General features: G+C 40.8%; 3 protein-coding genes and 1 long non-coding RNA gene across 6 annotated transcripts; 1 reads left to right on the top strand and 3 right to left on the bottom strand.

Moving 5' to 3' along the window:
* Window positions 1-6,474: 6,474 nt before the first annotated feature.
* VSIG1 (V-set and immunoglobulin domain containing 1) lies at window positions 6,475-110,759 on the bottom strand. Of its 3 annotated transcripts, none has more exons than XM_032837149.1 (8): window positions 110,691-110,759; window positions 26,675-26,838; window positions 23,182-23,289; window positions 17,218-17,416; window positions 12,019-12,174; window positions 11,494-11,613; window positions 7,675-7,828; window positions 6,475-7,232 (listed from the first exon to the last, which is right to left on the bottom strand). In XM_032837149.1, the coding sequence occupies exons 2-8, from the start codon at window positions 26,825-26,827 to the stop codon at window positions 6,827-6,829; spliced, it is 1,296 nt and encodes a 431-aa protein (XP_032693040.1). In that variant the 5' UTR covers window positions 26,828-26,838; window positions 110,691-110,759; the 3' UTR covers window positions 6,475-6,826. The 3 variants fall into 3 exon arrangements, with proteins under 3 accessions (XP_032693040.1, XP_032693039.1, XP_032693041.1); XM_032837148.1 differs by lacking the exon at window positions 110,691-110,759 and adding an exon at window positions 43,818-43,914; XM_032837150.1 differs by lacking the exons at window positions 23,182-23,289; window positions 110,691-110,759 and adding an exon at window positions 43,818-43,914.
* Window positions 110,760-110,776: 17 nt separating this feature from the next.
* On the bottom strand, window positions 110,777-111,609 carry LOC116854899 (ribonuclease inhibitor-like; the record flags this gene model as incomplete). The annotated part of the gene is made up of 3 exons (XM_032837143.1): window positions 110,777-110,857; window positions 110,978-111,148; window positions 111,443-111,609. Coding segments are annotated over 3 exons (408 nt in total), but the record flags the coding sequence as incomplete, so codon positions are not given.
* Window positions 111,610-111,679: 70 nt separating this feature from the next.
* On the bottom strand, window positions 111,680-114,757 carry LOC116854914. The gene is made up of 3 exons (XR_004380241.1): window positions 114,661-114,757; window positions 114,362-114,532; window positions 111,680-111,881 (listed from the first exon to the last, which is right to left on the bottom strand). It is a non-coding gene; the product is annotated as an uncharacterized LOC116854914 (long non-coding RNA).
* Window positions 114,758-117,151: 2,394 nt separating this feature from the next.
* Window positions 117,152-118,958, top strand: TEX13B (testis expressed 13B). Its single transcript, XM_032837155.1, has 3 exons — window positions 117,152-117,173; window positions 117,609-118,096; window positions 118,190-118,958. Exons 2-3 carry the CDS (start codon window positions 117,641-117,643, stop codon window positions 118,877-118,879), a joined length of 1,146 nt encoding a protein of 381 aa, XP_032693046.1. The 5' UTR covers window positions 117,152-117,173; window positions 117,609-117,640; the 3' UTR covers window positions 118,880-118,958.
* Window positions 118,959-121,616: the final 2,658 nt, after the last annotated feature.

The raw sequence follows: 121,616 nt of genomic DNA, 5'->3' as shown, positions 1-121,616 counted from the left end.
TTTTATTTTTGTTACGGAACACGTATGTATTTTAAAGGACCAGATTTTCAGTTGGAGGGCATGCTATCCAAGTTCAGAATTCCTAAACACTAAAATAATGCAAAATAAGAGCCAGTGTACTCATGTATCTTTTTAATGAGCTTGTTCCCTCCAAAATAAAATGTATTTTTAAAACAGAAGTTTTAAAGTACCTGTATTAAGTTATCCTGTATTGGGAAGAAATGTCAAACCCGCTAACGTGATATGTAACAAAAATGTGTTTTGATTTGTATTCCAGAAACAAAAAATAAAATGTTGAGAGAATCTCCCAGTTTCTCTTTCAAGTCAGTTAGACGTCCCATGTAAACCTTAAAATCCTTCATAAAGACATTTCTCAGTTTTTGCTAGCTCTGAAGTCAATAAAATTAGTGAAGCTTGAGCTGCAGCTAAAATCTTTAAAAATAGTAATCTTCTGAATTGCTAATTAAGTGTGGACCAAAAGAAAGTACGTGTGACCTTGATCTCAATTTAGGGAAACAGCATAAATGATTGCTAGTCATAAAATCTAATGAACTCCAAGTGACTCTTCAAATTATTTTTTTAATTTGAATCTCATGCTGCAAATACTGCTTGAAATCAGTAATCCCGGTGAGCCCACAAACTTGCATTAATTGTGGGTCAGACTTAACGGCCAGTAGTTGAAATGAGTTCTGTAAACATGAATGGTGTCATTGATAATGTAAAACCTGTACATAAATATTTTGAGCTCTGATCATTACAGACATTAATCAGGGAAGCATCTTATGCAACGAAATGTTTGTTTATTGACTGCCAGGGATAGAATTGATGACAGAGGAAATCATTTCTTTACAGTGGTTTTTAGTGGTGAAGAGAGAGTAAAGTTGTATTTAATTGAATTGGGCCTGTTAGGTCTGAAGGCATTTACTCTTTATAAACACTGACTTTATGTCTAAGGTAATCGGCTTTGTGGGTGTGAAAGAGAATGGATCTTAGTTCTTTATTAGTAAGACACAGATGGAACCAAGCCTCAGTTAATTTGTAGGCTACTGGAATTTTATAAATATAAACTAATAATTATAAGGATATTAATGGCCCTGGATATTGATCAGATTGTTATCTGTTCATATAGGAAACCCAACAGAGATGAATCTGATTCAAGGTCAGCAGGTTTTACAGTTGCTTCCAAATGAACCCCAGAAAGATGAGAATTTCAGTTGTAAAGCTTAACTGAATATAAGCTGAAAGATGCAGGTAAATAGGAACAGTGGAAAAAAAGTGTGAGGGAATCCACAATTTGAGGGAGTTTCTATGATACTCAGGGTAAATCCGCATTTGCTTCATCATCTTTGACTCAGCAGTTTAACCGTATGACCCCTGTGTTTTGATTTCTCCGTTTCTTTTTTTTTTTTTTTTTTTTTTTGGATTTTTTTAAATCATTTTTTTTAATTTATCTTCAGCGTAACAGTATTCATTGTTTTTGTACCACACCCAGTGCTCCATGCAATCCATGCCCTCTCTAATACCCACCACCTGGTTCCCCCAACCTCTCACCCCCCCACCTCTTCAAACCCTTCAGATTGTTTTTCAGAGTCCATAGTCTCTCATTGTTCACCTCCCCTTCCAATTTCTCCATTTCTTAACTGTATCAACTATAGTTAGGTCATGATGTGGCTGTGTCACACTATCGTGTCTGGGCCCTATCGTGTCACACTATCGAGCCCCCAGGTCAGTCTGTGGCCAAGTGTGATACGGTGGAGGGGCTCTTTACTTTGGGTTCTGTGGCCCCAGCGTCACAGTTCTGACTGCCTGAAATTGCAGAAATTTGTATGCACATTTTTCTGGGAAAGGGCTTTTTTCTGTATCTTTCACCAGATTCTCAGAGGGATCTGTGACTGCCCAAAAGGGTAAGAATCTCTGGTCAAGAGAAAAAGAGTATTGAACCAATTATCTATAATAGTATAGTTCTGCCACACTATATAGTTTATAAATATTTATAATCCATTCTCCATTGCAGCCTTCAAGAAATCTAAAAACCATCTCCATTTTACAGTTGAGAAAATACCCAGAGCCAGAGGAATCTAGCTTTCCTGGGTCCTGGTCCATTTTCTGCCTGCCTCTAGTCAAAAACTGGACCAAGTGGAAAGTACTGTGGCATTTTGATAATAACCTGGTAGTTGTAGCACCTCCACCGCCCACCCGGACCTCAGGCCTCCCCCACCTGCTAGTCTTTACTTGGGTGGTTTGTTTTTAGTTTCCTGAAACCTTCCTTAACATCTCTAAGTCTTTGTTTTGTTTTGTCTTATTGAAACCAAAGCTTCAAAGAGAAGATGATTGACTACTGATTGGTTTGAACCTTTCATGAGACCCTCTAACCTGTTTTCCAACACATAGACATTGCAAAACAATCTTTTATTACTACAACTTTGGGTTTGTTTCATTGAAATTAATTTGTTGCAGTTGAAGAGCATTACACTGGGATCTAGTGGATGTGGTATAATCTCGGGCAGATTATTTTCTCTCGTCACTCACAGAGTCTTCTCTCTGGGGATTGGTGGGGGTTACATAGGAACGAGCCAACCTTTTTTTAATTTAAATTTAAATTTTTTAATTTTGTTTTTTCAGTGTTCTAAAATTCATTGTTTGTGTACCACACTCAGTGCTCCATGCAGTATGACCCAACTTTTTAAAACCACATTTACCCCTGCCTATCTCCCCAACTAAGAAGATAACTCTCTCATTATTTCCCCTCTCCACCCAATCACAGTCAGGGGTAGGCCATTGTGTGTGTTAAGACCCTCAGGTGTGCTGCAGTTGAAAAAGGTCGAGGGCTATTCTCCCAAAGCTCCCTCCTAGCTCTTCTACCTTTACTTACTCAAAGCTCATCAAGCCTAAGTTACCCAGAGGCCAGGGTAAGAGCTGCAGATATTAACCCCCCAGTGTGTATTGGGGATAGAGGTCACCGGATGCTCTGAAGCCCACTGGAGATCCCAGCGTACGTGATGTCTTAGCTATTGGTCAAGAATCTCTATGTTTTAGTCCCTTCTCCTCATAGACCCCTGTAATGTGGAGGCCCTCCCCCGTGCAGTACAAATGTCGGCCTTCCTTGCCTGCTCTCAACACGCTGTTGTTGACAAAATGCAAGAAATTGTCACAGTTAGCGAGGCTGTAAAACTCAGGGACAAGAGCTAGCTCATTCTTATCATGATATCACGGCCACAGTACCTGGTTCATAGAAGGTGTTCAATCCGTTCATACCCAGCAGATGACTGAATAAACAGATGAATTTGAGGAGAATAAGGACCTACAGCCAAAAAGCTGTTCTGTTGACTTTAGCATATCCTAGTTGCTAAGTGCAGAAACAGATGAAGTTCCTGGAGATCTTTTTGGGTAGCAAGAAGTGAATGGTTAAGAAACCTACAGCTGCTTTGGGATTTGATTGGGACTACCCACTTAAATTTTAACTCTCTGTGGCAAAATAAATCCGGTAGTACACTCTCTGAATGAGAATTATGCTGGAGTAATTTTGAAGTTTAATCAGAATGTGTGGTAATGACCCATTCCATTTCTTATTTTCTGATCCACCTTTGCTTGGTTCCACTGTTGGAAAGCTCTTTAATATGAGCCCATTTTCCTGCCCAAGTAAACTTTAGCGAAAACTTTGTTACGATTTCCTGTTTTACAGGGTCTCAAGATTTATCGCAGAACAAATACGTGGTGTATTATGGATATACTAATAGAAGACTGAGGAGATCGAGATGAAACTTGCACTCACCCCAAGTGGCCTTATAAGTAGGTAGAGTAGATGGTAACCCACATGGTATGATGTGAGAAGTCTCCTTTTTCCAGAAATAGCTCCCCTCAGGATTGTTCCAGTGCTTGAAATTCTACCATTTAGACTCTTTGGATTAAGGAATCCCCTGTGTTCAAGAATCCCCTTTCCAAAGGTAAATACTTAAAAGAGAGCTAGCTCACTATCAATCCAAATGACATCACTGGATGATAAAAGATCATGGTCACTAGACAAAAACAGGTCACAGAACAGCTGCCTTTTAAAATCAGGTGCAGGGTGGGGTGGTTGGTTGGGGAGTGTTCCGGGAGGGCCCAGTCCATTGAGCGTCCAACTCTTGATTTCAGCTCAGGTCATGAGCTCAGGGTCCTGAGATTGAGCCCCACATCCAGGCTCTGCGCTCAGCAGGGTGTCTGCTTGAAGATTCTCTCACTCTGCCCCTCCCTTCCTACTCACGTACATTCCCTCAAATAAATAAAGAAAATCTGAAAAAAAAAAGTAAATAAAGTGGTAGCAAGGGTAGAGGTAAATCCTGAGCAATGAATTCTGCCTGGGGGATGCAGAGCTGAGTGGGTCACTGAGCTGGTCACTGAGCTAGTAGGTACATGAAAATCCTGGGTGTTTGGAAACTAAGATGCCAGATGGCCAGGAAGGGCACTGAAAGGAGAGATCCCAAGATACCACTTTAGATTAACCCTACTTACTTCCCAGCCTTACCCAGCTAAGGTTTTTGCATGGGCAGCATGTACTCTATATTTTTAAATCTGGGCTTTCCCCTCCATTCCTGTTTGATTTTAGCTCAGCTTCCAGGCTATTGAGATCATTTTGAGTTCTACAACCTAGTAATCATTCTCCTCAGGAGGAAGGCATCCACACATTTGTTAAGTGTCCCTTCTGTGTTTTTATCTAAGTCACTAGGTCTTAATCTTGGATTCAGGGAGTCTGTAATTTACCTAAAACTGTATAAGACACTTTGTGTATATAAGCGGTTTTCCTATGGAGAGGGGTCCAGAGTTTTCAACAGATTTTCAAGGTGATCCATGACCTTCAAAAAAGCTGAAAACTGCTAAATCCACTATTCATCAGTATTTTGACCAGAGCAATGTTGATAAGGACAGAGTTGTGTAAGATCACCAAGAGTGACTTCCTTCCTGTTCAGCACCAGTCCATTAGAAATTTGGGAGGTACAGCTATTGACTATTACATATTGGTCTCTTGTAATTCACCTCTATTATAAAGGCAGAAGAGAAAAGTGAATTCTAGCTACTTTGGTATTCTGGTAATGGAGATTTTTACACTGCTGGTGTTTAGTTTTTAATCTTTAAATATTAGATCATTCTCAAAACCTTCATCATTTTGCTTACTGGACCCATCAGACACTGTGTATCATAATATATTTAATGTGAATGGAATTATAGATGCTTCAAAAAATCCCTATGAATCGTTGAAAATTGACACATCAAAGAAAATACCTAAGTAAAAGCTTGTTACTTCTCTCCATGGCTCCAGATAAGTGTAAATTAAATGTTAAGTTCAATCAAACCGATAAAGGTTCTACCTCAATTCCTGTGTAAGTATATTCTCTATATAAAGGGCTTTGCAACTTAAGAAAATCCCCTACATGAAAATCGGGGTGTGGTAAGTTAGAGATTCATTACTTCATTCAAAATGGATTCACCTTGGAAAGAAGCAGACACAAAACAAGTACAGATTGTATGATCGCATTTATACAAAGGTCAAGAAAAGGCAATGGCTGACTGAGCATAATTAAAAAATAATAAAAGAAAAAGCAAAGCTAATCTCTAATGACGGAAAGCAAATCAGTGTTTGCCTGAGGCCGGGGTGATGGTGGGATTGCACAAAGCATCATCAAAAACACTTTGGATTGGTGGAAATGCTCTATTTAAACTGTGGTGGTTTCATGGGCGTATACATCTGTCAAAACTCATCAAATGACACACGTGAAATGGGTGTGCTTTATTGTACATGAAGTATATGTCGATAACATTAATAAAAGATTTACCTTAGGATCATTCAAATAAGATTTTATTGAGCCTCAAAATAAGATTTAAAATCTGATTACACAAATGAGAAAGTCTACCTATAAATTTCTTCAAGTGGAATGTGGGGAAAATACGATCAATGGAAAAAACATTTTAGCATGTTAGTTAATAGTTAGCATTTATACAAAAATGGTATCTATTAATGTGGAATATCCCAACAGTGAAACAGATTAAATAATTAGTTCAGATTTTCTAAAACAGATCTTAAGTGTTCATTTAGAACAGTTTCCTATTCTGGCCCTTCTAAAGTAGATAGAATCAGACAGAGTGATAACATCTCATTAGAAGCTAAATTGTACATCACCCATGATCCTAACATTTTATGATCACCGAAGGAACACGTTATTTGGAATTGTTTGCCTGTACATCATCTTGCATTTAAAAATTAGGTTATTTAAAAATTTTGCTGTGCTCAAGATCTTGTATAGCAGGGTGGTTCCTTGGGAAATCTAATATGATAAATGATTTTTAAGACCTCGTTTGAATATGTACCCTTTACATATCCTCCTCTGGAATTTTTGAGGATTTCTCCCCCCTCCCATCTCTCTCAAAGAATGCTGGCAAATTCTTGTCTTTGTGGCCATTGTGAAAATGAATTAGGGAAGCCCTTACCAACTGAGGAATAGCATTGAATCCAGTTAATGCCACCTTGTCATGTGTGCATGTGGAATGTAACAGAGTAGCTGAAAATAGAGAAATGAGATTTTCCAAAGTACAATGTAGATATTGCTGCAAAATGCCTTCAACCGAATTAGAAAGTCACTTGCTTTGACATTAGTTACGCTTACATGTTAGAGTGTAAGTAACAGAGGAACCCTTGCATTTATCTTGACCTATTTATTTTGGATCAAAGGCAAGAGCACCTTGTTAGAAGAGGGCAGGTCAGAAGAGAGGGACGTGGCAGGAGACTGGTTAGGGCAACTCCAAATGCCAGTAATGGGTTCCCTACTGATGAACACTGTACTTGGCTACTAGCCTATCGCTTATTCACTCCCTTTTCCCTGTCGCACAAGGGCTCCGTTACAATCCCGGGCTTGGGATCAGACTCTGGCTCCGGCTCCAGCTCTGGCTCTGTCTCTGGCTCAGGCTCCAGCTCTGTATCCAGCTCAGGCACCGGGACAGGCTCCGGCTCCAGGAAAGGCTCCGACTCTGAGACAGGCTCTGGCTCTGGGACAGGCTCTTGCTCTGGGCCAGGCTGTGGGGCTGGCTCCCGGACAGACTCAGGCTCCAGCTCCGGCTCCGGGGTCGGCTCATGATCCGGACCCAGGGTGGTAGCAGGGTCATTCTCGTGGCCAGAAGGTGGCAGAGTCGCTTCGAGTTGGAGAGCATGTTCCCCTGCCATTGCCTCGAGCTCTGCACTTTGGTTTATCTTTGTCATTGGTCTGCAGGAAGAAGGCCCAGGGAAGAACGAGTTAGGGTTCATCATTTCACGTGGAGCCCTAGGCTCTAGCTTCAGTGGCCACAGGTTCCAGTCTGCTCAGGGCCTCTGTGATGTCTGAGATTCTGACTCACTGTCACACTGCACGCTTGTCTTCTCTCCCAGCCAGAGAGGTTAGGTCTCAACAAGAGAATGAGAGTCCAAGAGAGAAAAACTAGGATCCCAGAGGTGGTTAAATGAGTTGATAGAGAGCTTAGAGCAGAGTCTGGCACACAGTTGTCAGGAACTGGTAGCTGCTGCCACCCTTCTTCTATAGAAGCAGTGAAGGGGAGCAGAAAGGCACCCCGGTATGTCGGTCTAAAGGGGGCGCCGAGGAAGTGCTGGCTGATAGTGCGACGCCCGACAAATGTTAACGTTCAAGTAAAGGCAACAAAGTAAGATCTTACTCAAGTTCTGTGCTGGTTTTTGAATTTCTCTTCCTTTCCTTCCCCTTTGCCTTGGCCTTGGCCTTGCTCCTTGCAAAGCACACAACAGAGGTGATGATGGCAGCACCCAACAGGGTACCCACCAGCGCCCCAATGATGATTCCAACTTCCGGATCTGGAAGAAACAAGCGCCTGGTTGGTAAAGTGGAACACGCTGTCTGCCTCCCACGTGTGCATTTGTGGCCCATGTGGACTATCCAGAGCCTTCATGTGGTGGGGAGCATGACTCGTAGAGGCTGGAAACCCCCAGAACTCTGTTCACCCTGGCTCCACTGTGGAGCTCACCCATTCACACAGATACACATAGACACATGTGCCAACCTGGGGGAGGGGGCACAGAGCTCACTTTCAAAATAGGGCTGAGGGAAGTGAGTCTTCAATGGCCATCTGCTTGATCTGTGGAAGAGACACCATGGAGCTACAATCTGGTAACTGGAGAAAGGACCCCTGTTACAGGCAGGGACACTTCACCAGGTTTATCCGGAGCATAGGGTAAGTAGGTCCCTAAAAAACCTCTCCCACAGATGCTGTGCTCACCAAGGAACCTCATGTGTTCTGGCCACTGGAAGAGGTATGCCCATTTCCATATACAGGCATCTGGTCTATCCGGTCAGTCTATGGAAAAAAACTCAACGAAAGTGCAACCATCCAGATGTGAGCACCAGACCTTCCAATGTCCCTGGGAGACCTTGCCTGAGTTCCAGTGGGCCCATCCCCATCCACCTCCCTTCAAATAAGGCTGGACGTCTTGTATTTTGAGATGAGAGGCTAGTTGAGTTGCCTGGTCATTTTTTCAACTTTTGATGATTAAAGGAATCTGTCGTGCACGATTTGGAAAGTCATGCGGTTCTACTAGACTTCAGGCAAGGAAGCAACAGTCCCCATCCCTGCTCCTCCCCATCTCTGTGTCCCATTCACTAGAGGCAACCACTCTTAATTCTTTTTCTTTCATCATCCGATATTTGCCCCCGTGTTTCTATTGTGCTTGTTTTAACCTTCCGATTTTTGTCTTTTTTTTTTTTATGACTTCCTACCCTAGAACAGTGGAGATTGTCTTCTCACTCCACTCCACTCACACATTCTCCAGATATAGCCAGAGCACAGATTGTAGTGACATCAAAGTTTATAGGATTATGACTATGTAAATATTGTTTCACAGCTGCAGAACATAATACATCCTATGATTCTTGGTTTTTAAGAAATTTTTTAGGGGTGCCTGGGTGGCTCAGTTGTTAAGTGTCTGCCTTCAGCTCAGGTCATGATCCAGGGTCTTGAGATCGAGCCCTGCATCGATCCTGCTTGCCAGGAAGCCTGCTTCTCCCTCTCCCACCTCCCCGTCTGTGTTCCCTCTCTGGCTGTCTCTCTCTCCTTCAAATAAATAAAATCTTAAAAAAAAAAAAAGAAAAAATGTTTAAATAGTCTCCACATGGAGCCCAGCTTGGGGCTTGAACTCACGTCCCTGAGATTGAGACCTGAACTGAGATCAAGAGTCAGACTCTTAACTGACTGAGCCACCTAGGCGCCCCCCTCATTATGTATGATTCCTGTACATTTAAATTGTTTGAGGTTAATAATTGTCTCATTTGGGGATTTTTTTTATGTATTACTACTAATCCCCCAAATTTCCACTAAAACTGTTATGACTCATTTCAGTCGATTTAAACACATCCGATAATCTTTTGGTTTCTTAAGATTTTTTTCCCTTGGAGACATCTCTCCTGGAACCCTCCATCCTCCTCCCCCAGCAGGGACTGGTTGCCCTCCTAAGCCTGCTGCTGTAGTGCCATCATCTGTCAGCTGCCTTTCACCTTCATCCCTATTTTATAGATAAATGGGTTTTGCAAGTTCTTTCAAGAGCCAGCTCAAATAGCACTTTGTCAATACAGCTGGCTCTGGCTTTATAAGCATAATTAATTGTTTCTTCTTTAGGGTCCTAGAGGCCCTGTACAGATTGCTAGTCTAGCATTTAACACATTTTACTGTTCGTCCCTCTAGCTAAACTGTGCGTTCCTTGAGTGTAAGACATAGATCTTATTAATCTCTGTATCTGTACCACCTATGATAGTTCCTGGCATTTAGTAGATATCCAATTAAGGTTTGAAGGAGGGAGAGGAGGAGGCAGGCGGGAAGGGAGGGAGGAAGGCAGGTAGGCAGGCAAGCAAGCAGGCAACCAAATGCCAACATCATTTAAAAAGAGTATTCGAGCAGAAACAAGGCTCAAGTACAACTCCTGAGTGTCTACAGGTGCATTACGACTACTTCTGGAAAGGCAAAATGGGACTGGGGAAGATAATGGAGATCTATAACAGAAATGATCCAGGGACTAGAGGGAGAATGAGACTGCAGATGAAGACCCGAAAGACCTATCTTCACCTTTGAATAGAAATTAGGTGAATGAAGAAGCAACCTGGAATTGGAAAATGTTTGATTTCCAGACAAGTGAAAGGAAGAAAGCTTAGCTTCATAGGAGAGCGATGGTCCAAGGGAACTGGCCACGTGGATACGGTATGTATTAGTCACAGATTCAACATGAGTTAGGAATAATGAATAGATGACATGATCCTAAGTGTTATTAAGTGATCATTCAAAGGTGTGGTAAGGGGCACCTGAGTGGCTCAGTTGGTTGAGTGTGTCTGCCTTCAGCCCAGATCGTGATTCCGGGATGGGGCCTCCCCTCCTGCTGAACAGGGAGCCTGCTTCTCTACCTCCCTATGCCCCCTCCCCTCCCCCACTCATGCTCGCTCTCTCCAGTAAATAAAATCTTTAAAAAAAAAAACCAAAAAAACAAAAAAAGATGTGGCAAGGTATCCCTTGTAAGAGCTTGCCTCTGACTGGCCCAATTTGACAACTCCATGCCCTCAAGTCTAAGCTTAGTAAACTGAGCACCTTTGAACTGGAAGGTTGTGATTTAAAGCATTCTGGCTGGATGCCTGGGTGTCTCCGTCAGTTAAGCAACTACCTTTGGCTCAGGTCATGATCCCAGGGGCCTGGGATTGAGCCCCACTCAGGCTCCCTGATCAGCAGTGAGCCTGCTTCTCCCTCTGCCTGCTGCTTCCCCTGCTTGTGCTTTCTTCCCTCCCTCTCACTGACAAATAAAATCTTTAGAAAAAAAAATAAAGGCATCCTCGCTCTGCCATTCACTAACTAGATGACCTTGGGCAAGTCACTTACCTCCTTGAGTTTCAATTTCCTTTTCAGTAAAATGAGGCTAACAATATATTGTGCCTCCATAAGGTGGTTAGAGGATTGAGTGAGATAAGGCTCACAACACCTAGCCATTATGTGCCTGGCACATAATTTGTGCTCCACAAATATCAGCTACTGGGACTGTATGTACAGGTGTTATTTTTACTACTATTATTAGAGGCAGATCTTAGTGAATTACTGAAGAACCAGAAAGTTTGTGAGCTCCATGTCCAACACAGATTGCTGGTTTCCCCTGGATTCACCAATAGCATCACAAAGAAAATCCAGCCTGGTACTATCAGTGGGGCTGCTGTTTTATTTATTCGTTAGTAATACCTACTTTTTAGAAATTTTGTGAGGGTAAAACAAACTTTTTGTAAATGCTTTAGGGCGGTGTATGGCACATATTAAGTATCATGCAAACTTTAGATATTAGGATAGTAATAATTCAGCCTGTCAACCTATAAATAAACCACCAAAATCACCTGAGAGGCAGGAAGGACTAAGCAGGGATCCTAATTAATTCACTTAGTTGGCAGGCCCAGGATGCTTGACTTAAGGAGAAAGTGCATTAAAGTTGGATGATCAACTCACGGGAAGAAGTTAGATCAATTTCGCAGGAACTGTTGCCAAGGTTGTTGCTAGCCGTGCACTGGTAATAACCTTGTTCAAAACTGGTCAGATTTCCAATAACCAAAGTCCCAGTGGCTGGGTCTGTCAAAAACAGGAAATAGACTTTTGAAATCTCTTATGGAGGGTACAGATCATGTCATGGTAGACAAATCACTCCTTGCCCACCCACTTCCTCACATTGCCTCCGCCCCTTCCTTGAGCTGTCCAGGGTCCCGCTAGACCCCTCGGGACTCTTCCAAAGGTAGCCCACCTGGGACCATGCCTCTTCCCTCCATACCCACCACCTCTGAGTGAGCCAAACACAGTCTTGACCACTAGGGTTTGGGGAATAAGACCAGACCACAGTCATCTTGCTAGGAGATCTGCTTTTTCCTTCTCCTTTCCAGAAGACTGAGTTCTAAAGACTGAGCAACCAGCCACACATACATGCCGTCAGCCAACCACACACACCAGGCCTTGCCAGGGGCCACGGAGGGCTGAACTTACTGAAGTTTTCTTTCACTGGGATGATGTCTCCACCTTCGAGTTTATACCAGTAATATACAGGGGACGGTGTCCCGAGCACAGAGAGGCAAGAAAGAGATATTGGATGGCCAGTTTCTGGTACTCCTTGGATGCTACAAAAGGGCTTCGAAGGTCTGACTGTAAGGTAATGACACAGAGTAAAAATGCTGCAGGGAGAGTTGCAACCTGTCACAAATGGAGGCCACTTCCAACTGTCATTTTGTAGACTACCGCACTGGGCGCTCAGTTTTGAAAGCTTTACAAACTTCATGCAACCGTTTTCCAATTGTACCACCAGGTGGGAGTAGAACACTTCAGGTGCAAGGACCTGCCAGGCGGCAGGCCATTACAATTTTAGCAGCATCTCTTCCGTCTGCCTCCCTACCCAGATTCATGACTGTGAATTTCCGCATTGTGTCTTAAAATATGCCTTTATCAAGACAGCCAAATGTAAGCAAACACTAAATGACTAAGGACACAGTTTACACTTTTGAAGCCCAGTTTTAAAGGAAAATAGAACCCTTAGCTACTTCGAAATTAAGTTATTATTTTTTTTAACAACCTTTATCAATGCTATATTTTTCCTTTCCTTTAGGAGTCACGGTTGGGCATTTAGTTCTCGAAATTAGTGGACGTTCTGAATTGGCCTGTATCCCTCATTGGTTGGGGAAGCCCATTTTGGACAGGGTGAGCTACACAAAGCTGAAATCTTTATTCATCTTTCATCCCTTCTGTGTGCCTGGCACTGGACTAGGCACTGGAAAAGCCCCTGTAAGGTCTGAAGTGGGATGGGGGGAGTAGTGGGAGATGAGGCCAGAGAGCAGCAGAGGCTACAGTGTGGAAGGCTTTGTATTTCATATATTTTACGTGGCAAGCAGGGCAACCACGGAAGGAATTTAAGTAGGGAAAGAATGGTGGTCATTTTTAATGCGTTAGATGGTTTGCTCGCGTGCTGGGGGTGTCAGAACCAAGGGAGAGGAGGAGGCAGAGTCAAGAGCTCTCAAGGAGGTAAAATCGGTGGGACTTGGTGGCCAAACAAATGAGGCATGAGGAAGAGGGCATAGGCAGTGATGGCTCCCAGATTTCTGATTCGGACAGCTGGGTATGTGCCATCCCGAGATAAACACAGGAGGGGCAGGTTTTCTGGGATGGAGAGAGGAGGAAGAAGGGGTGATGATACCATCATCGGGGGACACACTGAGTCTCAGCTGTTTATGAAACATCTCCGTGGAGGGGTCCTGTGGGCAACTGAGGATCTGAATTTCCTCATTTGTCTTACTGCTCCTACCTTGTTCTAAGCCTTGTGTTCCATATAGGTAATAATCTGAATGTCCGTACTTAGCAACTCACCTTTGCTTATCGTAACTTAGGTACAAAACCAGCCGAAGACACAGGCTAGCTATGCTTTAAATGTTCTGGACTCTGCAGCCCTACAGCTCTTACCAGAGGGAGCAGTTAAATCCACATAGACCACCGTCTGCAGCGCCACTCTAGCTGTGTTTAGACAAGTAACCTCAGCTAACCAAACCTCAGCGGACTCCTCCGTGTAAGCGTGAACAAGAGACTGCCTGATCTCAGGCTAGTCCAAACATACCAAATTTCGATAAACAAAATGACGTCTACAGCACCTTGCATATGGAACTGCTGTTGGCCACAGGCAGAACTAATTTCTATCGCCACATTTTATAGTTTTCTACTGAAGTCCATCTTCCAGTCTCAGACTCTAACCGGCTGGACCCAGGAGCAAGAAGACAGAGATGGCTGGAAGTCTTTGGAATGCTTCTCCATCCCTATCTTTTAAACAGGTGGTTTTAAACTTAAATAAGTATTTTTGGGGGCACCTGGGTGGCTCAGTCGGTTAAGCATCTGCTTCGGCTCAGGTCATGATCCTTGGGTCCTGGGATCAAGCCCCACATTGGGCTCCCTGCTCTGCGGGGGGGCCTGCTTTTCCTTCTCCTTCTTCGGCCCCTCCCCGCTGCTTGCTGCTCTCTCTCTGTCTGACAAATAAATAAAATCTTTTAAAAATCAGTATTTTTCTATTTAGGTCTTTATTCTTTTTTCCTTACCGTTGATTTTCTCAGATGAGAACATCTCATTCGATTTGCTTCCCTGAAGCTAGCCTGTTTAACCGGAAGTCCATTGCAACCGTCACTAGATTTAGAGAATGCCTGTTTAAAACCATGATGACTCAATGGCCTTTACACAATTTTGAACAGAAAATTAAATGAGGGTGTTTCTGGAGCCCAGAATCAATGACAGATAGGCTTTTTTTTTTTCTGAACATAATTTCCTCCCTTTATTTTTTATTAACAAAACACTTAGTGAATCACTTTGAGCCATATTCCAAACCTATATATTTTCTAAAACTACTGAATCAGGATTGAATTGACATTTCATCCAGCTAACGTCCCCGGTAGAATTTGGATGTTTTACTGGCAAAGCCATTGATCTATCATTTAGCATTATTGCTTTCAGCAAAATGAGGGTGGGAGGGAGAGGCTCACCTTAGAAAATCAATGAAAATGCTTCATTGCATCCCCAAGCCTTCCCTAAATTCATCATTTTCTTTTTAGGTGCCAAATCACAGAAGGAATATGATGGTCATTCCAAATGCATATAAAATAATTACTCAAACGTCAACCTGGATATTTTTTTTTCAGAGACACATTTTCAGAGGCTATCATACCTAATGGAAGCCACTCAAATGAATGGTCATCCAAGCCACCTGGGCCTCTGCTCATTGTTGTTTCCTTTACCTAAGTCATGCCCTGCCCCCTCTTCTCAAAACTTTTAGAGGGCTGAAGCCCTATCTTTTACATCTTTCCATCTCCACTGCATAGCACAGTAATGAGACATGTGTTCAGGAGTTGCTGAAATGAATTTATGCATGGAGGAGTGAATGCATGGGACCTACGCCCATCACTGCGTCAGGGAATGTCTCTGGGAAATGCATTGCTGGGAAGCGTGGTTGCAAAGGAAGTATCAACACCTCTCCCCACAGCTGGCTCCCTGACCCCCCTGTCCCATCCATGCCCCACCCCTCATTCAGGACAAGCAGGACAGGCACTCAAAGACCATGGAACTTCAGAAAGGTAAACAACCTCTGCAATTTTTAGAGAAAATTATCCGTCTCAAAATTTCCAGAAAGCATGTATTTGTACAAGACCTTGGTTCTTACCCCAATCAATAAAAATCGAATTCTTGAGAGTTCCCAAACAAGATAATCCACAGACTCTTCTACCTTTTACCTTGCCTGAATGCTGGATCCTTAAGGAAAAGTCATGACACAATCATTGCGGGAACAACTGACCCAAAGACTCATGGGAAAACAACTCAAAGAGAAAATGACTCTTAACTTCTTTGACTAATGATTCTCTGAGCTTTAAATTTAAGAATATTAACCTTCCTGGGGTGACTGGGTGGCTCAGTTGTTAAGTGTCTGCCTTCAGCTCAGGTCCTGCATGGAGTCCCTGTTCCACAGGAAGCCGGCTTCACCCTCTCCCACTCCCCCAGCTTGTGTTCCCTCTCTCATGGTGTCTCTCTCTGTCAAATAAATAAATAAAATCTTTTTTAAAAAAGGGATATTAACCTTCCTGTCTAACTTTATCTCAGAGCTTTTTGCAAGCTCAGAGATAAAGAGGCTTGGCTTCCTTAGGTTGTTTCTGGTCAGAAGGACAACCCAGAGCTAGGGCGCAACAGGAAACCATGAGAGGACGAATCCCTAAATGCTTCGAATGTGGAATCTCTAATCTATCATTTGACTCATAATAAACCTGTGAAGACAGGGCAGGAATTACAGCTCTATTTCAAAATGGCCAGAGAAATGTGGACTGATGTGCCCAAGGCCACTGAGTAGCCAAGTATGAACTAGAACCTAAGGCTTTGTACTCCTAGCATCTGTGCTGCACTGTTTAGTTCCCAGGTAAATGACCAGTCTTCCAAACCAGAATATCAACTCTCCCAGGAAAAGGCTTGTGTGTAATTCTCTTGTCTTCCCCCTGTACCCCAATGCCTAGCATGGGGCTCAGCAAAATAAAGGCACGATTGAGCTACCCCACTCTTAAAACTCAGCTCCTGATGACCTTTCCCTCCTTTCCAGGTGGGCAGATGCAGTAGCACACCTCATCTGGGGCATCACCTGGGAGGCAAGCTCAGACAACTCTGGATGGTTCTCCGAGGTGTGCACCTTTAACCAACTGCTGCTTTTCCAAGCCAGTCAGTTATCAAGTCGCTGGTTTGATCTAGTTCCTCCTTTCCTGTGATATATATACACAGCTTGAAAGGAACAATGACTAGATCGGCACCATTTGGGATTACTTAGAAATGGGAGAGCCCTTAGCTCAACAGGTTAATCATTGAGGGTTGACAGCCCTTTTCTTTCTCCCTTCAGTACATCTGCAGCCCTGCAGACAAGACCTTGCTAGGCCCCCAGACAGGAGCAAAACACCCACTGTCCTCTCTGAGATCGGAAGGAGTGCTAGACATCATCAAAAACTGTGAACTCTCCACGAGCTGAAACCCCATGCCTCCAGCATTTTAAACTTCATGGCTCCTGGCACAAAACAGGAAGCACTCAGTAAATGCTGTAAAAATGAATCCCTCCAAGTGCATTTGAGAAGCAGATAGGACTTGCCAAATGTCACATCATGAATATCTGTGTATAAATAAATTCTCAATTCTGGCTTAACCTGTGGCCTTTTTCCAGATAATGCTAACATTTTTAAAAGGGACCCTCCTGCCTTTACTCAAAAGAATGATTTCATGGTGGGAATAGCGGGATGGCCTAGGAGAGTTCATAAATGGACAGTTAGCTCCCCCAGGACTAGCTCTAATCCGAAGTTCCCTCCAAAGGAGTTGCTAGTGATCATTTAGTGGGAACAAGTGTGTCTTCCCATCTGTCTTCATTCCACCCTTCAGAGACCCAGATCCCTGGAGGTCGGGTCATCTTCTGCTATCTGTCATTTGGCAATTATTTCAATATGTTTTGTGAGTGATTTCTTGGTTTTACTCTAAGGGTTGGGTTGGTGGTGTGTCTCTATTTCTCCAACAAGAAAAGGAGCAGGGAGGATATTTATCCCTGGGACTTAGCTAGCACCATTGCTTACTTACCTGGCTCACGAAAGGTCCTAAGTTGTTCCAAGAAGAGGGAAAAAAAAAAAACCCAGAAAAAATTACCCATACCTAACACATTGACTTGGAGGATGCCTTGATTATTTCCAGTGAAGTCAGGAGGGTTGTTAACATCGCAGACGTAGACACCACTATCTGCTGGCTGCATATGTGAAATGGTGATAGAGGCGTTATCTGGATCGTTGGACCCTACAAGTCGATCTTTAAATTGCCCGATGGCTACGGCTTGTCCACCTTCAGAATAGTAAATCTAGGACAGAAAAATGGCAGAAGTGAGAACTGCAGAGTGTCTAGAGCTAAGATAAGCTATCCGGAAGCACCCCCCATCTGACCTTGACCTTTGCTGGCAAGAGGCAACATTCCCACCCACCCTCTCTCACACAGTGCAGATCCCATGGCAAACGGCGGTCTCAACTCAACGGGCCGCTTGTAGTTTTCTCAGAGCTGTGCACAACTGCCTCCTCAGGTGTGTGCACAGCCCTTCTGTGATGTCATCGCAGCAGGGATGTGTGCCAGTCTTACAGATGATCAACAGCTGGAGCTGACAGGTTTCAGCTGCTAAGCTTAGGCTAGATCAAGGTGCTCACCTGAGGAGCCTACCTGGAGGAAACTCACTGAATAGAACGCAAATGCCTGATGGGAAAGCAAAAACCATCATTTTCCCCCCACTTTGTAATTTTTTCCTTATTATTTGATTTTACTTTACTCAGTGGGACTAGAGGACTCTCACGTTTCCCTAAGAGTTAGAATATTCATACAACTTTCATACACACCTACTCCTCTGGATAAGCAAACTCAGGTTTATCCTGTTTGTTAGAAGAGTACCATTTCAGAGCAGAGGGGCCCCCAGGAAATCATCTGGTCCCATGCCCTCACAGTGACCTAGGAAGTGCTTCGTCAATGGCAGCTCCTCCCTTTCTCCCCATGTGGCAGGAGGCAGAACTGGAATTATTATTTCATTTAGACGGATAAGGGCCCTCAAATCCAGAAATATTAAATGCCTCATCCAAACTCACAGGCTTCATTTATTACTACAATGATTTACCACACTCAAGGAAGATCTGGGTTCTAGTTCCATCTCTGGTAAAGATCATGAATAGTTAGATCATAATGGCAACCCTGGAAGCTGCACAGTGGGGTGGAAAGAGGCCTGGTCTAGGAGTCAGTTGACCTAGGGTTTAGCCCCAGCTCTGTGTCTGACTGTGACATAGGGAAGGTAGCCTCTGCTCATGCCTCCATGGCAACATGCTTTATGATGAGAAACAACATGATTTAATCTCTCCAGCCTTTCATTTCCACATCTGAACAAGGAGTCCAAGGAATGCCCTCCAAATTATGAGATGTATTCCCCAGGTATAAGCACATAAGCTGATTTTAGGTGGCACATAAATGAAAACTTATTAGAAAGACACATATCTCGCATATCACATCTGTGACTTCATGGGTATTATAGCTTAGGGTGACACTAAGGTAGATATTTTAAAAATTTTAAGAAACCAAATCACTATAGAAAGTGACATTAAATAATACTGCTGGTATGCACAATTATGACAAAAATCATAAAGATAAGACATAAAGGACTGAAGCTTGGAAATCACTGGACTAGGTGATCCCTGAGGTTTCTTCATCAGACACACACATCCCAAACACTTTGTCAGTTTCATATAATGTGTGTCATTCAAGTGATGGCTTATTATTTAATAAAAAGGTATCACCCTCGGTCAGTGGAACTAATTGTTTTCATAAAATCTACTAAGAGGGCCTTATTCATTTAATTCACTCTCCTCACTTTCTAGAGGAAACTGAAGCTCAGAGAGGTAAAACACACACACACACAGAGTTAACAGTGAGGAAAGGTCTAGAACCTGGTTCTTCTAACTCCTTGTCCGGTGATCTTCACCTTAATTGGATAATGAGAGAGAAAAGACAATCAGCAAATCAAAAGAGATGGTCAAGAAAAATTCAGATATATTCCCCCTTCAAATAGAAAGCCAATATAGTTTTAAACTAAATCAGAGAGGTTGATTCTGAGGGAAAATTCAAAGACCATATTTAAGGAGAAAAATATTTGTCTCTCTCCTCCAGTTGTCTAACATCAACTAGCTTTCATTCCTGCCTCAAATGAGTCATTTATAATTCAATTTGTCCATTCACACCTACTGAAATCACCAGTGTTTGCCCCAAAGGGGTCCTGTTGGGACTTATAAACTGGAAAGCCAACTTTAACTGAAGGTATTCAAAGGGTCCAGGAGGAGATTCAGCTCATCAGAGGTCTATTGCCTTCATCTGAGTTGACACCCAAGCTCTCAGGTTTCCATTTCACTAGCCAGTGTTGGGCTTATTTACTTGCTAATCGACAATCTGAGGTTCTGTGGACTCATACCTGGAACACAGCCTGCAGGCCATCCTGGAAGCCTTTTTTTAGGCTTACATTTGGACATCTGGCCGCTTCCCCTGCTTTCAGGAAGACTGGGGGTAAGTCAGCCTGTTTTATGCTGAGTCTTGGTGACATCACAATGAGATACAACATCAGTCCTGCCTACGGCCTATAGTGAATGTCAGAGGGTCTGGGAGAAAAGACCTTGTTTCCGCCCAGAGCAGAGAGCCAAGAGAGCATGTGTTTTAGGCCAGGACTAGAACATGCAAAGAAGCCACTGTGAAAGTCTCACCTTTGGTCATGAATCCAGGTGAAATGAGCAGATAAGTTATGAGGCCCTGGACTTGTAACTTCCCTCTAAAAAGGACCCTCCCCATCCCTTCTACCCTTGCTCCTAATACCATCCCCCCCTATATCTCACCCTCTCACAAATAATACTGAAGGGTGTCAGGGATAAGAATGGAGCTAAGGAGGGGTAACAATGGACACCTTAAAGGGGAGGGCCTTGGCCTGAGAAGGAAAGTCCCCACGGCTAACCGGTGGCCAGACTCACAGATGGAGGGACTTTCTGTTAGGGGAAGTCCAAGCTGTCACACTGTCCTTGTGAAGAAAAAAGAAAGAAATGTTTTCCTGAAACTGCTTATCTCATCACACAGGAAGTACTGAAACATGCTGCCATTTTCCACAAAAGAATAACTCTTTGAAAAATCAAAGTGGAACAATGGCCAGGACTCAGCCCATGATCCCGTGGGGCTTGTACCTTTACAAAGAAAGTATATTGTCAATTTAGAGATCAAAGCAAATGAGGTGCAGGAAAAGCCATGGATGTTCGATGGGCCACACATCCTTTTGAGCGGGGGGTGGGTGGGTGGGGTGGGTGGCGAATCTGCTTAAAGAAAAATCCATCCAAGTGTTTCCCTTAAGTGGTACTTGTTAATTTGTTGCCCACTTGTCCTTTGTGGCTGCCCTACTGTCCCCCACCCCCAGGCCCCTTCTGCTCCCCCATGATGTTAGAGGCTGATATGTTCAGTCGTAATGACACATCAGTTATAAGACCCCCTTTGAGATCACTTCATTCATGGCTTCTAAGGTTGATGACCCTTCAGGAGCCAGATGGATATTAGAAATATGGGAAATAGCTTGAGGGGCTGGTGGGTGGTGGGAGGATCACAGAGGACAGTGGGGACCATGGTGAACGGCAAAGCCAATACAAACAAGGCTTCCAAACTGTGGAAACAAAGTACTGGGCTGGTCAGCCAACATGAATCCACTGGTCAAATCGGGCCCAGAGGCCACCAGTTTGCCACCTCCGATTCATCCTCTTCGATAACTGAAAAGGACACCGAGGCCCCAATAGAGGAAGTGATTTGTCCAAAGCCACATAATTTATAATCAGACCTGGAAACCAGACCTTCTGATTCTCCCCCAAATATATGAAAATTGCACTTCTAGTCCTGCCTTTGGAGGGGAAAGATGATTCCTAGGAAATTTTTCCATTAGGGCCCTTCCAACTCTCTTCTAGCCAATTGCTACTATTCATTGGCATGACACTGCCCGTGCCCAGTGGGCCTGCCACCTGATGCCTTCGATGTTTGCCAGCTGCAACAAGAGCCTTTCCCCTCCCACAGTGCCAAGTTCCTATTCACATGAGGCCATGCAGCTGGGAGCCAGATTTGTCCAAAAAGGTCTTTTCCCCCCTCAGGTTTGTGACACTGTTCTCTAACCAGAGGCTGGAGTATAAACAAGAAGGGCTGAAAGAATTCAGTCTGCTTTCTGTTTGAGTCTGAGGTGGAATTAATAAACATATTCAGCCTTCCGAGCTGCTTTTGTGGGTTCCTTTTGGGAATGTGGAGGGTGTGGAAATCCACAGCAAAGCACCCATTCATTCCCTTCAGCTTCTCGATTTCCTGCACTCCTCATAGAGGGGCTAGCCGTGGGAGAGGAGGAGCGGGGAGTGGCAATAGTCTCAAGACCAGAATTTTTTCTGGATTTTCCTCAGTGAGCAGGGAGGGGGGAGCAGGGAGGAGGGGGTCTGAGACTGCACGTGGAAGGGGAAGAACACCAAAAGGAAGACATCCCTGTCTTCAAACCACTACCTTTCCAGCCTGCCATTTGCCTGAGAGCCCCCCACCACTTGAACTGTTTCTTTTGGGTGACGGTATGGCACAAATCTACACTTAAAAGGATTTTTTTTTTGGAAGAGATAAACTATCATCACCACTCCCTAGCCCCTCCTCATTAGATTGATTTATCAGGTTTAGCAAGAACATACACCTGAGGCCAAGGGATACAGAGTAGATAAACTTTGATTGGAAGGGGGCACCTGGGTGGCTCAGTCGTTAAGCATCTGCCTTTGGCTCGGGTCATGATCCCAGGGTCCTGGGATGGAGCCCTGTATCGGGCTTCCTGCTCAGCGGGAAGCCTGCTTCTCCCTCTCCCACTCCCACTGCTTGTGTTCCCTCTCTCGCTGTGTCTATCTCTGTCAAATAAATAAATAAAATCTTTTTAAAAAGCTTTGATGGGAGGGGGTGGTGGGAAGGGAAGAACTTGGAGTGTTTCTCAATGGGAGTGACACTGGTATTTTGGACAGACAGTTCTTTCTCCTGTGTGTTTAGTCTATGTTTTGTAAGACATCTAGTATCTCTAGCCACCACCCACTAACTGCCAGCAGTGACTCCCATTTATAATAAGCACACCAACAACCCCCTCATTTTCAAATGCATGTGAGGAGATGGTACACCCCTATCCTGCCAATATTTGGAAAGCATTTGATAATAATACTATCTGAGGAGGACAGGCCAGGTGGGGGAGAATCTGAATGGCCAGAGAATACGAAGACACTGGGCTCTGAAAGGAAGTTGTCCACATTAAATGTATGCTGGGGAGATGAAAATGACAACGGGTTTCATCCACTACAGATGTTCTAGAAGAGTAAATATTGTCTGCGAGACCCATGCTAAGTAGGATCAATGCCTGTTCTGTTCATGGGCAGGTGAGGTCGCTTTAGTTCTACCTGTTACCAGTGGAAGAGGAGAAAATTGGTGTGATCAGAGGGGCACAAAACCACCCAAAACTTCCGTGCTAACCTGCATGTTCTGGGGCCTAGAGTCTTCAGCTGAGAGTCTCTGCTGAGGGACTGATCATCTGAAGCTGTCCCTGTCTTCTGAGAGGAGGGCTTCTCTAGGAGGAGGACCATGTTAATAAATATCCTGGTCTTCCAGGTCAAAAGACTTATGAGGTATTTCTGCAGTCCCCATTCAGCAAAGGAACCCCTTGGAGGGGAGAGTCAGTAAGGGATAACACCCTCCCTTAGGTATGGAGAAACACTATGCCTTGGAGTCAACTGTTCCTTTAACATAAGGATGTGGGGATAGGAGAAGAATATGAGAATATGAGAGTATGACAAGAGCTGGGCCCTGCCCTACTTGAGGCAGCAATAAGTCCCTGAGCCCTTCGGGGGAGGCTGAAAACAATTCTAGACATGGTGTGAGAAGGCAAACTCAAGACTGTCCCAGTTTTGCTGATCTGGACTGTTAACAAACTTGGACCATTCCACCCCACTCCTAAAGGCTGGTGCCATTGCCCTAGATATTCCAAACAATAAAGGGGTCCAGTAGTACACCAATTGGTGTTCTTACCTGAGAGGTCCAGCTACATCTTCCCCGAGCGTCTCTTGCATGCGCCATATTTAGACACTGACTGACTGCCTTTTCCTCCATACCCTCAGTATTGAGGCACGGGCTGTGCTGTGTTTGAGCAGAAATGGGTGGGTCTGAGAGCTGAATGCTACATGATATACTGCCACATCAACCCAGGAGTTGAATTGAATCACTCAGTGATCAGTCTGGCAACATCATATGCCCATAAATCAGAGAATTGTCTAATAGCATAGCAGTCTCTTTTTACCATCCCCAAAATGTTCACCAGCCATCCCTAGATTAGCATACAACATTCTCTACAGAATTCTGAATGCATGGAAGTACCCAAAGAAGAAACAAATTCGAAATAGAGGCCGAATCCCATTTTGAAAAATACCATCTCAACTGAAGATACCTACAACTTCTTTGTTGAGCAAATTTTCTGTTCAGGTAGAGGACCAGCCAGAAAAGGCTAACCCCTCCCTTCAGCCAGAGGAACCTGGCAGGCAGTGAAGCAGGAAACTAATCTTGGGCCAGGATTCCCCCAAGAGCTCTGTCCCAGCTGTTCAGCTGTACTAAATGTCTTTGTTGGGCTGGATCCCTAGCGCCCATGATGTATGGATAGGATAGGGATTTTCAAAATCACTATTTGGTAAGTAATGATACTACTACTTGTAATAGCTTACGTTCATTGAATGGCTACTACGTGGAAGGCTTCCCAGTGCTTTACAAGCATAATCTCATTTAATCTTCACAGTAAACCTATGAGGTAGGTAAGCCCCATTACACAGAAGGGAAAACAGACCCTTTGAAAGGTCAACTGACTTGTCTAAGGTCATCCCGTCAGCAAATAAGTAGCAGAGCAAGGAATAGAGCCAACATCCATCGGGAATTTTCCACTGGTGCTCCAAAACTACCCATCTGGAAAAGCAGAGTGAAGCACATGCCTGTAGGGTATGGGGAAAAATGTGAGAGCCCCCAGTTCTCTGGAGGTAGAGACCTAAGGATGGTTGAATTGGGGACTTCGCTGGAGCAAGCTGAAACAAGATGGAAAGAGAAAAAGAAGAGAAAGCTTGACTTTGGGGAGGTGGTTTTCACTGTCTCTAAGCCAAGAGCTAAACCACCCTTCCCCAACCTGTCTCCTATAACAACAGGTCTCGTGCATTGGGGAAACTTCTAAAATATTTTAAGATCAAAAACCTTGTTCTCACTGAACCAGTGACTCAGTGTAGAGGAGCTCCTTTGATTTGGACATCCCAAAAGCCTAGATACCTTAAATTACTTGCCTTCCCTATACCTGACATTTTGAAGACTTAGGCAAATGACAAGTAAATATTTACTCAGTAAATACATACTCGTTGGGGTGCCTGGGTAGCTCAGTCGTTAAGCGTCTGGCTTTGGCTCAGGTCATGATCTCAGGGTCCTGGGATCGAGCCCCACCTTGGGTTCCCTGCTCAGCAGGAAGTCTGCTTCTCCCTCTCTCTCTCCCCCTGCTTTATTCCCTCTCTCACTATCTCTCTCTCTCTGTCAAATAAATAAAATCTTTAAAAAATAAATACATATTGTTAATAAAGTTTCTTTCCAAAATGCCTCTAACAGATGTCCTGAGCACACACTGCGCAATCACCTACACCTTCTGTGCATCTCCAGGTCTAGAAAAAACTCATTGCTGGTTGCAAGATCTCTCTGCCCCGCATCTCCCAACTCTTAACTACATGGTTCAACCAAGAGATGGCCTTGTAAATTCCAGTGTCAGAGATGGCATAAAGAACCATTTGTATTTTTGAACTCACACTGGCCTGGCCTCACTTCCAGGAAGTTGAGGACATTTGGATTTGAGTACCACACATAAAAATAATTCAAAATATATGGGCAAGGCCTCACTAATTTCAGCCCCTTCTGGCAAAATGGGAGGGGCTTCAAGCCTACAGATAAAGAAAAGACTATTCAGGAAACTGAACTTTAAAAAGGAAAAAGTTCATGTGATTATTGCCATCCAAGGTCTAAGAGAGCAACCTGCAAAGGATGATTGCTTGGTTGGTTGCAATATGTGGTCTTGGGTAAGGACATCTGGGTGACAAAAAGAGGTACAATCACTGTTGTTTCTGCTACTACTGAAGATCATAAAGGGGATTACAAGGGAGAAAATGTACAGTCTTTCTATTTTTCCCAAGCATTTTCACCTGCAATATGTCAGCTGATTCCTAATGAGATATCTAGAAGAGGGTTAGCATTCCACCATGTTTTGAGGAGAGGCACAGAGTGCTTCAGATGCATATCTGAAGCAACCAGTGCTAAGCAAAAATGTTGAACATTGACTAGAGGGTGGCAGTAATGAAATCACCTCTTGAATGGTGTTTTCTGCTACAGAAATGTTCAGGACCTCTGGTAAAGAGAGGACCTAGCACCTCCAAGGGCCCAGAGATGGTTGAAGCCACACTGACCAAGGCATGGCTCCTACAAGCTAGCCCGTCTTCTCTACCTCTGTCCTTCAGCCTCCTCTAGCCAACTCAACACGCCCTCCATTTTCTACTAATCAAAACCCCAATTCAGCTATATCCAACTATTCCAAACCATACTGATTTGTTTCTTCTCTGAACTCCTTGTTTTGGATCATACATCCTTTTGGAAATCTGATAAAAGCTATAGACTTTTTCCTTTAAGGGATATGTGTTTGCCGACATGTTGCACGCTCCTGCAGACCCTTGCATGCATTCTCTCTCTCTGTCTCTGTCTCTCTCTCTTTCACACATACACATGCATGCGCACGTGCACACACGTGCACACACACACACACACACAGACACTTGGAGTACACAATTTCAGTCCTTGGGCTAAATTAAAAAGGAATTACCCTTAAGGCCAGATGAAGAAAACCTGAGACTAGACAAGCTTACAGGTTGAACATTCTCCTTTGACTTTCTAGCAACCTCTTACTCCTAACCTCAGCCCACTTGCCCGATCCTCTGCCCTCTAGCTTCTTGTTGTCCTTGATTACCCAGGGTTCATCATTACCTTGGCCCTTCTCAACCCATCTGGGAGTCTCATTTCATCAGGACTCATCTGGCATAATGAGCTAGCTCACTTGGTGGGCAGATCCCAGATACTATATTTGACAAAGATTTGCAGATCAAGTAGGACATGTATTTGAACTGGGGTCTTCTGCAAATAATAGGGAGATTATTTGGAAAGAGGAGGAGCCCTTTCAGAACTACAGCTCATTTCACCTAGGACCATTCCTGTCTACTCTAGAACACACAATACTCCAGATGGTGACCTACTCAGATAGGAGATAACAGTCCATAACTGCATATGAAGAAAGGACAAAGGCCGTGTCACATACATGATGGTCTTCCCTAAACAACTATCTTCATACTCTTTGTAACTGAGACTCTGCCACTGTTATCATTGCCTTACCACTCCTTCACACACTGATCCGAACAGTTTATGTTCGAACTACCATAGGGGAATAGTTGAGGTAAAAAGTCCTTACGGAAGCTGGTGGCAAGTCCTTCTTGTGAAAGAATGACCACAGGATGGAGAGCTTGTCCCGGGAGGCCACGGTGCTGGTGTAGGTGCAGACAAGTGTGACATCAGATCCAACAGTCACATTCACAACACTGTTTGGGATGGTTACCTGCACCATACTAACTTGACCTGAAAAAATAATCATCAAAAAGAAAATTATACACTTTCACATTCTGATGACACTTTTTCATTACAAAGCACTTTCACTGACATCTTATTGAAGGAATCCAGGGTGAGGAGGAGGAGGAGAATAAACTATAAGGGAAAGCTGAGCAAGCAACTGGCATGGAGATAGCAGAGTTTCTAACAAATGTAATGAAACTCAGATCCTATGTGATGGTGAGGCAATAACACCAAACTGGGAATTCTTCTGTATGAGGATTGTCTTAAACAGATGTTCTTAAAATATTGTCCAGGGACCAAAACAGGTCCATGAATATGGGGAACAACTAATCCAGTTTGTCCAGGACTAACAGATTTCTTGTATGTGGAACTTAACAGGTTTTTTTCTTCCAAGTTTTTATTTAAATTCAAGTTAGTTAACATATTGAGTAGTATTGGTTTCAGGAGTAGAATTTAGTGACTCATCACTTACGTGTACTACCCAGAGCTCATCCCAGCAAGTGCCCTCTTTAATACCCATCACCCGTTCAACCCATCCCGCCACCCACCTCCCCTCCAGCAACCCTCACTTTTTTCTCTATCATTAAGAGTCTTTTATGGTTTGCCTTCCTCTCTGTTTTTATCGTATTTTATTTTCCTTCCCTTCCTCTATGTTCATCTGCTTTGTTTCTTAAATTCCACATAAGATTGAAATTATATGGTATTTTTCTTTCTCTGACTGACGGATTAACATAATACTCTCTAGTTCCATTTACATTGCTGCAAATGGCAAGATTGCATTCTCCCTTTTTTTGGGGGGGGTGAGTAATATTATATATATATTTATATATATAATATATTTATTTATATATACCTCAACCCCCACACTCGCTCTCTCTTTCTCTCCATATATATATATATATATATATATATATATATATATACATACTCTTCTTTATCCACTTATCCGTTGATGGACATTTGGAGTCTTTCCATATTTTGGCTATTGTGGACATTGCTGCTATAAATATTGGGGTGCATGTGCCCCTTCGAATCAGTACTTTTGTATCCTTTGGATAAATATCTAGTAGTGCAATGGCTGGGTCATAGGGTAGCTCTATTTTTAACCTTCTGAGGAACCTCCATACTGTTTTCCAGAGTTGCCGCACCAGTTTGCCTTCCCATCAAAAGTGTAGGGGGGTTCCCCTCTCTCTGCATCCTCACCAACATCTATTGTTTCCTGACTTGTTACTTTAGCCATTCTGACAGGTGCAAGGTGGTATCTCATTGTGGTTTTGATTTGTATTTCCCTGATGATGAGTGACGTTGAGCATTTTTTTGTGTGTCTGTTGGCCATTTGTATGTTTTCTTTGGAGGAACTTTCAGTTTTAAAACAGGGTTTCAGCAAACCATACTGCTTTTGTTAGGATGTCCAGTGCTTAAACCAGGAAAATCTCAGGAAAACCAGGATGAGTTGGTCACCTTATCCCTATGACCATTTTGAGAAACTTTAAGATCAAAATGATATTAATAATGATATCAAAAAGTTTTTTTTCTTTTTCACTCTCATCCTTTCATGAGTGTACAGTGGGGTATTCCACTAGCTACTGATGATGGCGACGTCATTGCTTTTGCAGCTAATGGAATGTGTGCTTATATATTTTTGTTTAAATAATTTTTAGTTTTAATTTCTAACTCAATAAATATAGATAGAAATAAGTGACAGCAAAAATTCCTTGGGAATCCTCAGGTCCTTTCAATTTTTCATTGAAAATTTTATTGAGATAACAGTAGAATCACATGCAGTTCTAAGAAACAGCACAGATATTCCATGTACACTTTACCTAGCCCCCACAATGGTAACATTTTATAAAACTATACTGTAATATCACAGATAGGACACTGACATTGATCCACTGATCTTATTTGTATTTCTCCAGTTCTACTGGTGCTCAAGTGTGTGTGTGTGTGCATTTAGTTTGTACACTTTTATCACATGTGTAAGTTTGTGTATCTACTATCACAATCAAGATACTGAACCGTTCCATCACCACAAAGATCCCTAATGTTGGCTTTTTATAATCACACTCACCTCCCTCCTGCACCCCATCCCTGATTCTAAGCATTGGCAGCCACTAATCTATCTTTCATTTATAAAATTCTGTCATTTTGTAACCTTTTGGGATGGGCTTCTTTCACTTATCATAATTACCTAGGACTCTACCCAAGTTGCATCGGTAACTCACTGCCATTTGTTGCTTAGGAGTACTCAATCTGTTTAACAATTCACCTATTTTGGAACATTTAGGTTGTTTCCAGGTTTGGACTGTTGAATAAAAGTCCAATGTACAGATTTTTGTGGGAACATAAATTTCTATTTCATTGGGATAAATTCACAAGAGTGCAATTGATGGGTCCGATGGTAGCGACAGGTTTAGGTTTATTAAATACAAAAACAGGGGTTCCTGGGTAGCTCAGTCAGTTGAGTGTCTGACTCTTGATCTCAGCTCAGGTCTTGATCTTGGGGTCATAATTTCAAGCCCCATTGTGGGCTCTACACTGGGCATAAGACCTACTTAAATACACACACACACACACACACACACACACACACATACACAAGCATACTGAAAACCAGCCACATACTTTTCCAGAGTGGCTATACTAATAAACATTCTCACCAATAACATATGAGCAGTCCAGTCTCTCCACATCCTCCCCAGTCTCTAGTGTTGTCATTATTCTCTACTTCAACCATTATAATAAGAGGGTAGTAATATATCATTGTGATTTTAATTTACCTTTCCCTGATGCAATTTAATGATGCTAAACAACTTCTTATATGCTAATTTTCCATTTGTATATCTTCCTCAGTGAAAGGTCTGTTCATATTTTTAGCCCATTTTCTAATTGGATTATTTAATTTTCAACTGGTGAATTTCGAGAGTTCCCTGTGTAATCTAGATTCCAGTCTCTTCTTGGAGAGAGAGAGGTTTTTTTTTTCTTCCTTTCCAATCCATATGCTTTTTACTACCTTATTGCAGTGACTATAACTTCCAGTACTTTACATGTACAACATGTACATAACATAATACAAAACATGTTAGCTGTTGGTTATTTGCAGACGTTTTTTAATCAAGTTGAGGTAATTCTCCTCTGTCATGGGTTGAATTGTGTACCATCAAAATATATGTATAAGTTCTAATTCCTGATATCTGTGAATGTGACCTTATTTGGAAGTAGGGTCTTTGCAATGTAATTAAGTTAAGGATCTTGAGATGAGTTGATTCTGGACTTGGGGTGGGCTTTAAATCCAATAATTGTTGTCCCCCTAAGAAAAAGGAGAGGGAGATTTGACACAGATACACAAAGAGAAAGTCCATAGGAGGATAAATTCAAACACTGGAGCATTGTATATACACATGAAGGAACACCAAGAATTTCTAGAAGCCAAGTAGAAGAAAGACATGGCACAGAGAGAAACAATATTGCCAAAGCTTTACCTTCAGACTTTTGGCCTCCAGAACTGTGAGAGAATAAATTTCTCTTGTTTCATGCCACCCAGTTTCTGGCAATTTGTGACAGCTCTTCAAATGAACACACCTTTTATTGCTTAACTTGCTGAGCATCTTTATCATGAAGGAGTATTGAATTTTGTCAGATGCTCTTTTTGTATCAATTGAAATAATCATCTGGTTTTTTTTTCTTTAGCCAGTTGATAGGATATATTACACCAAATTAACTCTGAGTGTTGAGTCAGCCTTACATATTCAAAATAAATCCCACTTGGTCATGGTGTAGAATTATTTTCAAACAGAGTAGGATTCAATTTCCTAGTGTTTTCTCATGAGTTATTGAGTCAAAGTTCATGAAAGAATTTGGTCTATAGTTTTCTATTTCTGTACCATCTGTCTGGTTTTAGTATCAGGGTAATACTGGCCTCATAAAATGAGTTGAAAATGTTCCCTCTTCTATGTTTTGGTAAAGTCTGTGTAAAATTGTTCTTAATTATTTTTTAAATGTTTGGTAGACTTATCCAGTGAAAGTATCTAGGCCTGGGTATTTCTTTTTCAGTAGCTTTTTAAATTATGAATTCAATTTCTTTAAGAGTTTTGGGATATTCAGATTATCGACTTTGTATTGAGTGAGTTTTAGTAGTTTGTTGTTTTGGGGGAATTGGTTCAAAGAATCAGATTTTTATTCATTTAATAATTTTCTTATTTCAATTTCATTGACTTCAGCTCTTTATTATTTCCTTTCTTCTCTTTGCTTTGAGTTTATTTTACTCTTCTGCTAGTTTCTTGATGTAGAAACTTCAATTATTGACTTGACACTTTTCTTAATTTCAAATGGAAGCATTTAGTGCTATAATTTTCTCTCTAATTACTACTTTAGTTGCATATAACATATGTCCATATGTTATGTTTTCATTTTTATTCAGCTTTATATATATTCTTTAAATTTCCTTTGAGATTTCCTTTTTGGTCCATAGATTATTTAGAAGTGGTAGTATAATTGCCAAGAGTTTAGGGACTTTCTTTTTATTTTTTTACTTTTCTAATTTCTTTTCAGCATAACAGTATTCATTGTTTTTGCACCACACCCAGTGCTCCATGCAATCCGTGCCCTCTCTAATACCCACCACCTGGTTCCCCCAACCTCCCACCCCCCACCCCTTCAAAACCCTCAGATTGTTTTTCAGAGTCCATAGTCTCTCATGGTTCACCTCCCCTTCCAATTTCCCTCAACTCCCTTCTCCTCTCCATCTCCCCTTGTCTTCCATGCTATTTTTTATGCTCCACAAGTAAGTGAAACCATATGATAATTGACTCTCTCTGCTTGACTTATTTCACTCAGCATAATCTCTTCCAGTCCCGTCCATGTTGCTACAAAAGTTGGGTATTCATCCTTTCTGATGGAGGCATGATACTCCATAGTGTATATGGACCACATCTTCCTTATCCATTGGTCCGTTGAAGGGCATCTTGGTTCTTTCCACAGTTTCGCGACCGTGGCCATTGCTGCTATAAACATTGGGGTACAGATGGCCCTTCTTTTCACTACATCTGTATCTTTGGGGTAAATCCCCAGTAGTGCAATTGCAGGGTCATAGGGAAGCTCTATTTTTAATTTCTTGAGGAAGCTCCACACTGTTTCCCAAAGTGGCTGCACCAACTTGCATTCCCACCAACAGTGTAAGAGGGTTCCCCTCTCTCCACATCCCCTCCAACACATGTTGTTTCCTGTCTTGCTAATTTTGGCCATTCTAACTGGTGTAAGGTGATATCTCAATGTGGTTTTAATTTGAATCTCCCTGATGGCTAGTGATGATGAACATTTTTTCATGTGTCTGATAGTCATTTGTATGTCTTCATTGGAGAAGTGTCTGTTCATATCTTCTGCCCATTTTTTGATGTGATTATCTGTTTTGTGTGTGTTGAGTTTGAGGAGTTCTTTATAGATCCTGGATATCAACCTTTTGTCTGTACTGTCATTTGCAAATATCTTCTCCCATTCCGTGGGTTGTCTCTTTGTTTTGTTGACTGTTTCCTTTGCTGTGCAGAAGCTTTTGATCTTGATGAAGTCCCAAAAGTTCATCTTCGCTTTTGTTTCCTTTGCCTTTGGAGACATATCTTGAAAGAAGTTGCTGTGGCTGATATCAAAGAGGTTACTGCCTATGTTCTCCTCTAGGATTCTGATGGATTCCTGTCTCAGGTTGAGGTCTTTTATCCATTTTGCGTTTATCTTTGTGTACGGTGTAAGAGAATGGTCGAGTTTCATTCTTCTACATATAGCTGTCCAGTTTTCCCAGCACCATTTATTGAAGAGACTGTCTTTTTTCCACTGTATATTTTTTCCTGTTTTGTCGAAGATTATTTGCCCATAGAGTTGAGGGTCTATATCTGGGCTCTCTACTCTGTTCCACTGGTCTATGTGTCTGTTTTTATGCCAGTACCGTGCTGTCTTGGTGATCACAGCTTTTTAGTAAAGCTTGAAATCAGGTAACGTGATGCCCCCAGTTTTATTTTTTCTCTTTCTGTTCTTGATTTCTAGTTTGATTCCATTGTGCTCAGAGAACAGATTCTGCATGATTTTAACTATTTTACATTTGTGGAGGTATTTTGTTTGCTTGTTTATTTTTAATGGACGAGCATGTACTTTATCTTGGTAAATATTCTGCAGGTACTCAGGGAAGCAAGTGCATTTTGCTATGGTTGGGTGAAGTGTTTTATACAAAGAGATATGTTTTAAAACATTATGGGGACGCCTGGGTAGTGCAGTTATTTAAGCGTCTGATTCTTGATTTTGTCTCAGGTCATGATCTCAGGGTGGTGGGATCAAGCCCCTTGTCAGGCTCCTTGTTCAAGATGGGGTCTGCTTAAAGATTCTCTCTCTCTCTCTCTCTCTCTCTGTCTCTCTCTGCCCCTCCCCCATCCCTCAAAAAATAAATAAATCTTTAAAAACTATGAATACTCACCAAGGAAGACCACATGATGGGCCTTAAAACAAATCTTAACACATTTAAAAAAAGAAATCACACAATATCTGCCCCCAGAGCACAGTGGAATTAAAGCAGAAATAAATTAACAAAAAGATTACTGGGAAGTCCCCAAAATACATGGAGATTAAAGAACACACTTCTAAAGAACACATGCATCAAATAAATCTCCAGCAAAATTTTAAAATATTTTTAACTAATGAAAATGAAAACACAACTTATAAGAATTTCTGGTATGCAACAAAAGCAGTGCTTAGAGGGAAATTTGCAGCATTGAATGCATATATTAGAAAACAAGGAAGATCTAAAATCAATCACGTAAGCTTACACTTTAGGAAACCAGAAAAAAAGAAAAAATCATATCCAAAGCAGAAGAAAATAAATAATAAAAATTAGAGCAGAAATCAATGAAATTGAAAACAAGGCATCAATACAGAAAACCAAAGAAACGAAAACTGGTTATTGGAAAAGACAGTAAAATTGAAAAGACTCTAACTTGGCTAAGAAAAGAAATAGAGTGAACATAAATTGTTAATATCAGAAATTGAAGGGGGCATGACTATAGATACCATGGACAGTAAAAGGATGATAAAAGAATACTAGGAACAACTTTATGCCTACAAATTTGATAACCTAGATAAAATGGACCAATTCCTTGAAAAACACAACCTACTAAAATTTACACAAGAAGTAGACAGTTTTGTCAGGCCTATATCTACTTTGTATCTACTAAAGAAGTTGAATCAGTAATTAATAACCTCCCCAAACAGAAAGCACCAGGCCCAGATGGGTTCACTGATGAATTCTACCGAACATTTAAGGAAGAAATTATATCAATTTTCTACACTCTCTCTCAGAAGATAGAACAGAAGAAATATTTCCTAACTCATCCTATGATGTCAACATCACCCTAATACTAAAACCAGACAAAGACATCACAAGAAAACTATAGACAAATATCTCTAATGAACACAGATGCAAAAACCCTCAACAAAATACTAGTAAGTCAAATCCAACCATTCATAGAGAGATTTCACACCATGGCCAAGTGGGATTTGTCTCAGGTATGCAAGGCTGGCTCAAAATTTGAAAAATAATAAATGCAACCTATCACATGAACAGGTTTTTAAAAATCACATGATCATATCAGTATATGCAGAAAAAGCATTTGCAAAAGTCTGACATCCATTTGTGATTAAATCTCTCAACTAGGAATATAGGGGAACTTCCTCAACTTGATCAAGGACATCTACAAAAAAACCTGCCACTAACATCATCCTTAATGGTGAGAAATTAGAAGTTTTCCTAATAAGAGTAGGACAAAGACAAGGGTGTTACCTTTCATCATTCCTTTTCAACCTCATTCTGAAAGTTCTACCTAATGCAATAAGATACAAAAAGGAAACAAAAAGTATACAGATTGTGAAGGAAATAACAGATGACATGATTGCCTATGTAGAAAAATCCAAAAGAATCAACAACAACAAAAACAACGAAAACCTATGGAACTAATAGTGATTAAAGCCAGTTTTCAGGATATCAGATTAAGGCACAAAAGTTAATTGCTTTCCTATATACTGGCTATGAACATGTGGAATTTGAAATTAAAAACACAATACCATTTACATTAGCACCCCCAAAAGTAAATATCTGAGTATAAATCTAACTAATCTAATATCTGTTCAAAACCCATATGAGGAGGGACGCCTGGGTGGCTCAGTGGGTTAAAGCCTCTGCCTTCGGCTCAGGTCATAATCCCAGGGTCCTGGGATCGAGCCCCGCATCGGGCTCTCTGCTCAGTGGGGAGCCTGCTTCCTCCTCTCTCTCTCTGTCTGCCTCGCTGCCTACTTGTGACCTCTGTCTGTCAAATAAATAAATAAAATATTAAAAAAAACCCATATGAGGAAAACTAGAAAACTCTGATGAAACAAATTAAAAAAACCACAAATAAATGGAGAGGTAATCTATGTTCAATAGAATAGGAAGTCTCAATATTTCCAACTTGTCGGTTCTTCCGAACTTGATCTATCAAGTCAATGTTATTACAACCAAAATCCCAGGAAGTTATTTTGTGGATATTGACAAAGTTATTCTAAAGTTTGTATGGAGAAGTCAAAGACCCAGAATAGCCAATACAATATTGAAGAACAAATTTGGAGGACTGACACTACTTCAAGACTTTTTATAGAGATATATAGTAATTAAGACTGTATAGTATTGGTGAAAAAAATAGACAAATAGATCAATGCAACACAATAGAGAGCGCTGAAAGAGACCCACATAAAAGAGTCAACTGATTTTTGACAAAGGAAGGAGCAAAGGCAATACAATGGAGCAAAAATAATCTTTTCAACAAATGGGTGCTGGAATAACTGGATGCCTATGTACAAAAAAAAAAAGAATCTAGCCACAAAAAATATCTCAAAATGGATCACAGATCTAAATGAAAAAGCAAAATATAAAACTCCTAGAATATAATATAGGAGAACATCTAGATGATCTTGGTATAGTAATGAATTTTTAGATAAAACACCAAAGGCACAATCCATGAAAGAAATAATTGATAAGCTGGACTTTATTAAACTAAAATATTCTGCTCTGCAGAAGACACTGTCAAGATAATGAGAAGACTAAAGCCACAGACTAACAGAGACTATTTACAAAAGACATATTTGATAATGGTCTGCTATCCAAACTATACAAAGAACTCTTAAAACTTGTTAATAAGAAAACAAACAACCTTATTAAAATGAATTAAAGACCTTAGCAGACACCTCACCAAAGATGATATACAGATGGCAAATAAGCATCGGGAAAGATGCTTCACATCCTATGTCATCAGGGGGATACAAATTAAAACAATGAGATACTATTACACACCCATTAGAATGGCCAAAATACAGAACACTGACAACACCAAATGCTGGTGAGGATGTGGAACAACAGGAATTCTCGTTTATTCATGGTGGTGATGCAAGATGGTACAGACATTTTGAAGACAGCTTGGTATTTATTTACAAAACTAAAACACTCTTACCATACTATCCAACAGTTATGCTCTTTGGTATTTACCCAAAAAAGCTGAAAATTTAATCCACACAAAAATCTGCACATGAATGTTTATAGTAGCCTTGTGTATAACTGCCCAAACTTGGAAGCAACCAAGGCGTCCTTCAGTAGGTGAATGGATTAGTGAACTGTGGTATATAGGGGTGCCTGGGTGGCTCAGCTGGTTGAGCGTCTGACTCTTGATTTCAGCTCAGATTATGATCTCAGGATCCTGGGATGGAAACCCACATCGGGATCCCCACTCAGTGGGGAATCTGTTTGAGGATTCTCTCTCTTTCTCTCTCCCTCTGCCCCTCCCCCATGCACTCTCTTGCTCTCTCTCTCCCTCTAACTATAAATAAATAAATATTTTTTAAAATCCCTTTAAAAATAAATTTAAAAATATATAAACTGTGGTATGTACAAACAATGGAGTATTATTCAGTGTTAAAAGTAGAGCTGTTAAGCCATGGAAAGATATGGAGTGACATTAAATGCATATTACTGGATGAAAAAAGCCAATCTGGAAAGTCATCTTGAAATCCAGATGATTTCAATCCTGATATTCTGGAAAAAGCAAAACTATGGAGACAGTATAAATATCATTGGATTCAAGGGGTTAGTGGGGAGGAAGTCATGGATAGGTGGAGCAGAGAGAATTTTTAGGGCAGTGAATATATTCTATATGATAATATAATGGCAGATACATGTCATTATACACTTCTCCAAACCTGTAGACATTTCGCCTATCATGTTAGGAAACTCCCATTTAAATGTCATTTTGGCAGACAGTCTCTTTTCTTTGGTTTCATGTTTTACCCATAGGGCTCAGCCTACTTTTGTGGGCTGGGGTTCAAATGCTAGGGTTTTTTAAAGATTTTATTCATTTATTTGACAGGGAAAGAGCACAAGCAGGGAGAGCAGACAGAGGAAGGGGGAGAAGCAGGCTTCCCGCTGAGCAGGCAGCCCAATATGGGGCTCCATCCCAGGATCCTGGGATCTTGACCTGAGTGGAAGGCAGACACTTAACCGACTGAGCCACGCAGGTGCCCCTCTAATGCTAATTTCCAGAGTCTCTGCAGTGTTGTTTTGGTCTCTGGTTTATCTGCTATCACTAGGGCTTCTGTTTGTCTCTGATTCTCTTGCCTGAGTGGGTGGAAGGGTTTCCCCAGGTCAGGTTGCTGGGGGTCTCTCAGTAGAGGATCAGTATGGTGGGACACTCCTACTGGTAGCCCTGGCTACTCCTGTGTCTCATGGGGGGGGGGTCTGAGTCCCACACCAAGAGCCTTCCAGAACTGAACATTTGCTTTGACTTCATTCGTCTTCTCTGTTCTACCCTCCCACCTCAGTGTCTCTGATCAAAGTGAGGAGTCTCAGGCCCAGTGGGGAAAAAGAATGCTTCCTTTGTCTACTCTTGTTAGTGTGGCTTCTGATGACTCGCCCAGTAGTGGGTTCACTTGATGTCAGAGGGACTCTCATTAGATCTAGTGGAAGAATAAGCTTCCCTAGGCTACCCTCTGTTGCTAGGTTGGGATGCAGAAATGCCAGAACTGGCTACCCTCCTTCTTTGAGATGCAAAGAAATAAGACACCTTGCCACTGTGTTATTCTCAGGGTCCCAAACCACTTTACTTTTTCTTACCATCTTTCAGAGTTCTCCCTTGTTTGTCTCTTGCATTATTTCCAGGATGGGTTTATACTTGTGCTTAGCAGAAAGAAGCAAGGACAAGCAGATCTATGCCTTTTTATCCAGGTCAAAAATTTCCTCAAGTTTTAAGAGTATAAAAAGGGTCCCGAGACCACCGAATTTGAGAGCTGTTGGCTTTCCAAAAGGGTGAGCTGTCCTTATGATTTGGAGGAAAAGCCCTCTACCCCAAAACCCAGCCTACCACTGTGCCTGAAATTCTCAGCACCACATAAGCATCTTTCAAAAAGGCTGTGATAGGGGACAATAGTTTGAGTAACACTATTGAGGCATTGGCTCATCTGATTAACTGATTATTACCCATTGCAAACTCAGAGTATAGAAGATCTCCAAGATGGAACATAAGACCATCAGATAGGTATTAGAAGAAAAGGCCAAGTTTAAGAGATGCTCTCTGTGCTGCAGAGGAACCCGAGTGGGAGTTCTTGGGGCTTGCAGGGTTACAGACAAGGAGAAGAATGAGGATACAGAAATCATGGAAAGATCGGAGGAAATACTACAGAAAGACAAATCCTGGAGCCCTTCCCAATTCTGCACATCCCAAGACTCTTTTAATTAACATTTTTCTTACTTAACAACAAGCAAACGTAAATCAGGGAATTGACATTTTGAAAAATTAGAAGAAAAAGCAAACTATGTACTGAGACCCCTGGTTTTACATATTCAATAGCTAAGTTCTCTGTCACAGGCAAGCCACCTGGTTCAGTTGCTTCTCTGCCAGAAGTTGACTGTTTATAGGGTAACCAATACCGTGATCAACTGAGAAAAGTGATTTAGGATAGACCCCCATGCAGCACCTTCTGACTCTGCAGTTTCCCTCTTCCCAATGTTCTCTCCATGCTTTCCCATGTCCCATTATGCCTTTCCAAAAAAACAGAACTGACCTACAGAAAACAGCTACTCTTTCCAGTGGAAACTTTATTGGGGAAAGCTAAGTGGCTCTTTCCTGCCCTCAAAGGCCCCATCTCATTTTTCCTGGAAGTTAGACACATCTTTAGCTATGCTTAAATGATGATTTCCAAATGTCTTTAAAGTGTCCAAAATAAAAAGGACGGAATGGGGATTTGGTGGCCATTAAAGTTCCCAGAAACTTTCCCCTAAAAACAGAGATTTTGAAAGTAGTATTTGGTCATTGTTTTTGTTTTCTAGTTTAGGTCCCATTGTCTGCTATGGAGTTGGCTAATGGTGGGAGCCTATGACAAAGTAAGCACCCTGCCGTTGCCCCCAAAATACCTTTAAAGGCTGCTCTCTGAGAAAACGCTGGAAGGCAAAGTAAGCACAGCTCACACACAAGGCAAGCCATGGAAGAGGCAGAGCTGTCTGTCAACAAATGTCTATTGAGCACCTGTTTTGTGCCACACACAGTGCTAAACATGGGGAAACAGTAATAAACAAGACAGACACAATCTCTGCTCACCCTATCAACACGGCAGGAAGCCATTTAGAGCACAGACCAGAATGAGGGCAAAGGAAAATTAAGGCTTTGGGAACTATAAATGTGATTAAGACATTTGCAACATTTTTAAAGATAGAAGACCTACAAATACATAAATCATTTGAGATCTGTATAAGCTTGACAATATCACCTTGGAATAAGGATGGTTACCTCCAAGTCTACTGTGAGATGGCGTTTTTTAAGACGAGGACACATTGTCCTATAAATAGATTAACAGTTGGCAAGGCAGTATCTCTAGACCATTTTCTTGCCCAGATTCCTCATACCCACAGCACAACAATCAATCCTTAAATTCTGAAGAAAAGACAGTTTTCAGAAGTTGTCCCTCCCAGAGAGAGCAACATGCTTCAGAACCCAAAGCTACATATTTCCAGATGAATTTTTTTAAAATGTCGCCTGATCCCATTAGTGAACATTACTTAAGCCATGGAGATCAGCCTCTAGTCCATCCAAGAGGATTTCCTGTGATGGTGTAAGTGTTGTATCTCAGTACTACCATCCGATTCAGTAAGTCACTACCCACACGTGTTTGCTGAACACATGGAATTTTGCTAGTGTGACTGAGGAACTGAATTTCTCATTTCATTTCATTTGAATTAATTTAAATCGAGATAGTCATTGTGCAGAGAGTGAACAGCATGAATGTAGCCTTAAACTGAAAGTGATTCTGTGAGTTGCCGGTTAAAAAACAAAGAAAGAAAGAAAGAAAGAGAGAGAGAGAGAGAGAGAGAGAGAGAGAGAGAAAGGAAGGAAGGAAGGATGGAAGGAAGGAAGGAAGAAAGAAATTTCCCTCCCTTTGGATTAACTTACTTTAAATTGGGAAATTACTTTAAAATTTAAAAAGTCAGAAAAATCTCTGGGTTAACAAGACAGTGAATGAATAACAACCTATATAGCACCTGATTTAAACAAAACTCAGAACTGCACTCTCCCTCAGTGTCCTGGCTGGATGAGAAAGCAAAACAAAACAACACATATGTGGTTGAAATATGTGAGATTGTTTTTAAAAATCAGGGCTGATGATTAAAAGAAACTAATCCAAAGTGTATACATAAAGCAATCAATGTTTGGCAAAGTTTTTTTTTCCATGTTTTGGTAATGATTGTTCACTTGTGTACTTACTGCCTACAATATGGCAGACACCGTGCTTACGAGGGAATTATTATCTTAATACACCACAGCAAAAATCTTTATCAAATAACCATATTTAACATAATGCCTTCGAAGTGATTTAATTTCCAGCAATTTCACATATAATTGCTTCGTTTTTGACTTATAATATAACCAAATGATCACTTTTTGGATTTGACCATGAGACTAAAGTTCAAGGATATTACTGCTTTGAAATGCATAACACATAACTCCAGAAAATGAAAATAACATTAAAATATCTTTTTAACAGGTGACTAATATATATTACAAGTATCCAAATGATATGTGTGAACATTTTGCCGAAGACATTTTTGATGGAAATAATTTTCCTGAAATGAAATGTAACCTAAGACTTCCTAAGTAGTCCTCAGAAAGATGATTTGATCATGTCAACTCTTACTGCAGTATAATTGACATATACAATTACACAGAAAGATTCTGATTAAAATCTGTCTTGCTTAATTGTACAGAAAACTGATTTTAAATATGCATGTGAAAATTATTTCTGAATGCTTGGGAAAGTAATTCATTCTTTTGTTTTTCCAGCTTTACAGACACATAATTGACAAAAAACAAAGTGTGAGTGTACACTGTACAATGTGTTGATTTGATACACTTACATATTGTAAAATGACTACCACCAAAGTGTTAACTAACACCTTCATCACATCACATAATTACCATCTCTTTTTTGTGGTGAGAACACTTAAGTTCTACTCTCTGGCAACTTTCAGGTATATCAGTGTTATTAACTAGAGTCATGTACATGAGATCCCCAGAATTTGCTCATCTTCTAACTGGAAATCTATACCCTTTGTCTAACACCCCTCTCCGCCCCCAAGCCCCTGCTCACCATCATTCTTCTCTGTTTCTATGAATTTGGCTTTTGTAGATTCCACTTCTAAATGATACCCTACAGTATTCATCTTTCTCTGTCTGACTTATTTCACTTAGCATAACACCCTCAAGGTACATCTATGTTGTTCCAAATGGCAGCATTTCAGAAGGTAATTCATTCTTTCGACAAACATTTACTATGAGCCTACAATGTGCCAGGCACTGTGCTTGACACCAAAAACATGACATTCTTCCTGACAAGGGAGACAAGTCCAGGTAGCACATCAAATTATGCATTGGTAAAAACATTATCATTATTTCACAGATGTATCTGGATCACCTGAGGGACACTACCAATGCCAAGTATAGATTACCGAAATCTTCCTTTCTCCGACTTCCATATGTACGTAAGCATAGCCAACAGTAATATATTATACCATATTTCCATTCTACCTGCTAGACTGACAATGTCATATTTTGCTATGGACCAGCTAGACTCTATAGATATAGAAATACAGTATAGTCTATACGCCAACAAAACCAGCCTTATAGTCATGGAAGAACAAAGGCTCTGAAGTATTTATTGGTCACTCTGATTGGGTCTTGTTCTAAAAGTCACAATCAAATAAGATCGTGACATTGTCTAAGTAATTTTTAAAACAATAGAAAACTGCATACAAGGTAGAGACCCAATTTTGTCATGCTAAACACACACACACACACACACACACACACACGTGTGTGTGTGTATACATACTTGCAAAGGAAAAAAATATACGTAAGAAATTCACCCAAAATCTCTGGGTGGTAAGAGTGCTGGTGATTTTTATTTTATTTATATGTTTTCATATATTCAACTTGTGCACAATACCCATATAATACATTTGTAACCAGTAAAAATTAGTTATAGTAAAAACCATTCTTATAACTATTCCAAAACTTGTGTCGAGCATAGGTCTGCATAAGGCCTCACGTAAGGAAATGGTTATTGACTACATGTGTGATTTTAGGGGCCTCGTGCAGAAGGCCCAGGGGCAACCAAATTAGCTAATGACTGGAAGATCTTTGAGAGGGAACACAGACTTGCACTGTCTAAAGTTAAAGTTTAAAATGAATATTCCTGGGGTGGGGGAAGGAAGAATCGTGACGTGTTCCCACCAGGATAGAAGCTGAGAAGGGTGGCTTGTTCTAGTTCTAAGTCCTAGTTAAATCATAGAATAAATACAATATTGCCTTCTGGTGACTCCATAGAACGTGTATGTTTAAACATGTAGAAATGAACATTTAGAGAACCATTACTGAATACCATGCCATTTTGAAAATTCACACTTTTAAATTATGAACATAGTATAATATTCTTTGTAGAAACTCCAGAAAATAAGGAAAAACTGGGGAATAAAAAAATCATCTAGATTCCCATCACCCAAAGGCAATCACCATGAGCACTTTGGTATATAACCTTCCAGCAATTTATTTTAGTCAAATGTGTGTGTCTTCTTTTTCACTTAATATTTTATCTTCGACATTTTCTTCTGCCATTAAATACACTCAGTGACCCTCCCTCTAATGACTGCCTAATATTACTGATGGCTTAACGATATCAGAGTGACTGTAAACAATATTATTGTACCTACCATAGAGTTCATATTATAAAAACAGATTCAAATGGATTTGGTATTTGAAAAAACGAGCCAAGGGATTTTCTGAATTAGTGGTCTCTTCTGGGTCTTACCCACATCAGGACCTTGACTCTAAAAATGATTATGTTTTGCTCCAATTCCTGAAAACAGCCATATCGTGTACAAAAATAAATCACTCACATATTTTCCAAAATACGGTCTTGATCTTCAGTTTGGAAAACTGCAGCTGCTACAGAAATGTTGCGGAGTAAATCATAGCAGGCCCTCCAAGCCGGGCTCTGCTTGTCATAGCAAAACAAGTGGATCATAGCGAGTTCCCTTAAAAGAAACACTAAAATGAATGAGAAAAAAACTATCCTCGGTGCAAAACTTCAGCTTCCAAGCAAATTAATCTGTTCACCTTCCAAATTTAAAAGAGAGAGAGAGAGAGAGAGAGAGAAAACTACTGTGATTTTCTGAGAAAATTTTAATTCAGAAGCTCCATAAAATTACATTTACAATGCGGCCTATATTTGCTAAACTAGAGGTCTGAAAATTACTTTTTTCAGCAAAGTAATCATAATTCTTTTGAAGTGCAAGAGGAGAACATTCATGCAAAAATTTGCGATTTCGTCTTAAAAGAAAACTCCATCCCCAATCATCTGGGATGGTTTGGAGATCCTTTCCTTACCTGCAAGGCAGCTTAGGATCAGAAAGACCTTCCAAATTGCGAACACCATTGTGCCAGTGTTCCCGGAGCGCAGCGGTAGGCTAGTCGCCTGCCTGGGCTAGGCTGAGTCTCAAACGCCTCCTTCAATCACACCGAGCTTTGCCAGGCTTATCTGCAGGCATCACGGAGCAAACAGCCTCTTCGGGCTTACTTATTGGGTACAGTCCTTTCTCAGAGCAGATTTGTGTTTCTTTTGAAACACTTTTCATGGGGCGTGTTTCCTTGATATATTTGCTACTGCGTTAATAATAAACCCATGCATTTAAATTCTTCAGGCTATTTGTACACAGATTCTCTGAGTTTTAGTGTTTAAAATCAATCTTACTAAAAAGTTAAACTTGGGGGGGTATACAGTGGGGAGTGAGCCAATACAAATAAAAGCCGACAGGCCTAATTAATTTCAAATATTTCCATCGAAGACTTCCAGCATGGATTCACTAACCTTCTTTTGCAAATTAGGTCAGTAAATTGGTGCTTTAAGATTTTCTCAGAAGACAGGGTTCACAGGAAGGACACGGGGGTTAGGCAGCAAAAAGCATGTGTTTCTGTGTGAACAAACTCTGAACACGTCACACTTTCTTGAAGCCCTTGCAGTTCTCAACCACTTTGGCAATAGAACGAATAGCATGCTTTGGTTTTCCTGGTTAGAAACCCCATAGCATTTCCCCAACTGAACACTGCACCATCAGGTGAGTGAATAAAATTTAAGATTTCCATTGGATGAGTCTGAATTTTTGCGAATTAGGTTAATGAGTAGATGCAACAGGATTTCTTTGGAAAGAAGTTTCCCTAGGAGGAAATGGCAGGTTGCCTCAGTGAAAAGCCTTCGCTTACAAGAGTTCCTGTTGTGTTCAGGTTGAGAGGCATGAAGGCATCCTCCGGCTCCTCCTAGGCGATCTCTAAGTCCTGCTGTTTTCGCCGGTGCAATGGCTCTCAGATCTATCCTTTCACCAATCTGCTGCTTCCACCCCAGGTTTTTAGTTCCAGTGTTCCAAACTTGACCAAGTATTTTGAGTTAACACCACTATGAACTCCTTCCAACAGGACTGGAATCCTTAATCTGGATTCCCAGGCTTCCAAGACCTGACCCTCCCCTCATCTGAACTTCACCCACTGAACAGTGCTGTCGCAATTTCCTGCCTCAGAGTGTTTGGTCACATGAAACATGGGCAAGCTGCAGTGATGTGTTTTATGAACTTTTTTTTTTTTAGTTTTCATTGATTTAAGTAATCTTTACACCCAAAGGCAGTACTCAAACTCACGACCCTGAGATCAAGAGTCGCATGCTCTTCCGGCCTAGCCAGCCAGGCTCTCCCCTCTTTTAGGAAATTTAATTTATAGGAAATGTCTGAGCCCCACTCTCCTTAGCTGGCCAATTTCCCACTACTTCCTGGTTCTTTCCCACAGCCTTTCCTGCCCATGCTCATGGCTGGTGCCAGACCCCAGCTCCAAGTGAATTCCAGCTCTGCTTAGAATGTTCTCCTCTATCCACTTACTGTCTAAGCATATTCTTAGGACAGATCACTCATGGTGTCTTATATGAAAAGTTCTTTTTTTTTAAATTTTTTAACATTTACCACCCCTCTCTGGGCTCTACTTTGGATAGATTTGCATTGTACTTAGAACTAATACCCTACAATTGGCACTTGATTGCTCTCCAGTAGTTTCCTATTTATTAACGGGGTCTCCCCTAAATCCAATAGCTGTAAGCCCCTCCAGGACAAAGACAAAGTCTTGTAAGGCAGCCCCCAAGTTAGGAAGGGTTATATACCAAAATGTCTTGGTAAGCCCTTTGACTGAATCCAAGAGCACACATTCCCGCCAAAGCATGATGCTTTAAATGGAAGTCTCATTCCCAGATTTAAAAGACACATAGTCTACCATAGGTGTGAATTCTAGGTGCTGGGACATACAGAGCAGGGGAAGAGGAGAAGGAGCAGCAGGTGGCCAAAAAAGAACATTCCTTTCCCTTCCTAAGTCATGTGTTGAGCACAAAGCAACATTCCCTCCCCCCAAATAACAGTTGTATGCTTTTGACACCCACCTTCCTTTCTGGCCCCAACTCTCATGGCCCCCAGGACCCTTGAGTTCCTTGCTTGCCTTTAAGGGAGGGTCTTACTCACCAGAGTAACTCATACTCCAAGACTACCTTTTCCTTTCTAAACTTATGCCTCCCAGAAACACTCCTCCTCTGTACAAGCAGATAATCGGCTCCATGTTAGGAAAGGAAACAAACAAACAAACAAACAAGAACAATTGCCATGAACATTCCCCACCTGCTTTACACAATTGAAAATAGAATGCTTGCCTCCCCCACCCCAAATGACTCTCCCAACAGGAGTACCAGGCAATCCAATAAAGAGAAATGGTCTGAGAGAGGAGGATTTGCAGAGGAAGTCCACATCAACTCTTCTCGGCCTTGACCCTGCCTTGACCTCTGAATCCATTAAGTCTCCCAAAGATCCATGAAAGAAATACTGGCTTTTCCAGTGGTTAAGTGCTGGGACAGGAAAAGAAGTTTCTAAGTCTGGTGTTCATAAGCCAAGGGATTCCTGTGTCTCCTTCCATACCCCATAGGTGAACATATAATTTGTCATTAAACCTAGGACACTTTTGAGAATGAATAGGCTGCTATTAGCATTACATGGGACAGATGGTGTAAATCATAAGAGTCCCAGGTGAACTTGGATGTCTGGTCACCTGTTCATGGTGGAATGCTAAGCACAAAGCAGGGGCTAAGTAAAAGCTTTCTAATTCATCTGCTACTGTGCAAGCTAGCTGGCCCTGAAATGGGTGCGGTGGAGAGTATGACTTAAAGCTATTGCCAAAACCCATCTACAGCAGAATATCTCAGACACAGAACTCTCTAGAACATTTAAGTAAAATGCCTACATTTCTGCTTATGTAAGGCCCAATTGGGACAGGAAGAATTCTGTCAAAACAAACTCAAAGAGATCATCTAATTTCTCTTCTTGGTATCGAATTTGGATGTTATTGACAAAGAAGTGGGTCATTAACTAGTGCATGAAGTATTGTTAAATATCCTTTGTATTTTTATATGGCTTTATGATTTTTAAGCTGCTTTTCCATTTTATCTTCACAACTGACTAAAATAAAGAGGGGAGGAATTATCTCCGTTCTCTGTATAAAAAAACAGAGGCTCAAAAACGTTGTGTCTCTCCCAAGGCTACTGCTTCCAAGATTCTTTGGGAACTTTCAAAAATCTGCAGCTTCTGACTTCTCATTTTTGTTAACTTAAAAATTACAAAAATAACACATTTTTATTGTAACGGGGTTTCAAAGAAAAAAGAAATATGTGGGGAATAAAAAGAAAGTCTCCGTTCTCTCACCCATGGGTGTAATCACACACCATGTACACAAGCAATGGAAGTTTCATGCTTTTCTCAGAGCTTCTGCCAATTCACACACACACACACACACACACACACACACACAGTGGTGGTTTTTTGAGTCATAAAGGTAATCATACTACACATACCATTCTTTAGTTTGTTTTCCCCTTGAAATAGCATTTTTAATTACCTCTTTGGGTCATCTATAGAGCTACCTTATCTGTTTGAAGGCTACTTGGTATTTCACTGTGCAGATGTACCGCAACTCCTTTAACCATTCTCTTGTTGGTCAAGTCTTGCATCACCTTCAGTTTTTCGCTATTATTAACAACGGTGAAATGGACATCCCTTTGTCTACATCTCCGCCCACTTGCATGAGTTTTTCTGTAGATTAGGTACCTAGAAATGGAACTGCTGGATCAAAGGAGACAAATGCTTTAAATTTGGGGACAGTTTGCAGTGTTAACCACTGGAAATCCTTTACAAATGGACACCTCCATTAAGAATGTATAAGAGTGCCCGTCTCTCCATAGCCTTGCCAACAATGAAAAGTATGCCATTTATTTTTACTAGTACCGTGGGTGAGAACTGGTGTCACATTGCTGTTTTAATTTGTAGTTCTCTAATGAGGCTGAGCCTTTTTTTATAGGTTTGCTGGCTTAATTGGTGTTCCCTTCCCTGTTAATTGCCTATTTATGGCCTTAAAACATTTTTCCATTGAATTATCTGTCTTTCAGCGTCATTGAAGTGCTCTTTCTACCTGAGGAATATTAATTTCATATCCCACAGTTAGGGATTAATTCATGGACTGATAATCAAGAGTCGATTAAAATGGAATTAAGTATGGTATATATATTATAAATATTTTCTTCCACTCTCTCTTCTTAAAAAATTTTACATCTTTGACCATCAAGAAGGTTTGCATTTTGTTGTAGTTAGTCTAGCACTTTTTTTTCTCTGTAGCTTCTAAGTTTCATATCTTCCTTAAGAAAGCCATTCCCAATCAATCCAAGACTATAGAAATGTTATTATATTGTTATATAATATATGTAAATATATAATATTATACTTTCTCTTAATGCTTCTTTAATTTTGTTCTGCCTTTCAGTTATGGCAACTCTGTCCTACCAGTTGTTCAAGCCAAAAGCCTTGGTGTCATCCTTGATTCCTCTCCTCCCCTTAAGTACCACATCAAAACATCAGTGAATTCTTTTGGGTCCATGTACAAAATAGACCCAGACTCCGATGACTGTCCCCACCTTCACAGCTACTGCCCTGGTCTGAGCCACTACCGTCAATTACCTGGCTCACTGCAATGGCCTCCTAACTGGTGTCCTGTTTCTTCATTGTCTCCTGACAGCCTATTCTCACCATGGCCACCGGAATGACCCTTTTATACGTTAAGTCAGATCACATCTCATTTTTGCTCAAGATCGCCCTATTGTTCTCAGTTTCTCTCACAGCAAAAGCCAAAGTCCTTAAAGTAGCCTATGGGATGGACACCTGGGTGGCTCAGTCATCTGAGTGTTCAACTCTTGGTTTCTGCTCAGGTCATTATCTCAGGGTCCTGGGATCCAGCCCCATGTCAGGCTCCACATTCACCATAGAGTGTGCTAGATAGTTTCTCTCTTCCACTCTGTCTGCCCCCTCTCCAATAAATAAATAAATAAATCTTTAAAAAATTTTAAGTAGCTTAGAAGACCCTATACACTCCTTCTACCACGTGTCCAACCTACCTCATCTCCTATCACTCCTTCCCTCTCACCCTGCTCCAGCCACACTGTATTTACTGACCCTTGAATAAATCAAGCACATTCCCACTTTTGAGGGCATTTACACTGGTGGTTTCTTATGTCTGTGACCCTTTAAATCCGGGTGTCAGTAGGTCCAACTCACATCCTCTTCAAGTCTTTGCTCGAATGTCAGTTTTCAACAATGCCTCCCCTGATTACACAATTAAAAACTGCAGATTTCTCCACTCTAGCCCTCCCAATTCCCTGCTGCCTTATGTAGCACTCATTACCTTCTAACATACTATGCAGTTTACTTGTGGTTAGTTTTTCCACCCAGCTAGAATATAAATTTCTCTTTTTTTAAGATTTGATTTACTTATTTGAGAGAGAGAGAAAGAGAGAGCAGAAGTGGGGGGAGGAGCAGAGGGAGAAGAGACTCCCCAGTTGAGCAGGGAGCCTGACACTGGGCTCGATCCCAGGACCCTGGAATCATGCCCTGAGCAGAAAGCAGATGCTTAACAGACTGAGCCACACAGGTGCCCCTAGAATGTAAGTTTCAAGAGGGCAGGGATTTCTGACTATTTCATTTACTATTTATTCCAAGGGCCTACAACAGCACCTTGTCCATAGTAGGTACTCAGTATTTGTTAAATGAATGCATTTGGGATTCTGAATTTAACCCATTCAGATTTGATTTTTGTGTATTGTGTGAGATGGATAGAAATGTTTTTTAAAGGTTCTAGTGTCCTTAATAGGAACATATCATTACCCTTTGAGGGAATTTGGTCTTTGGAAATAGCTAGGTCATTTGAGACTAATTTTAATAAATAAGGTAGGTGATCAAGTTCATCAAAATGCTGTTTTGTGCCCAAGAAATGAAGCATAGGGCACCTGGGTGGCTCAGGCGGTTAAGCATCTGTCTTTGACTCAGGTCATGATCCAGAGTCCTGGAATCGAGTCCGACATCGGGCTCCCTGCTCAGTGGGGATCCTGCTTCTCCCTCTCCCTTTGCCTGCTGCTCTCCCTGCTTGTGCTCTTTCTCTCTCTCTCTCTCACTCTCTTTCTCTCTCTCTGTCAAATAAATAAATAAAATCTTTTAAAAAGAAACAAGGTATAACTATTAAGTAATGAGCCTGCTGTCCTTGTGGGGCTTGGGAACTGACTCAGACAGAAGGCAGTCTTGGGTTTTCAAAAGACAGACTAAAGCCATTCTTATTTATGGCACCAGTATGAGATAGAGACAGAGAGACAGATTTGGGAGTAAAATTTCTCATATATTTTTTGATCCCTGAAGTAGTCATCATGAGAAAATCAGAATTTATTGGACTTCCTCCTACATATTTTGTGGTTTTGTAAGGACTTTTAAAATTTTGAATTACATACAGAAGGGCATAATCTAGTCAGTGCTTAGAGTCTAAAGACTTTAATTCATTCCTGTTGGAATGGTTCCAAAGAAAATATTTCAAACATTCCTTGGGCAATCACAGCACTATTCAGTCTTCACTGCCTTTTCTGACTGTCTGCCAGGCAACTCCACTTCTGTGTCCCACTGGTGTCTCAAAGGTGATGTCACATGTCGTTCTCTGGTCACCAAGCCTGTGCCACTTTCCAACCACTGTTGCTGCACCCCCCTTAACTCTTCATCGGCGTACGCTTTGACTCCTACTTTACTCACTCTGCCATTCCAGGAGTACCAGATCCTACTGAGAACTTCTCTTCAGCCCGTCTTCTCTTTCCAACTCCTGAGGTTTGACCAACCACAACCATTTCCCAGCAGGGAACTGGTAAAGCAAGATTAAAATGGCTGCTCACTAGGGGCACCTGGGTGGTGCAGTTGGTTATGCATCTGATTCTTGGTTTTGGCTCAGACTGTGATCTCAAGGTTGTGATCTCAGGGTTGTGAGATCAAGCCCCATGTCGGGCTCCGTGCAGGATACACTTGAGATTCTGTCTCTCTCTTCCTGTTCTTCCCACTTGTATGCTCTCTCTCTCTCTCTAAACTAATTAAATAAAAATGGCTGCTCACTAGATGTGTGCAATAAAGCATAGGGAGGGGAACAGGATCCAATAGCTACCACCCCATTAAGAGAACAGAAAACTGCCCAACTACATGTGAAATAGGATTCAGGTTATATGACAGGAAGAGTTGAGGTCAGCTGAGAGAGGTGAGAATGAATCCTGTCATCCTCTAATTCAATCCCCGTTAGCTCTCGTTGAGATGGTTGTGGCAGCCTCCTAGCCCATCTCCTGGCCTCCGATTTTCCTCCCTCTCCAGTCCATCCTAAACAACCCTGCCAGCTAAGTTTTCCTAAAGTCCAATCTAATCAGGTCATTCTCATACTCAGAAATCTTCCATGACTCCCATAGCCTTTTTGCCTAGACATAAGGATTTTTATCTAGCATTCAGTTGGTGCCCAACCTATCTTTGATGCCTATTTTCTGAGATTTGTAACACCAAAGAATGTCAGGGCTGGCCAAAGTCTTATAAGTGGTCTCCAAACAAAACTGAATACTTTCTGTTCCCTGAACATAAGCCCCACTCTCCCATCCCTGTGCCTCTACAAGGCTGTTCTCTCCTCCCAGATGTACCACCCCACCAAACTGAATTGTCAAGAATCTACTCATCCTGTGAGCCTCACCACAACTGTTAACTCCTCCAGACACTGATTCCTGATTCCCACATGATGTGATCTCACCTTAAAAGCATGAATCAATACCTTTTGCACAGCACCTAGGGGATAGCAGGACTCTTCACGCACTGGTCTTCTTTATACCTCTAAGAATGCAAGCTCCTAAAGAGATAAGGACCTGGGGAGCCTGGATGGCTCAGTCCTTAAGTGTCTGCCTTCGGCTCAGGTCATGATCCCAGAGTCCTGGGATCAACCCCCATATAGGGCTCCCTGCTCAGCAGGGAGCTTGCTTCTCCCTCTCCTACTCCCCCTGCTTGTGTTCCCTCTCTCACTGTGTCTCTCTCCGTAAAATAAATAAAAATCTTTAAAAAAAAAAAAAAGGAGGATAAGGACTGTGTTTAGGTGATTTTATACACACACACAGACACACACACGAGCTTGTTATTGGCCAGGCATCGTGCTAAGTGCTTTATATGCAATATCTTACTTAATCTTCTTCATAGCCTTATGAGGTAAGTAGGCATATTATCCCAGTGTTATAGGTGAGGAAAGAGAAGCACAGGGAAATGAAGCAATTTACACAAATCTCATTTACAGCAACACCTAGACTCAGGACTCATTCTCACCTCTCTCAATGGATCTCAACTAATCCTGCTATATAACCCGCATCCTATTTCACATATAGTTGGTTCTGTTCTCTTCACTGAGCAGTACCTAGTGGCTCCTACTCTCCCTCCCCACCATTTATTACACACAGCTAGTGAGCAGTCATATTAATCTTGCTTTACCAGTTCCCTGTTGGGAAATGGCTGCCAATCATTCTCCTCGCAGGTAAGGCCATTATTGGTCAAAGTGTCAGTCCCTGGTAAGCCCCTTAGTGCTAAAAATGAGGCTCAGGGAGAATTTTTTTGAAGACCACATAAAAGCCAGAATCAGGGCCTCAGCTTAAGTCAGCTGGCTGCAGAATACATGCTCGTGACTTACAGTATACTGTGACTTTAGGGACCCAGAGTCATTATGTTTGGTGAACTCACTTTTTCAAGTGTATGATATGTCAGAGGGACTATTTGAAAGGGTAGCACTCATTTGGATGTGCATGATCTGGTATATTTGTTGAAAAACAAACCTAAGATCACATAATTAGCATCAACAACAACACATTTCCTATTGTAGGTTGACACCTAGTTGCTTTGCAAACGGTAAAAAGAAGACGTGGCACATAATTTTACAACTCTCCAAACCTCCAAGCTGGGAGTCCCAGACCATGGGCTCTCAAGGGAATCCTGTGATGGTGTTATGCAGTGAAAGAGTTTCCTCTCTCCCTTCCTTCCCTGGGTGTAAGGACTGGAATTTCTCTCAGTGGTTAACCTGGTGTAAACACGCAGTCCTTAAATGTGCTCTCTGGATGCCTTACTGGGTGTCCTCCAGAGAACTGCCAGAAATGGCCCTTAATAAGTCTGTGAAACAGGAGTATATGTTGTAGGTTGGACCATGGAGGTTCTAGTCTCTTAAATTTGGGAAATCTTTGTTTTCTTGTCCTGAGGGAAAAATCCTGCATAAAGTTCTCCTCTGGCAAGTCATGTTTTAACAGTAAGTATGAGTCAGCTTGTGTTGAGTAGCCTAGGATTGCTTACCTAGCGATAGTAGGGAGTCTGGAAAGGGTTAGTACCAGGAACTCTATGTTAACTGATAGTGTGACTCAACCTGCTGTGTACATTAAAGTGTTTGGGGAAGCCTACTCCTAGGCAATTTGTGTTGACGCACTATACAAACACATGTCATAGGTTCTGCTTTGAAAATTTCACATGTCCGAGTAGGCGCGAGCATGCGCACATCTGCCCACACATGTACCCACCTATTCAATCCAAGGAGGTCCGAGAGCTTCCAGTTCCTTCTAATTGGGAGAGGTCAAGCTTGACTTCAACAACAACAACAACAACAACAAAAATTACATTCTAATTGTACAAATTGTAGGGTCCTGGGTTGTTTTCTTTTTTTAATTCTTTTTTTCTTAATTTATTATTTTTGTTATTAACATATAATGTATTATTTGTTTCAGGGGTACAGGTCTGTGAATCATCAGGCTTACACAATTCACAATACTCACCATAGCACATACCCTTCCCAATGTCCATAACCCAACCACCCCATCCGTCTAACCCCCTCCCCTCCAGCTACCCTCAGTTTGTTTCCTGAGACTGTCTCTTATGGTTTGCCTCCCTCTCTGGTTTTATCTTGTTTCATTTTTCCCTTCCTTCCCCTATGATCCAATGTCTTGTTTCTCAAATTCCTCACATCAGTGAGATCATATGATAATTGTCTTTCTCTCACTGACTTATTTCACTTAGCATAATACCCTCTAGTTCCATCCATATCATTGCAAATGCAAGATTTTGGGGGTTTTTGATTGCTGCATAATATTCCAGTGTTTGCATGCGTGTGTGCGTGTGTGTGTGTGTGTGTGTGTATGTGTGTACATATATACATACACCCCACATCTTCTTTATCCATTCATCTGTTCATGTACATCTAGGTTTTTTGTTTGTTTGTTTGTTTTTTAGCCAATCCTTTTCAATACTTCCTAACAATACCTGAGTGATGTTAATCCTAAAAACCAGAGATCCTTTTGGAGTCCAGAGATTGAATACTTTCACAGTTGCCTGAGCTGATTAATGGTACCAGTGACATCGTAATAAGAGTTGTCAAATGCTAAGGCTTACTAGATGAGAGTCAGGCCCTGGGTTAAGAATTTCACATACATCATGTCTGATGATAATCTCCCAAAAGAGATTCAGAGAGGTCAAATGAATGATCATTGGTCACACAGTTTGTAAGTGGCAAGGCCAAGGCTTGGATCAAAGGGAGAGTGCTCCAAAGCCCACACCTTTGCCGATTATGTGATGCGACTCCTTGGCACTGAAAAAGGATGGTAGAATACATAGTCAACACATCCCCTCTGTTCCTGGCTTATACTCTTGCTAGAAAGACAAGACAAATATACAAAATCAGGGATGAATTCTAAGAAGTATGTGACTATCTATTATGCAACATAGAAACTACATGAATTCAAGTACAGAAAGAGAAATGTGCATGACTGCAAGTGATGGTTGTGATTCCTCCAAATTTTCATCGCAAAATGAGTTCATGGGATCCACCTGCACCTGGCAGGAGACAGGGATTCTGGAAGGAACTGAGTAGAATTTTTCAAGGTGAAGATCAAGAATGAACCGTGAAATGTGAGAGGCTACATTTCAGAGAGCAAAATTGACAGAGCAAAGAGGCCATGTTGCTTTATGAAAGGAAAAGAAATCAGTGTTGGGAGTATCTAAAAAAGAGAGGTGTTAAGATGGGGGTCAGGCATGAGGAAGTTAACAAAGAAGACAGATGACAAAAGCAGAAGAAAATGGCAGAGGCGCCAAATTCGGTTGGATTTGGTTTAAAGCGGAGGCAGCAAATGAAGGGCTTGTTTTTGCGTCTTCTCACCTGCTTGGTTTTTGTCCTGCTCGGTGTTTTGTGTTTGCTGGGTTTTATTTGCTCATTTGCTGTTTTAATGAGGTAGCATAACAGAGCAACAAAGAGCACGGACTACAGAGTCAGGCAGCTTGGCTTTAAGCCCGGTTATCCACTTACCAGCAAGTTACTTAATTGCTTTGGGCCTCATTTTTCTCATCAATAAATGAGGTAGAGGAAGACATACCTCGTGAGTTTGTTATTTTTCTAAGAACTGGACAAGTTATTATTTGCAAAGTGCTTAGAACAGTGCCTGCATATAGTAAATGGTATTACACATGCCTGCTGTATTAATACCAATGTAATTCTTTTTTTAAAAAGATTTATTCATTTATTTAAGAGAGAGAGAACAGGGGGAGGGGCAGAGGGAGATAATTTCCAAGCAGACTCTCGGCTGAGTGCAGAGCCTAACTTAGGGCTCAATCCCTGACCAAGGAGATCACGACCTGAAACCAAGAGTCAGAAGCCCAATGGACGGAGCCAACCAGGAGCCCCATACAAATGCAGCTCCTTATCAAGACTGAAACATGTGGGAAATATATAAAATCATTGTATTAAGAGCTTTCTTTTAAAAACAATTGGTAGGTTGGACCATCCAGGCAGATTTCAGCACAGCAACCAAGGACAGCTAATGAGTGACTGCTGTCTTCAGATGGGGCGTTACTAGTCCCCACCACCAACTGCTTATACCTGGCTCACTTCACGTGATATTGCAACTCCTGATTTAAAGTGAACAGAGATCTGGGTTCCTTATATGCCCCTATATTTACAAAGAGAGCTCATAGGGAAAACCTCTTGGCCAGGAACCCACGCCTGGCTGAGCTCATAGCACACTCTTACCCTTAGAGTCTCAGGGAAGTATCTGTTCTCCCCCAGTGGGCGTCCCTCCCTGGCCCTAGGTGTTGGGTCCCTGAGCTGCAGCAGCACCTGTCTCCTCATAGCCTCCCCTACTGCTTTAAGCCTTCCTGTCTAGTTCGACACTTCTTCTTCTTCTTCTTTTTTTAGGATTTGACAGAGAGTGCACACACTCATGCAGGTGCATAAATTGGGGGGAGGGGCAGAAGGAGGGAGAGAAGCAGACTCCCTGCTGAACAAAAAGCCCAACAATGTGAGGCTTAATCCCAGGACCCTGAGGTGATGACCTGAGCCCGAACAGATGTTTATCCAGCTGAATCACCCAGGCGCTCCATAGTTCAGCATATCTGATGGGAAGGAGGACTTAGGGCTCCCACAATCCTTTGTAATAGCAACTCTGGGGAAAGTACAGAGCTGAAATCAGCAAAGCAGGAATATGCAAGCTTCCTCTGAGTTACCGGGCCTCAACAAATTGTGTCGTCCTTATGCTCATTTGGGGGGTTAAACTGTGCCTCAAGGTCTGAAAACAACTTAGCTCAAGAAGAATTGACTCAGCAGCTAGCCCCAAACTAAGCTACAAGGGCAACCAAGTTTTTCTTCAGAGCTACCATCTGTTACAGCATTCCCAGGTAGTGAGCTTCCTGTGGTCCCTTGTCCTTCCTGCTCAGGTTGCTGCTCAGAGCCACTCAGCAGGGAGCCTGGCCTGAGACTTTTCTAGTGGTTTTCCAACAGTCCTGGAGGCTTATGTCTCTCCCTCAGAAGAGATGTCCTTTCTTTCTGCACGCCAAGAAGATGACTGAGTCCCGGTTGGGCAGGTTGAATGTATGGGCCTGTGGGCTCCCAGGAGTGCCCTTTGGAGATGGCCTCCCACCTTTACCTGTGAGGAATGACTAATGGCAAGAATGTCAGGGTGTGCAGGAGAGGAGAAGCTGTGGGAGATGTTTGGGAAAAGAGACCTTGGGGCTTCAGTCAAACCTCACCACTTACCACGGCTTTTGAATAGGCAGGACAGCTGTGCTCATACCTGGGTGCAGCTATGAGAAGAGGCTATAGAAGACCCACTTCCAAGGCTAGAAATCAGGTGGCCCATCATGCAGAAAGAGTCAAGACCCAGATGTGGCATACAGCACTAGAATATCAAGTCTCAGTCCTCCTTTTCACAGAGCACCAAGCCTGCCCTAGTTCTCACCACCCATTGTGGAGGTCAAGCAGGAAGTAGAACATAGGTCTCCTGACTCTTCTGGTATGACTTCCTAGGATAGAGAAAGGTGTAGAAGTGGGAAACTCAGGACTTGTTCTAAACGGCAGTATATCTGATGAATAACAACTCTGGAGCCCTTTCCAACTGGGCGGAGGTGCACAGCGTGGTCCCAACCCCAACTAGCAGGAAATAACTTTGGCCAATCTCCACAGGTTCATTACCCTCCCAAGGCAAACAGTGCCAGTCTCAGGTGGGACCTGCATCTGAGAGCCTTGTGGTAAAGTCTCTGGGTAGAGTGGGCACTATGAGAAACATATATCTGTGGGAAAAGCTGTTTGGACCTATGCACATCTCCCTGGCACTGCCACCACACATCCCATCAAGACTGATATTACTTACTCCATTATTCACCAAGGTTTGTGTTCAATATGTGGTTGAGACGGGTGATGATACGATGATCTAACCCTCTATTGCCTCTGTGACCTCACTTCCCACCACTCTTCCCCTTGCTCACTCCTCTGTAGCCACTTTGGCCTCCTTGTTATACCTCCAATATGCTGATCATGCTCCCACCCCAGGGCCTTTGCACTTGTTGTTCCTTCCTTCATGCTCATCTCCATCTATCTGTATGGTTTGCTTCCACCCTTCCCCAAAACTTTGCTCAAATGTCACCTTCCCAGAGATCCTTTCTCTAGCTACCCTATTGGAAAGTATATCTGTCGGCCTCTAAGCCCTTACCCTGCTTTTATTTTCTTTCCTAGCATTATATTACATATTTTTGTTTAATATCTTCCCACACTAAAATATGAGATGTGTGAAGGCAGGGACTTTGTCTGGCATGTTCATTCTTATATCTCCATCACCTAGAACAGTCCCTGCCATATAACAAGAGCTCAATAAATGTTTGCTGGATAAATGGGTGAGTGGATAGAGAAGGGGACTTCTATGTTTTTCTTGGTGCATGTTTACATATAGCAAATGACATTGCAGACATATATTCATTCCTCTTATTCATTTACCAAGCACCTATTTACCACATGCCCTTATGTCTCATGCATGATATACTCAGACTGGTGGATAAGACAGACAAGTGGAGAAAGAATGACAATAGAGTACGGCTAATGTTTATCTAAGGTTTGGGGAAGCACAAGGAAGGAGCGAGCGAAGGCTTCTCAAAGGAGATGGCTCTCAAAGAATAGGAGCTGTTAGGAGAAGAAAATTGAAGTGGGGATGTGGAAAAAAGTACTTCAACAACCTGTGCACCAACAGAGGTTCATCTGGACAACAGTTTTACTGTGTTGGCCTACAGAGTGTCAGGGAAGGAGATGTAGGTAAAAACAAGGCTGGAGATGAAACAGAAGTGCTAGCTGGGGGAGGGGAGAGCCTTACTTGCTCTACTAAGTATAGAGTTAAGCCTCTAAGACAGAGGGGACAAACTTGTCAACCATGAAGACAACCAGCCTACAGATGTGTATAGTTTGACCTATAAATTCATTTTTTAAAAAATTTAATGGCCAGTATTTTTAAAAGAAAAGTATTTCACATGAAAATCCAGAATCCTAGTTTTCTTGAAATATCAGAATATCATACCCAACTAGCCCACATGGCTATGACTACCAGCATCCAAGCAGGAGTTGTCCTTGTTAAACAGGGCTTTTGCTCTCCAATTTGTCAGTCTCCATTATACCTGCTTCACTGGTTCTGTTACAGCTGATCCCAACCCCTGGTACAGCCAGGAAATAACAAGGGTTGGAGTTTGAGTCTTTGCCCTCAAAACCCACACTCTTGCCCAGAACATGATTAATACCGGCACAAAGAAAGCCCTCCATAATACTCTATTTGAAGAATGAACAAACTCATATCATCATCTTCTACTGGAAGGTGTTCCCCTCTGTCTCTACCCAGGCAGATCTTGTCCCATCACTCAAGGCCTAGCTGAGATACAACCTTCTCCGTGAAATCATCCATGATTTCAGACTCCCCACCCAATAGATATGACATTTCTCATGGCCATGGGGTAAAGGACATGAAGACAACAAAACTAGGGTGCAGGGGAGCATTGGGGAGGCACTGGGATAGTTAGAGCTAAGCTGTAGAAAGAAGGAGAAATTGGAAGTTTGAACTTGAGAATTTGTGTACCTGAGCCAAGAGTATATATAACTGGTGGAAGCTGAGAGAACTATAAGCCAAATTAAAATGAACTCCAGTTTTTCCTGGCATATGTACTATGGTGAGAAAAAAAATAATAAATTTAAAAATAAAAAATAAAAAAATTTTTAAAAGAATGTTATCTCTTCTTTTTTTTATTTTTATTTATTTATTTATTTTTTATTAAATTTTATTTTTTATAAACATATATATTTTTTTCCCCAGGGGTACAGGTCTGTGAATCGCCAGGTTTACACACTTCACCGCACTCATCATAGCACATACCCTCCCCAATGTCCATAATAACCCCACCCCCCCAACCCCCCTCCCCCCAGCAACCCTCAGTTTGTTTTGTGAGATTAAGAGTCACTTATGGTTTATCTCCCTCCCAATCCCATCTTGCTTCATTTACTCTTCTCCTACCCCCTTAACCCCCCATGTTGCATCTCCTCTCCCTCATATCAGGGAGATCATATGATAGTTGTCTTTCTCCGATTGACTTATTTCGCTAAGCATGATACCCTCTAGTTCCATCCACGTCGTCGCAAATGGCAAGATTTCATTTCTTTTGATGGCTGCATAGTATTCCATTATGTATATATACCACATCTTCTTTATCCATTCATCTGTTGATGGACATCTAGGTTCTTTCCATAGTTTGGCTATTGTAGACATTGCTGCTATAAACATTCGGGTGCGTGTGCCCCTTCGGATCGAATGTTATCTCTTCTATTTTTATTCCTCTTCTTGTTTTTTTTTTTCTTTTCTAGATCTCTGTCCTCTGTACCTCAACTGGCATTAGATGGTTAACAGACAACCCACAGGCCAACAAAAATTGCTTTTGGAACTTTTCTGAGAGCAGCCAAAATGAGATTGTACCAACAATCCTGAGAGAGTTGTCATAAACTAGAACAATCTCCAACCATTTCAACTGCAAGTTGTGTGGCACTTAGAGATAAAGAAAACAGCATCATGAGGTAAGACTACAGTCTTACATGCTTCTCTTCTCACCTCATGAAAACTCCAACCTATTTCAGCTCAGGGAATTACTGATGTCATGGTATTTCCAGATGTGCCGCAACAGAGTAAAGTCTATAACCTCTACTTGAGGCACTTTAGCTATTTTTGTCTGTAATAGTCTGATGCTGTGACTCCAATTGGGTCTGGATAAGCCCTTAAACCTACTGAGATTTCAGACAAGAGCACAGTAAGTCAAGGAATCTCTTTCTCCTTTCTTGGAGTCCCCTGTTGGTTCAAATGGTAACTCCTGTTCCCACCCATGCATTCCAGTTCTTTGTGCAGCATGAAAATCACAGGCTTTCATTCTTTGAAAGGGTTAACCTATAGTCAGACTGAAATCACTGCCTCTATTTCTTTTTTGTCTTTGGGAATTCTTTGGCCCTCTATGTTCTCTGGGAGCAGAGAATGAGATCCTAAGGTAGAATGTCTTTATCTCATCTATGTTGGATCTTTTATTATGGCCTAAGTGGAATGAATTTGAAGAAGGCAATTTTGAGTTGCAAGGGTCCATTTGGGATTCTGGGAACACATCAAGACTTGTGCTTTAGAATAAAAAGGAAAGAAAATCGCCAACTAACAATGAGCAGCTTTCTTTAACTGGAAAGGTGATGCTGGGAAAAGAAAAAGGTCAGAAAGATTCCAATCTATTGAGTCTTAAAACAATATCAGTCTTCACCCTCCCTATAGAACTCCTATTTAACTCTGTCTGCCCCCGATAACCCAACTCCCTCCTGGACTTTTACCTCTCCTGAGTTCTTGGTCCTTTGTTCTGTCCTCTTTCTCCTCCCCTTTCCCTTTTTCAGCTCCCTCTAACTTTTAAATCTCTACCTTCAGAACTCTCCAACCATGCAAAAACCACAGAGATAGAAAGCTGCATGGAGGAGGTATATCTGAGCTAGGTTTTGAGAAATGGGACAGGATCTGCCTGAGCAAAGACAGAGGGAGAGCTCTTCCAGGCAATTCCTGAAGGATTTCCCCTCTTTCATTGACTGAGGAACAATCCAAACCTGTCAACAAGGGTGTGATGAGTCTGTGTCTAATTTTAGGGACCCATCACAAACCACATTTAAGGAATACTCAGAGCTGGGCATCAATGTTAACACTCTGACAGCAATCTGCACACCTTTTGTTAGTGGTCTTAAGCCTGAAATATCAAATGCTATTTGGAAGCATAAAATAGGCTGGCAGACCACACCCATTCATGAGTTACAACACTTTGAGTCCAGCACTATTTAGTTCAGCATTTTGTGGGGAGCATAATGAGCAAAGAAAAAAACCACACACCACAAATTTATGTCATTGTAACTTAAATAGCTTAAGGGGAATAAAAATCCCTCCACAAATACAACACAGAGAGACATGGATACTTGCAGATTTGCAGAGAAAATGACAGGGGGCTTGCAACTGTCCTGATTTGGCCAAGAAACAAAACACAACGAGGTTGCCAGATTTTGAAAATAAAAATATAGGAAATTTTGTATTTCAGATGAATGACGAGTAATGTATTAGCATGAGTATGTCTCATATCTGGGACATAGACTAAAAATAATTCATTGCATCTGACATCTAAATTTAACTGGACATCCTGTATTTTATCTGGCAACTCTACAAAGGTTGTTGAGTCATAAATACAGTGATTCTGGAGAGAGATGCTGGGAAGATGGCGGAGTAGGAGGATCCTAAGCTCATTTCATCCCATGCATACAATGAGATAGCGTTCAAACCAGTGTAAATAAACCAGAAAACAACCTGAAGACTGGCAGAACAAGCTCCACAACTCAATGTAGAGAAGAGACCACATCAAAGAGGGTAGGGAAGCTTGAGATTCAGTGGGGAACTAAACAGACACACTGGACTGTCTGTAGGAGGAAGGGAGCCATGGGCACTGACAGGGAGAGGAGGAGATGATCATACCAGGGAGTCTACACTGAGAAGACAAATCCCCATGACATTTGGCTTTGAAAACCAGAAGAACCAAATTGTGTGAATTCTTACCACCAGTAGGACTTAAAATCTAGATTTTAAAAATCAGTGAGCTCAGTTCTGGAAGAGCTGGGAGTATGAGGAGAAACTGAGTCCCCACCCTTAAAGAGACAGTACAACAAACAGCCCAAGGAGATGCAGCAAAGAAGCAACTGTTTGAAAAACAACTGGGTCATACAGGATGGCGAGTTACTAAATTTGGAGTGTATCCTAGGTGAACAGTGATCCTGTAAAACTCCAGGAACAAAGGATCTGGCAGGCTCCATTTCCCTCCCCTGCAGCCACACATAAACACACAACCATCTGCAGGAACCAGTGTGATGTCAACACTTGCTACCTAAATTGTTAACACCATGTACCCAGCATCTGCATGCTTGGTGGATCCACCCTCTCTGGCCAAACCTGTTGGAGTCCTGGTGCTGCAGGTCTCCTCCTCCAGAGAATTGGCACAAACCTTGCCAACACCACACCTCCATCCCCACACCTCCATGATTTTCAGATCTCCCCCCTACAATCTGCCTGACATCAGTTCAGGTGGTGGTGGCAGGTGCCCTCTTAGAAAGGTCCAGCATTCAAACCTTGCTAATGAAGTACTTACCCTCCCTTCACATTTTGCAGAGCTGCCCCTCCAATATGCTTTTGGCCAGAGCCCATCCAAAGTGGTACCACAAGCTTGGCAGTGTGCAAGCTGCCCTGACAGGGGCCAACACCACTTCAATGTGACTCCTGCCCTGGGAAGAGGGAAAGATACCACCCACATCAGTAAGACTGCAGCCCCAACAGTGGGGCTGGGGCAGACGGTTGGTATGACTGCTGGCTCCATCCACCAATGAAAGTTTCTCAGGGAACAAAACAGAGAAAGCACCCTGTAGTTTGGTGCTACTGCATCTCTGGCCCACTAATACCACAGGAACCAAACACTGCCCACAACAGAAAAAGAGAGGCACTGCAAACAACTGAACTAAAGGAAAAGACTGCTCAGCCACAACAGCAGGGCACATGCAACACACAAAGGAGATACCCTTGAAGCTCCAGATTCTGGTGAACAGGGGATATTACACCGCTGGGCACTACAGGACCTCATCCTCAAAAGGCCACTACTTTCAAGAGTAAGAGATGTAGCACACAGAAACAGACACAGAGAGGTGGACAAAATGAGGAGACACAGTAATGTGTCCCAGATGAAAGAACAGGACAAAATCACAGCAAGAGACCTAGACAAAATTGAGATAAGTAATATGCCTGATAGAAAATTTAAAGTAATGATCATAAAGATACTCACTGAGCTTGAGAAAAGGGTGGAGGACATCAGTGAGACTTTTAACAAAGAGGTTGAAAAAGAACCAGTTGGAGATGAAGAATACAATACATGAAATTAAAAATACACTAGATGGAATGAATAACAAACTAAGGGGAGCAAAAGAATGAATCAGTGATCTAGAGGACAAAGTAATAGAAAGTAATCAAGCTGAGCAGGTGAGAGAAAAAAAATATGCAAAATGAGAATAGGATTAGGGAACTCACCAACATCATCAAGCATAATAAAATTCACATGATAGGGATCCCAGAAGGTGAAGAGAGACAAAGGGAGGAAGAAGACTTATTTGAAGAAATAATAGCTGAAAACTTTCCTAATCTGGGAAAGGAAACAGAAATCCATGTCCAGGAAGTATAGAGATCCCCCAACAAAATCAACCCAAGGAGGTCCACAACAAGACACAGTTATTAAAATGGCAGAAAGTAGTGATAAAGGGAGAATTTTAAAAGCAGCAGATAAAAGAAAACAGTAACATACAAAGGCCATCAGTGAATTTTTCAGCAGAAACTTCGCAGGCCAGAAAAGAGTGCCATTATATATGTTCAAAGTGCTGAAAGAGAAAAAAAATCTGCAACTAAGAATACTCTATCCACCAAGGCTATCATTCAGATTAGAAGAAGAGATACAGAGTTTCCCAGACAAAAAAAAAAAAAAAGCTAAAAGAATTGATGACCACTAAACCAGCATTACAAGAAATGTTAAAGGGGACTCTGAGTATAAAGGAAATACTGTAAGTAAAAGTAAGAAAAGTAGGAAGCACAAAAGCAGTAAAAATAAGTATATCTCTAAAATCTCTCAGTCAAGACACTCACAAAAGAATATTAAGGATGACACAAGTTACCTAAAACATGAAAAGAAGAAGGGTAAAGAATGGGTTCAAACTTAAGTGACCATCAACTTAGTATAGACTACTATATGCAGAAGATATTATATATAAACTGAATGGTAACCACAAATAAAAAATAAATAATATGCATAAAATAAAAAGAAAGGAATCCAAGTATCTCACTAAAGAAAGCCTAGTTCTAAAAGAAGAGAGCAAGGGAAGAACGGAACAGAGAAGAAATATAAAAACAACCTAAAATAAGTAAGAAACTGGCAATAAATACATACCTATCAATAAGTACTTTGACTGTAAGTAAACTAAATGCTCAAATCAAAAGACATAGGGTAGGGTGCCCAGATGGCTCAGTTGGTTAAGCATCCAACTCTTGATTTCGACTTAGGTCATGAACTCAGGGTTATGAGATCAAGGTGCACATTGGGTTCCAAGCTGGGCCTGGAGCCTGCTTAAGGTTCCTTCTCTTGCTCTGCCTGCCCCTTTTTTTCTCCTCCTCTCTAAAAAAAAATTAAAAATTAAAAAGACATAGGGTGATGGAATGGATTTTAAAAAGACCCTGTCTATATGTTACCTACAAGAGATTTATTTCAGAGCTAAAGAATCATGCAGACTGAAAGTAAAAGGATGAAGAAACATTTATCATACAAATGGTTGTGAAAAGAAAGCTGGGATAGCAATACTTAACTCAGAAAAAAATGACCTCAAAACAAAGACTGTAACAAGACACAAAGAAGGACACTGTGCAAAAAGGGAACAATCCAACAAGAAAATATAACAATTATAAATATCTATGTACCCAACATGGGACCGCCTAAATAAATAAAGCGGTTAATGCCAAACATAAAGGAACTAATTGATAGTAATACAATAATGAAAGAAATCAAAGATGAAATTGAAATATACATGGATACAGATGAAAATGAAAACACAATTGTCCCAAATCTTTGAGATGCAGGAAAAGCTGTTATAAGCATGAAGTTTAGACCAATACATACCTACCTCAAGAAGCAAGAAAAATCTCAAATAAACAGCCCAAAGTTGTACTTAAAAGAGCTAGAAAAAGAACAAAGAAAATCCAAAACCAGTAGAAGGAAGGAAATAATAAAGATTAGAGCAGAAATAAATGAAAAAGAAACTTAAAAAAATAGAATAGATCAATGAAACCAGGAGCTGGTTCTATAAAAAGATCAAAAAAGTTAATAAACCTTTAGCCAGATTCATCAAGAAAGAGAGAGAGAAGAGAGAGGGAGAGAGAGGATTCAAACAAACAAAAGTGGAAGTGAAAGAGGAGAAATAACAACTGACACTACAGGAATATAAAGGATTACAAGAGAATATTGTGAAAAATTACACACCAACAAGTTGGAAAATCTAGAAGAAATGGATAAATTCCTAGAAACATATAACCTTCCAAACTGAATGAGGAAGAAATAGAAAATTTGAACATACCTATTGCTAGGAATGAGATTGAATCTGTAATCAAAAAATTTCCAATAAACAAAGCCCAGGACCAGATGGCTTCACAAATGATTTCTACCAAATATTTAAAGAAGAGGAAGGAAAACTTCCAAATTCATTCTATGAGGACAGCATTATACTGATACCAAAACCAGATAAAGATACTATAAAAAAGAGAACTAGAGACCATTATCTCTGATGAACATAGATGCAAAAATTCTCAGCAAAATATTACAAAACTGAATCTAGCAATACATTTAAAAAATTATTCACAACAATTAAGTGGGATTTATTCTTGGGATGCAAGAGTGGTTCAATGTTTGCAAATCAATGTGATACATTACATCAATGAGAGAAAGGATAAAAACCATATGATCATTTCAGTAGATGCAGAAAAGCACTTGACAAAGTACAACATCAATTCATGATAAAAACTCTCAACAAAGTCGGTTTAGAGGGAACATACCTCAACATAATAAAGGCCATACATGAAAAACCCACAGCTAACATCATACTCAATGGGGAAAAACTGGGAGCTTTCCCCCTAAAAATAGGAAAAAGACAAGGATATCCAGTCTCACATTTTTATTCAGCATAGTACTGGAAGTCCTAGCCATAACAATTAGACAACCAAAAGGAATAAAAGACATTCAAATTGATAAGGAAGATGTAAAACTTTCTATTTGCAGGTGACATAATATTATATAGAGAAAATCCTAAAGACTTCACCAAAAAATTACTAGAACTTGTAAATGAATTCAGTAAGGTTGCAGCATACAAAAATCAATGTACATAAACCTGTTGCATTTCTAAACACTAATAATGAAACAGCAGAAAGAAAAATTGAGAAAATAATCCCACTTACAGTTGCACCAAAAATAATAAAGCACCTAGAAATAAATTTAACCAAAGAAGTGAAAGCTCTATACTCTGAAAACTATAAAACACTGATTAAAAAATTGATGACACAAACAATTAGAAAGACATTCCATGCCCATAGATTGGAAGAACAAATATTATTAAAATGTCCATGCAACCCAAAACAATCTACAAATTTAATGCAATCCCCATTAATATACCAACAGCATTTTTCACAGAACTAGAACAAACAATCCTAAAATTTGTATGGAACTACAAAAGACCCTGAGAAACCAAAGCAATCCTGAAAAAGAAAAACAAAGCTGGACACATCACAATTGTAGATTTAAAGTTATACTACAAAGCTCTAGTAATCAAAACACTAGGGTACTGGCACAAAAATAGACACACAGATCAATGTAACAGAATAGAGAACACAGAAATAAACCCACAGTTTTATGGTCAATTAATCTTCAACAAAGGAGGCAAGAATATGCAATGTGAAAAAGATAGTCTATTCAACAAATGTTATTGGGGAAACTCAATGCTACATGCAAAAGAATGACACTGGACTTTCTCTTACAACATACACAAAAATAAACTCAAATGGATAAGAAATCTTGTTGTGGTGAGCACTGGATGATATATGGTATTGTTGAATCACTATATTGTGCACCTGAAACTAATATAACACTGTATGTTACCTATACTGGAATTAAAATTTTAAAAATGGATTAAGGACTTAAATGTGGGACCTGAAACCGTAAAAATTCTAGAAGAGAGCACAACCAGTATTTTCTCTGACATCAGCTGTAACAACATTTTTCTAAATGTCTCCTAAGGCAAGAGAAACAAAAGCAAAAATAAACTATTGGGAGTACGTCAAAATAAAAAGCTTCTGCACAGCAAGGGAAACAGTCAATAAAACTAAAAGGCAGCCTACTGAATGGGAGAAGATATTTGCAAATGCCACATCTGATGAAGGGTTAGTATTCAAAGTATATAAACAACTGATACAACTTGGGATGCCTAAGTGGCTCAGTCAGTTAAGCATCTGCCTTTGGCTCAGTCATGATACCAGGATCCTGGGACTGGGTCCTCTATCAGGCTCCTTGCTCAGTGGGGAGCCTGCTTCTCCCCTTGCCTGTGCTTTCTCTCACTCTCTGACAAACACATTTTTTAAAAAATCTTTTAAAAAAGAAGGAACTGATGCAACTCAACCCCACCCCCAAATAATCCAATTAAAAAATGGGCAGAAGACATGAATAGACATTTCTCAAAAGACACACATATGGCCAATTGACGCATGAAAAGATGCTCAACATCACCATCATCAGCGAAATGCAAATCAAAACCACAATTAGAGGGGCGCCTGGGTGGCTCAATTGGTTAAGCCTCTGCCTTTGGCTCAGGTCATGATCTCAGGGTCCTGGGATCGAGCCCCGCATTGGGCTCTCTGCTCAGCAGGGAGCCTGCTTCTCCCTCTCTCTCTGCCTCTCTGCCTACTTGTGGTCTCTGTCTGTCAAATAAATAAATAAATCTTTAAAAAAACACAATTAGATATCACCTCACACCTGTCAGAATGGCTAACATCAAAAACTCAAGAAACAACAAACATTGGCAAGGTTGCAGAAAAAAGGAACCCTTGTGCACTGTTGGTAGGAATGCAAACTGATGCAGCCACTGTGGAAAACAGTATGGAGATTCTTCAAAAAAATTAAAAATAGAATTATCACATGATCCAGTAATCACACTACTCAGTATTTACCCGAAGAATGTGTAAACACTAATTTGAATGGATATATCCACTCTTACAGTTATTGCAGCATTATTTAAATAGACAAATTATGGAAGCAGCTCAAGTGCCCATTGATAGATGGATGGATAAAGAAGTGGTATGTATGTATGTATGTATGTATGTATTGAACCACAAAAATAATGAAATATTGCCATTTGCAACAACATGGATCAATTTAGAGAGTTCAATGCTAAGTGAGTCAGAAAAAGACAAATACCACATGATTTCACTCATATGTAGAATTTAAGAAACAATACAAATGAATGAAGGGGGTAAAAAGAGAAAAACCAAAAAACAGACTCTTAACTAAAGAGAACAAACTGATGGTCAGCAGAGGGGAGGTAGGGAGGGGCATGGGAGAAATAGGTGAAGGTGATTCACAGTACACTTATCTTGATGAGCACTGAGTAATATATGGAATTGTTGAATCAATATAGTGAATCTAATGAAACTGTTATTTAACTATAGTGTAATTAAAATAAAATCAAAATTAAACATTTTTAAAAGAAACAAAGTGATTTCCCTCCCCAAAGAAAGGCATCCTCCACTTTTTCCAATTGCCTTTGGATCAGCAAAGAGAAATAACTTTATATATTCATAAATGATCATTCAATCTCATTTTTAGTAGACACTGGAGCCATACTCAATACCTTTAATTGCTTTTAGTTTCCCACTACTCTCTGCCAGGTTAATAAAAAAATCTCAGGTGGGCCATACCCATTGAACACATTTTCTCCTTCTCTTCTAACCATTTGCTTATCTCTTAGGGATGCTTAACTTCTCAATACGCCTTTTGCTGCAGTCCTTCTACCCTCCCCAACCTATTGAGAATGGATCTTTGGGCACAATGGGGAACTACTATTAGAAGTGTACCCAAAGGCCTTTTCTTGATCTCTTAGAGTCTGATAATTCAGCATGCCATCTTATGGTAGCTTCCGTCAACTACCTGAGTACCACTTAAAGCCTATTCCTGAGTCCCCTTAAAATTACTTCTGTTTTCTAATTTAATTTCTTCAGTACCCAATATCCTCTGGGTTCCCTCATCTACAGACATGGGAAAAATAAAGGACATAGATAGAACCTTTACAAATCAATATTGACCCCGCAATGTCTCTGGTGGAATTGGCCAGTATCCCCTAAAACCTAAAGCCCTAGAGGGAGAGTGACCATTGTGGCAGATTTTATTGTTAAAGGCTTAATCATTCTTTGTGCTAGTGCCTGCAAAACTCCTAACCATCCAGTAAAAGACAGACTAATGGACATAGGTACCGCTTTGTACAAGACATAAGGATTATAAATCATATAGTATTGCCCACATTTCCCTACAGTCCCCAACCCAAACACTATCCTGGTTTCTATCCTTCAAATTTAACACACTTAAGAGTAGTAGATGTCTGTTTTGTTTTCTTTAGTGTTCCTTTACATCCTGATTTCCAATACCCTTTCACCTTAATGTGGGAAAAACATCAATACACCTGGACTCTGATGCCACAAGACATCACTGAAGCCCCTTCATACTTATCTCAGGTTCTCAATCATAATCTCCAAGATTTACAATTTGTCTGTCCCTCTACCTTAATCCAACATGCAGTTGAGTTGTTCTTATATCCACCTGATCTAATCTCTTCTCAGGAGGGCTCTCTTTATCTCTTAGGAATGTGGTCTATGAAAGGACATACAATTTGTAAAAATAAATTACAATTTTGTTAGACTCAGATTCACTGTCTAAGCCCTGATGTATCCTGGGAAGAAAAATCCCTCTGAGTAGAAAGAAATATAGCCATTCAAAACTGCCCTTATCCTGTTACCAAAAGAAAACTTAACAGATCTAGAAGATATTGCAGGTGGTGGATTCCCAACTTTTTGGAGTTAACTTCCACCTACTATGACATGACTAAAATTTGGCATCCCTGATCTCTGCCTTCAGAGGTCACTATAGAGTTAGCCTTTGATCAACTCAAAGTTACTATCCACAGCCCTATCATTCTGAGTCACCCTCAGATTATATTATTTTTTCCTGTTTATACATAAAAGAAACAGTTCTTGAAGTTTTATCTTAGAAATATAAAGAAAGGGGCACCTCGGTGGCTCAGTGGGTTAAAGCCTCTGCGTTTGGCTCAGGTCATGATCCCAGGGTCCTGGGATCGAGCCCCACATCAGGCTCTCTCCTCAACGGGGAGCCTACTTCCCCCTCTCTCTCTGACTGCCTCTCTGCCTGCTTGTGATCTCTCTCTGTCAAATAAATAAATAAAATCTTTTTAAAAATTTTAAAAAGAAATATAAAGAAAATCAGAGATTCATTCTCTCTACTCAGTACTTAAACATATCTCTACCCAGTTAAACATATCTCTACCTTTCTCTCTACCCAGTAATTAAACATATCTCTCTTGTCTAAGGGCAGTAGCTGCAGCTATATTTGATCTTGGAGTCACCTTTCTACCTCATGCAATTCAAATTCTTTTCACCAAAGCACTCAACATTTCTTTGCTTTCAGACTCACTTCCTATTAACTGCTGCTTCTCTCCTCAGCATATATTACCATCTATAGGAGTCATACTCTTTTTAAAAATTGAGATACAATTGGGGTGCCTCAGTGGCTCAATCAGTTAAGGGTCCAACTCTTGGTTTCAGCTCAGGTCATGATCTTGCAGTTGTGGGATTGGGCCCCGCAAAGGGCTCTGTGCTCAGTGCAGAGTCTGTTTCAGGTTCTTTCTCCCTCTCCCTCTAAATCATTCTCCCTCTCTCTCTCAAATAAATAAACAAAATCTTTTTTAAAAAATGGGATACAATTCATATACCATAAAATTTATCCTTATTCAATGTATAATGCAGTGGTTTTTAGTATATTCACGAATTTGTTGCAACCATCACCACACCACTTATTCCCAAAGTTTTTCATGATCCCCAAAACAAAGCCATACTCATTACCAGTCACTTTTTAGTCCCTCTTTCCCCTAACCATAGGCAACCATTATTCTACCTTCCATATCTATGGCTTTGTATATACTGGACTTTTCATGTCAATAGAATCAAACAATACGTGGGCTTTTGTGTCTTGCTTTTTTCACCTATTATGCTTTAAGGTCATTCATGTAGTATGCATCAGTATTTCATCATTTTTCTTGCTAAAGAATATTCCATTGTATGCATATACCATGTTTTGTTTAACCATTCATCAGTTGATGGACATTTAGGTTGTTTCCACCTTTTGACTAATATGAATAATGTTACTATAAACATTCCTGCAGAAGGTTTTGTGTGGACATACATTTTTAATTCTCCTGGGTATACCCCTAGGACTGGAATTGCTAGATCATATAACTCTATATCTAAACTTTTGAGAAACTACCAAACTATTCCACAGTGACTATGCCATTTTACATTCCTACCAGCAGTGTTTCTATTTCCACATCCTCACACTTATCTTCTTTGATTATAGCTATCCTTGTGGATGTGAAGTAGTATCTCAATGTGGTTTTGATTTGAATTTCCCTTATGACTAATGTTGTTGAGTGTCTTCATGTGTTTATTGGCCACTTGTACATTTTGGTGTCATAACTTATTTCCTCTTCCAGAGAGGAGAGAACGTCATGATTCTTTAAATTGAACCTAAGAACTTTACCTGTCTTTCTTTCTATCACTTTTTAAAATTTATTTGAGGAAGAGAGAGTACAAGTTGGGGTGGGGGTGGAAGAGGGAGAGGGAGAAGCAGACTTCCCGATGTGTAGGGAACTTGACACAGGGCTTGATCCCAGGACCCAGGGATCATGACCTGAGCCAAGGCTCTTAACCAACTGAGCAACCCAACACCCCTACCTGTCTATCTCTTATTTCCTTGAAACATCTCTACAAAACACAGACTAAGAATTCTTTACAGACAAGTCATATCTTGAGATTAACTAAGTATATTCTCAAGTTAGGTACGCTGTCACTACTTGCCAACAGCTTGTTGAATACAATTTCCTTCCTGGGGTCAAGTTAGCATAACTAGTAAACTTACAGCCTACTAAATAGCAAGGAAGCAAAAGACTAACGTATACACAAAAAAGCGATATGCCTTTAGTGTGGTTTGTTATTTGGCATGCTATACAAGCAACAGGGTTTTCTAACAGTTGCTCCTCTTCATGGAAGTGGCTGTAATTAAAGTTGAAACATACTAAGGATAAAACCCACGGAACAAAAGGAAATGCCTTGGCCAGCCAGAATGCTTAACAGAGTACTCTCACCCAAGTTTAATTGGTTCAACAAATTAAAGATTACCTGATTATTCCAGATGACCTCTATGAAACTTTGAGCAAAATGCAGTTAAAGTATCAGACTGTGAGAAAAAAAAAAGGATAAGATAGTGAGAGAAATCTCAATGTTCCTACTATCAAATAGGCTACAGAGATACCAAGACTGTCCTTTGGTCTCTCCAGTCCTTCTGAAATAAAGCTCGATGAGAAAGTTGCAGGATATGAACCATCTAGCAAACAAACTTGAAAACTACCGGGAAACAAACTGGGAAAACATTGTTGAGAAAATTTTAGTCAGACAACAGCTGATGTTGCCAGTGAATGCTTAATCTGCCAGATTCATAACTCTTGAAGAACTCTCAAGATGGGACAGGAACAGGAACCATAGACTTGGGGACCCTTTGAACATTTACACCTGAACTTTGTACAACTCCCTCAGGGGGAGGGAGGGATCACAGAGATTTAAAAATGTACTTACTATTGTCAGCCTTCATTCTAGATAGCTAGAAGTTTTCCAGGCCTTGATTATTATAGATTAGAATGTTACTTGTGATCCCCAGGGCAACCTCCAAGAAAATATCTCAAAATATATATTAAAAGAAATGACTAGGGAATTAAAACGTTACACTAGAAAATAGCTAATAAACACAAAATAATTCAGTAATAAAGAAATTGATGAACAAAAACATTAATAGCAAAATGGCAGAAGGAAGTTCTTCCTTATTGGTAATTACAAATGCAAGTGGATTGAACTCTCAAAAAACAAAGAATAACAGCATGGAAAGAAAAAAAAAACATGTTCCAAGTATGTGCTGCCTATAAGAGACTCATTATGACCAAACACAAGTAGGTTGAATATAAAAGATGGGAAAAGATATTCATGCAAATAATAATCAAAAGGGAGCTAGAGTGGCTATTCTAATATCAAACAAGTCTTATTTAAGACAAAATTTTTTAAGAGACAAAGAAGGATATATAATGATAAAAATGTAAAACTTTTGAAAATATATAAGAATTATAAACATAACTTCCCCTAACAATAGAGTTTTGAAATATGTGAGGCAAAAATTGACAGAACTGAAATGAGAAATAGTTCTACAATAATAGTTGAAAATTTCAATACTCCACTATTAGTAATGGAGAGAACAAATTAAGAGAAGATTGTCAAGAAAATAGAAGAACTGAAGAATACTATAAACCTTGAACAATACTATAAACTACATAAACTGTCCAATTTTTTGGTGTGCATTTGTTAATAGTATTCTCTCATAATCTTTTTTTTTTAATTTCTGTAAACTTGGTAGAAATGGCTTGAGTTTGATTCCTGATTTTAGTAATTTGAGTCTTTTTTTCCTCTTGGTCAGTCTAGATAAAAGTTTGTCAATTTTGCTGTTCTTTTCAAAGAAAAAACTTTTGGTTTACTTGATTTTCTCTATCATTTCCTTTTCTTTAATTCATTTATGTCCTAATCTTTTTATTACTTTTCTTCTGCTTCATTTGGGGTTAGATTCCTCTTGTTTTTCTATTCTCTTAAGGTGGAAAATTAGGTTATTGATTTTAGATATTTCTTTTTTAATGTAGGTATTTTAATGCTATAAACTTCCTTCTGAGCACTGCTTTTTCTGCATCCCATGTGTTTTCATCTTTTGTGTTTTCATTTGTCTCAGAGTACTTTCTAATTTACTTTGTGATTTCTTTGACTCATTAGCTACTGTGTTGTTTAGTTTCCACTTAATTGTGAATTTCCATATTTTATTCTATTATTGATTACTAATATCATTCTATTATGGCAATAGAACATATTTTGTAAAATTTATTGAAACTTATTGCTTAATATGTGATCTAACTTGGAGAATGTTCTTTTTAAAGGATTTTATTTATTTATTTTGAAAGAAAGATAGAGAGAAAAAGAGCAGCAGTGGGGGAGGAGCAGAGGGAAAGGGAGAAGCAGACTCCCCACTGAGTAGGGAGCCTGGTGAGAGGCTAGATTCCAGAACCCTGCTATCATGACCTGAGCCAAAGGCTGATGCTTAACCAACTGAGCCACTCAGGTACCCCTATCCTGGAGAATGTTTAATGTGCATTTAAGAAGAATATTTATTCTATTATTGTCGGGTGGAGTGCTCTCTAGGTGTCTGTTAGATCTTATAGTATTGTTCAGGCCTTCTGTTATCTTGATGATCTCCTTTCTAGTTCTAACAGGCATCCCATGTTAATGAATTGGAAGACTTAATACTCTCAAGATGGCAATACTCACTGGATTAATCTACAGACTCAATGTAGTCCTTATCAAAATTCCAAATGACTTTTCTGGAGAAATTGATAATCCGCTGCTAAAATTCACATGGAAATGCAAGGAACCCAGAATAGCAAAAACAATCTTGAAAAGGAAGAAGAAAGCTGGGGACTAATACTTCCCAACTTCAAAACTTTCTACAAACCTAGAAGAATCAAAACAGTGGGATACTGTCTTAAGGACAGACTTGTAGATTGATGGACAAAGTTTAGAGTCTAGAAATAAACTCATACATCTAGGGGCAGCTGATTTTTAACAAGGATGCAAAGACCATTCAATGGAAAAAGAACAGTTTTCAACAAATGGTACTGGAATAGATGAATATTCACATTCAAAAAAATGATAATTTGGACCCCTACCTGACATAATATGCAAAAATTAGTTCAAAGTTAATCAAAGACCTAAATGTAAGAAGTAGCACTAAAAAGCTCTTAGAAGAAAGCATAGGTAATATATTTCCATACTTTGAATTAGGCAGTCATTTTGTAAATAAGATACCAAAAGGACAAGCAACTGAACAAAAAATAAACTGGACTCCATCAGTGAAATGAACCCACAACTATATGGTCAATTAATCTTTGACAAAGCAGGAAAGAATATGCAGTGGGAAAAAGACAGTCTCTTCAAAAAATGGTGTTGGGAAAATTAGACAGCAACATGCAAAAGAATGAAGCTGGATCACTTTCTTAAAAAAAAACATTTATTTTTATTTATTTTAGAGACAGAAAGAGCAAGTGAGTGTTAGCAGGGAGAAGGGCAGAGGGAGAGAGAGGATTTCAAGCAGACTCTGCAATAAGTGTAGAGCCTGACATAGGGCTTGATCTCACAACCCTGAGATCATGACCTGAGCCAAAATCAAGAGTCAGACGTTCAACCAACTGAGCCATCCAGGTGCCCCAGAACTGGACCACTTTCTTATACCATACACAAAACAAATTCAAAATGGATTAAATATGTAAATATAAGACCTGAAAGCATAAAAATCCTAGAAGAGAAAACAGGCAGTAACCTCTTTAACATTGGCCATAAGAACTTCTTTCTAGATATGTCTCCTGAGACAAGAGAAACAAAAACAAAAATAAACAATTGGGACTACGTCAAAATAAAAAGCTTCTGCACAGCAAAGGAAATAATCAATAAAACCAAAAGGCACTGTAGAGAATGGGAGAAGATATTTTCAAATGATATATCTGATAATGGGTTAGTATCCAAGATATATAAAGAACTTATAAAACTCAACACCCAAAAAATGAATAATCCAATCAAAAATGGGCAGAAGATATCAGTAGACATTTTTTCAAAGAAGATATACAGATGGCCAACAGACACATGAAAATATGCTCAACATCACTCTTCATCAGGGAAATACAAATCAGAACCATAAGGAGACATTACCTCACACCTGTTAGAATGGCCAAATCAACAACACAAGAAACAACAGGTGTTGGTGGGGATATGGAGAAGGGGAACATTCTTGCACTGTTTTTGGAAATGCAAGCTGGTACAGCTACTCTGGAAAACATTATGCAGTTTTCTCAAAAATGTAAAAATAAAATTATCCTACCATACAGCCATTGCACTACTAGGTATTTTCTCAAAGAATATAAAAAGACTAATTCCAAGGAATACATATATCTCAGTGTTTATAACAACCTTATCTACAATAGCCTAATTATGGCAACAACTCAAGTGTCCATCGACTGATGAATGGAGAAGGAAGATGTGTTATGTAGATACAATGGAATATTATTTAGCCATTAAAAAGAATGAAATCTTGCCATCTGCAATGACATGGATGGAGCTAGAGAGTACTATGCTCAGTGAAATAGGTCAGTGAGAGAAAGAAAAACACCACATGATTTCACTCATGTCTAATTTAGGAAACAAGACAATTGAACACAGGGAAGAGAGAGAGAGATAGAGGAATCAAGAAACAGACTCTTAACTACGGAGAACAAACTGACGGTAACAGAAGGGAGGTATGTGGGGGGATGGAGTGAAATAGGTGATGGGGATTAAGGAGTACAATTGTCATGATGAGCACCAGGTGTTGTATGGAAGTGTAGAATCACTATATTGTATGCCTGAAACTAATATTACACTGTAGTTAATTATATGGAATATGGATTTTTAAAAAGAGAGAAAAAAAACTTTTCTACATCAAAGGACACCATCAAGGAAGCGAAAAGGCAACTCACTGGATTAGAGAAACTATTTACAAATCACATAGTCAGTAATTGTGTAGTATACAAAATATATTAGAACACTTGCCACTCAACAATAAAATGGCAAACAAACTAATTTAAAAATTTGAAAAGGCACATCTCCAAAGATGATATACAAATGACCAGTAAACACATGCAAAGATCATTAGTTATTTGGAAAATGTGAATCAAGACCAAAATGAGATACATCCATAAGATTGGTTATAATAAAAGAAATGGAAAATACCAGTACATTGTCAGTGAGAATGTGGAGAAATTAGAGTCCTCATACATTGCTGTTGGGAATGCAAAATGGTACAGCCACTATGGAAAAAATGTTAGCAGTTCTTCAAAAAGTTAAACATAGAGTTACCATATGACACAGCAGTTCCACTCCAAGGTATACACTTAAGAGAATTGAAAAGCCTATGCTCAGGAGCACCTGGTGCAGTTGATTAAGTGTCTGACTTGGTTTCGGCCCAGGTCATGATCCCAGCATCTGGCTCTGCCCTCAGCAAGGAGTCTGCTTGAGATTCTCTCTCCCTCTCCCTCTGCCCTTCCCACTCATGCTTAATGAATAAATAAAAAAATAAATAAATAATTTTTTTTTAAGATTTTATTTATTTATTTGGCAGACAGAGAACACAAGTAGGTAGAGAGGCAGGCAGAGAGAGAGGAGGAAGCAGGCTCCCCGCTGAGCAGAGAACCCGATGTGGGGCTCAATCCCAGGACCCTGAGCCGAAGGCAGAGGCTTTAACCCACTGAACCACCCATGTGCCCCAATAAATAAATATTTTTAAAATGGTTAAAATAGTGAGATTTATCTCAAAATTTTTTGATTTAATCTTTAGAAAGAGAAAAACTGGCAAGAGTCCTTACATCAAGAAGCCAATGTAGATGTAACCAAGTAAGTTTTTTTTTAAGAGCAACCTTTATATACACAGGACTTCTAAAAAGGGACAGAAAATTCCCAGTATTGAACACTTCCTTTTGACCAAATGTGGGGGGTTATTTTACCCTTTCTCACTTCCATTATCGGGATTTTGTAGAATGAAGAGCACTCCTTGGGTTCTGACTCTTCCACTTATCTCATCAGGAGTCCATACTAACTCCTGTTCCAAGGCCTTTATCTGTTGTTGCCAGTGCCAGGTAGCATCTCATACAACTGGGAAAGAGGAGTCACACAGGATGCACAGAACTCTGTGGGTCCATGATCTAAAGTTGAGGTGGCCTAGCTAGCATCCATGCAGACCAGACTTCTTGGGCCCTCATAGCTCCTCACAGCCCTTTTCACATCTGAGCTACCACCATTCCTCCTGACCCACCAAGCCTGCACCCCAAAGGCACCATGTCCTTTGTGGGCTGAGAGTCTGTCAGCTACAGGCATGGGCAAGTCCCACAGAAGCTGCTGCATCCATCAGACCACAGGAGTGGGAATGGATGGGGTCACTACTGACTTGTGGCCAAGACCTGCAGTGGCAAGGGTTCTACCTCACTGAAACCCAAATCACTGGCCATCCCACCCTACCTCCTATGCTTGGGCCTCCAGCTCACAGGCTAGCCTAAGTAGGATCTCCCTGGTGCTGGAACTCCAATTTCACCTGTTATTGTTGTTGTTGTTGTTGTTGTTGTTATAACTACTCAATCTATTTGGGTTTTAAAATTCAACTTCCTAAACTTTCTTAATACTTATAACTACCATGACCTAAGGTAGACTCATTGGCCCAAAGGAGCCCTTTCTGGTAAACATCAATTGTCACCCTTTGAATATATCACAGGCAGACCAGGGAGATTGGGCATTACACCCTGATTTTTGACTCCACTTTCCTGCAAGCAAATTATAAGCCAGTACTGGAGAACACTAATGAAATATACTCAGACTTATCACCAAGAGGATGAAACTGCCTTTCTAGGCCAGATCCCCTGCTTTCTTTTTTTTTTCTTTTTGATAGATTTTTATTTATTTATTTTTATTTTTTATAAACATATAGTATATTTTCATCCCCAGGGGTACAGGTCTGTGAATCGCCAGGTTTACACACTTCACAGCACTCACCATAGCCCTTACCCTCCCCAATGTCCATAACCCCACCCCCCTTCTCCCAACCCCCCTCCCCCCAGCAACCCTCAGTTTGTTTTGTGAGATTAAGAGTCACTTATGGTTTGTCTCCCTCCCAATCCCATCTTGTTTCATTTATTCTTCTCCTACCCCCTTAACCCCCCATGTTTTTAAACTTCATCTCCACTTCCTCATATCAGGGAGATCATATGATATTTGTCTTTCTCTGATTGACTTATTTCGCTAAGCATGATACCCTCTACTTCCATCCACGTCGTCGCAAATGGCAAGATTTCATTTCTTTTGATGGCTGCATAGTATTCCATCGTGTATATATACCACATCTTCTTTATCCATTCATCTGTTGATGGACATCTAGGTTCTTTCCATAGTTTGGCTATTGTAGACATTGCTGCTATAAACATTCGGGTGCACGTGCCCCTTTGGATCACTACGTTTGTATCTTTAGGGAGTAAATACCCAGTAGTGCAATTGCTGGGTTATAGGGTAGTTCTATTTTCATCATTTTAAGGAACCTCTATGCTCCTGGATTGGAAGAATAAATATTGTGAAAATGTCTATGCTACCTAAAGCAATCTACACATTTAATGCAATTCCTATCAAAATACCATCCATTTTTCCCCTGCTTTCATATGAAGATTTTCACCCCTAATTGTGTATCCTGGTGTTGAGACTCCTCATAAGGGTATAAACAGAATGACTTACTGTGACTTACTTCCCTGTGGGGCAAGTCTTAATATATGATCACTCTTGTCACAGTGTAATGATTAATAGTGCCACTTTTACAGCCCACCTTGGGACAACAAACTGTAGGGTTACCGTAACTACAAACCTTTTCACACCTAATACTGGTAGGATAGAGCAGAAAACTTCACAAACACATGCAGTCCCTGGTAACTGCATGACCACAGGCACTCCACCGGAAAAAGGAGACAACATGGCTGCCACAGGCTATTGCACATGTGCACAGAGGCGTGAGGGAGGGGGGTGTTGTGGCAGTAACCTGTGCAAGTGGGCCCTGAGAGACATTTCCTGATCAGAGATTAGGGATGAGAAACTCAAAGTTTTGCACCTGAGTTTGCATACTTCAGGTGAAGTTGCTACAGACAAATTCCAGAGTCACTAAAACAGGCCTCTGATGTTGGGGTGCAGGGATTGGACAGACTGTAAAGCAACATGGCTGCCCATTGTACAACTGTTTTTGTGCAGTGAGAGCAGGAATGGAAGCTAGCTCTTTGGTCTGAGGAGAGTGGAAGGCTGCTGTAGGCAGTGAGGGAGGTGGGGTGGAGGAGAGTACAACAAACAGGTCTTAGGAACCCAGGTCCCTCTGACTCCAAAGCCCATGTCCTTCTAACCAAATCCTTACTCTTAGAACCTAGCACGTAGTAGTTTCCAGCTAAACACCATTTGAATAAATAAATTCACACCATGGCTTCTTTCTGCAAAATTCTTTCTCTTCACCTCTGGTGAAATTCTGCACTATTCCTCAAGGCCTAGCTCCAGCATCCTCTACCATGAAGCTTTCCCTGATTTTACCCACTCTTAACCCCAACAGATGTGACCTTTCCTGCAGCTATGGAGTGGTGGGGGGATATGGGGAGACATTAGTGCTAGGAGTGCAGAAGTGTGTTGGGTCCTCTGGGATGGGACAGAGCTGGACTGGAAGGATAATCCCGAGTTTTGCAGTTGGATTTTTGCACTTGAGTTTGTCTGTTGCAGGTACAGTTGACACAGGGGATTTTACTTATTTAAATCTATGACATAACAACCTTTGGAGACATGCCTAGAAATTTTTATTTTTAACAAGTAGTTCTGGTAATTGTTATAATCAGACATATTATGGAATCTGTTTTCATCTAACTCTATCAACTTGCCGATAAGGAAACTGAGGTCCAGAAAATGAAACTAAATTACCCAATGTCACATAGCCAGTTAATGACAGAACCAGGATAAAGTTTAATAAGTTATGTCTCCTAAAGCAGCCTTATATAGAGGCTGCTGGGTGCCTCAATCAGCTAAGCATCTGCCTTCAGCTCAGGTCATGCTCTCAGGGTCCTGGAATTGAGCTCCGTGTCAGGCTCCCTGCTCAGCAGGGAGTCTGCTTCTTTCTCTTCCTCTGCCTCTCCCTGGCCCCCACTGTTACTCTTTCTCCCTCTGTCTCAAATAAATAAATAGAATATTTAATAAAATCATAAATAAATTAATTAAATAGCCTTATATTAATTCCTCAAAAACAGTGCTGTGTCTCAAACATACTAACTCACTTGACAAGTATATATATGAATGAATATATAAGACCAGAACTTGCCAACTGCCAGGACTCCAGGAACTGGAATACTAGATGGGTAAATTTTGAAATACAGAAAAAAGTTAAAAATTGGTCTGGAACATGAGACAGTACACAGCTATGTAAGTAAAGCAGAGAGCATGGGGAATAACATAACATATTCTCAAAATCCTCAAGCCTTGGATATAGGAAGAGGAATTATGTTCAGAAGGTATTCTGAATAATAGTATATAGATAGTTATGAGGTTCTATGAATCTGGACCTTGAGACATCGAAGTCTGGTCTGGAAACAGAGACCTAAAAGTCAGCAGCTCATAGGTTGCAGTTGAAGCCATGGAACTAGTTGAGATCATGGAACTATGGAGAGATGTTGAGATTGGCAGAGATGAGGACAGAAAACTGAAGGGATGGATCTAAGGAATAGATGCAAGAAGAAGAATTTACAAAGGAAGCAGAAAAACAGCAAGAGGGGTGGAAGGCAAGCAAGCAATGAGGAGGATGGGATCAATGATCGCTCTGTCACTGAAACCCCTTGTAATCTTAATCATGCCACCTCTTTCTCTAGTCCCTATTCATCATCACTTGAATTTCCTACAAAATGTCAGAACCGAGCTTTTAGAGGTTATTTTCGCCAGGGAATCTCAACCTTGACACTATTGACATTTGGAGCCAGGAAATTCTTTGTTGGGAGAGGCTGTCCTGTGTATTGTAGGATGTTTATCTGCATTCCCTGGCCTCTACATACTTGATTTCAATGGGACACACACCCTCCACTAGACGACCAACCATGACCACTAAAAAGGACTCCTAACAAAGCAGTCCTTGGTTGATATCCACTGATCTACACAATCCTCTCATCTCTAAAATTCTGGTAGGAGACATTCAAGTGGTGAACCTCAGGCAGATGGTTAGTAGAGTCTGGAACTCAGGAGAAATGTCTGGATGAGTGTACAGATTTGACAGTTTATCAACGTATGGTAGTAGTTAAAGCCATGAGCATGGATGAGATCACCCAAGGACAGGGTTTAGCATCAGAAAAGAACAAAACCCAGGACAGAGCCCTAGAGAGCACTGACATTTAAAGGGGAACCTAGGAAGAAAATTCAGAGAAGTTAGAAGAAGAATAATTCTACTAATGCTACTATTATCACTTACTACCACTTGCATGTACCTTGCTAACTGCTAACATGTTTCATCAGCATCAGCTCATTTAATCCTGAAAAAAACTTTATGAAGTAGGTATTATCATGCCCCAAGAAGGAAACTGAGCCCAAGAGACCTTAAGTCCAAGTTTATGCTGCTAGTCACTGACAGAGCCAGGATTTAAACCCAGATTTGGCTGCCTCTTCAGTTCACACCCTTGCTGCCAGGAAACCTGGGAACAGTGTGATCCTGGGACCCAAGAGATGAAGGAGTGCAAAGAAGCACAGAGTAATCCATAATATAGTACCAACCAGGCCAACAACTTGGGTAGGTCAGATAAGTACAGAAAATATCTAGTAGGTTAGCAAAAAAGATGTCATGGGTGACTTGGTGAGGAAGGTTTCAGTAGGTGGTGGGAATTCAGGCCATATTGCAAACAATTGAGGGACTGGAGAGGGAAGAAATGGAAACAGTGAGTAGAGACCATTCAGAAAGTTTAGATTTGAAGGAAAAAAGGAGAGATTGGTTGTAGCTACAGAGAGGGAATGATCTAGTGTTTTTTCCTTATTACAAAATTTACATGTTTAATGTAGAAGATTTAGAAAATACTGGTGAATCAAAGGTATCCCACAAACCAGAAATAATCATGGGTAACATTTTGGCATTTCTCTCTCTGGCCCATCACTGCCTTATACAACACACATACACGTACATTTTTATAGAAATGTTATCAAACCATTCATATTGTTCTGTAATTTGGTTTTCAATTAAAATATGTTATAAACACTTTGCCATGATAATGAATGTGCTGTGCAAACATCATTCCAATAGCTGCTTGATATTCCTACAGGCTGTGTTGAAACATTATTTCCTATACTGTCGGAATCCTTCTCTCCTCTGCTTGTCTTCTTTTGTTTTCTTTTCTTTTCTTGTCTTGTCTTGTCTTCTCTTCTCCTTCCTTTCCATTCCTTTTCTTTTTATTAACTTCCTTTCTCTTCCTTCCTACCCGCCTCCCCACAAGCTTTTGTGCAGTGGAAATGTAATTAATTCAGCTACAACAGACTTAATTTTGAATAAAATATCAGAGACATACATTTTTGACAAGAGAATTTGTTTTTTTTTAAAGATGAATGATACTTGATCTATTTATACCCAGCAGTGTATGTGTGTATGGTGTGTGTGTGTGTGTGTGTGTGTGTGTGTGTATGTGTGTGTGTGTGTGTTTGAGACAAAGAGAAGCTAGTAGAGAAGGAGAGGTTGAAGATAGAGCTGGGGGACAGGAAAGGAGGGTTTTCAACAACTTCTTAAGAAGGAAGGATGATACAGAACATAGATGTCATGCTTAAAGTTAGACAGATGCCTGTAAGTCTAGGAGGGTTGTATCAGTTTGGACAGAAGGAAGTTGAGGTTATTTCTGGTCTCTTTATTTATGGTAAAGTGGAAGTCCAGGTTATCTTCTGGGAGACAGGAGGAAGGGGACTTAGGAAAACTGATGAAGACCCAAACTGGCTTCTTGGGTGAATGGGAGAGAATGCTGATGAAGGGCCCAGAAAAGATCCATGGCAGTGTGAAAGCCCATCTGAGACCGAAGTCCATCTCCATGCATAGGAGGCAGACATTTTGGTTTGACTTAGGTTCAGGCTTCTGCTATTATAAAAGTACAATGGGTGAACTAGTGGCAAGGGAGGTTGAAAACATTAGTAAGATAGTTGTCTGGGGTGGAAATGAAGAAGACAGTGCTGATAGTTTGCATGGGAAATAATGAAAGAGCCAAAGGACTAAAGAGTTAATTGAGTTAGAAGAATAATTTTAGTGATGATAAAAACATAAAGACTAGAGAGATAGAAGGTGCTGGTCAGAAAAGTGGAATTCTAGCCACCAGGGATATCACAACTCCAGAACACAAGGATTGAGACCTGAAGCCACCTCTTCTGGGACCAGTGACACTCCAGGCCATACCAATGAAGAAACTATAACCTCTGGCTTTGCCACCGTATTAGTCCAAAGAGACAGAGACTATAGATGTTATGCTGAGGGAACTCTAGTTATTAGGCTTGATTTTTATTCTCCAAGATCTGCTCAGATTAAAACCGTTAGGCCTTCACCCTGGTTATCCCTACTCTTCCTCTGCCAGTATCTATTCCACCACCATCCCCATAATGCCATGTACTTCCTTGCCCCTGGTTCAGTACTCCACTCCTCCACCCCTAGAAATTTTCCTCTATACCCACAGATTGCCTCACCATATCCAGTAAACCATCATATATACTCAGACTCTTCATTGAATCTGTTACATGGCCACTACTGCAGCCCTCTAGAGTAGGATTAATCTTCTCTGTCCTCAAAGCAAGATGAAGGGTGAAACTGGTGTTCTGCTTGCTTCCCATTTCTGCTTTCAGACCATTACTTCCCTATGCTCCTGAAACAAACTCCAAATTACAAAAAGTCCACTTGAGGCCATTTAATTATATGCCTTCTTTCCTTATTCACCACTCATCAATCCTTTGGGCCACTTCTTTTTATGTACTGATGACTTTGGTCCCTGATCCACAGCTTTTCTTCCCAATTTAAGCCCTAGCCCTATCCTGAGTGATTTCAGCATCTCCAAAACTAACCCAACTGACATCTCAGTTCCTTAATCTCTTCATCTCAAAAGACCTCCTCTTTCCCCCTAATCACACACACCCATAGCTACACTCCAGACCTTGTTTACCTGAAATGGTGTTATTCCCAAAGTCATGGGTTCAAGCATCCCCATCTTCAGCAGCAACCTGCTATTCCCAGTATTTTCAATTAGCACTATGAGCACTCCTCAGTTCCTAAAGTCCATAGATCCATCTATTTCCTCCCAGTCTATCAGGGCTCTTTTTTACTTCCTTCATTACTTAGCTTAAATGCCATTGTTCATCATTTCAGTAATGTTCTTGGCAGTACTAAGCTTCCTCGCCTTAAACTTGTTTCGTAAAACCCCCACCCTAATAAATCCAATTCTGTTTTCTCCGTATCTTCACCTGAGCACAGTTAGAGAAGTTCACACAACAGGTTATACTGATTTATAAGAAATTCAAGATCATCAATCCTAATTGCACCCGCTTCACTGCCAGATAATCCCAGTGAATTTCTTTGGTCAACTCATTCTCCAGAAAAAGTATTTCAGTTCTTTTCCATCTCTTAAACCCCAGTATGTATGTGTATGTGTGTGTATGTATGTGTGTATGTATGTATGTATGTATATGTGTGTGTATATATATATATATATATATATATATATCCCTTCACATCCACCCCTGTTCCCAGCAGTTGTTTCAGCATCACAGAGGAAATTATCTGCTTCCATATTATTCTCTTCTGTTACATTAGAAAAAGGTGATACCACTTCTCTCCAATGGCTATCCCTCTATGTATACTTTTGATCCCATTGTCTGCTCTCTCTCAGGAGCCTTGTGTTATTAATGATCCCTTCTCTTTCTTGTTTGTTCAATTTTTCCCTCTCCATTGGATCCTTCCCAACAGGTTTAAATATGTCCAATCTTTTCCATTTAAAAAAAAAAGAAAACAAAACAAAAAATTGCTTAACTCCACACTTCACTCAAGCTACCACCATTCCTTTCTCAGCCAAACTTCTTGAAAGAGTTATCTCTTCTTCATGTCATTGTTTTCTTGCCTCCTATTTACACCTTGTCCCATTTCCATCTGGTTTGCAGCCCCTTTACTTATGGCAAAAGAGCTCCTGAGCAGGTTACAGTAACCTCCATATTGTCAAAACTGATGGGCATTTTTCATTTCTTATCTTTCTAGACTTCTTGGCAGCATTTGACCAGATAATCACTCCCTCCTTCTTGAAATGCTCACTTTCCTTGGTGTTTTAAAAATTGAACTTATTATGATTGTAGATTCATCTGTGGTTGTAAAACTAAGACCGAGATCTCACCCTTTACCCAGCTTTTCCCAGCAGTAACATCCTGCAAAACTGTATTGTAACATCCTAACCAGAATATTGACAATAACCGTCAGAATACAGAACGGTTCCATTACTGAGAGGATCTCTTATGGTGGTTTTTATAGTCATAGCCACTTCTAAGTGCTCCCAGATCCTTGCTCTCCCCCATCCCTGCCCTTAGCCACTAATATGTCCTCCATTTCTAAATTTTGTTGTTTTAAGAATGTTATATAAACAGAATCATAAAGTATGTAATCTTTTGAGATTTGCTTTTTTTCCACTCACAATCGTTACCTGAAAATTCATCCAGGTCATCGCATGTATCAATCAATATTTCTCTTTATTGTTGGGTAGTATTCCAGGGTATGGATGTACCATATTTTTAAAACCTATTTATCTCTTCTCTAGTCATCTGTTGAAGAACATTTGAGTGTTTTCCAGTAGGGAATTATTAGGAATAAAATTCCAATGAAGACCTCTTTATAGGTTTTTGTGGGAATGTAAATTCCCATTTCTCTGGGATAAATGCCCAGGAGTACAATTACTGGGTCATACAGTAGTTGTATGTCTAGTTTTATAAGAAACCAACAACTGTTTTCTTCAGTGGCTATACCATTTTATATTTCTACCAGCAATATATGAGTGACTGTTTCTCTGTATCATTATCAGCACTTAGTGTTATTACTGTTTTTATTTTTCCCATTTTGGTAGGTGAGCGGTGGTATTTTATTGTGGTTTTATTTGCATCTCTATAATGCTTAATAATGTTCAACATTGTTTCATGTGCTTATTTGACATCTGTATATCCTCTTCAGTAAAATGTCTGTTCATGTCTTTTGCTCATTTTCTAATTAAATTGTCTGATCTTTTTCTTTTGAGTTCTGAGAATTCTTTATACATTTTAGATATGAGTCCTTTGTTAGATATATAGTTTATAAACATTTTCTCCTGGTTTCTAGCTTGTCTTTTCATCCTCTTAACAGAATCTTTCGTGGAGCAAAAGTTTTTAATTAATTTTTAAGTTTATGTAGCACTAGATTCAGAAGATTTTCTCCTATACATTTTCTAAAGATTTATCATTTTACACTTTATATTTACTTCTGCAGTTCATCTTAATTTTTATATAAGGTGTGAAGTTTAGGCTGAGGTTCATATGTTCTTTTTTGTGTGTGCCTGTGAATATCGAATTGCTTATCAAATTTGCTGTTTGTTAAAAACACTATCATTCTTATATTGAACAGCTTTGTAAAACAAAAATTTTGAGCATATTTGTAAGTTTATTTCTAAGTTCTCCATTCTGTTTTAATGACCTATGTGTCTTTCCCTCTTCCAATGCCACACTGTCTTCATTACTATAGTTGTATAGTAAACCTTAATAAGCAATGCTTGTTTTGTTCACCATTGTATCCTCAGCCCCTTGAACAGTGCCTAGCAAATTGTAAATACACAATATTTTAAAATATTGTTGAGGTGGAGCTGTTCTGGGTGAGAATGACATTATGAGTTATGTTATCTAATAGAACTTTCTCCAATGATAAAAATTTTCTCTATCTGCATTATCTAATATGGCAGCCACTAGCCACATGTGGCTATTGAGCCCTTGAAGTGTGGCTAGTGTAACTGAGGAGCTGATTCGCAATTTTTATTTAATCTTAGTTCATTAAAATGTAAATAGCCACCTGTGGGTAGTGGTTACTGTTTGGGCTGCACAGGTCTAGAGGGTAGCCATGAAAGAGGGTAACTAAAATGGAGACATTAATAAATCATTAGGTTTTAAGAAGTCAAGAACTGCGAGGCCAAAGTTTTGGATGTGTCAGCCAAGTGAACAGTGACACTCCCAGGAAGACAACATGAATATTGGCAAGAAAGGTTATGTGTTAGGGAGCGCCTGGGTGGCTCAGTTGATTAAGTGTCTGCCTTTAGCTAGTCATGATCCCAGGATCCTGGAATCGAGCCCCACGTCAGGCTCCCTGCTCAGGGCAAGGCTGCATCTCCCTTCCCCTCTGTCCCCCTCCCTGCTCATGCTCTCTCTCTCTCTCTCTCTCAAAATAAATAAATATATATATATATATATATATATATATATTTTTTTTTTTTTTTTAAAGAAAGAAACTAAAAGCTATGTGTTAGAGGCTAAAAGGCCAGGATTACTTTGAGGGTATGACCAATACCTAGGCAACAGAAATGAGGTATGGTAAGTGATTGATTTTGCTGGCAGGTGTCTTAGCATTGTATTTCCAGGAGGGCAGAGGAACAATGGCCTGGAAGCTTCCTCAGAAAAGCAGGAGGAGGGGCACCTGGGTGGCTCAGTGGATTAAGCCTCGGCCTTCGGCTCAGGTCACAATCTCAAGGTCCTGGGTTCGAGCTCTGCATGGGACTCTCAGATCAGCAGGTAGCCTGCTTCCCCCTCTTTGTCTGTCTCTCTGCCTACTTGTGATCTCTCTCTTTCTGTGTCAAATAATTTCTTTAAAAAAAATAAAGCAGGAGGATGCAAGTCCCTCTTTCAGTCCCTAGAGATGAATGTCCTTGGCAAAATTCCAGAGTCAACCAGGACAAGGAGGAGCAAGTAGCATTTGGTGAGCGGGAGGAGGAACACATAGGAGAGCTTCATTCTCATGTAACAAAGGATACGGTGGACACAGTGGACATCTTTGGGAAGGAAGGGTGTCATGGGAAGAAAAGCTGGGGAGAAGTAGCACAAAGTAATATGAGAACATGGGAGGCGACTGCAGTAAGGTTGCCTGCCCTCCAAACTGCTGAGGAGGAGGCAGAGCTGGTCTCTTGGGAAAAGGCTCTGTTGCCCTGACTATGAACTGCATAATAGAGTATTTAGCTTTTGAACCTTTTTTGAAGAAAAGTGACTTTTTGTAATCGATGTATGTAACCATACATACATTGTATGTATACAATGTTTCATATATATGAATTAATCATTAAACACTACATCAAAAACTAATGATGTACTGTATGGTTGCTAACTGAACTGGATTTAAGAAAAAAAAAATTACCCTTCAAAAAAAAAAAGTCAACATTTTGTGTAATAGATTTTTTTTTATTGTGGTAAAATAAACATAAGGTAAAATGTGCCATTTTAACCATTTGAAAGTGTACAGTTCAGGAACACTTGGTACAATCATAATGAATAATATTATTTATTTATTTATGTATTTATTTTGCATGATAAATTGGATATATGATCCATTTTTATTTTTGGTTTTTGATTTTTTTAAATTTAAATTCAATTAGCCAAGGTACAGGGCATCATTAGCTTTTGATATAATGTTCAACAATTCATTAGTTGAGTATATCACAAAGTGTGCGTGATATGATGAATACATAATTTTAAACAAGAAAATGGGGGGGGGTGCACCTATGATGATGGCCAGTAATGGGAACCTGGTGGCTTTCACTCTTCTCACAGTTCCAAATGCAGTGAAAGTATAGGGTCGGGCTGCTTCAGACTAGGTGCTGGCTGAGGTACATGTGATCTTGAAGCATCTGGTGGCTCTTGTTTGTAGGCCTGAGTTGGATGCCCATCCTTTTAGTTCACTTGAAGAGGAAGCATAAGTCAGTGTTCAGTCTAGTTCCTTTCTTCTGCCTCTGAAGAGGCCAGTAACATACTATTCTGAGCCACAGAAGTTAATGCAGCCTCTACTAGCCTTGTTTCCCAAACTAGAAAATGGAGTAATAGTCCCAGAGTCATCATGAGGAATATATATATATGTGAGGAACATATTTGCATACTGCCTGGCACATAGTATCCTCTCAATAATTGGTTGCAATTATCATTATTATGTATGGTCCTGATCCAACTATGCCTTCTATTATTAGATCTATTAGAATGGAGGATGTATCCCCTCTGTTCAATTGTAATCATGTTAAGTGCAAGGACTGTGGGTATTCATTTTTTTTATACCCTATAGGTCCAGCACCTAATAGGAAGTGCATATGCATTTGTTGAATGAAATAATTGTTCTTTTATGTCTACTTCCTTCTTTCTCCAACCCTAGACTGTGTCTACATGAAGAAGTATGTTTGTTAACACAAGTTTTAGTGTCAGACAGGTTTGAATTTTGGCTCTGCATTTACTACCTCTGGGACCTTTAGCAAATTACTTGACACTCAGCATCTCATATATAACATGAAGAAAATAAATATCTACTTCATAGAATTAAACAAGAAAATATAATGCATAGAAAACCCTAAATATTCCATCAGAAAACTATTTGAAATAACAAGTTCAGTGAAGTTGCAGGATACAAAATACATAGAAATCTGTTGCATTACTATACTAATAACAAAGTGGGAAAATAAATTAAGAAAACAATCTACAGTTGCACCAAAAATATTAAAACATCCAGGAATAAACTTAACCAAGAAGGTTAAAGACATGTATTCTGAAATCTATAAACATTGATGGAAGAAATTGGAGACAACACAAACAAATGGAAAAGCATACCATCCTCGTGGATTAAAAGAATTAAATTGTTAAAATGTCCACACTACCCAAAGTAATCTACAGATTCAAGGCAATCCTTATTAAAATAGCAATAGTATTTTTCACAGAACTAAAACAAATACTGTTAAAATTTCTAGGAAACCATAAAAGACTCTAAATACCCAAAGCAATCTTGAGGAAGAACAAAGCTGGAAGTATCACAGTCCCAGATATCAAACTATACTACAAAGCAATAGTAATCAAAAGTGTATGGTACTGGCACAAAAACAGACAACTGGATCAATGAAACAAAATCGATAGTCCAGAATAAACTCATGCCTAGATGGTCAACTAATCTATGACAAAGGAAGCAAGAATATACAATGGAAAAAAAGACAGAATCTTCAATAAATGGTCTTGGGAAAACTGGCAGCTATATGCGAAAGAAAGAAACAGGACCCCTTTCTTGCACCATACACAAAAATAAACTCAAAATGGATTACGGACCTAAATGCTGAGATATGAATCATAAAAGTCATAAAAGAAAACATAGTAATATGTTTGACTTCAGCCTTAGCAACATTTTCCTAGATAGGGAAAAAGGGAAAAAGAAGCAAAAATAAACTATTGGGACTATACCAAAATAAAAAGCTTTGCACAGTGAAGGAAAGCATGAACAAAATGAAAAGGCAACCTACTGAATAGTAGAAGATATTTGCAAATGATAAGTCTGATAAGGAGTTAATATTCAAAATATACAAAGAACTTACACAACTGAACACACACAAAAAAACAAACAATCTGATGAACGAATGGGCAGAGAAACTGAATAAACCTCTTTTCCAAAGAAGACGTGCAGATGGCCAATAGACACATGAATATATGCTCAACATCACTCATCATCAGGGAAATGCAAATCAAAACCACAAAGAGAGGGGTGCCTGGGTGGCTCAGTCTGTTAAGCATCTGACTTCAGCTCAGGTCATGATCTTAGTGTCCTGGCATCTGGCCTGTGCTAGGCTCTACACTAAGCAGGGCATCTGCTCATCCCTCTCCCTCTGTACCTCCCTCCACTTGTGCACATGCACTCTGTCTCTCAAATAAATAAATAAAATCTTAAAAAAAACCCACAATGTGATACCACCTTACACCTGTCAGAATGGCTAGGATCGAAAATATAAGAAATAACAAATGTTGACGAGGATGTGGAGAAAAAGGAATCCTTGTGCTCTACTGGGAGAATGTAAGTTGATACAGCCACTTTGGAAAACAGTATCAAGTTTCCTCAAAATATTAGAAATGGAAATATCACACAATCAAGTAATGCTACTACTGGATATTTATCCAAAGAAAACAAAAACCCTAATTTGAAAGATACATGCAGCCCTATATTTATTTCAGCATTATTTACAATAGCCAAGATATGGAAGCAACCTAAAAGTCTGTCCATAGATAAGTGGATATAGAAGATATGGTAATTTACACACGCACACACACACACACACACGCACACACACAAAACTATCACTAAACCATAAAAGAATGAGATCTTGCCATCTGCAAACAACATGGGTGAAACTAGAGGGTATTATGCTAGGTGAAATAAGTCATACAGAAAAAGACATACACTGTATGATTTCACTTATCTGTGGAATTTAAAAAAACAAACAAAACTGGTGTAAGGTGATATCTCAGTGTGGTTTTAATTTGAATCTCCCTGATGGCTAGTGATGATGAAAAATTTTTCATGTGTCTGATAGCCATTTGTATGACAGCAAGACAGGAAACAACATGGGTTGGAGGGGATGTGGAGAAAGGGGAACCCTCTTACACTGTTGGTGGGAATGCAAGTTGGTGCAGCCACTTCGGAAAACAGTGTGGAGATTCCTCAAGAAATTAAAAATAGAGCTTCCCTATGACCCCACAATTGCACTACTGGGGATTTACCCCAAAGATACAGATGTAGTGAAAAGAAGGGCCATCTGTACCCCAATGTTTATAGCAGCAATGGCCATGGTCGCCAAACTGTGGAAAGAACCAAGATGCCCTTCAGTGGACGAATGGATAAGGAAGATGTGGTCCATATACACTATGGAGTATTATACCTCCATCAGAAAGGATGAATACCCAACTTTTGTAGCAACATGGACGGGACTGGAAGAGATTATGCTGAGTGAAATAAGTCAAGCAGAGAGAGTCAATTATCATATGGTTTCAGTTATTTGTGGAGCATAACAAATAGCATGGAGGACAAGGGGAGTTAGAGAGGAGAAGGGAGTTGGGGGAAATTGGAAGGGGAGGTGAACCATGAGAGACTATGGACTCTGAAAAACAATCTGAGGGTTTTGAAGGGGCGGGGGGGTGGGAGGTTGGGGGAACCAGGTGGTGGGTATTAGAGAGGGCACGGATTGCATGGAGCACTGGGTGTGGTGCAAAAACAAGGAATACTGTTATGCTGAAAACAAAAACAAAAACAAAAACAAAAACATGCTCTTCCTCTTCCAGAAAAAAAAAAAGCAGAAACAGACCCATATATACAGAGAACAAACTGATGATTGCCAGAGGGCAGGGGGATGGGAAGGATGGAGAAAATGGGTTAAAGGTAGTGGGAGGTACAAGCTGCCAGATAGGAAATGAATACGTCATTGGGATGAAAGATACAGCATGGGGAATCTTGTCAGTGGTGCTGTACTGGTGTTGTATGATGGCAGGTGGTAGCTACATCTGTAAGCACAACATAAGATGGAGAGTTGTGGAGTCACCCTGAAACTAACGTAACATTTTGTGTCAACTCTACTTCCATAATAAAGAGTAAAGAGCAAAAGAAAATACAGTAAAACTCAGTGCCTGTCACAACTAAGTGCTTGAACAGCAATAATTTCTACTACTGCTATTATTACTATTATTAATTATTATCTGTTTCTTTTGGAAAAGGAGCCATACCTCCCTGACCCCTTCTGATGGTGATTACAGAATGGCTTCGTGAGGAGTGTGACATATTCACACAGGGAATGGGACTTTTTCAAGGAAGATTTCCAGGCGTTGGAAAAGCAAGAATGAGACAAGTGGGCAAAAGAAACTGAATCGACCTTAAATACAACTGGGAAGCATGTGACATTTGTTTGTGATGTTGCCCTTCCTTGCCCAGGTCATTACCACCAATTTAGGCTTTTACTGATATGCCAAGACCAGGGCTGGCATGTTGTTTGACAATGTTCCAGAACCTTCCTCTTTCCTTTTCTCACCACCAAAGCTCGCTTGCTCTGTATGTTCTAGACTCTGGGGAACCAATCAGAAACTAATTTACTAATCTGAGGTCAAATGTTAATAGGCTGCTTCTAAGTTCTTGTTTTTTCATGAAAGAGACTGACTTTGGTGAAAATTGCAGGTCTGCAGGGGGAGGTAGGGAAGGACCGGGCAGATCTTTAGTCAGAGAAAACTTTCCCATGCTGCATAGGACAACTGTCTGCTCAGCCCTTGGATGGAGTGAGCCTTGAACAGAAGAAAAGTAAAACCAAGTGGAATGGGCACATCCTTCCCAGTAAACTCCTTTGATATCCTCAAAGGGCTAAGAAGCACTTCAAACACTTTTGAAGTAAACACTTCAAAGTTGCAGCCATTCCCTTTAGCATTCACACCCATTATCACAGTCTTTTTTGAAACCCTTCTGAGGCTTCTCCAACCCCTGCCTGCCTCAGATCCAGAGTCTGTTTCCACCTATAGTTGCCATCAGCTGGTAGACCAAACTCTAGAGCTCCCACCATCTTTTGGTCTCCATTTGAACTGTAGGCCTGCCTCTCTCCAGTCACCTACCACCAGTGGGCATTTCTCAATCACCTACTGTATAGAAGATTTGTCATTCCTCCTAGCTACTATTGAGATTATGTAATGTGTGGGCCTTTATGCACTGTGCCACTAGTTATATTACAGAAAGAGATCCATCTGGGCTACTTCCCCACAAAAAGAGATAGTTTTCAATTGGTTTACACACCTGGTTCCTTTTTTTTTTTTAATGTGCAAACACTAGAATGATCAACCATTCTGGCTTGCCCAGGACTGAGGAGTTCCCTGGGATGTTCAGGAATCAAAAGTATAGACAAACTGGGATGGCTGATTACCCTTAAACATTTATTGCCTGCCCACAGTTTACCTAGAATGACCTTAGGCACTGATGGTTTGTCTTCTGGGTCAGCCTTAAATGAATTCCAGGGCAAATAATGATTCAAGGCAGATAACTGCTGCTTAAATGTTTAACAACCTGATCTCTGGTGGGAGTGGGGAGATTTCTATGTTTCATTTGCTGAGTTCTGTGGTATAAACACTGCCACCATAGTCAATTTCAAGCCACAAAGGTGATGTTATTGAACATGTACTAGAGAAGAGAAGCAGAGTACAATACCATCATTTAACATTTCCACCACAAGCTTCTGAGGAGAAAGATGGCAGAGGAGTAGGAGACCTAAATATTCTCAGGTCCCAGGAATTTGGCTAGATAGTTATCAAACCATTTTGTACACTTACAAACTCAACAGGAGCTCAAAAGGAAGAAGAACCGCAATTCTAGGAACAGAAAATTGACCACCAGAAGGTAGGACAGGCAGAGAAGTGAAACTGAGGTGATATACGGGAAGATAGACCGCAGGGGGAGAGGCTGGCTCCCAGCAAGCGGTAGAGCAGTGGAGCACAAAATCAGAACTTTTAGAAATCTGCTCCACTGAGGGACATCACTCCAGAGGCTAAGCAGGGCAGGGAGCCCTCCCAGAGACAGTGTAGTCTCAGGACCCATGGGGTCACAGAAAGGTCAGGGGTGCCTGAGTGCAGCAGAGACCCCAGGTATCAGAGTGAGGAAACTAGCTGCAGAGATGGAGCTGAGGAGGGGCTCCCAGCTCAGGGTTACTTTAAACTGTGATCTGCGGCACAGTTGGGCCACTGCTTTTCGAGCAAGGACCCCACAAGCAGCAGATCTGGGGAGACTCATCTTCCTCCTCCAAAAGGAGTGGTGCAGGAGCATGGCATGAATCTGCTGGGTTTGGAGACTCCAAGTGGGCCTGTGCGTCAGAGATAGAAATGCTCGGTCACAGGCTGGGTGATCTCGGAGTGCAGCCGTAGACCAGGGAGAGTGGAGGGATTGACCACTTTCTCTGAGGGTGCGCTGAGGAGTAGGGCCCCAAGTTCTTGGCTTCTATGGGGCCAGAGACTGGGAGACTGTCATTTTCAATCCTGTCCTCCAAAGCTGTACAGAAATCATTCAGGGAACAAAAGCTCCCAAGAGTGAACCCAAGTAAATTGCTTAGCCCGGCTCCTGGCCAGGGTGGTGCAATTCTGCCTCGGACAAAGACATTTGAGAATCACTGCAACAGGCCCCTCCCCCAGAAGATTAGCAAGAACATCCAGCCAAGACCAAGTTCACCGATCAATGAGAACTGCAAAACCTCAGAAAAACGGGAATACAGCAATACAGTTAAATTTTTTTCATTTCATTTTTTTCTTATTCTATTTTTTTATTTTTCCTCTTTCCTATTTTAACCTTTTTAACTATTTTATCTTATCAATACCTTTTTAAAAATCTTTTTAAAATTTTTATTACTATACTCATACTCTATCTCTTCATTGTATTTAATCTTATTTTTTGTATACATATACGTTTTTCTTTCTTTAAAATTTTGGGATACAGTTTCTTCTAGTAGATCAAAATATACCCGAAATCTAGCATATGGCTTTGTTCTAGTCTCCAGCCTGATCACATTCTTTCTTCCTTTTTTTCTTTTTTCAACCAACTTCTTATCAATTCCTTTTTTGGAATCTTACCCTTTATCGTGTTTACCCTTATTTGTGTGTGTGTATATATATTTTTTTCTTTCTTTAAAATTTTGGGAGGTAGTTTCTTCTAATACACCAAAATACACCCAAAATCAAGTGTGTGGCTCTGTTCTATTCACCAGTCTAATATTTTTTTTTCTTTTTCCCTCCCTTTCTTCTCCCCCTGGTTATAGGTTTCTTCTGATTTGGTTAGTGTATATTTTTCTGGGGTCATTTCTACCCTTTTAGTATTTTGTTCTCTCATTCATCTATTCTTATCTGGATAAAATGACAAGGCAGGAAAACTCCCACAGAAAGAAGAACAAGAAGTAGTACCTATGGCTAGGAACCTAATCAATATGGATATTACTAATATGTCAGAACTACAGTTCAGAATGATGATTATCAAGGTGTTAGCTGGACTCGAAAAAAGCATGGAAGATAATAGAGAATCCCTTTCTGGAAAAATAAAATCCCTTTTTGGAGAAATAAAAGAACTAAAATCTAACCAAGATGAAATTTTAAAAAAGCTATTAATGAGGTGCAATTAAAAATGGAGGCTCTTATAAGAATAAATGAGGCAGAAAAAAGAATTAGTGATATAGAAGACCAAATGATGGAGAATAAAGAAGTTGAGAAAAAGAGAGATAAACAACTATTATACCACAAGAGAAGAATTCGAGAGATAAGTGATACCATAAGACAAAACAACATTAGAATAATTGGCATCCCAGAAGAAGAAGAAAGAGAGAGAGGGGAGGAAGGTATATTGGAGAAAATTATAACAGAGAATTTCCCTAATTTGGCAAAGGGAACAAGCATCAAAATCCAGGGGTCACAGAGAACCACCCTCAAAATAAATAAAATAGGTCCACACCCTGTCATATAATAGTAAAACTTACAAGTCTCAGAGACAAAGAGAAAATCCTGAAAGTAGCTCAGGACAAGAGGTTTGTGACATACAATGGTAGAAATATTATATTGGCAGCAGAACTATCCACAGAGACCTGGCAGACCAGAAAGGACTGGTATGATATATTCAGAGCACTAAATGAGAAAAATATGTGGCCAAGAATATTATATCCAGCTAGGCTGTTCATTGAAAATAGAAGGAGAAATAAAAAACTTCCAGGACAAACAAAATTTAAAAGAATTTGTGAACACCAAACCAACTCTAAGGAAATATTGAAAGGGGACCTCTAGGCAAAGAGAGAGCCTAAAAGTAACAGACCAGAAAGGAACAGAGACAATATTCAGTAACAGTCACCTTACAGACAATACAATGACACTAAATTCATATCTTTCAATAGTTACCCTGAATGTAAATGGGCCAAATGCCCCAATCAAAAGACATAGGGTATCAGAATGGATAAAAAGACAAGACTCATGATATGCTGTCTTCAAGAAACTCATTTTAGACCAAAAGACACTTCCAGATTTAAAGTGAGAGGGAGAAAAACAATTTACCATGCTAATGGACATCAAAAGAAAGCTGGGGTGGCAATCCTTAATCAGATCAATTAGATTTTAAGCCAAAGACTAGAATAAGAGATGAGGAAGGACACTATATCATACTCAAAGGGTCTGTCCAATAAGAAGATCTAAGAATTTTAAATATTTATGCCCCTAACATGGGAGCAGCCAATTATATAAACCAATTAATAACAAAATCAAAGAAACACATTAACAACAATACAATAATAGTAGGGGACCTTAACACCCCCCTCACTGAAATGGACAGATCATCTAAGTAAAAGATTAACAAGGGGATAAAGGCTTTAAATGATACACTGGACCAGAGGGACATCACAATATATTTAGAACATTCCATCCAAAAGCAATAGAATACACATTCTTCTCTAGTGCACATGGAACAATCTCCAGAATAGATCACATCCTGAGTCACAAATCAGGTCTCAACTGGTACCAAAGGATTGGTAACTTTCCCTGCATATTTTCAGACCACAATGCTTTGAAACTACAACTCAACGACAAGAGGAAAATTGGAAAGAACTCAAATGAGCAGCATGGAGGCTAAAGAGCGTCCTATTAAGAATGAATGGGGCAACTAGGAAATTAAAGAAGAATTTTTAAAATTCATGGAAACAAATGAAAACGAAAACTCAACTGTTCAAAATCTTTGGGACACAGCAAAGGTGGTCCTGAGAGGAAAGTATATAGCAATACAAACCTTTCTCAAGAAACAAGAAAGGCCTCAAGTACACAGCTTAACCCTACACCTAAAGAAGTTGGAGAAATAATAGCAAAGAAAGCCCAAACCCAACAGGAGAAGGGAAATAATAAAGATTAAAGCAGAAATCAATGAAATAGAAACCAAAAGAACAGTAGAAAAAAATCCAAGAAACTAGGAGCTCGTTCTTTGAAAGAATTAATAAGATTGATAAACTGCTGGCCAGACTTCTCAAAAAGAAAAGAGAAAGGACCCAAATTAATAAAATCATGAATGAAAGAGGAGAGATCACAACCAACACACAAGAAATACAAACAATTATAAGAACATATTATGAGCAAGTATATATCAGCAAATTTGACAACCTGGAAGAAACGGATGCATTCCTAGAGACATATAAACTACCAAAACTGAACCAGGAAGAAATAGAAAACCTGAACAGACCCATAACTAGTAAGGAGATTGAAGAAGTCATCGAAAATCTCCCAACAAACAAGAGCCCAGGGCCAGATGGCTTCCCAGGGGGATTCTACCAAACATTTAAAGAAGAATTAATACCTATTCTCCTGAAACTGTTCCAAAAAATAGAAATGGAAGGGAAACTTCCAAACTCATTTTATGAGGCCAGCATTACCTTGATCCTAAAACCACACAAAGACCCCATCAAAAAGGACAATTACAGACCAATATCCTTGAAGAACACGGATGCAAAAATTCTCATCAAAATACTAGCTAATAGGATCCACAGTACATTAAAAGGATTATTCACCACGACCAAGTGGGATTTATTCCTGGGCTGCAAGGTTGGTTCAACATCTACAAATCAATCAATGTGATACATTAATAAAAGAAAGAACAAGAACCATATGATACTTTCAATAGATGCTGAAAAAGTATTTGACAAAGTACAGCATCCTTTCTTGATCAAAACTCTTCACAGTGTAGGGATAGCAGGAACATACCTCAGTATCATAAAAAGCCATCTATGAAAAACCCACACTGAATATCATTCTCAATGGGGAAAAACTGAGAGCTTTTCTTCTAAGGTCAGGAATACAGCAAGTATATCCACTATCACCACTGCTATTCCACATAGTACTAGAAGTCCTAGCCTCAGCAATCAGACAACAAAAATAAAAGCCATCCAAATCAGCAAAGAAGTCAAACTCTTTTTGCAGATGATATGATACTTTATGTGGAACACCCAAAAGACGCCACTCCAAAACTGCTAGAACTCATAAGGAATTCAGTAAAGTGTCAGGATATAAAATCAATGCACAGAAATCAGTTGCATTTCTATACACCAACAGCAAGACAGAAGAAAGATAAATTAAGGAGTCAATCCATTTATAACTGCACCCAAAACCATAAGATACCTAGGAATAAACCTAACAAAAGAGGCAAAGAATCCATACTCAGAAAACTACAGAGTATTCATGAAAGAAATTGAGGAAGACACGAAGAAATGGAAAAATGTTCCATGCTCATGGATTGCAAGAACAAATATTGTGAAAATGTCTATGCTACTCAAAGCAATCTACACATTTAATGCAATCCCTATCAAAATACCACCAATTTTTTTCAAAGAAATGGAACAAATAATCCCAAAATTTATATGGAACAAGAAAAGACCCTGAATAGCCAAAGGAATGTTGAAAAAGAAAACCAGTTGGCGGCATCACAATTCCAGACTTCAAGCTCTATTACAAAGCTGTAATCATCAAGACAGTATGGTGCTGGCACAAAAAGAAACATATATGTGATCAATGGAACAGAATAGAGAGGCCAGAAATAGACCCTCAACTCTATGGTCAACTAATCTTTGACAAAGCAGGAAAGAATGTCCAATGGAAAAGAGACAGTCTCTTCAACAAATGGTGTTGGTAAAATTGGACAGTGACATGCAGAAAAATCAAACTGGACCATTTCCTTACACCACATAAAAAGTAGACTCAAAATGGATAAAAGACCTCAATGTGAGACAGGAATCCATCAAAATTCTTGAGGAGAACACAGGCAGTAACCTCTTCAACCTCAGCCACAGCAAATTCTTCCTAGAAACATTGCCAAAGACAAGGGAAGCAAGGGCAAAAATGAACTATTGGAACTTCATCAAGATCAAAACCTTTTGCACAGCAAAGGAAACAGTCAACAAAACCAAAAAAAAAAAAAAACAACCAACAGAATGGGGGAAGATATTTGCAAATGACATATCAGATAAATGGCTAGTATCCAAAATCTATAAAGAACTTATCAAACTCAACACCCCAAAAACAAATAATCCAATTAAGAAATGGGCAGAAGACATGAAGAGACATTTCTGCAAAGAAGACATCCAAATGGCCAACAGACACATGAAAAAGTGCTCAACGTCACTCGCCATCAGAGAAATATAAATCAAAACCACAGTGAGATATCACCTTACACCAGTCAGAATGACTAAAATTAACAAATCAGGAAATGACATGTTGGTGAGGATGCCCCAAGATACAATAGAAGTGAAAACTTCAAGAGCACAGATAGTAAAATGTAGCAAAATAATTAGGAAGTGGTGTGTTTAGTGTATTTATGATCATTATTTTAATACAAATTTATTTAATTGCAAGTTTATATCATTTAATTTCTAATAATGGCTTTAATAACTGACTTTCAAACTTCCTGAAAATGTAACCACCAATATTCATGAGTCAGTACAAACCAGTTCCAGCATGTCATTGAAAGAATCCTGGGGAAGTCACTCCTTTTCACCATGCCCATGTCTCTTTCCCAGGGGTATGCCACAGATGATTGAAAACCCACCATTTAATTTATTCTTTTAATCTGACTTCTGCCTTTGATACACTAAGAAAAGCTCTACTTGGATTAAAGATACTTAAATTCTAATCCCAGTCTTATGAATTGGCTGTGTGATCTTGCCCTCTTTGGACTCCAGGTTCCTTATCTGTAGAATAAGGGAGTTAAACAACTGATCTTCTTAAATAAGTCTTTCAGACATGCTTGTGTGTGTGTGTATGAGCACACACATATGCATATGTGTGTTTACAGCTCTATTAACATAAATATCTATTCACATAAAATAAGCTAGACATATTTAAAAAGAAAAATTTGATGAATTTTGACTGAAATCACCGCCTCAAACAAGATAATGAACATATCCATCACCTCCAAATATTTTTGTGCCCCTTTGTAATGCATCCCTTCCTCTACCCAACTCTGTTGCTGGATAACCACTAATCTGCTATTATAATACTTTGAATTTTCTAGAACTTTATAAAAAATGGAATCATATAGTATATATGTATTCTGTTCTTATATTTATTATTTCATATCTTCTGCTTGTTTTGAATTAAAATTTTTCTTTTTTAAGTTTCTTATTGAGGAAGCTGAAGTCATTGATTTAAGATCTTTCTTTTCTAATATAGTTGTTTGGTGCTATAAATGTCCCTCTAAGCACTGTTCTAACTATATCCTACAAATTTGTATGTCTCATATTTTCATATCACTCAGTTTAAAATAGTTTCAACTTTTCTTTTAGACTTACTCTCAAGCAATAGATTATTTAGAAGTGTGTTATTTTTCAAATATTCAGAGAATTTTCCATATCTCTTTTACCAATTTTTAATTTAACACCATTGTGGTCAGAGAACACACTTCATATGACTTGAATCCTTTAACTTTATTGAGACTTGTTATACAGCAGAGATATTGTCTGTCTTGGTAAATGTTCAACGTGGGTTTGTAAAGAATATGTTTTCTGTTGCTGGTGGGCTGAGTGTTGTGTAGGTGTCAATTAGGTCAAATTTATTACTTGTGTTATTCAAATCATCTACATGTTTTTGCTTATTTTCTGTCTCCTTGGTTTTTCAATTAGTGAGAAAGATGTTGAAGTCTCTAAAATTGTGGATTTGTCTGTTTTTCTTTGCTCAGTCAGTTTTTGCTTCATGTATTTTTAATGTGTTATTTAGGTTCATATATTTTTGGGTTTGTCATGTCCTAATGACAAATTAACCACTTTATTGTTATAAAATAGCCCTCTGTATTTCTGATAATATTCTTTGCTGGCAACCTGCTTTATCTGATAATAGAGTCACTCCAGCTTTTTAAAAATCAGAGTTAACATGGTGTATTTTTTCCCTACCTTTTCTGTTCAACCTATTTGTGTTTTTATTTAAAGTGGGTTTCCTATAGCCAGCATATGGTTGTGTTTTTTTTAATTTTGTATTCTACCAATCTCAGCCTTTTAATTGGGTTGCTGTGAGACCATTAACTTTAATATGATTATTGATACAGTTCTGTTTAAAACTACCATCTTGCTGTTTGTTTTTTATTTTTACCAACTCTGCTTGTTATCCAATATCTGAAAATGGCCATTTCATATATTTTGCCCATTTCTGAGTTGTTAATGTGGGAAGATGAATCCATTCACTGTTACTTCATCATTGCTGGAAGTAGAAGTCCATCATGTTTTGTTTTTCATAGATTTGTTATTTATACGTGTGCCAAATATGTTCTTCCAGCTAATCATTAGTCTTTTCATTTTATTTATGGATTTTTCTCGTAAAGATTTTTTTAAATTTTGATGTCAAATCTTGTATTCTTTTCCTTTAGGCTTCTGTCATGCTTATATAAGCCTGCTCTGTATTTTATTCTAAATTGTCACATTTTGAAAAGAAGAAAAATAGCTCCTTGGTATAAATCAGTTTTATTTTTAATATCAAGTTTATTAATTTTAAATTAATGCACGCACATGGTAAAAACATCAAGTAGAACAGAGGGTTATAAGTAAAAACAGAAATTCCTTTTCTCTCACTGCTCCTGCTCATCAAATTCCTCTTAACAGAGATAACTCTAGTTAGCAATTTCTTGCATACATTATTCTATATATATTCTGGACATATACATACACATGTATCTTTATCCTTTTGGATACAAACAGGACACACACAAACATACACACACACAGTTCTGCAATCTTTCATTCAATATTATATCCTTAAGTTCTTAATGTGACTGAATTTTATCAGATGTTTGTTTACTAGACTGACAGAGGGACCAGGGCAGTTAGAGAAGATGGCAGGGGATGTGCACAGGAAAAGGCATATTCGTCTCTGTAAAGCCAAGATTTAGCACAACACCTGGCACATAATAATTCTCAATAAATAAGTCTTAACTAAAGGGAAAGAACTTAAACAAAGTCTTGACCATTCTTCTCAGGCCAGATATGGTCTCCTGACTGAAAGTTATCATCTCCCAGGGTAGCCAGGAATAACACGTGATGATGGATGAGGACATGGAGCAGCTGGACCTCTCACTTCCAGTAACTCCTCACTACGTGTCCCTTCTCCTGTTAGCTTTACTATCTCTGGCACACACATTTCGTTCAAATGCACAGTTAACACTGACTACACAGCAGGAAAATCTGGGAGCTCAAAGACTACACAGCTGTTATATTGCATTTATACCCTCCTACAAACAGCCACCATTCCAGTACCTACTGTGTGTGTGTTGGCACCATGTTGGGAACAACCGCCCTGCAAGGTTAATGTCAATTTACCCCCATTTTGCAGATGAGAAAATAGAAACTCTAAGAGTCTGTGTGACTTATTTAGGGTCCCAGCGCTAGTCAAGTAGCTTCCAGAGACAACTCTACACCTTAATCAAGTCAGCCTACCTTTCTGTCCAGCCCACACCACGTTCACCTATTTCGTGGACTTCATGCTGTTTTCTTTGCCTGGCATTCCCTCCCTCCACTCATCTCGTCTGGTGTTCTGTGGAAGCTAGGCAGAGAGAGAAGCATGGGGTCCTGTAGGAGTCGTGCTAGGCTATGTGATATGCTGCCAGGGGTGAGGAGGGAGTTGGCCATAGGAGTCCATGAACAAGAACAAACACATGGAGTAGGTATTAAAAGTTCAGAAAGGGAGCTGAGCCTGGGAACTGGAGAGCACCCTTAGGAGCCTAGGGCACAGATACTGCTGCAGCTCAGAGAACCCTACTGCCAACATTTGTCTCTCGCTAGGCACTTTTAGTGAGCTGCTCACAAACATAGCCCTGTTGCCTGCAGTCCTACAGCCTCGAGTCAATCTATCTCCCCTGTCTCAGTTCTGCTCATTCTCAAGGCCCACATCAAGTTGCACTTCCAGGAAGCCTTTACCTATCAACCCGACTCATTCCTCTCTCTCTCTTTCATGAATTATAGTTTTACTTAAAATCAGCACCATAAGACAGAACATGTGTTCATGTACCCTCTTGCTCTTTAGTCATTTCAAGTATCTCGTTTCTTCAAGTTGACTCATTCACATCTTGTTTCCTATTGTTTCCCTGCCTGGTCTGGGTATTGTAAATCCTGGCTAGATTCCAGTCCCAGTTCTCTCACTAATGAGCGGTGTGACCTACAGCTAGTCACAACCCCTCTGAGCCTCATCTTCCTACCTTTGAGGATTTCTGTGGAAACACAGTAAACTTTATAACACAAAATATGAATGTATTATTGCTGAAGACATTTGAACTAAAGTGCTCTGCCTTTCACATCCTACTTAGTGGATGATTCTATGTAACAAATAGCTATCACTGCCACTTGCTTCACACTAGGGTCCTCAGCAAAGGTTAACAGGATTTGAACAAGAATATTGCACAACTGTTAAAGATGGTGCCAGGTTGGGGGGCGGGGGTCTATATGCAGCTGATTCAGGGGCTCTCCTTGGAAACTACCAGGTGATTCCAGGCTTGTTCTTTTTTTTTTTTTTAAAGACTTTAGTTATTTACTTGACAGAGAGAGAGATCAAAAGTAGGCAGAGAGGCAGGCAGAGAGAGAGGGGGAAGCAGGATCCCCGCCAAGCAGAGAGCCCAATGCGGGGCTCGATCCCAGGACCCTGAGATCATGACCCGAGCCGAAGGCAGAGGCTTAACCCACTGAGCCACCCAGGTGTCCCAGGCTTGTTCATTTTTAAAGCTTCCATCTTTCTGAATGTTTCTTCATGTAAATTATCTGTGTCAATGCTATGAAAAATGAAAAGTCTCATGTCAAGTCAAGCCAACAGATGCCTTCACTAGTTTTCCTGTCCTCGAGGATAAGATTCCCATTCTACTTGCTCCCAGCACCACTCAGTTACTTCACCCGCTCAGCCAGCTACCTCCTCCCTCAGCCTTGGCTGCTCTCCTTGAGAAAATGCTTCGCTTCCTCTTGGACTCTCACTCTTGTCCCACTCTGCCTTTGTCCAAGGCCCTCCTGCATTAGCCCATTAGTTCCTGCTCCTGTATATGTAACCTCTTCCTCTCTGCTGGCTCCTTTCATTCAGCCTATAAATCTCCTTATCCTCAACAAAGCCAAGAAGGAAAAAGAACAACTCCCTCCTTCCTGCAGTTCCACAAATCCTCCCAGCTACAGCCCCACATCTCTCCTCCTTTTCACAAATTCATTTATTTGTTTGTTTGTCTGTGAGAGTGAGTGAGCGAGCACAAGCAAGGGGAACAGACTTCCCACAGCAGGGAGCCTGATCCTAGGACCCTGAGATCATGACCTAAGCCAAAGACAGACGTTCAGCCAACTGAGCCTCCCAGGTGTCCCCTTTTCACAAACTTCTAGTCTCTGCTCCTTCTCCCCTTCCTCATCTCCAGTCTCTTCAAGTCATGGCAGTCTGGTTTCCAGCCCCACCACACCACTGAAACAGCCCTCGACAGAATCACCTATGGCCTCCTAATGACTAAATCCAATGGATATAGGTTTCAAGCACTCATCCTTTTGGTCCTCTCTGCTGCATTTGACACTGTTGAGCAATTCTTCATTGAAACTCACTTTTCCCATAGCTTCCAGGACACCGTTTCTCTCCTGGTTTACTCCATGGGCTTTCCTTTGCATACCCACCTCTTAAAAGTTGGTATTGCCCAAGGCTAATTCCCCAGAGATGTTCCTCAGAGGTTCTTCTCTTCTCACTCTCCCTAGAGGATCTCATTCATTGTCATGGCTTCAGCTATCATCTCCAGGGCAGGCTCCTATATCCAACTGCCCAGCTACTAGAAAACTTCCCACAGTGTCCAACAGGCACTTCAAGCTTCACATGTATTTCCACAGTTAAAACCCATTGACTACAAAAGAAGGTACACGCTCTTTCAAGTGTGTAGTGAGATAAAGATTTTAGTTTTTAGTGCATAGAAGCTAATTTTTATCTAGTAAAGTAAAATGAGTAAACTTGGTAATTATAGAATTATTGGGTAAGTAGACATTTAATGTCATGGAAGTGTAACAAGATCTTGAGAATTTTTTTAAACATTTTTTTTAAGATTTTATTTATTTATTTGACAGAGAGATCACAAGTAGGCAGAGAGGCAGGCAGAGAGAGAGAGAGGGAAGCAGGCTCCCCGCTGAGCAGAGAGCCCAATGTGGGGCTCGATCCCAGGACCCTGAGATCATGACCTGAGCCGAAGGCAGCGGCTTAACCCACTGAGCCACCCAGGTGCCCTGAGAATTTTTTTTTGAGTGATGTAGCAAAAGCTGTCTTACCTCTTGATGTGCAAAGCTCACTGTTGGGAAGAGGTGAGTCAATATGCTTAGGAAGCCCAGAGGTCTTCTGGGAGTTAAGAGACCAATTACTCTCAACCCTTTCTTTCCAAATTTAGAATTAGGAACACGCATCAAGGACATTGATGCAAGGTCCAGTGCCTGGGAAAGGCAACAGGCCCATAAAATAAAATTATCTTGAAGAAAGAAAAAGGCTCAAGTGGGGACCCTGACTCAACTCAGGGGCCTACGTACACCTTTGTGGGGCAAGGGCAGGTCTCCTATATATATACACCCGTAGCTGATTCCAGAAGCTCCTCTAGACCCAACCACCCTGACACATGCAATACTTTAGAGAACAATGGCTGCATGTTTGCATGTGGATTAATAGATCTGTAATCTCAGAGCCCCAGTATGATGGCACTGCAGGGCTAGCAGGGATCCAGATCAGCCAGCATATCAGTGTCTAGTAACCAAATTTCTGTGGGACTGGTTAGGGTCAGTTCTTAACATCAGCCCCCTGTGGCAGTGAGAAACAGAGAAGCAGGGGGCAAAACTGGCTCTATCATAGTGACCAGTTTTGAAAAGGTGAAGAGAGGCCTCAAAATGGACTACTACTAGAGTATGTGAGAGAAAGAGAGCAATGACTGAGTTTGCACTCAGAGCTCTGCTAACAGGCCTTACTAACCACAGATGGCATATAAGGCCTTGCCTACCCCACCCCCCAGTCTCACTTCTTGACACGTTCTGTTTTGTACTTTATGCTCCACCAAGAGCAAATTCCTTCCCATCCCTTTCCCCATCATTTATCATAAACCATGCAGTTTATTGTCTGGCTACCTTGTTCAAGCTATCTCCTGAGCATGGGCTACCCTTCTTTATCCTTATCCCCATTTCTCCAGGCAATAGTCCTGAGACTTAACTCAGGTAGTCCTTCCTCCAAGAAGCTTTCCCTGACCTTCTTGGACTGGGTGAGTTGTCTCCTGCCCGGACTCTCTTAAGACGACATGATCACCCTATTATATTCTTCAGTTTATGTGCCTGTCTCTACCACTAAGCCCCCTGGCCCCTGAAGAGCATAGATTATGTCTTGTGTCTTATTCACTCTTGTCTCCTAGCACCCGGCACATGTGCCTAGCACATAGCAGATATTTAGCAAGTACCTGTGGAATGAATGAAGATGAGCTCTGCCACTCTAAGGCCACAGCCTCTTTTGTTCCTTGACCTTCTGAATGTCTAGACACATAACCTTTATTGAACATGTCATTAACTGTCCCCTTTCCTTGCCTCCAGATGCTCTAAATTACTAACTGGTCTTCTATATGTATTTACTATATGCAAAGCTAAGCCAGGAACTTTATGGGTCAGGGGAGAATACAATGAGGAGTAAGATTCAGCCCCACACCCAAACAGCTCTTAGAAAATAACCTTCTTCCTCCAGTCTTTGTAATTTACAGCTGAGACTCCCCCTTTTAGAAGGCTCTCCTGGAATTATACCCCCCTTCAATCCCACCACAACATTAAATCATCCATAATTTCCTTTCACCTTGCTTGGTAAGTATATATTTCCATTAATTACAGTGTTGTTTATCTTATATATACTCTAAAAATCAAAATTGATTTGAGGTCAGTGAATGGTGTCTATTCTGTGAGTGTGTGTGCATGTATGTCCTTTATTTTGTATTCTGAGCCATTACTGCACATTGTTACCAACTTGTTGGCTGACAAATTGTAAGGGTTTGAAGGATGCCCCAAAAACAGAATGGAAGCACATTGGTTAAAAGGCAAAGAGCAAGAAATACAGGAAACAGTGTAATAATTTACAATAGAAAGCAAATAATGGCATCCCATCCCAAAATAATTTCTTGTCGCTGCCACTTAAGACCTTTGCTGAAGCATACACACTACGGAGTGCTACCACATTAAATTACTCAATACTTGAAGAAACATTAGGATTGTTCATTAAGCTTATTCCAACCTGTTGACAACATAGACTGCAGTCACCTCTTTTGAGAAAGACACCATGGAATGGAGGTCCCTAAATCTCTGAGGCTCATCATGTCGTGAATGATTCTCTCTTTCTGGGCAGTAATCACCGTGCTTTCAAGCCTTTGAAACTAACACACTTCACTTTGCTAGTAGAGAACCAGCTTCTCTTTCAGCCAGATTTGTAATCAGGCCTTTATGTTGTTTTCATTTACACTTCAATCCGTCAAATTGGCTTTGAAATGTGGAATTTTTGCACTCGGCCTTTATTTTCCACTATGTGTTCCAGTTCTGAACGCCAGAAATGAATGGCCATTTGGTCACTGGTTAGCTGCCAACACAGCATAGCTGTATCCTAATTAAGAGTGACTTTGTGTGTCATGCCAGCCTGCTGAGCTGGCAGATGGACATTGACCAGAAAGAGTCAAGACCTCCACTTCCTATAACTGCATCATTACAGCTTCATTTCCTTGAGTCTTGAAGACTCTCAAATGTAAATATTTAAGACCCCTGGCAAGTATGAGAAGAGTAAAAGGGAAAGAATCTAACACTTATGGAGTACCACCTATGTGCCAATGGTTGTAATTGGTACATTTATAATTAACGTTTCACTTCATTCAAGCCCCCTGTTAACACCAGATAGTTGGATACCAGTATTAGCTCCATTTTACAGACATGGATACTAAAGTTCAGGGAGGTTAAGTAAGCATGGTCATGTAGCTAGTGAATGCTAAACCCAGTATTTAAGCCAGACCTAACAGAATCTAGATCTGGTACTCTTTTTCCTATGCCATGCTGCTTCTCGTAGCAGTGAGATCCAGTGCTGTCCAGTGCTGCCTGTTCTCTGCCTTGAGCCCTGTCCCTGTGTCCAAGAAGGAGGCCTACTGCTCATTTCACTTATTCTGATATTTTGCCTAGGCATGGCTTGCCCTCAGTCTTTCTTCTTTCCTCGCTTCGATGGGCTATGATCAAACCCAACCTGTCTTTCTTGACCCCCTCCCTTCCACCTCCCTCCCACTTGCCATAGTAACTTACTAGAATGTCTGTAGTTTACATATTGGCTGAATCAGTGCATGACACAGCATTTGCATTCCAAAATCCTTAAGGTGGTTTCCACTTAGGTCTAGCAAGGTTACGTTCTCATTTTGTTGACAGAGGCAAGGGCTCCACAGCACATGTCTGTGAGATGACAGTGTGCTAACCTATGAAGAATTGTGGATTCAAGAAAGAAATCAGATTTACCCCGAGTTCCACAATGAACCCCCATTTCATACAGAGCTGGGAATGAGAGCCCGGGGAACAAAGAGTTGCTGTGCACTTACCACAAGGTCTGCAGTTTGCAGGAGGGGACTTTCAGCCCTTCACATCGCACCTGCATGCCCTCATCCCCTAAGGCCTTATCACTGAGGTCAAGGTCTCTTAGGTACTCATTGGTGTAGAGCGCATTGCACAGATCCTGACAACACTCTCCAGTGAGGTGGCAGGTCCACGGTCTGCCAGGAAGTAAAGCAGAGAAGGCTGGCATCAGTTCATCTACACTGAGTTACTTTAGGAATTCTGTTTGCCTGCTAGAAAAACACAGTAGAAACTCAGAGTATCGTGTTTGAAAAAAATCCCTTGGACCAGGACCAAGCAGAGATTGTGGAGTGGGGAACGTTTATTATTTGGTTCTTCATTTATTGCTTCCTTGGAGATTCAATCACCAGGCCCAAAAAATACTCATTTAATTTTAAGAGTTGCTGAAACATCAGGAAATTCTGCCTGTGGCTATAGTCCATGATACTTACACCAGATCCTTTAACTGACAGTCAGGCTGTTTTAATCCTTTGCACAGCAATTTCAGTCCCAAATCTTCAATTTTGTTATTAATTAGAAGCAGCCTTGTCAGGCTCCAGGTGGAGCTCAGGACTTGGGTGAGGGACTCACAGCTAGCTGCAGAAAGGGAACACTCAGAAAGTCTGAAGGAATGGGGATACGAGGGTGGCTGTTAACCATAGCATCTGACTGAACCTCAAGTGCCAAGGTCTGTGAGAACAAGGATAATCAGACACTTACACAAGATTCTGGAGAATAGCCTTTGCATGCTGCAGACCTTCACAGAGAGGCTATACTCCTGTGTCCCCTAGGGCATTGGCAAACACAAACAGCTCTTTTAAAGTCTGACTCACATGCAAGAAAGAAGAGAGCCCCATACAGCTAGCATCTGTTAGGTAACATGTGCTCAAGCTACCAAGAGAAAAAGAAGAAAAATCAGCCACTGCTGTCTCTAAGCTTTCTGTTCTCTGAGCCTTCCTTCAAGTTCCAGCTCTTAACACACCTCCTTCACAAAGCCACCTCCTGAGGTCTCCAGCCCACAGTGGCCTCCTACCTTTTCCTGGGCTCATTGGGCATTTTTAAATGATTCCAGTGTTGGGAACTTCATTACACAATTGTACACAACATGAATTTAGAATTCTATCTCAGAGCTTCTTTCAAATCCCATGGGGGAAATGGTATAATATCTTTAATAAGCTTTATAGTCAAAAGATCTAAAAGTCCATTATTTATTAATTTTCCATCCTTAGAGACCCAGCCCACCATCATCAACCATGTAATATTCCTTCTTTGGGATGAAGAGTGTTTTTTTTTTACCAACCTTCCTGTCTTCTCAATTTTTGTTTCTCCATATTAAATAGCACAATTTCTTGAAACCCATCAACTTTTTTTCCCATTCCTTTCAGGAATTTCTATGATATATACTATAATCTTTGAGTCCTCAATTTTCTCTTGAGTTAACCAGGCTCCAACCTTAGCCTTCCAAAGGCTCATAAGTACACATGTCTATATCTCCTCAATTTAGAAATTTTAAAAAGAGGTATTTTGGTGGGGAAAAAAGGAGTTTCAAAGTAGATTTTAGAAAACTTTAATGTTAAAGAGCTTTTGCTTTTAAAAACCCACATATAGGGGTGCCTGGCTGGCTCAGTTGGTTAAGTGTCTGACTCTTGATCTTAGTTCAGGTCTTGATCTCAGGGTCATGAGTTAAAAGCCCGCATTGCGCTCCACACTGGGTATGAAGGCTACTTTAAAAAAAATAAATAAACCCACATATATATTGATATGTTAGTGATAGTTAATTGTGTCACATTGGCTAGGTTATACATCTAGATATTTGGTCAAAATTATTCTAGATGTATCTGGGAAGGTACTTTTTAGATGAGAATAACATTTAAATTAGTAGACTTTGAGTAATTTACCCTCCATAACTTGGGTTGGCCTCGCCTAATCAGTTGAAAGGTTTTATAGAAACAGACTGACCTCCCTGGGGAAGAGGAGAGAATTCTCCCAGCAGAATGCCTTCAAACTTGAAATGCAATATGAGCTTTTCCCTGTGTCTCTTAGCCTGTTGGCCTACCTTGCAAATATTGAACTTGACAGCCATCCTAATCCTTATAAGCCAATTCCTTAAAATAAATCTCAATACAGTTGGCCCCTGAACACAGGTTTGAACTCATGGGTTCACTTAAACACCAATTTTTTTTTATAAATATACTCCAGTGCTATAAATGTATTTTCCCTTCCTCATGATTTTCTTAGTAATATCTTTTCTCCAGCTTACTTTCTTGTAACAATACATATATAAAACATATCACATACAGAGTATGTGTCAATCAACTGTTCATGTTATTAGTAAGGCTTCCAGTCAAGAGCAGGCTATTAGCAGTTAAGCTTTTGGAGGGTCAAAGTTATAAGTGGGGGCGCCTGGGTGACTCAGTGGGTTAAAGTCTCTGCCTTCAGTTCAGGTCATGATCTCAGGGTCCTGAGCCCTGAGATCCCACATCAGGCTCTCTGCTCAGTAGGGAGCCTGCTTCCTCCTCTCTCTCTGCCGCCTACTTGTGATCTCTTTCTGTCAAATAAATAAATAAGATCTTAAAAAAAGTTATAAGTGGATTTCTAACTGTGGGGGGTGGGGGTGCCCCACCCCCTATGTGGTTCAAGGGTCACCTGTATATTCAGATACATCTTATTTGTTCTGTTTCTCTGGAGAACCCTAATACTAAAATCTAAAAGTTTATAAGATAGGGCGCCTGGGTGGCTCAGTGGGCTAAGCCTCTGCCTTCAGCTCAGGTCATGGTCTTGGGGTCCTGGGATCGAGTCCCACATAGGGCTCTCTGCTCAGCAGGGAACCTGATTCCCCCTATCTCTCTCTGCCTGCCTCTCTGCCTACTTGTGATCATCTCTCTCTGTGTCAAATAAATAAATAAAATCTTTTTTAAAAAGTTTATAAGATAAACTTTTTTATTAAAATCATTATCATGGACTTTGAAGTCAGATACATGAGGGTTCTGAACTGTGCCTTTGCCATGTTACTTGGTCTTGTGACCTTGGATCCCTATTTCCTCATTGCTAAAATGGAGATAATAATCTGAAACTTCTCAGAACTGTTGTACAATTAAAGGAAATCATAGATACAAAGCAGTCAGCACAATGCTTAGCACAAAGTGATTGTTCAGTAAGTGTGGGTTATTATTATAGCCATTGCTGTTATTGTCACTTACAATGAAAATTCTTATCCTAAACTTCTTGCATAAGAACAATTTTAGGGACTGTCACTTTTATTCTTCCTCTTCATGATTCCTTGAAATGTGTTTTGATCACACAACATCCATCTTGAGTTGCATATTTAAATTTTTTTTCTTGCAGCAAGGAAACTAATAGTTACAACTTACTTGAGCTTCCATGATTTGCAGTTTGGATCTTTTAAGCCTTCACAAAGCAATTTCAAAGCTGAAGCTTCCAATTTGGTTTCACTAAATTCCAGATCAGTGAGCCACTGACTGGTACTGAGAATAGCTGCCTGTACCCCACAAGAAGCAGGAGAGATAAGGCATCGGTACAACCTTCAGAGAAGAGAAGAATGACTTCATTATCATTATCATTATCATTATCATTGCTCTTTCCCCATGCAAACAGAAATTGACCAAAAATGATACGAACACAGGCAACAAATTCTCCTGCTATCAGTTACCTCAATGTCCATAAGATACAGTTTGGCTGTTTTAATCCTTCACACAGAAGCTTTGTTCCTGAATCTTCCAAGGTTTGTTTTTTTTTTTTTTTACAAACTCCAAATCTGTCAAATACTGGTTAGTTTCAAATACTGAAGAGAGATCCCTACCACAAGAAGCTGTGAAGTGGCAGAAAATCAGTACGTGTGGAGAAAAAGACATTTTAGAGAAGAAAGAAAATAGGTATCTGTACCTTACTAATGTAGTGAATTCTTTCAGTCATTGGGTGCTTACCACTGTGCCAGATGCTGAAAACACAAAAATAATTAAGACCCAGACCTGGCCTTGAAAAGTACTGCAAGCGGAATGCACAAGGTATCATGGGGACACAAAAAGGTGGCACAATTCAGCCCAGCTTGGGGTGGGAGCTGGAGGACCAAGAAATACAAGAGAAAGAAATACTTGAGTGCTGTTGTGAAAGGGGAAGAGGGATTGAACAGGTGGATGAAAAGAATGGGAGCAAGGATAACAGGAGGAGCACAGGGACAATCCACTTATGGAGCAGCCTGGGCAAAGGCCAGAAGACAAGTGAGAGGATTCTTTGTTTGAGAAACTGCCAATTACAGCTGACCCTTGAACAACTCAGGGGGCTAGGGGTTCCGGCCTCCACACAGTTGAAAATCTGCCTATAACTTCTGATTTCCCCAAAACTTAACAACTAATAGCCTACTGTTGACCGGAAGCTTTAACAATAAAATAATCAACTAACACATATTTGTATGTTATATGTATTACCTACTGTATCTTACAATAAAATAAGCTAGAGAAAAGAACATTTTTTAATTAAAATTATAATGAAGAGAAAATATATTTATAGTACTGTACTGAATTTATTTTTAAAAAATCCACACAGTTCAAATCCTGTGTTGTTCAAGGGTCAACTGCATTTGCTATGGCCTATATTAAAAGACTAGAAGGAGAAATATATATATATATTTATATACATATTTATTTATATATATTTATATATATCTCAAACTATTAATATTAGTTATCTTCTATGTTATGGAACAGTGAGATTATAGGGACACATTCACATTATAGATATTTAAAAATTATTTACACTGATCACAAGTTATAAAAAATAGTTTAAACTTTTTAAAAAAACACATGATTATTATAAATAATTACTACAATAGAGAAAAATACAAAGTTTTTTAAAGTACTATATTCTTACCATCCCAAAATAACCACTGTTAACATTTTGGTATGTGACTTTCCAGATTTTTAATGCATGCATGCATATAGAAGTAAATGTTCTTTGTAACAAATGAAATCATAGAAAGATGTATTTTATTTTAAGATTTTATTTATTTGAGAGAGAGAGTCCGTGAGAGAGCATGAGAGGCGAGAAGGTCAGAAGAAGCAGCAGACTCCCCGTGGAGCTGGGAGCCCCATGCAGGACTCCATCCCAGGACTCCGGGATCATGACCTGAGCTGAAGGCAGCTGCTTGACCAACTGAGCCACCCAGGCGCCCTAGAAAGATATATTTTAAAAAGAAAAATTTTTTCCAAACTCCTCTCCAATTCCACCTCCCAGAGATAACCAATGTTAAAAATCTAGTGTATACTCTCCCCCTCCTCACTTCAAGAGCATAGAAACACACACACCCACAGAGAATTTGTATTTTTTACAAAAATGCAATCATAGAAAACATTACATCAACTTTATATGCACTTTGTCATTCAGTCCTCATGGCAGGCCCATAGGTAGAAACTAATATTCAATTACATAGTAGAAGGTCATCTAGCAAGTGGCAAAGTAGGACTAAATCTTAAGTCTGTCTGGTTTTTCCAGTAGTCTTCAGAAAGCCATTGGAGGTTTAAACTGACATGCTCAGATCCCTCTGATGTTAGGGTAGGCAGGAGACAGACTAGGTTATCAGAGGGCTGCAGTGGTCCAGGGGATATATACACCAGGGGGAGCTGGATTAGGATTGAGGGCGTGTGAAGGCGGACAGATTTGAGACATGCTTTCGGGGTAAAATGGCCAGAATTTAAGATTGTTTAGGGTGACTATAATATTCAGTGCTGAGCCAATGGGTGACGAAGCTGTTCCCAGGCTCCACCCACTTCCTCCGAGGGTTACGGAAAGCCAGTGAAGGATTGGAGCTGCTTCGAGTTCTAGGACATTCCATCTCTATGAGGCAAGGGCCCCCTGGCATGGGACAAACCATTATGGAGAGGGGCGGAACTTCCTGTACTTAATTATGAGTACTTCATGTTTCAGATTCTAAATCTTTTCTAACCACTGCTGTTGTTTCCCACCTTCAACGACTTTCAGCAATGTAGCAGGTTCTCTTTTGTCCTGGAGTTTGGGAGGAACCTTCCTCATAAATTCCCTCCCACCCCCACTATCTCCGGAAGCTGGAACAGTCCTAGAGTAAAAGCCTCGAGGGTTGGCCCCAAGACTTCCTTTTCTCCCCCTGGAGTCTTTGGAGGGAACCGTGTGCTCTCACTTTGGGCTTAGTCGGTTGGCGTGGTTAGCCAGCACCCTCTCTGCCCCCCCACCCCCCAACCCCCCCATCCCCACCTTAGAGGTGAGATTTGGTGGGAGGTGTACTAGGGTGGGGCAAGCCAGTCAGGGGGCCTTTAAGAGGGTCTGAGGCCGGAGAGGAAAGGGCAGGGCAGCAGGTAGGAGGAGACTAGGGGTGGCCTGTTGGGAAGGGGGCACGGGGGAGGGCTGGGAAGGGCTGGAGGTGGGAAGGTGGGGGGCCAGAGGGGAAGCAGGAGGCGAGGGAAGCAGGAGGCGGGGGAAGCAGGGGGCAAGGGTGAGGGGGCAGGGGATGGTGGGGGGGGCAGGGGGCAGGCAGCGAGCATGGGGGGAGATGGGGGGCAGGGGGGCGGGAAGGCGTGAAGGATGGGGATGGCCCCTGCAGAGTGGACAACTGGTTGATTCATCCCACAGGGACAGCCAAATCCCTAAGGGGCTCAGTAGTCATGTCCTTGAAACCGGATGATGCCAGCAGTGGGTTCCAGCACAATAATGTGGTGGCCTTCATCAATGAGAAGATGGCCGGGCACACAAAAGGCCCTGAGTTCTATCTCGAGAATATAGCCCTGTCCTGGGAGGAGGTGGAGAACAAGCTCGGGGACATCCTAGAGGATAGCGCGGTGCCCAGCGAGGTCAAAGATGCCTGTGCCTGGAGCAGCCTTGCCCTGGGTGTGCGTTTTGCGCGCAGGCAGGGCCAGTTACACAAGCACAGGGTACAGTGGCTGCACGATTTTGCCAAACTGCATAAGTCCGCTGCACAGGCCTTGGCCTCGGACCTAAAGGAGCACACAGCACGGCAGGAGATGGAGCGCAAGGAGGCAGCATTCCGGCTGCGGCAGACACAAGCAAACCTGGCAGAGATGCAGAAGGAACGGGACCTCCTGAAGTGGAAGCTCTTCCAGGTTGTAAGATTATCTCTACTTGGTCCCCACCCCATCGCCCTGCCCTCTCCCTGCTCAGACTGGGTCTCGACCCTGCCCTCTTCTCTCCAACAGCTGGGGTCTACCAGGGAGCAGGGCCAGGCCTCAGAGGGGCCAGGCCCGGCCACTGCCAGTGGGGCTGGGACAGAAGAAACACGCAAGGAGGTAGAGTCCCAAGCTGCTCCTGCTGGTGCCACAGGAAAAGGAAAAAGAAGACAGAAGTATGCATTAGGGGCTGAAGCCACAAAGGAGCTGGGCAGAGGCCTCCTGCACCTGGTCGGAGCCGTGGAGCAGAAAAACTACACCACTGGTAGCCAGAGGGAGGGAGATCTCAGGTCAGTGGAAATCACCATGTTTTATTTCTCTGGGACCCTCAAGCCTGGGTCCATAGTCTCACCATCACCCCTTCCTATCCAGCTCCCTGCCTCATTCACATACTCCTACTCATGCCCCTCATCCCCCTTCCCACCTGTGCCCACACCATCCCCACCAGAAGCAACATGCACAGCAGGAGCTCCATCTCCGACATCTCCCAACAGGAAGCCCTCTGATGTTAGCTTGTGTTCTGATGTGGGGTCCCAGGGAACAGACCCTCAAGAATCCCAAAGAGACAGGAGAGACTCCGAACCCCATCAGCAGAGAAGACCTCCCATATTTCGAAGGCCTGGGGATTGGGACTGCCCTTGGTGTAAAGCTGTGAATTTTTCACGGAGGGAAATTTGCTTCCGCTGTGGGAGGGGAATCTGGCTGCAAAGCCCTCAGTAAATTTAGAAATGTGAAATATAACAAAAACATAAACCAATGGGAAATCAATTTTCAAAGTGGGAGGGTAAGGGAGGGAACTGGGTAGAGTGGGGGTAGGGCATGAATGGGAAAATGGGGCTAAGGGAGTGGAAGGGAGGCGGGTAGGAACTGGAGATGGTATAGATTGACAAGGAGAGACTTATTTTGATGACCCCCTTTGTGTTCCAGAGCACTAGCATTCCACACCCCAGAAGCACCGTAGCTTCTTAGTATATGTCTCCCTCCCCAACCCTAGTATCTGGTGGGCCTGAGCAGCCATGTATACGGCAACACACCCCTGTTCCCACCTAGGCTGTATATGATTGGAGCAGGAGGGGACACCAGACCTATCCTGAACCAAACAGGTTCTCACACTAGAGAATCTGAACTGAGAGGCAGATTCCATAGTCAGGGTGGTGTTGGGTAAGAAAACAGTGGGTTATTTGGAGTTGGGGCCAAGGCCACAGCCAAGCCCTGGTCCTGGTTGTCAGGGAGCAGAACTGTGTGCTTTATAGAAGCCAAGTGTCTTTTAGAGGATGCCAGAATGCGGTCCCAGGGATCAGACAAGCACAGAGAAGCAGCACAGGAGTTGATTCTGCAACCCCAGAGGTGGAGAAAGTGGTGACATGATTACTTTTCCACTCTGCAATTGTGCAATTGTGAAAATCCAATCTATACAGATCCCCATTTCTTTAAGCTAACTTGAGCGAGTTCCTGTTCTGGGCAAGCAGGTTATTTCCACGTCAGAAACTGACACCAGAAGAGCAGTTACAAACCACAGACTGTCAAAGAAAATGTCAGAACTTGGCTGGGGAGGAGTATCAGAGGGTTATGGGTAGTGAGGATTCCTGTATCCCAAGAGTCTCCAGGAATGAACTGGACAGCAAGCTTGCTCATGTTCTGATCAAGTTATAGTGTGAGAAACGATCCAAACAGGCCTGTAGTTAACCTGGCCTTACAACACAGCAGAGATTCGCCACCCCTAAGAAAATCCTTTAGGTCTGCAAATGGGACACCAGCACCAGTTGCGGACAAGGACTGCTATGACTGTCTAGCTCCACAATAGAACACTCCCCAATCTCAGTGGCAGAACTGGAAACTCCTGCCACTGCCAAAGAGGTGAGTCAGCAACTGCTAGTGCCCAGAGGGTTTACTGGTTTAGACCACGGACCAAAGTGTGGTGCCATCCTGAGGGATTCTCTGTCCCAGCCCACCACCAGAATAATAGCGGGAGGGGGACTCTGGCTACAAAGGCCTCAGTGAATTCATGAATGTGAAATAAAACATATCCCAAAGGGAAATCAATTTCCAGAGGGAGAGGGTAAACTGGGAAAGGGGGAGGGGAAAAGATGGTCTGTGTCTCCTTTCTCATGACTGTGAGTGTTGTTGATGGAGACTAAACATAAGGTTTAGCCCACAGATGGAAAGATGGTGAGGTGTTTCACCTGGACCATAGTAAGACAACCAGAGGAACCCTGGATATTACCCAGGGACTCTACTGACCTAGATCCTGAAGCTGTCATGGCCCTGGGACATCTCTACAGCAGCTGGCTGTGACTCTGTGCTGTCCCCTATTGGGGCAGGAGTGGACAACCATTACAGTTTGGGGCAAGATCCCTAACCTGCATTTTCAGAAATATCTCTGGGGTAGGGCATGAATGGGAAAATGGGGCTAAGGGTTATATATTTTTATATATTTCGTTTATATTTTTCTAGGGCACTCTTGACACCTGAGAGTGAATAATTCTTTGTTGTAGGAGGCTGTCCAGTACACTGTAGGATGTTTGGCAGAACCCCTGGCCTCTACCCCTTAGGTGCCTCACTCTACCCCCTAGCTGTGACAGCCAAAAATGTCTCCAGATATTGCCACACATCCACTGGAGAGCACAACTGCCACTGTTCGGGAACCATGGAGGCAAGGAGGTCCTTGGGAGTAGTCAGAATGGGGGGTAGGGGGGAGAGCAACAAGGAGATCATACTCTGCAGTGCTCGGGGCTGCAGGGAAAGCCCTAAGATAGGAGGTAAAAAGTGCTCATTGGGTCTGGTATTCACTATTGATCTTTGAGCAGATCTGGGCTGGGGAAGAACAGAAGCCAAACCACAAGGACTGGGGAGTAAATAGGAAACAAGGAAGTATGGGGGAGCTCTTCACTTCTGGCTGTGAAAGAAAGGAGTGGGGTAGGATACAGGGCTGAGAGAGAGGGTTCTTTGGAATATGGGAGAAACTTGAACCATGGGGAGGGAGACAGCTGAAGAAAGCTTGAAAATACAATGTGTAAATGGAGATAGACCCTGCATACTGGATTGGAAGCATGTCCACTATACTATTCAATGAAATAAAATTGACAGCTGGTTTTTTGTGAAACAAAACCCCCCAAAGTTCTCAACTCTGCATGTGTATGATATGTATGTTACAGATTTATGTGTGCCTTACATTATAGATTGATGTTTGAAAAAGCATAGAAAAAGGTCTGGAAAGACATTTAGCAAACAAGGTATTACATAAGGAGGGTAAGCTCAGGGTCAGGGCCTGGTAAGGAGGAGGATGGGGTGCTGGGGATATAAACTGGGGTGGGGTCTGGGACAGTTGGGTGGAGGGAGTTTTAGATTGTTATGTACTTCTGTGTTGTGTAAAGTGAAATAATTAAATGATTACAAAAATTTTAAAAAGGAGTGAATTTACTGGCTCGGGTAGGATTGGAAAGGCTGCCTCGTCCTC

Source organism: Lontra canadensis, unplaced genomic scaffold, assembly GCF_010015895.1.
Source record: "Lontra canadensis isolate GAN:19392208 unplaced genomic scaffold, GSC_riverotter_1.0 scaffold96, whole genome shotgun sequence".
Lineage (NCBI taxonomy): Eukaryota > Metazoa > Chordata > Mammalia > Carnivora > Mustelidae > Lontra > Lontra canadensis.
The sequence above is the reverse complement of the archived record's forward strand: the minus strand, read 5'-3'. Positions and strand labels throughout refer to the sequence as shown.

Bases quoted from the DNA above. Each gene is read 5' to 3' on its own strand.
- VSIG1 (XM_032837148.1), bottom strand. From the start codon at position 43,866: ATGGTGTTCGCAATTTGGAAGGTCTTTCTGATCCTAAGCTGCCTTGCA. The intron at 17,417-23,181 runs GTAAGAACACCA...TTTCTGTCCTAG, and splicing joins GATGTAGCTGGACCTCTCAG to ATTTACTATTCTGAAGGTGG. The intron at 7,233-7,674 runs GTAAGATCTTAC...TTCTTCCTGCAG, and splicing joins AAAACCAGCACAGAACTTGA to ACCAATGACAAAGATAAACC.
- TEX13B (XM_032837155.1), top strand. From the start codon at position 117,641: ATGTCCTTGAAACCGGATGATGCCAGCAGTGGGTTCCAGCACAATAAT. The intron at 118,097-118,189 runs GTTGTAAGATTA...TCTCTCCAACAG, and splicing joins TGAAGTGGAAGCTCTTCCAG to CTGGGGTCTACCAGGGAGCA.